Genomic DNA, 144,179 nt, shown 5'->3' with positions numbered 1-144,179 from the left:
CTAACACAGCCCGAGGCTTTGTTGCGAAAACTTTCTGAAGGCGAAGCCAATGATCTGTACGATCATTACTCTATTCATCCGGTGAACGTCCAACCACCGAAGGATTTATTGGGTGCTTACCAAATGAAGCGCGTCGAGGCGGAGCCGGTTAGCACTTGGGACAAAAATCTGGAATACATGAGCTTCGTTCATTTGTTCCCTCGGGGTCGCTTTGGCAAGCACGATGATAGACCATTTGGGAAAATAACGGAAACCGAGTATCGTTTATCCCGTCTTTTGAACAAAAGTCCAATTTTTAGACGAGATTACGCCTATTTGTTCCATTCTTATCAAGAATGCGAAATGAAAGCGATTTCTAGCAGTTTGAACTACGTTCTTCGTGTTAAAAAACCCATGCCAATTGGGGTTGAAAATTTGCTCAATCGAGTTGAATCTGGCGATAAAGAACTTGAGAGTAATTTAGCTACTTTCTTGGGTCATATTCGAGGAACGAAGGACTACTGGTATAAAGTTCTTAGATACGTTTTAGCGATGATTCGGGAATTTGGTCCTCCCACCTGGCTTCTAACTTTTAATCCGGCCGAGTACGATGATATGGAACTGCACGATCACTTGAGAAAAGTGAATTCAGACGTTCCAGGAGTAGAGTCGATGACGGTGGCTGAATTGTTGAATTTAGACCCACTTAGCGTCAATTTGCACTTTCACAACAAAGTGCGGTCGCTGTTAAACAACTTTGTCTTGTGTAAGCAAAATCCAGTTCTTGGCATGATAGAACATCATTTTTGGAGGGTTGAATACCAATCTCGGGGTTTACCTCACTACCATATGCTTTTGTGGGCCAAGGACGCTCCAAAGATTGGAACTTCTTCGACCGAGACTATTTTGGATTACGTGCAAAAACACGTCACGTGTTCGATGCCAAGAGCATCGGTAAGTCCGGAACTACACCGGCTGGTAAAAAAATTCCAAACTCACAAATGCACCTCCAGTTGTTATAAGAAGGTGAAAAATTCTAAAAAAGGATTGAAAGTGTGTCGTTACGGTTTCCCTCGAAACGTAACAAACATTGCTACTATGAATTCTGTTAGATCAGTTACTCGTCACCGTAAAATGAAAAAGGTGCAGAAACGACTGTACGACTTGCCGAGAAAACAGCACGAAGTTTTAATCAATGATTACAATCCCACGCTACTTTTGGCTTCCAAAGCTAACATGGATTTGCAATTTGTCGCTGACAAATCGGAAATAGTGGCAAACTATGTCACGGCTTACGTGACAAAGGGAGACCGGGCTGACATGGACCAAACTTTTGCCGAGTTAGGCAACGAAAGTTTGTCCAAAAAATTATTTACCTATAGATTGAAATCTTTGACGTGCAAGCAAATAGGAATTTATGAAGCTCTCGATATGATGCTGGGCCAAGACCTTTTCAACAAGTCTGACAGCACTAAATTTATAAACACTAACTTGAAAGAAAACCGATCGAGAATTTTGAAAGGTTACAAGGAACTCGCGCGATTGAGGGAAACTGACCCCGAAAGCACGGACACTTGCCAAAAAGGGTTCGTCGACGACAAATATCCGAATCGTCCTGACAGCTTGGAAAATCTAAGTTTGCGGGAATTTGGTCAGTTTTACGATTATGCGATGCGCTCTGAGGGTGTCGAGAAAAATGCGAATGTAATCCAGTTAAAAAACAATCTGGGTTTCATGAGAAAGAGAATTAAGCCGTACATAATAGAGCACTTTATTCACGACCCGATAGAGGAGAAAGAACAGTATTGTCACTCTCTACTGATCCTCTTCAAACCGTGGCGTGACGAAACTGAGCTATTGGGCGATTTTGAAACATACGCCGATGCTTTCGAAAACTCGCTTTCGGTGTTAAAAGACATGAGAGAATACCACGAGAAACTCTCGGTTTCCAAAGAAGTTGAAAAGAAACGGAAGGCTTCTAAAAAGGCGAAAGAGCCAGAAACCATAGTCTCGGAGACTGAAAGTGACGACAATGAAAATGCGCTGCAAGGGAAGGAAATTGTTATCGAAACCGAACACGCGATGGCTGATGTGGAAGCTGCCATGGAAATGAATTTCGAGACTGATGTTGACAATGTGGCGTTACTAAACTCGGATCAAAGGCGAATTTATGATCACATCATGGATCACTTCTCCCAAGAGGGAGAAAAATGTAGAAACAAGTGCCTTTTTGTGTCGGGACCTGGTGGCACTGGCAAATCGTTTCTTATCGACACTCTCGCCAACGCCGTAAGGCGACGCTTTCAAAATCCTGCTAGCGTGGCAATTGCCGCGCCAACGGGTTTGGCAGCGTTGAATGTTAATGGCGTAACATTACACAGATTACTAATGTTGCCGGTAGATCATGGGCGTATTGCCGAATACCATTCCCTAAGTTCTGACAATATGAGCATTATGAAAGAAACTTTGGGTAATTTAAAACTGTTAATTATTGATGAAATTTCTATGGTCTCATCGGTTTTACTGACACACGTTCACTTGAGGCTGAACGAATTTTGGGAAATGAACCAACCATTTGGTGGAGTTGTATTTATTCTTGTTTTGGGAGACTTTTTCCAATTGCCACCGGTCCAAGGAAATCCCGCGTTTATCAAAATCACTTCCGAAGAAGCCAGACTTAGATTCAATTGCATCGGAGGAAGTGATCTTTGGAAGTTTTTTAAATACGATGAACTAACGCAAAATGTTAGACAAGCCAACGACCAAAGTTACGGCGACATTCTAAGCAGAGTTAGAATTGGAAATATTTCCGAAGCTGATGTTGCAACCTTAAGAACTAGATTGGTTGAGGGAGGAAATAACATCGAGGTGGCTATGGACCTTTTCATTAAGCTGTCCAATGAAGGGTTTCACCCAATTTGTTTGATGCCTAAATTAGCCATGTGCGTAAAATTCAACTTTGATATGCTGCGAAAAAACGGCGAGAAAGTTGAAGTCATTCGTTGTCAGGATAGACTCGCTGACTATGGGAAAAAAATGAATAAAAACATTCTCAGGAGACTGCAAGGGCTACAAAACGAACCGTCCAAAACAGGCGGTTTGGAGAGCGAGTTAGTTCTTTGCGTTGGCTGCCGAATAATGGTCAGAAGGAATATCAGTTTTGAAAAAGGCGTTGTAAATGGTACGATGGGTTTCGTAACTGGATTCAAGAAGGACGAACAAGGAAACGTTACTGGTATTTTTCTCAGAGTAGATCGCGAACCGAATAACGATGACGCTAACACTGACTTTTTAGTTGAGAAAATTTGCGTCAAATTTTTGCTCATGGCAAACATTTACGTTAAACGCTCCCAGTTTCCCGTCATCCTGGCGTACGCTATTACGATACACAAAAGCCAAGGCATGAGTTTAAAATGCGCCATTATGGATTTGGGTCCGAATTTATTCGGAACTGGCATGGCGTACGTGGCTTTATCGAGAGTGACGTCCTTAGCCGGACTCCATCTATTACAGTTCGATCCGACTAAAATTAAGGTGGATGGACGAGCCATTATGGAGTATAACAGGCTTCGCAAAAAATATAGGCCAGATCTGCCTCTTTTGGAAATAACGGAGTTGAAAGAAAGTCGAGGTAGGAAAAGAAGTGCGCCTACACTATCTAAAAGCCTTTTAGAAGGCGAGGAAGAGAGATGTGCAGAAACACCGAAGAAGAAAAGGAAAACCCAACAGAGTTTGGATAGTTTGCCCTTGAAGGGTTTAGCTAACGATGACCAAGTAACGTGCTTTCTAATAGCGTTTTGCAACTACTCTTATTAGTGCCGGAATTAAGAGAATTGGTTAAATCTTACAATGGATCATTCGTTGAAAAACCAGTTTTGCGTTGCCTCCATAACACGATAAACGACATCGAGAGTTCTCAAGGAAGCTTCAGTCGTAAAGGGTTGGAACTGAGAATGGCTGTCGGAAATCATTTTACGCTAAACGATCAACAAGACGCCAGTGAATTTTTGATGGTCCTTTTGGCGACACTAAGCCAAGAAATGGAAGCCGATTACTCTAAAGCTCTGAAAGATCTTTTTTGGTCAAAGTCGCGAAACGTTACCAAATGCCCCAATTGTCAAGTTGAACAAAATTCGGAGAATATTGTTGAAAGCAACATTTTCAATCTTCCACTAGAAAACCGAGATAAAATTGATTGGAAATCTCTAGAAAAAAGGATGAGATTAACAGAGGTGCCATGCGTATTTTGTAACAACCCAAAAATACAAGAGCGTGATGTATTGATATCCAGCGGGAAGTACGTATTTTTGTGTCTTCTCCGTGGCGATTACAAAGATGGTCGACCAATTAAGATTTCGACCAAAATATCAAGTTTTGAAAATAAAATGTCACTATGAGTAAGATGCTTTTTAAAACTAAAGGGGTGATTATTCATAAAGGTGAATCGTTGGCCGAGGGACATTATGTGAACTTTGTGAGAAAAGACAACGGCTGGTACGAGGTCAGTGATACAATGATCAGAAAAAGGGAGAGATTCGTCAGTAACTTGACTGACGTCACTGTTCTGCTCTTGGAAAGAGTCCAGACGCATTAAAGGGAATCTAACGTGCTTGAAGAATCCATATCAAAATTACCCCGAGTAAAGTCCAAAATTTCAATATTCGTACCAGGAGCATCATATCTGTCAAAGATATACTAATAGTTTCATATTCCCTTTAAAGTAATTTATGACTGGGTAAGATTGTTAATCCTAGAGCAAGTTTAAGGTTAACGATGGTTCTGGAGTAATTTTGATGTTGCCTACTATAATAACTGTGAAAGGGAGAGGAGGGAGGATTGTAGGGCCATGCTATTGTTACGAAAAAAGGCGATGATTCTTGCATTAATTTTAGAATTTTCTAGTGAAGGGTTTTTAGTACTCTGTATTAGTCTTGCCCCAATTGTGTTTTATGTAAAAAACACGCTAAAAACGTAACCCCTGTTGGTAATGCTATGTGATTAAATATAATTCTTTAATAAGCTGGTGAAACTATTGAGACAAACTCATCCTATTAGTTAACATTGAACAGATTTTTGAACTGAGATTTAGACACTCGTATCCAAATTTTAAATAAATACTGATTAAATTTAATATATTCAAAGAGTTTTCTTAATATCAGTTTCGCATCTTCCATTTTTTTTTCTCTTTTAAGCGCGCTATTTTTTTTTTTTTAATTAAGACGCCCATAACTTTTTTACATTAACAATCTCAAACCATTCAAAAACATTAAATTAAATTAATCTAATCTAATATTATCCTGTTACAATATCAAAGATTAGCAAAGCTTTTATGTTTAAGTATTATTTATTAATATGACCTTTTCTTTCTATAACTTATCAATAATGTGTACCCGACCCAATCCGATACCACTTACAATCCGATACCACTTACAAAAATTGATTTTTAAACTATTTAATAGTTAGGCTTAAAAAAAGCCATATGAACTTATTAACTTGTCCTATAACTAATATCTTACTATTGTTGTATAATTTGTTTTTATAAAGTGTGAAAATTATTTCCCAAATTGTGGTTACCAATATTATATATAGACATTACCCTTGTAATTAAAACAACTAAACCATTTTCCCAATTAATATTCCAGTAAGTTTTGCATAATCTCTTTGTGTTTCTCACCAGCTGGGGTAGTCTGTGTGGCAGGTTGCATTGCGTAAATCCAACAGGGGTACAATTTGCAAAGCCTTCTGGAATATTTTTTTCCCAAAAATTAAAAAAATTTTCATTGTCCCTTTGGTAACCCACACGCAAAACAATAATTGCCATGTTCTAGCAGCACTGTTTCCAAACTTAAAGTTAAGAGTTGCCTGACAAAATTTTAAAAATAGACCCTCAAAATCTTATATTTAAATGAACATATAATTGCCAGTAAATTGTAAAGTTTTCTTTCAACCCCCACCCCTTTACATAACTAATATAACGAAGATTAAAATTATTTCGACATAAATACTACAAGCAGTGCATATTTTCAAGTTTGAAACATACAATTTAAAGACTAATTTCGTACAACTACATGCGTATCGTATCAACACGTGCCAACTGCTTAACTTCAACAGAAAGATAATTCATCATAGCTATTACCAGTATAATAAAAGATTAAAACTACACAGCACAAAAATATGATGATCATCATCATTATTAAAAAAACCACAAAAAGTCTTCGATAGACAAATCAAAAAATATATTCAACTTCTCCACCGAAATAACAGACACTTTAGACTGGCGTGTTCAAAGAGTGAGAGCGTCTTTGGATTAAGAACAGCAGAGATATTCAAGGAAATAACCTTTCTATTGGCTTGAGTCAGTGTCTATAGAACATCAAGCTGTATCAAGGCCAAATAATACATCCCACCTCTTTGGTTTCCCTATATAATTACGTTACGGCTTGGCAAGCCGTGCCTACAAGTTCATCAACACAATAGAAGTTCATAACAGCTATGGATTCGCAAAAAAACCTTTTTCGGGCAAAAGTTGCCTCCACGTTGTTAAAATTTAGAACAGCAATGGTTTGTTACTAAAATTATGTACTTGACTATGTCGGGAGTTGGGCGCACTCCTGTAAGCCAAGCTTCTGGGCGACAAAGTTTTGAGGGAATAAGGGACTTGTCAGCATGCCTACCCTACAGAAACTGACTACCCCGCGTCCGCGGGTGGTGAAATACCCCAAATCCCCCCTCCTTCACCACTCGATTAAACCTCAAGTACTTCACTCGTTACTCTAAAATACCAACTGATTAACCTTGGACTTCAATTTTCATCAAAACGCCTTAAAGGTAATATACCATGATGGTATATTACATTGTTTAACGGACGTTTGCCAAACAAAACAAGGTCGAGGGAACCAATACAAAAATTCTGCCGATTAATGACGTTAAGCAGTATTGCCATCTGAGTTCAATAGTAATAAATATAGAAAAAAAAAAATAAAATCAACTGGATTGGAGATGTCGCTACCAAACACAAGGCACCTCATTAACTCTCTGAACTGAACTGCAGATTCTACATCAACAAAACAAAATCAAGCGCGATGGAACCAGTAAAAAAACTACAATTAATGGCATTAACTACCAACGCCATCTGAGTTCAATAGTAATAAATATAGAAAAAAACCCTAAAATTAACTGGATTGGAGATGTCACTAACGAAATACAAGGCACCTCATTAACTCTCTGAACTAAACTGCAGATTCTACAATAGCAAATCACTACCCTTTTAAAAAGCATCTTTAAGTATATTAGAAGTAATTTAACAAACTCCCCTTCCCTTTTTTTATACCTTAAAAAATATAATATTGAAACACATGCTTACTTTTTTTACTGGCAATTATATAGTCTCAATTTGACAATCCTAGGATTAAATGTAAATATTTTTTCGTCATTGAATTGTTCACTTGAGAGATTAAAAAAATTGTTATAGGCATTCATACGATAATGTTGAACTCTCACACTTTTTAAATCCAAACTTCACGTATGAGTGTTTTTGAACAATTTTTTAATCCCTCTCACGCATTCATTGTGAAACTTACATTATAGATTCATTTCAAATTAATTATAGTTACTCTTAGCTTTTCCCTGTTAAGGTCTATTTTTTGGCAGCAGGACGCAATCGCTAATTATCCTCAAAACCCTTTCTGGTGTCAAAAACAATTTTCTTTGGAAAAACCCTTTAAAATATGCAACTTTTACCTTTAAACGTAAAAAAACAATATATTTATTGACTGGAATAAATTTATAATTAATACCATAATTAAATAACAACTAGGGAAATTAAGCCCAAATTACATGCTGTAAATAAACATGGCAAGTATCAAACCAAATGTTTATTTAAATAAATCTTTTGCGCCTTCCAATATCATAATCTAAATCATGCGTGTTTAAAAACTTGAAAATAGTCAAACAAAAACATTCTTAATGCAATTTAGTACTTTAATGATTTGAAAGTAATTATTCAACAGCCATTACTTAAAAACATTCCTATTTGTATTTTAACTATTATATGAAATAATATTATTAACCCTAAATTTTGTCATCAATAAATTACCATAACTGTCATTTAACTTTATTTATTAAAGGTAAAATGGTTTACAGCGTGTCAAATTACCATTAATTTCAAGTAAATATTAATTTAATCCTGTTATTTCCTATATTTAATGATAAATCAAAGCATACTTCCATTGCCTGACCTCCTAGCATTCTGGCAAATCATTTAAACACCAACTTCAATTTCCCAAAGGCTGAATCCAAGGACGGAGCTAATAACATTAAAACTGAATGACTGATCCCATAGCTCCGATCTCTCAACAATTTTCTATAGGGAGCTAACAACTGGCAACGGGGAAGAGATAGTCTAATGTCACACAGCCCCTCTCTGGTTGGCATTTTTGCGCGTAGAATACTGTTTCCAACCGTTAGGGGGGATGGAACTCCAGTAAGAGATAGAAGGGTGTCACGTTTCAGGGTCAGAACTGTTAGCTCCATATTCTACGGCATGCAGAAATAAGCGTTGAAATAATCAATATAAAATCACCAACGTGTCTACACAAAATTAATAAAAATTAAGACCGAAGTCACAGATATTAATCAAAACGTCTTGGATTTAACCAAGACCTAAAAAGTATCGATAAGAACAAGGTTAATCACTTGACTGAATGCGCAGATATTGAACCTTTTTTTTTTTTAATTAAGACTTACATGCTTAAGATGCTGTTCGGACAGTGGGACAAAGGACGATCTTCCTCGTAGAGCTTAACATGGCGGGTGGGTAAAAAAGGAGAGGGCGTCGGACAGCCCCTTTAAGAAACTAATGTTCCATCACCCTATTCCATTGAATAAACTTAATTTACTGGTAGTCAATTTATTCCCTCTCAATAATTTGAAAAATTTACTTATCTCGGGTTTTCGAGCACAATTCCATTCCCCGTTTACATTTTATAACTACATTATCATTTTTAGGGGATTTCGTCATGAAAAATACCTTATAAATACACGTAACAATGACAAAACAATTTAGTCGTAGTCTGCTTTAGCCTCTGCTATGCCTGATACGAGCAAGGAGGATGTATAGTTGTATACCCCCCTTGATAGAAGTACGCCTTGTGCCATTCTCATGCCTTCTTTCGCTGGCCTCGTCACCAAGGCAATAGCCCACTCAATTACGCGTTAAGCTGCTCCAAAATTCCGTGTGAATAGTACTTTTTAAGGTTTCCGTCATCAAATAGTAATTGTTTTTTTAGAACATTCCTCGGCTTGAAATAGGACAACTACGAAATAATTCGACCAAATTTTATTTTGAAAATATTTTCTACCATTTCAATTTCTATAAAAGTATTCTACCAAATGTATACAATTACAGAGTGCTACCAGAAGTCTCTGCGGCTACTTGAAATACTACATTTATGTAGGAAGATTCGCAGCAACGAGTACATAAATCCAGGGCTATCCCTGATAAATCCCATATTCCTTTAAAAACCATTAATACATTCATTAATCTTGTTCCTGAAGATATACAGACTTAGTAGCAGAGTCGAGTCACAGCCTCCTAGATCACGCGACTCGGTGAACGCAGGCTATATTGCAAAATAGCCAAGTCAGAAATTTCAGGCTACGACCGCGCTGAGTCCAGCTGACACTCTCACACTCTTAGCGCCCTTAAGTTGGCAATTACAAGTTTACAACAAAGAAAATAAAAAATTTTCGAATAGTATGCACCCCCCCTACTGCTTGCGAGCCATAGAAACGATAGAGACGCCATGGGCCTGGCATAGAACCGTGTGACCGTTGTCTGTCGTACCGCTGCTATAGACACAAGAGATTTCAATGCTCAGTATCGGGATATACAGGGGGTTGACCCCTCGACGTCTCTACTCTTTTTATGATATTTCCATCGAGCGAGATGGAAGGCAAAGTATTTTCCCCGTGTCTTTCCCTCTTACATATATTCAGTTTAACCAAGACTAAAAATCATAACATCCCTATTGAATTTTCCGCCATTGTTGAAATATGAGCGGCTAAATGTGGGCCTGTTTTTGTTATTATCAAGTTTTATCAACTGAATAAATTTCCCCTTTTCCAAAATTTTACTAAATAGAATATCCTTTACCCCTAATTATTGGTACCTTTCCAAATTATTGCTAATTTGCTTGTTAATTGCCACCTTTTCCAAAAAATCCTTATTTTTAGTTTCTTTCTACCCTAAAAAGAGGCGCACTTTTAGCCATTCGTTTGAAATTTGCACAAAAACAAAAGGTTTCACTATAAATCGTTCAGGCCATGAACGGGGATATGTTAGCAACCTATTAACGACACAATGTCATACACGTACTCTCCTAAAAATGATAATGTACTTATAAAATGTAAACGGGGAATGGAATTGTGCTCGAAAACCCGAGATAAGTAAATTTTTCAAATTATTGAGAGGGAATAAATTGACTACCAGTAAATTAAGTTTATTCAATGGAATAGGGTGATGGAACATTAGTTTCTTAAAGGGGCTGTCCGACGCCCTCTCCTTTTTTACCCACCCGCCATGTTAAGCTCTACGAGGAAGATCGTCCTTTGTCCCACTGTCCGAACAGCATCTTAAGCATGTAAGTCTTAATTAAAAAAAAAAAGTTTCAATATCTGCGCATTCAGTCAAGTGATTAACCTTGTTCTTATCGATACTTTTTAGGTCTTGGTTAAATCCAAGACGTTTTGATTAATATACGATTTGTTTCCATTATAATAGTAAGGAAAAAGCGCAATTGCGAAAACCTTTGGTGGCCGATCCCACCTTAGGGAGGCTAGACGTTTCTCGTAACCCTAGCTGATCGCCGCGTATATCCTAAAACCAAACGATGATAATGGAGTAGAAGCCAATGATACAGATTGGTGTCTATGTGGAATAGACGGAAGACCAGTGGATGGTGGTGTTAGAAGCCAATGATACAGATTGGTGTCTATGTGGAATAGACGGAAGACCAGTGGATGGTGGTGTTAGAAGCCAATGATACAGATTGGTGTCTATATGGAATAGACGGAAGACCAGTGGATGGTGGTGTTAGAAGCCAGTGTAAGTGCGGACTGGTGTCAATGTGGGATTGACAAAGAATAGAAGATGGTGGTGGTGGAAGCCAGAAAAGTACCAGACTGGTGTTCATATGGGATGGACGAAGACCAAACATGGTGGTGTGAGAACTCAAGTATAGAGTAGCCAACGGAGAGAAATACAATTTTCCAAATTTCTGTGAACTGTCAATGCGGTCCGGAAATTGGGAACACGTTTGCTCCGATACGCAAACTGCGAACGCGGTCACGTGGGTGTAACAACGGAAAGACAGACAGACACACACACACAGACAGACAGACAGACAGCCACGGCCGTTACAGAACCTCTCCTGGACTACGTCACACGGAGAGGTAAAAACCAAAGGTCTTTAACAAGTTCAGAGTTAGTTGCAACAGTCCCCTTAAAGTCCGGGGTTTTAATTTTGCTTGTGTCATGAGTTGACCGAACGCCTAAGCTGCTGATACACGACGTGTGTTTCTGGCTGAATAATCCTTTAGTCAGAACATCCGCTGGCATCTGATCCGTGGGCATATATTCCAGGGCAATGACTCCTCTTTCGAAAGTTTCGCGGACGAAATGATGTCTGATGGCGATATGCTTGGTTCGGGAGTGGAAAATGGGATTCTTTACGAGCTTCTGTGCGCCTTGGTTATCGTTGTGGATTTTAATTTTCTCCAAATGAACTCCAATTTCTCCCAGAAATTCACGAAGGTATATGGCCTCTTTCGTTGCATCGGCTATGGCCATGTATTCTGCTTCCGTGCTTGAGAAGGCTACTGTCCTTTGCTTTTTGGCTTCCCATGATATGGCGGCATTGGAAAGTATAAACGTTAATCCAGTATACGATCTTCTATCGTTTACGCAGCCTCCCCAGTCAGCGTCAACAAATCCTTCGATTTCCTTGCTATTTTTCTGAAAGAAGAGTCCATGTTCAGTCGTTCCTCTTAGATAACGTAGCACTCTCTTTCCCGCTGTCCAATGTTCATCATTGAAACTGGAATTAAATTGGCTAAGGGTGCTCACTGCGTATGCGATATCAGGTCGGGTGGAAGTAGCGAGGTACATCAGCGAACCGACGAATCTTTGATATGGGATGTTTTCCATTTCTTCTTTGTTAGGGTTTTCCGGTTTCTTTAGCTTGGTATTGGCATCTAGTGGAGTTGCGATGGCCTTGCAATGTTCCATACCAAAACGTTGTAGAACGGCTTCTATATATTTCTTCTGTTTCATTGAAATGGTTCCTTCAGTGATGTCTTGGTGGAATTCGATCCCCAAGTAATGGTGTATATTTCCCAGGTCCTTCATTTCGAATTTGTCTTGTAGGTCGGCTTTAGTCTTCGTCATCAATTTTATGTTATTAGATGCGATGATGATGTCATCGACGTAAACTGCAATAAGCATAATATCTTCATTCTTTCGTGACATGTAGATACACGGGTCAGCGTTTGTAGGTTTCATTCCAACTTCCCTCAATCGCTGATCAAGTTTTCTGTACCATTGACGTCCTGATTGTTTGAGCCCATATAGGGACTTCTTTATAAGGCACACTTTGTTTCCATCTTCTTTAAGTGTTTCAAGCCATTTTCGTGACGTTGTGGTAATGTCTTCACTGGTGTTGCTGTGGGTGATTTCAGCGAGAGCTTCCTGCAGTCCATCTGGTAATTCCATGAAGATTTCCTCATCTATTTCTCCATTGAGGTAAGCAGTTACTACGTCCATCTGATGTACGTGTAGATCCATTTTTGCTGCCAGTGCCATGACCAATCTTATGGAACTTGACCTTACGACGGGCGCAAAAGTTTCTTGGAAATCAATTCCAGGTTGTTGCGCAAAACCCTTTGCAACCAGGCGGACCTTCCTTCGTTCGACTTGCCCATCTATGGAGTACTTCGTACGAAATACTAGGCGGTTCCCAATGATTCTTCGATTCGTTGGTCTGCCGATGATGTCCCATGATTTACATTTTATTTGCGAGAGGTACTCATTTAATGCTGCCTTTTTCCAGTCTTCTGCGTGTTCCGTTTTCAGAGCTTCTTTCATGGTGCAAGGGTCTTGAAGTCCTATTAGATTCACGGACTCGCTTTGATCGTTGTCACCCTGTAGTTCTGGACCGGAACTTGGTATTAGTGGTACCATGTTGTAAGATTTCTTGGGTCTTCCGGGCTTTCCTGTCTTGATTAATTTCGGCCTACCGGGTCCCCTCTTTGTTCCAGGTGTCTCATCGTGGTCTTCTTCGTTTTCAACTGGTGTTAGAACGACTTTTATTTCGATTGGGGATGTATTTGTGCCCTCTTCTACTCCATATTTCTTGACAACTTCTGGGGAAACAAAATCTTCAAAATGGTCTTGGCTGTTGAATTCTTCGAGGAACTTAATGTCTCTGCTTCTGATTATCTTCCTTTCATCTGGTAGCCAAACTCGATACGCTTTGGACTCTTCGGAATAGCCAACGAAGATACATTCTTTGCTTCGAGAGTCAAACTTTCCTTTGGCAGCGCTCTGATCCATTATTAGGGCCTTGGTACCGAAGATCTTCAAGTAGGTCAAATTTGGTAGTTTTCCAGTCCATATCGTGAACGGTAGCTGTCCGTTTAAACTTCTGGATGGGCATCTATTTCGTATATGGTTTGCCGTTGCAATTGCTTCTCCCCAAAATGATGGTGGTAATTTTGATTGTAGCAACATGCATCTGCCCATTTCTACCAAAGTCCTATTTTTACGCTCAGAGACTCCATTCTGTTGCGGCGTTTGTGGCACGGTTAGTCTTCTAAGTATCCCATTGTCTTTTAGGAACCGGTCAAATTCTCTGTTGCAATATTCCGTCCCATTGTCCGACTGAAGCATCTTTATCTTCTTCCCGGTCTGCAGTTCGACTTTCTTCTTGAAACCTCTGAAGGTCTCAAGGACTTGATTCTTGTGTTTAAGGAAGAAGAATTCGCTCCAACGAGATTTGTCGTCTGTGAATACCACGAAATATCTGGTTCCGCTCATGGTCGCAGTTCGCATGGGTCCGCAAACGTCGGTGTGAATTATTTCGAGTACTTCCGTGGTTCTTTCGGGATCGGGCTTGGGGAACGGCGTTCTGGTTTGCTTTCCTTTGACACAAATCTCGCATGGCCCAAGATCCTCGACTCTATCCAAAGTTAAGCCCTTTGCCAAGTTGTTTCGAACCATGTCCTTGATATTCCTCTCGTTAAGGTGCCCAAGTCGAAAATGTAAACTCTTCAAACTGGATTGCGTTGTTTTCAAATTTTGAGCGATGTTAGCTTCTTCACCACCTTTTCTTATGAAATACATGTCTCCTACTCGATCAGCGATAGAGATTACTTCACCATTTTCTTTTGTGATGAGGGCGTGGAATTTATTGAAGAGAATGCTGTGGCCTTTGTCTGTGATTTTCGAAACAGACATTAAGTTGATACGAAGGTCTGGTACGTGAAGGGTGCGTTCCAGTTTTAGCGTTCTTGTAGTTTTCCCATCCGTTGCTTGGATTTTTACTTCTCCGATTCCCTCGATCTTGGTTGACTCTTTGTTCGCCAGGTTCAGTGGTTTCTTCATTTCTTCTAAGTCATCAAAATTCTTTGCGTTGGGAGTCATGTGTGACGTGGCTCCGCTGTCTAAGCACCAGTGGTTTTCAATTTTCCTGGATATGTGAAATGCGAATTCCTCGGGGTGAGTCGTTGCTTCCGTAACTATGTGCACTTTCTCCTCCGCCATTCCAGCTAGTTACTTCTTGTCACTTGACTTTAGTGGACAATTCGCGGCCTTGTGGCCAGGTTTATGGCAAGAATGGCACTTATATTTGAAAGCTTCGGTTGATTTTTCACTTCTTAACCCAGTTTCTGCATGTGGCTTGCTTGACTTCCTTCGTGGTTGACGATTCATGGCAAACATTGCATTTTGGATCAGGTCGTTTTCTTTGACTTTCCTGGCTTCTGCTTCTTCAAGTATTTTGACTTTCAACGCTTCTGGGTCTGGTAACTGATCTCTGGACTCTATGGCACATCGAAAATTCTCAAAACTTTCAGGTAGGCTGTACAATAACATAATGGCTAGGAGATCTTCATTGATTTCTAGATCCATCTCATCGAGTTTGTCGACAGCGTCGAAGAACTGATTTACATGTTGTCGAACGTCGTCATCTTCTTTCATTTTGGTTAACGTTAATCTTTTCAGGAGCGTAGCTTTTCGAGCAGGACCCCTTGACTGATAGATTGATTCCAGTTTCTGCCAAACATTCTGAGAGGTGACGCAATGTTTTACTTGCTTTAGTTCTGAGGGGCTGATGGCCAGGATCAAGTCTGACTTCGCTTTCCTGTCATTTTTCTCCCATTCCGCAACTGCCGTCGCATTACTTTCTAGAAGTCTCGGCTTTGGCTTACTTCCATCCACGTAAGTCCAAGCGTCGTTCTTTATAAGAAGGGCTTCCATTTGAAGTTTCCATGTGTCGTAATTTTCTTTTGTTAGAGCCTCGATTCTGACGTGGTGAACTCCAGCCATTTGTCGATGTTACTATGTTAATTGATAATAACGCGACTTTACTTCCGAACTCGTAACAATTAATTTCGATCACACACTCAAAGGGTTCCGAGTCTTTAAAACGTCGCGTAGTGACAGCGTGTTGGCCCCATAACCTGTTGTTATTGAGGAACGACAGCAATTACTTTAAAACTATTCAGTTTATTGTGCAGGAAGACAGTGAGTATACACGCGATTAAGTACAGTGCTTTTATAGATAATATAAAAAACGAATCGTTCGTTGTCAATTAAAAAACATCTATCGATAAAACAGAGACTATAGTAAGAGAGTAATAAAACCAAAGGTCTTTAACAAGTTCAGAGTTAGTTGCAACAAATATTTATGGAATAAATATACTGAGTACATTTTAAATAACTTTTATTAAAATAACGTTTTATAGAGAACTAAATAAATCCGGCGACTCCGCGAGTGCATTCTCGGACTATGTAGCTTCTCTAATTATGGACGTTGATCAGCGTTGCAAGGCGTACGATAACTGCGATAATTTTGAGAGTTTTTTGGAGGTGTACTATAATTTATTTCGATAATTTTGCCTAAACGTACGATAATTTTGAATTTGGCGGAAAATCGTCAAAGGTCACACGGGACATGTTTCGACAACTCCAACTGATGTCGTATCGGGGAAGATTAGTGTGAGAGAAATAGTTCATCCTTTGAGTAATACACTGAACGCAAGGGCTGGCCGTGAGAAGCACTTCGAGTCTTCATAACGTTACTTTCCCATATGATTTCCCTGTATATTCAGCTTGAGAAAAACACTACTATTTTGTCTTGTGCTCTCTAATAAGGCGGGAAATTCTGGAGGCTGATGCAACCATGGCGACTGGGGTATTGTAATTCAACCTCAATAGTAGTAAATAATTCAATTTTTTAGTCTAATTTTTTTTTTAGTTTTAAAACAAAATATGACGAATGTTTATCAAACTAGATATTTCTAACAGGTATGAAACTCCGCCAAAGATTCAGGTAGGTACAGAAGGGCCCAAAAACCAAAAAAAAAGAAACGCCGAATACAGAAGTATTGGAAAGAATGGGAGTACAAACCGGAATTCTTGCCTTGGCTCAAACCTAGCCCAACAATACTATAAAAGCTAAATGTACCTTCTGCAATATCTCCATTTTGGCTCAACTTGAAGTTCTACAAAATGTACCCGGCAGGACACAGGTTATACTTTTGCAAAGCACCGGTCAAATTACAAGTATTACTATAAAAAATGCTCCAAGGGATGGGCTCATAATTGTAGCGACATCGTACCGAAATTATTTGAATAGCGCTAACTATGCTAAATGGATTACCCGTAATTCTAACGTCAATTTATTTACTTCCAATATTATTCTAGTAGTGCAACACAAACATAAAAGTGAGTGAGTTGTCCCTCGTTGCGAATTCTTTAACAGCGCAATCATTCAATAAATTTACTTATTTTATAATTTTCAAACTTTTTCTTCATTATCTTAAGATGAATTTCGTCCCGATATATCTTTATTTAAAATAAAACTTAAAAAGAAAATTATTTTCTCCTGTGGAATCGAACTTGCGATCGATGGTTCTGCCGTGTAAAGTGCAATGTCTCTAACCGATACACCACGCGCCCAGTATTCATGCTTCGCCATCATTATTATAACATGCCTGAACGCGCTCCTCCGAGAATTTTTTCGGTACAATTTAATTCGTTGAACGTACAAGTTTTTTATCTCATTGTAACAATAGGAATGTTACAAGAGAACATTAATTTTTTTACTTAAGTCAACCAAAACTGATTCAGATTGTTTTAAAACATTTTAAAAGTAGGGATATTATAGTGATACATTAAAACAATCATTTTCCTATTTTTAAAATAAGGGAATATTTTTATTTATATTTTTAAAATGTGGCACTATTTTATTTATATCTTTAAAATGTGGCACTATTTTTTGTTTTTAAAATGTTGAACTATTTTATTTATATTGTTAAAATATGGCATTATTTTATTTAAGTTTTTAAAATATGATACAATTTTAGTCCTATTTTAAAATTAAGACGCTTTTCTAATATGTGACGCTATTTTAATTATATTTTCAAATATGAGACAATTTTTTTCTTATTTTTAATATGGGAAAAAATGTTCCCTGAGATAGCAAGCTCAGGCCTGTATTAATAATAAATTTGCTTTTTTTATAATTTTTAAAACATTTTCCTCATTATTTTAAGATGAATTTCGTCCACGAATCATCTTTATTTAAAATAAATCTTTAAAATAAATTATTTCCTCGTGTGGAATCGAACTGGGGACCCATGGTTCTGTCGCGCTAAAGGCAACGGATCTAACCGCCATACCACGAGTCTGGTAGTTCATGAACATATTCAAGAGATATTATTTATAAAGCTCGCACATGCGTTTCAGATTCTTGGTCACACCATGACGTCAGAAAACCACCGCCGGTATTTCACTGGGGAATTTTTCATCGTTTTCCTCTCGTGGGCACGTATATTTCAATTGACACGCGAGTGTGTTCGACGGGTCTTCAAGTATTCCGTTAATGAAAATAACACTTTTGCCCCATTGATAGATGACGCGCAAAAGTAACAAGTTGGGAAACCAAAATAAACCTCTCCGAGCCGAGACGAATTTACTTTCCAAACAAGTTCCGCAAGCCAATGAGGCAAACCGGAAATACATAATTCTAATCGGCGAGATATTGCCATGATCATTTAGTTTAAAGCGTTTTAATAATTTCCTGCGTATCCACAATAATTCTAATGAGGACCTAATATCTATCACTTAAATGTGTATTTAACTTTCGGCTCAATCTGAACCGTTAAGACCTCCTATAAGAGGACATGAAACAAGGTCAATTATGGTTAAGATCTAGGTTATCTTATCTCATAGACCCAGTCGTTTCAACACGTATGGAGAGATGAAGTATTAACTTCCTTATTATTTAATGAAGCTTAAAGTTACGTTTACACTATATATAAATGTAGTAAAGATGAATTAAAAAGTAAACACCAAATTTTAAATGTTAATATCAAAAGATGTTCTTGGAATATTGAGATGAAACAGAGCTTTATAGCTACACAACTACTAAAAGAATCGTAATGCCGAAAAATATTTAAGTATTTCCATTTAATATTCTGCAAAAAGAAAATGTTATGGTTTTGTAAGAGATCTTTTCACCCTACTCGCTTTATATTAACTATGATATGCGTGTACTGTTTCGATTCAGATGCAATCTTCATTACTCGTTCTATATTAACTCACACTTGTGTCAGTACATAGAAATAAGTTTATCTTAAATAATTAGTTAAATATAAATGATATTAATTATTTTTATCGCCAGTAAATAACTTTAAAAATAGTTAAATCGTTTAAAATAAAGTTGTTCCTATTTTCTTTCGAAACTTTGCTAATATTGACGTTTAAAGTGAAGGGTACCCCTCTTGCCCGCTTTCTTCAAATTTTGGGCTATATATACGATTCGTTTCCATTATAATAATAGATAAAAATGCATTCGCGTGAACCGATGGTGGAAGCCCTGCCATTGGGAGGCTAGACGTTTCTCGTAACCCTAGCCGATCGCGGCGTATATCTTGAAACCAATAATAGATAAAAACGCATTCGCGTGAACCGATGGCGGAAGCGCTGCCATTGGGAGGCTAGACGTTTCTCGTAACCCTAGCCGATCGCCGCGTATATCTTGAAACCAAACGATGACGAAGGAAAAGAAGCCAGAATGGACTGACTGGCGTCCATGTGGAATGGACAAAGACCTGAAGATGGTGGTGCATAGAAGCTGGTGTCAATGTGGAATTGACCAAGAACAGAAGATGGTGGTGCATAGAAGCTGGTGTCAAGGTGGAATGGACAAAGACCTGGAGATGGTGGTGCATAGAAGCTGGTGTTAATGTGGGATTGACGAAGAACAGAAGATGGTGGTGCTTAGAAGCTGGTTTCAATGTGGGATTGACGTAGAACAGAAGATGCTGGTGCTTACGAGCCAGCAACTACAGGCTAGTGTCCATGTGGGATGGACAAAGACTAGCAGATTGTGGTTCTTAGAAGCCAGTTAGTAAAGACTAGTGTTGGTAGATGAATGGCCAAATTTCCGTGAACCGCGAACGCGTTCCGGAAATCGGGTATTTGTTTGCTCCGATTTGTAAACTGCGAACGCGGTCACGTGGGGTCTGACAGACAGACACACAGACAGACAGACACGGCCGGTGTAATACCTCTCCGTGACATACGTCACTCGGAGAGGTAAAACCATCATTTGCCCGAAAAAACACACTGAAAAGCTTAAAGATGCAAAATCTGTCGGTAAAAACCTGGTGTCTTTTATAAAAAAGAAATAAGAGAAATTCCATTCCTGACGCTGTTAAAAGGGCGGAATTGAAAAACTGTGGATTTATCATCGAACACAAAATAGCCTTTCAATCTGTTGACCATTTAACAGAACTTATGAAGTTCGTCTTCCCAGATTCAAAAATAACGCAAGAGATGCGATTGAAAAGAACTAAATTAACGTGTTTTGCAACAAACGCTATTGGCTCTACACATAAAGAGCAATTAGTTCAGACAATAAGAAAAACAAAATTCAGTGTAATGATTGATGAAACCACAGATATCTCTGCTATTAAAGCACATGTATAGGAGTTAGGTTCAATGATGAGAATTTAGGCAAAATTGTCAGCAAGTATTTTGGGCTTATTCAAATTGAACCCTCTCAACTAAGTGGAAAAATAACTGCCAGTGATATTTTCAAGTCAGTCATTCAAGAATTTGAAACAGAATACATAAGTTTAGATAATGTCATTGGATTTGGAACTGATGGGTGTAACACCATGATGGGTGCACATGACTCTGTTGCTAGTCGGTTCAAACAATTCTGCCCTGGCATTTTCATAATGAAAGGTATTTTCCATTTACTCGCTTTATGCGCAAGTCAGGCTTTCAAGAAACGTCCCCGTCGGTCTGAAGACCTAGCAAAAGACATCTACAATTTTCTTAAACATAGTCTCAAACGTTTAGCTGAATTAAAACAGTTTCAAGTAATTTTGGATATACCTGTGCACTAGATTTTGCATCCGTCTGAAACGAGATGGTTATCACTCATCGCTGTTGTTGTACGAGTTTTGGAACAATGGGAATCATTGAAATTTTATTTGCAAATATATGGAACCGCGAAAAGCTTGTTGCTGCGGAGGAAATCTACAAAAGCCTCTATGATCCGAGTCTGAAACTTTATTTCATGTTTTAAGAGTAGGTATTGCCAAACTTTACGGGCCTTAATGAGTACTTTCAGTCAGCTAAAATTGTTATAGTAGAACTTAACGAAAAATATGTGACAAGCTACAAAGATCTCCTAATAACCTTCATGGACCTCAGCTGATTTAAACGTGTATGATGTATCTAACAAATCAAAATACATTCCCCTAAATAATTTCTTTGGGTGTGAAAGTTTGGACTCAATTGAGCGACCAAAGATTACAAAGTCGACAAGATTTTCAACAAATACAGAATGATTTTCTCAACAGATGTAGGGAGTTCTTAATAGAAGGCTGCCAACAAATGAAAAACCGGTATGACTTCAATGAACCGATCCTGACGAAAGTATCTGTTCTTGCTTCAATTTCTGCACTTGATGGCAGAGTTCCTTCACTGCTTCCGTTGGCCTCGCAACTTCCCAGGATTATTAAACAACAGAAAAAAACGTTCAATTTCGGTTCCTGTCTCTCTGTGAAATTTCACATGAAATTAAAACAACTAAAGAAGTCGACGTCTTTTGGAACAGAGTTCTACAAATGGAAGATGAGACTGGATAGAACGTTTTGATGTTGTAGCTAACTTTGCGCTCCATGTGTTTTCACTACCTCTTTCAAATGCTGATTGTGAACGAGTATTCAGTAAAGTAAATTTGAATAAAACCAAAACAAGAAACAAATTAATAAAATCGATAGTAAATGGTGCACTGCTTAGAAGCTGAAGCAGGAAGGTGTGTCAAATTCGAGCCTAACAAAGATATGTACAACCGTATAAACAGTGTGATTAGAGATGTGAGTCGGTAATTTACCGTCCGTAAATTACAGGTAATTTACCAAATACCGCGTAAATTACCGATTTATATCTTACGGTAATTTTACAATGGTAATTTACCGGTAAATTACGGCGGTAAATTACCGTGGTAAATTACCAAACATTTTTATTACGCATTTAATGTTAATTTTACGCTTAAATGGTCAATCATTTCTGTGTTTACTTCGAAAATGACTGACCAGGCGCTATTCGCTAGTCAAAACTTATAAAGTTGCGCTAGAAATTAGTCTTTTAATAAATCTTTAATTAGACATCAGATTAGAAAGGCCAGGGCTGCCGTCTTGATAGCAAAAGCCGCAAATACGTGAAAAGCAGTCAGATAGTGCTCACAATTAAGCTTTGTTTAAAGTAATGCATTGTAAGTACCGACTGAACGGTAATTTTTGTTTTCCCAAAATTTCAATCGGTAATTTACTGGTAATTTATCGGTAATTTACCCGGCAAATTACCGTTTTTAAAAATTACGGTAATTTCACATCTCTAAGTTTGATATATAAAACTGATTCTAGTCAAAAAACCTCTCATGATTTGGACGTGATAATTTAGGTCTAGCGTGATTTTAATTTTTTTTTATGGAATAATATTTTGCATCAAGTGATCTGTTATTATTTTTCCTAAAATAGAAACGCTGAAGCTCAAAAAAATTCTTAAGTTGTCCTTAAAAGTAAAAAAAACATTTCAGTATTATTTACTGATCTTATTGAAGTGTTTAAATCATTTATTATACATTGGCTAATTCATTAAATTCTTCCTTGGAAAATTGCATCGCGACCAAATTTCAAGCAAACATCGTGGTAATATTAAAATTTGCCGGCAATTTTTTTGTAGCTTAAGAGCGTACGATAACTTTGTTCAGAAATCGACAATTTTTTGTCCTTTGTGCGATACTTTTTAATATTTAATCTGGCAGCTCTGAAGCTCGTCATCCGACGCGGGTAAGCGGCTGTGTAGCCGTGGAGTGGTCTGGCGTAGTAAGTATCCTACTTAAATGATTTTATTTATAACCTATATTTTAATTATAATAATAATGAAATATATTTTCAAATGTTTATCATTTAAAATGCTAGGACCAGGTAGACCTAAAAAGGTACTAAGAACCTGCCATGAGAAGAACTCACATATATTGCATTCACTATGGGCTATAGAGGAGAAGTGTCAAACTAGTTCTATTGCTAGTACATCAACAAGCGACGATTCAACAACAAGAACCAGTGCATCAACATCAAGTGCTAGTCCGTCAATGAATTCAACAACAAGTTCTATATTTGAAAGCAGTAAAAAAGTAATTTTTGTCAAACTAGTGGATTGGAATGCTCTCCAATAGCCCTTTTCGCATGTCGGAGGGTAAAAGTGGGGGGAAATGCGAGGCGCGTGCATGTTAGTAACAACGTGGATAAAATAGCAGACTACGGTCTTAGCCTCCGCGTATTTCCTCATTATTTTAGAGGCATCAACTTTGCCATTAAATCTGATCATTTTCGATGCATTTTCTTGATTTTTTTTCTTAGAAATTTAGAAAAATAGTGTAATAAAATTCATTTTAAGCCAGTGGTTTTTTAGTTAGTTCAATTTTGTAGCATTGTTCAATTACTTTTTTTCATATGATTCTTAAGCCTTTGCACTATGCCTGGATGCTATGTTGTGGTACTATGGGTAGGATGCAAGAATCAGTCGTATAAAGTAAAGAGGGATGGTAAAACAGTGGAAATTAAATTTCACAGAATTGTTGTGAAAAGGAGAACGAGTTATAAATCGAAAATGTTGAAACTCCAAAGACGGGGATATGTAACATGCATTTCGTTAGTGGTATCGGACCCTGGTCGGGAATCGGCGGTCCTCGCGGGGAAAGCGCTCTTTTTTTGAGGGGTCGCTCTCGTGGTTTTGGCGTGCGCTTTTATCTTAATTTAATGTTTTACATTCTTAGTTTGGCATGCGCTTTTATTGTAATTTAATGTTTTTATTAAGCATGCTCATGCTATATTTAAAAAACGATTACTCTATTTTCTATTGCATGTTATTGATTTCATGGTGTGCCTCGCACCTTTATAGTCTGTAGGAGGTTCATGCTTGTCACGTTTCTTGCGATGCGTTATTGTTAATAAAAATCTTTTCGCAATTGCAAATTCAGCCTGGTCCTAAATATATGGAGCGAGAATAATAAGCACTCACTTTCTTCACAGGTTCAGTTTACATCACTTTGACCATCGTCCAATCACATAAGTTCATCGAAGATACGCTTAACGTCATCAGCAAAGAGCTACACTCATTTAACAGATATCTATATTATTTGGTCGTAAATGTTAAAAAACAGACGAAATATAATAAAATGTAATGGGGCAGTGAGTAGACAATCATACGTCACAACCTTGGGAGTGCCCCAGGGATCAGCGCTGGGACCTCTATTATTTAGTAGATACGTCAATGACCTACAACACTACGTTAAATCATCTAAGATTGCCCAGTTTGCCGATAATACAAAGCTATATAGGACTATTCGGTCATGTGAAGATTGTCTGGCTCTTCAAAGGGACATTGATGGTGTTAAAAAATGGAGCATCTTAAATAAAATACCATTAAATAGTCAAAAACCGACCGTTGTCACGTTCACTCGCAAAACAAACAAGATTAATTTTAATTACGTTCATGACACAATAATTTTAAGCAGAGCCAATCATTATAAGGATCTGGGAACAGTACTTGATAGCAAATTAAAATTTAACGAGCAAATGTCGAACATAATGGGTAAATCAATGAAAACCCTATCAATGTCTCTGAAGATAGCCAAGTCATTAAATTCTGGAAGGGTATTTAAATTGTTGTACATTTCGTTAGTTCGAAGTATCCTGGAGTACATTATATTGATTTACGGAGGATGTTGTGTCTCAACTCTTGTCAAAATAGAACGCGTACAAAGGAAATTTGTCGAATTTTACTACTTTAATTTCAAATGTGACACCATATATAAATATCATCTAGTGCTTGAGAAATTGGGGTTACAATCATTGCTGTGGCGCCGTAATATGCCAGAACTTTGTTTCTGAAGAAAGCTTTTGATAAACAAAATAGATTGTCCTTATCTGTTGTCTAAAATCTATCTCAATGCACCTAGACTTAATACAAGACAAAAATCCAACTTTTATTATGAAAAAGTTGATAAACTCAATCCCATTACACGAATACAGATAACCGCTAACGAGCACAAAGATGTCGATCTATTTTTTCACTCACTATTTTATATAAAAAATTATTTAAAAAAAAACGGATAATTATATAACTTAATCCAATTTTTCTCCTTTACGTATTATAATCTCTACATTACAACGAAATAACGAAATTCAAGAGTTCGAAGAATTAAGAAACAAAATTTATTAAGGCACAATAATTGTGTGTTTTTAATTGTACATTTACCTGTATATTTTAATTTAAACCGTGCGACCCATTGTAAAAAGCCTCCGGGCGTTATGGACACGCAATAAAGCTTGATTTGATTTGATTTGATATTTATGTCCATTAATTAATACATTTCCTTTTCAGCGTTACCAGGCTCTACAGCGAAAGCTTGAGCGATATGGGAAGCATCTCTGGTTGTAATGACACATTTTTGGCGCCATCAAGAGCTTGAACTGAACCCTAGTCAGGAGAGTGGAACCATAGACGTATGGACAGAGTGATAGGCTGGACCAATGCCTGGGAATTGTGTTTTATTTGGATGATGACGTCACATTAGTTAAAGAGACGCATAAGATGCCTTTCGGTTACATTGGCCTCAACATATAGTCTCAAACTTCAAAAGGGTATGATGTATTGTTTGCCCGGCTCAAACCAGGATGGAAACTAAGCTGCTGCGAGTGATAAGTTTACCATTTCTGTGAGATGAATCATCCATTTTAATGTGATATTCTACAAAATATGATCATCATTTTTTCTTTAGTTCATAATGTGCTTACGTTATTGAAGACAGAGGCATTGTGTTGACGCGTTCTTCAACTAATTGAGTGTATTACCACAATTAACTGTAACGTCTGCTGTGATTCGTCATAATCACTGTAGGGAAACAGACAATTTCTTTGGCAAACCTGTACAGTGAGAGTTGGTATGGCGTTGGCTTCAACACTGTAGACGCTACCATTGAACGTGATATAGGACATGGCTAGAAGTTAAGTCGTCTCTGAGGTAAGTGGTGTTGGGTTCATGTAGTGATTCAACATAGAACACTGAGGGCTCGTAGTGTAAAGTGTCAAATGAGAATAGACAGACCTTCACTGTACAATAGTTCCCGTTGATGAGGTTTATTGGCGTGCCACTGTCATCACTACTAAGACGGTAGGTTGCTTTAGTTTGTTGCAAGAGTTGTAGATTTCTCAGTCATTCTGTAGAGAGAGTTCTAGTAAGTTGTCTTGTCAAAGCTGAACGTTCTACATATATATATATATATATATATATATATATATATATATATATAATATTTGGGAAAGGCCAAAGTGTGGTTTCCAGTGCAGTACATCATGATCATTAACAAACTTAGCCGAGATGTGTTTGTGATGCGTAAAAAGTGGTCTCGCCAGATCGGCACGTCCGTCTACAATGAACCATTATTATGGCTGTTGAACAGTTGACGCAAACGAGTTCTTTGAATGTTCTCTAAATCATTATCTTCAACCAAAAATGGTTCTACTGCAATGTGAGCCGCTTCACTACCATTGCGCCGAATTCCAATCAACCGAAACCAATACCATTCGACCGAAAAACCCACACTTTGGCGGATTTACGATTCTGTCCAATGGGACAATCCCACTGCACCGAAAAACCCGCACTTCGGGTTTTCCCGATGAAATTTAAATAAAATTAAAACAATTTAAGGCCTACGTAAAATGAACACAAGATCCAAAAATTTTCTAAATTATTATTTTAAAACTAAGGATTATAAGAACAAAATAGTAATAAATCAGCAAAATATGACATAATGAAACCAATTGCTAATATTGATTTATTATTATATGTTATATTTATCACGAAAATACTTTAAGCCAGCCGTTTTACTGTACTTGAAGTGTATAACCGCTCCTAAGAGGAAGAGACGTCCTCCTAAACAAACCTAACCTAACCTAACCCTACCGTAATTTTTTGAAAAGGCATATTATTCGAAAAGTCAATGAAGATAAACATCAATATTTTGGTAAAGGCGTAACATTGTTAAGTGATTTATATAATATTACTAACCTAACCGTAATTTTTTGGAAAAGGCATATTATTCGAGAAGTCAATGAAGATAAACATGAATATTTTGGAAAAGGCGTAACATTGTTAAGTGATTTATAAAATATTACTAACCTAACCTAACGTTTAACCCATGCCCAAATAGTCAAGTCCAATTTTCACTTTTTCTGTGTGCTATTATATTCAATTTTATATGGCACAATTACATATGTTAATTATGTTACTTTTTACATAAGAATTTAGTGTGGAAATTTCCAGCTACACAATCAAGTAACCTAACGGCTATTTCTATTTTATTTTTCAATGGGTTTTTAACATTCTCATGATAATTATTAACCGCGTTGCTGTATCTTTTGTTGATATTTTTATACGCTAAACTAACTTCGTGCACATATTTTCCCGCGTCTTTATCTAATTTGCCGTTCGTGTACTCAATTTGCATTTTTCGGACTTCTTCGATAAAAAGAAATAGTGCTGGCTTTGCGTTGAATTTCAAATTTAACTTGTTATGAAAACCTTCCAGGTGGTTATTCGTTCGCATTTGAAAATTACCGAAGTGGTTCCATATTTCTGGTGGGTGTAAGCAGTTGTCCATCCAAGTCTCAACAAAGTAGTTTAAAAACAAAACAACATTAGGGTTTCCATGACGACAATCCTTTTCTATTTCAATCCGCAGTGCAGTGTGTTCTTCAACGGGAACCAAAGCCAAAGCCATCAATCGACGAATAGTTTTTCGAACGACATCGTTCGGTTTATAAACCACCGATAGCTCCTTTGTACTTGCGGCACGCCAAATAGCCTGGCTATAATGGAATAGGCATCCTCGAATGATCGCATCCGGAAAAAAGACCTTGAGAGAAGATATCATGGATGCCTCGAAATCAATTTAGAAACTGGGGGGCGAAAACGAAAATCCTCGAACTGAAGCTGCTTCTTTGACCAGGCTTAAACACCGCTTGTAGACCACAGCCGAATGTCCAGGAAGTAACGCATATACAAGTGGCAACATTATACCGTTAAAATAACCGTGAAGGACATATAATTGGGCGAACTGACTTGGGCAGGCATAATGGGTCCCGTCCATAATAACACATGACGACTGGCATAAGATTTTCATAAACGTATCAGTGGCAAAAGCGATTATTCGGTCATCTATTCCATCGTCAACAAGTAAAAAGTTCTCACTCTGTTCCCCAACGGCAAGACGCGTCCATTCTTCAGTAAGTATTATATCTCGGCGGTGGGCTGGATTATTTGGAAAGCGCTTATTCTGTTCCCTGTAAAGGCTGACCGTACGGATTTAAACTCAGTAAGAATAGAATGAACCTCCATTGCACTCAATCCATCCTCCAGCGCCTGTTTTTTAGCTTCAGAACACACAGTGTTGTAAACCTCCCGAGGTCGTTTTCTAGTACCATCTTGTTACATGGCTCTCATCATCGATTCTTTAGCTCTTAGCTGTAAAATACCCTTAGTATCCGAAGCGTGAGTTGGATGAACCTCTGGAGCTGACTGAGTTATATCTTCACCCAAAGTAATCATTCTAACTTTACAACCACCGGTTCTACATACAAAAAATCGGGACTGGCCTAGGCTTTTGTTAAGCCGAAATAAATTTCCGTTATACAAGTAAACAAATCCACCTTTATTTGCCATACGTTCCATTTCAACAAACTGGGAACTAAGCACACCGAACAAAAAATATATATCAACTATAATAGACCAAATATTGGCGTTTCCAAGGCAGTAAAAATGTATTTACAACGTTTCATTAAAAAACGACATTAATAAAAATTAAACTACATAGCATTTTTGGGGTCGCTTAGTTCGACAAATAGGGTCGTTGGAATTGTAAATACCAAACCGCCGTTGGGCTAAATTTATTAAAAACATTGGCGGGATACGGTCTAATGGAATTCTGTGCAATGGGAAGATACCCTGTGAGCCACGTCTCATTATCTAATTAGTGACGCGCGATACGGAAGTAATGAGACTCCAAAGTTCTCAACTTATGACCCCGAATATGATTAGTTGTGAGATCAAACGTTTAGTGTAGCTTTCAACTGAGCACAATATTCAACCTTCCACGAAGAATGGGTCTGTGTGACCAACACAAAATATTTCGGTTTAAAGCGTCGTGAAATGTCAAGGTCAAATTGTTAAGGGTTATTGTAGACGCATTTCGTTGCGTAGTACAAGCTTTATCTACCGAAACAGCTAACTGACAGCGTCCTATACTAACTATTACTGTTAACCGCAGCACGTTTTGATGGAAAGGCGAAACGGGGTGATACCACGAAGGAGAACTCCTTTAACAAGTGTATGGGGAGAGAACTAAGGCGTAGCGGTTAGCGCTTTCGCCTTGCAGCAAGAGGATCCCGGGTTCGATCCCGAACTGTGGCACCAGGTGAAAAATCTGGAAAGAAATCCTTCTGCGTGAAATCGGTGTCATCGGTATTTGGTTGCGGATTTAATGCAACTGGTGCAGCTAAAAACAAAAACCTTAGATTAAAACTGGTTCTAATCAAATGGAGTCAAGAAAGCTGTTGTAACTAGTTTAGATTAGTACACACCCTTTACTGACCATGGGGTTAACAGTTAGATAACAGGATGATGCGCAATCTGAGAGAAAAACGGCACGCTTAATGTATCAAAGCTCAGGTCGGATAGGACGCCAAAAAGGGGGAGGAATCACCGGACTCAACACTAAGAGCTACAGATGAAGCAATTACCATTGAATCCTACTCTTTCTTTCCCATTTTTGGCGACCCATTCAACCTGAGCTGTGACACATTAAGCGTGCCGATTTCTCTCAGATTACGCATACTTCCCCATCATCCTAACCATAATGATGTACATATATCCATGCATATGAATAAATTTAACATTCAACATATATAACTATAATTTACCTTGCTCCCTAGGCATTGGCTCATCCAAACAGAAGTTGTGTAAGATGCAGCAAGCATAAATTATCTCAGTGACCTTTCTAGGGTTATAGCAAAGGGCACCTCGTGACATGTTTAGGCATCGGAAACGCATCTTCAAAATGCCATTGTCGCGTTCCATAACATTCCGACCTAAATTTTAATAACAATTAATTGACTAAGTTATTACAGCAACACTAGCTTTGATTATGTCAGGTATCAACGTGACCTATAATTTAAAATATTTTTGAAAATATCACAAGTGACAACTATCACTTAAATAGTTAATGTCAGTCAATAGCTATCACTTGCGTAATTGGTCAGAATGGTCTATGTTATTTATCAATCAAAAATTCAAAATGCAATTACCTGACATATGACGCTGATTATAGCGTTGTTCATTTGGTGTTTCAGGGTGGAGTATGGGTGTCATTAGGAATGGCTGTAACGGGTAACCACTATGGCCCAAAAGATACCCTTTTGGCATTTTTCCTGCCATAAAACGCCCAAATATGTCGCTGAAACGCCAAGTAAAAGAGTCATGCGTCCCACCAGCATGTTTGGCCACAACATCGGTGATACGCATTGCATTATCTGGTACAGAAAAAGGACTGTCAGTAAGCACATTATCATTCAAGCAGGACACCATTTACCAATTGGACATTAAGGGAGTAATTTCCTTTCTTATCCATGTGGGCATTTGGTTCAACAACTGGTGCTTTGATTAGCACATGAGTGTATTCAATTGCACCTAAAACATCTGGGAAAGAGCACCTGGCTCTAAATGATGCTTGTAAAAACCATAGGAGATACTTAATTTTCAATATTGTCTCCATGTTCAAGAAAAATGGAACTCTGAATTGAAGTTAAAATTTTTGGTTCCATAAAAACTTTCTTGCAAACTTAACTTGGCATGATGAATGTAACACCAAAACCCCATTTAAATTGCCTGAAACTACGTAAGCAAATCTCACCAAAACCCCATTTAAATTGCCTGAAACTACGTAAGCAAATCTCACCAAAACTTAACCAAATCACATTTCCGAAAAAAATATTTTGATTGCCTCTGACCATTTCGCGGTTGTTTAACATGAATATCAACGTATTTTTCAAACATATGTCTAATAAAGGAGACATATACCCGATATATTCAGAGCTTTATGCTGGGGGAGAAGCTATGATCGAAGAATACTTTAAACGGCTATACTTCTGATTTTAATACAAAAGTGAAGTTGAAACCCTACATGCCCGCCAGAACCGTGCTAGGGAGGTTTATCGTATCACCAGGGATAGATAGACTTTTTTAAGACGGAATGGGTAACAGGGTTATTCGGGTGCGCGTCCAAGTCCACGACCCCCTTACCCGTGACAGAGGGATATGAAAGAAGAGGCGGGTCTTATTTTCGTTATGGCGTTGTATGTATATCCGGGTCAAATAAACGTCGTCTGCCCCTTCGTCTGCCAAGTTGGAATGGGCTCGGATTGTAATTTTTGAAATAACGTTGTTTAAAAATGGAAGTTACGCAAGACATAGGGCTTGCAAGTGAAAAAACAAGTTGGGAAACCAAAATAAACCTCTCCGAGCCGAGACGAATTTACTTTCCAAACACAGGTCCACCAGCCAATGAGACAAACCGGAAATACATAGTTCTAATCGGCGAGATATTGCCATGTTCATTTGTAAAGTTCAAAGCGTTTAATAATTTCCTGCGTATCCTCCATAATTCTAATGAGGACCTAATATCTATCACTTAAATGTGTATTTAACTTTCGGTTCACTCTGAACCGTTAAGACCTCCTATAAGAGGACATGAAGCAAGGTCAATTATGGTTAAGATCTAGGTTGTCTTATCTCATAGACCCAGTCGTTTCAACACGTATGAAGAGATGAAGTATTAGCATCCTTATTATTTAATGGAGCTAAAAGTTACGTTTACACTATATATAAATGTAGTAAAGATGAATTAAAAAGTAAACACCAAATTTTAAATGTTAATATCAAAAGATGTTCTTGGAATATTGAGATGAAACAGAGCTTTATAGCTACACAACTACTAAAAGAATCGTAATGCCGAAAAATATTTAAGTATTTCCATTTAATATTCTGCAAAAAGAAAATGTTATAGTTTTGTAAGAGATCTTTTCATCCTACTCGTTTTATATTAACTTTGATATGCGTGTAGTGTTTCGTTTCAGATGCAATCTTCATTACTCGTTCTATATTAACTCTCACTTGTGTCAGTACATAGAAATAAGTTTATCTTAAATAATTAGTTAAATATAAATGATATTAATTATTTTAATCGCCAGTAAATAACTTTAAAAATAGTTAAATCGTTTAAAATAAAGTTGTTCCTATTATCTTTCGAAACTTTGCTAATATTGACGTTTAAAGTGAAGGGTACCCCTCTTGCCCGCTTTCTTCTAATTTTGGGGTATATATACGATTCGTTTCCATTATAATAATAGATAAAAACGCATTCGCGTGAACCGATGGTGGAAGCCCTACCATTGGGAGGCTAGACGTTTCTCGTAACCCTAGCCGATCGCCGCGTATATCTTGAAACCAATAATAGATAAAAACGCATTCGCGTGAACCGATGGTGGAAGCCCTGCCATTGGGAGGCTAGACGTTTCTCGTAACCCTAGCCGATCGCCGCGTATATCTTGAAACCAAACGATGACGAAGGAAAAGAAGCCGGAATGGACTGACTGGCGTCCATGTGGAATGGACAAAGACCTGAAGATGGTGGTGCATAGAAGCTGGTGTCAATGTGGAATTGACGAAGAACAGAAGATGCTGGTGCATAGAAGCTGGTGTCAAGGTGAAGTTGACGAAGAACAGAAGATGGTTGTGCTTGGAAGCTTGCAAGTACAGACTAGTGTCCATGTGGAGTGGACGAAAACCAAAGCTGGTGGTGTTGGAATTCAAGTAGAATAGCCAGTGGAGACAAACCCAAATTTCCGTGAACTGTCAATGCAGTCCGGAAATTGGGAACACGTTTGCTCCGATACGCAAACTGCGAACGCGGTCACGTGGGGCGTGACAGACACACACACAGACACACAGACACACACGCACGTCCGGTGTAATACCTCTCCGTGACATACGTCACTCGGAGAGGTAAAAACGGGGAAGACCCAAGAAAATTAAAAGTGAGTTAGAATTGAGTAAAAGTCTTCATAGATATTACAGCACGAACAGGTTTTAACCAAACACTAAGCTCACAAAACTCCTGCCCACTCACTAAGCCTTGGTTATCTTCATCAAATTCGTTTACAAAATTATGAGGATAGTAGATATGCTTGGCTTAAGAAAGAATTAGCGAACACTTTTCACCCTTACAGATGTACTCCAAATCCTAAACACCGGCACCAAATTCACTAACTACCTTCTTAATTGCTATTAAAAACAATTCCCGAATAATTACCGGACCCTCGCATTTAGACGGCTCCATTTTGAGCCCCTGTGAAGACGCTTATCTGTACAACCATAGCCAACTCGATCCGCGCTTCCGCTATAGCGCGAGCAGCTTGCGTCATGACGCGCGTGATCGAGTGGGCTATGGTACAACGCAAGAGGGGTCGTAGTCATAGCGACAGAGGTAAACAGGAATTACGTATTTTTGGCCCTCCTTGTCAGCAACGTCACCAATACGTAGTTTTAGTGAGCCAATAATTTAATTTTTTGGTTACGTGTTGAAGGAAGGGGCTATATACTCGTCTATGAGTCGGACTGAAGTAAAAGCCAAACATTGTTTATTCCGTCTTAAAAAAGTCTATCTATCCCTGGTATCACAAAATACCAACCTTTACCGCAGCCACTTCAGCATCACCAGCAGGAAAGTTTACCAGCTACTTCATGGAAACAATGGTTGCCTCAGTAACATTCTTTATGGCTCGGCTCACTGATGGCTGGCTCATGCCATGCTCGTAGTTACTGGCGAGCGCATGCTGAAAACTACCGGAACCATAAAATAGAAGAGCCACATGAACTTGATGCTCCACCGTCAAAACATATTCCTGATTGGGTTTATTTCCAAGTTTGGGTCTTAATCGGTCACACAAGGCACGAACTTTGTCTTTACTGAGTCTATATTGACTTAAATACTCCGCATCTGGCAAAAGATATGGATCGCCTCTATTTCTACGATAAGTATCACCATTATGTGTATATTCTCGTGAACCTGCCAAGATTCTTTCTATGCACAATAAACGAACTTTTCTATTCTATTCTATTCTATTATCTTGTTCATCAAAATAGGCAGCAGCAGCTACATAAACACGACCCGCCATTGTAGAATTAGAAATGAACAATCGTACTGGCTGTCGTCTGCTTCATAGTGTGTTCAGCACCATCAAAGTAAGCTTAAAGTCGGTAATGTAACCGATTCAAGAACCTAAACGTTTCGACGGTCATCAAATTCATAATTTTGAATTTCGTGTTTAATTTGACTATGTTGAGGAGAGCCTGCGCAGCCTACCCTATTTACTATTACGAATCAACACACCTAGGTCAAAATGGCGTCATCAGCATGATATCCAACCAACAGCCCTAAGTTCGATCCTGACCGACTAATCAGCGAGCTTAAGTCTGGGGGAGGAGCATACTTTCTCTGCAGAATGCGGCCCCAGGTTAAATTTTAAACGCAAAACTGGAAACTAACCTCTAGCTAGCCGACCGAAAACCAAATGGTTAAAAAATTGCGATAGATAAGGAGGTCTAGTGTTTTTTTAGACCTCGATTTAAAATGAAAGATTTAAAAAAGCGAACTGCCGAACACCCTACCTATTTTTTAGGAGCACTATACTGAAGGAGACGTAGCTGTATTTTAATTTTAATGCACTTATTAGGCAACGTTCATTTTTAATCCTATATTATTACTCAATATCAATAGAAACGGTACTAGATGGTAGGTATCATTGCCATATTGGAGTAAGAAAATGTGGGCTTCAACAATTTGCTGTGAATGGCGGTCGGTCTTAAAGGATATGAGAAGCTTTGTTATATTTTTATGTCTACAAACCTCTGATTTATATAGCAAAAGATAGAATTAATTACGGTGAATTCAAAAATATCAAGCTTTTAATTCTCCGATTTCTAGTTATTTGGCAATATGCATTTGAAAATGCTTCATATGAAATTATTTAAAATCCATTTTTTAAGAAAGGCTACAACGTTTTCTTGTTTTTGACGTCACACACGCGAGATGGTGCCACTTAGGTTTTATAGTTCTATCTCCGTTAGCGTAATTAAACATTTAAGTTTCTTCTAATCGACCCCCAAGCTACTGGAATAAGCTTGGCTATTCAAAAACTTATTTCACTTTGAAAGATTAATTTCTTAAACAATATAAGAGTTAGGCGGAAGCCCATTCAGTAAAATACTATCCTATTAATCCTCTAATTAAAGTAACTAAAACCCTCGGCTACGACGATGGAGGCTGGAAAAATTAAGCGAAACGTATCTTTAACTTTGCAATCCGTAGGATTTCTTTTTCAGGACTAAAATTATTATGAAATAAAAACCGCGAAAAAACAAAAAAGTTGCAATGGAAACTTGGGTTTTTTCATTAATAAAACTTCCGTTTTGGCAATTAATAAACAAAAATATAAGATATTTTATTTTAAATTTTTTTTTGACATTAATTACAATATCTTAGGATTCTTTAAAGGAACTACGCCGTATGACAAACAATATGAAAATAGGAACTTGAAATGAAATTTTAAATGAAAATTTTAGAACCATTCAAAGAACGCACTTCGCGTAATGTTTTTTGATGCATATTTTTGTACTTTTTTGTTTGAAATAAAATTTGATAATTCTTAATGTCTTTGTGAAAAATAGTTTTGAGATAACACTTAACATTATTGAAATTAATAATACTTTAATTTTAAATCGATGTATCTTAAAGATTTTTTTTAAATATCAAAACTGTTATTAAAAATATCAAAATATCAATATTTTTCTTAAATATGAAACTATTTTAAAAATAACAAACTATTTTTTTAAATATATCAAACTAGTTTTTTTTCAAAATATAAAACTTTTTTACATAACTTTAACATTATTGAAATTAATAATACTATTATCTTAAATCAATGTGTATTAAACATTTTTCTTAAATATCAAAAAAATTTTGGAGTATCAAACTTGTTTTTTAGAATATGAAAATGGTTTTAAGTATCAAACCTTTTTTTTCGAAATATCAAAAATTTATTTTAAATATATGATTTTTTTCAAAAAATATCAAACTTTAACATTATTGAAACTAATAATATTTTTATTTTAAATCTATGTATATTAAACTTTTTTTTCAAAATATCTAACTTTTTTAAAGATGTTTACCTTTTTTATCAAAATGTTTCGCTTTTTGAGAATATGTAACTTTTTCAGAATATTACTAAAATTAATATTTTAATAATAAAAAAAATTCAAGGGTTTCTAACTATTAATTTTTTCCCAATATGAAACTTGTTTTAAATTTCCTTTATTATTAAATGTATTTGTTTTGTAATTTTTAACATGAAAATAGTTTTTAAAATTCAATTGCACTCATTACGACATACAAATTCTTTTACATCACCGTAATTAATACGTAATACTAGGCTTCAAATATTGGCCTACATTTACTCATTCGCTTTTATTCTTGTCTTGTTCAGTGTTACTCTCTCGGGCTGCTTTAAGCTCCTTGTCAGGGTTAAGGTCTTCAGCTGGTTGAAGCTCTTGGGCTGCTTGAAGCTCTCTTTTTTGGTTGAAGGTCTGCGTCAGGGTTAAGCGCTTTGCCGGAGTTCTTGTTTTTAATTTGAAATAAGTCGGCAATACCTAAATTTTATATTTTAAAGGAAATTTTGGACGTTGTATTAAATTTAGAAAGGTTGCGCCTCAAAATTTCTTAAAGGATATAAAAGAAACACCACATACGAGAGGTTGGTCACTTATAATTTTTCCTATCCTTTCCAAGATTTGACCTTTCACCTGATTATTTGCTCTTGTCATCAAAGATAATTCTGACCTATATTTGAAATGATTTTCTCTTTTGATCATCTTATAAACGCTCGGTCCTAATTTTAAAAGGCGAAAAATGAACACTAAGATCCATTTGACTGAGATTGAAAAAACTACTGACCGAACACCTTGTCAATTCCCTGATTATATTTTTCCATTAATAAATTGATTAAAAGGTTATCTTCGTCCCTCGTGTACCGGTTCCTTTTAGTTGGCCTAAAACTGAAGGAAAACTAAAATTAAAAATAAATATTTGTACAATAATTGAATTATTACTTTTTTTCTTTCTCTTTCGATAATTGTTTCTTGTTTTTAGGTGTTTGCTGTTCTTCCTTGTAGATTTTAAGGTCCGGAATAGCTTTGGGAGAGCAAATAAGCTTTAACTTATACTACAGTGGCGGACTGAAACACCGCAGTAGTTTCTTTTCAATTGTTTTTAGCGGGACAGGTACGTTTTCCTCGCGTAGTAGGAACGATTTAATAGAATTAATGACGATTTAGTTTTAAAATAATAAAACAAAAACAAACTTTATTTTCAGTTAACTAAATTATCCTCTGAAGCTACTTTTAGCTTTTCTAATATAATCAGCAGAATAATTCTAACCGCGAAGCTTATAGCTTTTCTAAAGTATTTCTACTTTGGAGCAGTGAGCGCGCTTTGCTCCTTCTCATTTCAAGTCTTAGAGAATTCTGTCTCTTTTTTAACAAATATTTCTTTGGTTCCCCTCGTTTGGGACCCTTTTCCCCTTTTTACCAGTTTCTTTGTGGAGGGTTTTTGGTGACGTATTGGGAAAAATTTGTTTTCCAAAAACATCTACCAACCTATATCTTTTTAAAACCCTTCACGGTAAATTTCAACATTTCTATACAAGGCTTATTTTTCGCTTCTAGGGAAAATCTCTTATCAAAATACAAAAATATTCACACAAAACTTACATCAAACAATTAAGAATACACAAAATTAAAAACAAAGCACTTATTTACAAAATATCAAAAATTACTAACAAGGTGTACTATACATTAATATACATTTTCACAATTACATTTCGGTTTTTTACACTCTCCCCACCTTGAACAGGGTTCAACATTTCTTTTTTTTATATTTCAAGGGGGTACAACAATTGAATCGGACGCCTTATCCGATTTCCATTAGGTAAACGAACCATACAGGAACGTACAACCCCATCTCTTCCAACCATAGTTTCTTCCACTACGGCTAACTTCCACATTAAACGGGGAAGTTTACTGTCCTCAATGAGAACTACGTCTTCTATTTTTGGGCTGTCATTAGGAGTACAAGCCGGCCTATGGTGGGCAGAGCGTAGTTCTAATAAATAATTATGTTTCCATTGAAACCAAAAATCTATCTAAGAGGGTTTGGCGATATTTTAATCTCTTGGTTAACTCTTCTTTAGTAGCGGTCATGTTTTCGTTACTAGAAAAAGTTTGAGATGGCAATGACGTTAAGCGTCGTCCAATCAAAAAATGCGCCGGACTTAGAGGCGTTGGCTCTCCTTTACCATCGTATACATAGCTGATAGGCCTCGAATTAATTGTAGCCTCTATTTCGATTAACAAAGTTTCTAGTTCCTCAAAGGAAAGCCTGGCTTTGCCAAGAGTTTTGCGTATTTAGGATTTGACACTTTTGATCATTCTTTCCCAGAATCCTCCCCACCAACTGGCCCTATCAGCAATGTAGCGCCATTCAATTCTTAGAGACCCAAAATATTCCTAAACATCTGAATGTCTTACACTTTTAACTAATTCATTTAAATCCACTTCTGCCTTTTTAAAAGTCTTTGCGTTATCGCTGTAAATAACGTGGACTATACCGCGTCTGGCAATAAATCTCCTAAATGACAACAAAAATTTATCTGTGCTAAGGTCCGAAACCAATTCCAAGTGCAAGGCACGAGTAACAGCGCACGTGTAAAGCGCTATATATCATTTATTGCCATTTTTTGTAAACAAAGGGCCAGCGAAATCTATGCCAGTGGCTGTGAATGGTGGTGAAGGATTAATCCTTGCAGACGGAAGTGGCGCTTTAGCTCTAAATCTTTTACATTTTGGGCATTTATGAATTTTACTTTTAATTAACCTCCTAATTTTATTGATCCAAAACTTTTCTCTTAATTCCATTAGCACATCATCTATCCCAGCATGTTTTAATTTTACGTGACAATCTTCAATCATTAATTCCGTTAATTTGTTTTTATGACTTAAACTCCAGGGGTGTTTTTCCTGATAGGATATATTTGCGGCGTCTAAACGTCCGCCTACTCGCAACAAACCCTCTTTGTCCATTATAGGACTTAAAGTTACAATTTTTGAGTTTTTAGAAATTCCAATACCAGAAGACAAGCAATTTATTTCCTCAGGGTAGCTTTCTTCCTGAGCTAATCGTATCCAATATTTTTCCGCTAGGTTTAATTCATCAGTGGTCAATGGACCAATAACTTTTTCCTCATTTTTAGAAACTCGTTTCAAATTAAGGATATACCTTCTAACCCAGGCGGTCACTCTAAAAGCTAAACCAGCTGAACTATATTTTTCAAGGGACAAAATAGGTACGCTAGTTTTCATTACAATAGCTAAATTAGCTTCGGGCTTTGCTTTCTTTTCTACAACTATTTCGGGAATTTCTTCATCAACTATTTCCAATTCTACTTCGGGTTTATCACCTTCTGACAACCAAACCGGTCCCTGAAGCCAAAGCTGGGACTTTCCTAATTCCTCTAGTGTCGTGCCGCGAGAAGGCAAATCAGCGAGATTTTCCTTCCCAGCTACGTGACCCCAACAAGATGGGTCAACCAATCCCTGAATTTCTTTATCCCTGTTCGATACAAAAGGCTTCCACCTTGACGAATTATCTCGGATCCAGTGTAGGACAATGGTGGAATCGGTCCACATGTAATGGACCTTGGGACAATATCTAAAGTTTCTATGACGTTTTTCATAAGTCTTGCTCCCAAAACACCTCCCATTAATTCTAACCTCGGTAAAGAAAGTTTTTCTATAGGCGATACTCGAGTTTTACAAGCGACCATTGTAGTATGACTCTCTGAATTGGGATAAAGGCTTCTTAGATAAACAACAGCCGCGTAGGCCTTGTTACTTGCATCCACAAATCCATGAAGTTCTACTACACATTCTCCTTCATAGGGGGCATTCACAAAATAACACCTGGGAATTTCTATCTTAGGTAGGAGGGGGAGCTCAGAGCACCATGCTTCAAATTTTTGTGCTAACTCGTTTTCGAGGGGTTCATCCCAGGACAACCCTTTTCTCCACATCTCTTGGAACAGTAGTTTCGCGCCTATCAAGAACGGGGCTAAAAGCCCAAGGGGGTCAAATATCCGTGCTACTGCCTTCAATACCCATCTTTTTGTATTCGTTCGTGTCAATAGGAATTCCAAAAGTTCACTAACATCATAACTAAATGTATCTTTTTCTTCATCCCAACTTAAGCCTAGAACTTTCGTATGGTTGGGTTTTACCGACCCTTCGCTTTTCTCTCCCCATTTTGCTCCTATTTCTTTTGAATTGCTATGAAACTTTCGAAGGTTCATCCCAGCCTCACCTAAAATTTGTGTCGCCTGTTGGATTAGCTGATCAACATCTTCTACCCTTTGACCTCCCGTGACTAAATCATCCACATACAAATCTCTTTTCAGCACGCCATAGGCTAGGGGGTGCGACACTGAATATTTCTTGGCATGGTGTTTAATTATTGCAGCCAATAAGAAAGGACTCGCTGTAGAACCAAAAGGGATTCTAGTAAACCTGTAAACTACCATCTCATTTCTTTCCTTGCCTTTTATTCCTTTTACACAGAAAAACCGTAGGGCGTCCCTATCACTTTCTACAATAGAAATTTGGTGGAAAGCTTTCTCCACGTCCCCAATAACTGCGACCTTATGTAGTCTAAATCTAACCAAAATTTTGAACAATTCAGGTAGCAAATTAGGGCCTGAATCCATACAATCATTTAGAGAGGGTGAGTCTCTAGCATGTGAGGAGGCATCATTGACAATTCTAAGTTTAGTTGTTTCTCTAATTTCTCTAATGACCCCCCGGTGAGGGATGTAATAGCAAGGGTTAGGTCCAGTAGAACTTTCAACGTTTTCTACCCTTTCTATTATTCCAGTTCTCAATTGTTCCTCAATTATTTTGTCATATTCCTCTAATACCTGGGATTCATCTCTAATTTTTTAACCAAATTAATGGTCCTTCTCTTTGCCACCTCATAGTTGTCTCCCATCATATCTTGATTAGGTTTCCAGGGTAGCGTCACTTGGTATCGACCTTCCTTAAAATCAATGTTTTTCTCAAAGGTTTCTAAAGAAGCTTCGTGTTCATTTACTTTTGTTTGTTTACTATCATGGATACCAAGTGATTCTAAATTCCAGAAATCTTTCAATTGTTCGGACACTAAAGTTTCTTCCGAGGGGACGGCCACGTGTATCACAGCGATAGTATTTACCCCTGTATTGCCCCCTTCCCCTTCTGATCTACCCTGTACAGTCCATCCCAAAACAGTATTCATTGCCATTAAATCGGGAGATAGGCGTTCCATTTCCCCATTAACTACTCTCCAGAAAAAAATCAGCACCTATCAAAACCTCTATAGGGGTGTGGGTTCCTTCATTATCTTGACTAAATAAGTCTGTCAATTCTAAATTTCTGTTTTCATTTCCTCTCTAACCTTTTCCCCGGGTACCGCGAAGACGGCCCCGTTAATAGAAGGAGTTTCTAGAGCTATTATTTCGACCATTTCACCTGTTTTGATGTTTTTCAATTCTACTTTCACCTTTCTGCGCGTAGATTGTATTGGCACTGTACTTTCAAATGGGAAAAGGGTCCTTCTTTCCGTCCCCACTACTTCCAACTGTAAATTCCGAGATATTTCCTCTTTTATGAAACTTCTGTGGCTTGCGCCGTCTAAGACACATCTAACACTAACATTGTTCCCAGACTTATCATTGATAAAGGCTCGGGCCGTTTGTAGAAGAACCACACTAGACTCCGCAGAGCCAGTAGCTAGGGTAGCCGAATCCCTGACTTCAGTTTGACCTACAATTTGATTATCAGAACGCGCATGGTTCTGACCGTTGCTTATGGGCATGGAATTAGTATTGGAAACCTGTTTATCATCTCCCAGATCACATAAACTCTGGTGAAGCCTCTTATGGCATTTTCTACAACCTTGCACCCTACCCCTACATTGAAACGAGTTGTGGCCTGGTTTTAGACATAAAAAGCAAAGCTTCTTTTGTCGAGCGATTGCCCTTCTTTCTGTGATTGGAATCTCTTTACATTCATAATAAAAGTGATCCGAATTTTCACAAAATTCACATTTTCTTTGATAACCTGAGCCAACCCTATCATGCACACCCGTATTTAAAGCCGCAGCCGAAAATGGCTTACTAGTGTAATTTTTAACATTTTGTTGTACACTTCTACTTATGGGCTTTTCAATGTTAACATTAGTTTTAACGCTTTGTTGGAGGCCGCTCCTATGAACGGCTAAGGCTCTTTCTCGACATTTAATCTCAGTACTTAAGAATTTAATTACTTCATCTATTTTCCATAGATCCTTTTCTTCTTTATGTCTTGTATAATTTTCTAAAAGATCTAAAGGAAACAAGCCTCCAACAATGCGAGCGAATAACTCGCCATAACTATCGGTCCATTGACCTTGAGACTTCAAGTTTGTAACTTCTATCTCGCAAGTGACTAAGAGATTTTTAAGGCCCGCTACGTCCGTAGACTTTTGAATTGGGCTCATCTTTAAAAACGCGTTCAACCTATCACTAGCTTGAGTCTCTTTCCCGCCAAAACGGTTAGTTAATATTTCAATTGCTCCCAGGTAATTTTGTTCGTTTAAGCTTAGTCCATCTATTTCCGCCTCAGCGGCCCCTTTTAGTTATGATTTCAACTAATTAAACTTATTAAAATTAAACATTTAGTTGTGGGTTGTTGTGGATCGCTCCCTCGAATTGTGTCCAAAAAGCTTGCCACTTGTCCACGTTTCCGTCGAATTTCTTTATTTCTAGCTTGGGTAGTCGCAACGTCGTCCCTGGTTCTTGGCCGTTTCTCGACGATCGTGCTGACTCTGCCTCGATACTTGAGGAACTTTCTACTGTCCGAAGTCGTCCGCTATCCGCTGGGCCTTGCTTCTCCTCGAGGTATTTCTTGGCTCGTGCTCGCCAATGGACCAATCTTTCGCTGTATTTTTCATTTACTGCTAGCTCATGGTCTAGTTGATCCTCATCTTGGATCAGCCTCAGAATTTGATTGTCCATATTCTCTAGTTTTGGCTCATTTGCGTCCAGTTGCGCGATAGCGTCACTTAAGGCTTGCTCGTTAATTACCGTAGCCTTTTCTAATTCATCCTTCAGGATATTACACGCACGCGTGACACCACCACGTAGCGTTGATCTTTGTTTTTCCAAGCCATTTTCACTGTTTCTAATTTAATCCTATTTAAAGTCCTATCGCGATTTAATCCCGGGTTTCGGCACCAAAATAATGTAGATTTTAAGGTCCGGAATAGCTTTGGGAGAGCAAATAAGCTTTAACTTATACTACCGTGGCGGACTGAAACACCGCAGTAGTTTCTTTTCAATTGTTTTTAGCGGGACAGGTACGTTTTCCTCACGTAGTAGGAACGATTTAATAGAATTAATGACGATTTAGTTTTAAAATAATAAAACAAAAACAAACTTTATTTTCAGTTAACTAAATTATCCTCTGAAGCTACTTTTAGCTTTTCTAATATAATCAGCAAAATAATTCTAACCGCGAAGCTTATAGCTTTTCTAAAGTATTTCTACTTTGGAGCAGTGAGCGCGCTTTGCTCCTTCTCATTTCAAGTCTTAGAGAATTCTGTCTCTTTTTTAACAAATATTTCTTTGGTTCCCCTCGTTTGGGACCCTTTTCCCCTTTTTACCAGTTTCTTTGTGGAGGGTTTTTGGTGACGTATTGCGAAAAATTTGTTTTCCAAAAACATCTACCAACCTATCTCTTTTTAAAACCGTTCACGGTAAATTTCCACATTTCTATACAAGGCTTATTTTTCGCTTCTAGGGAAAATCTCTTATCAAAATACAAAAATATTCACACAAAACTTAAATCAAACAATTAAAAATACACAAAATTAAAAACAAAGCACTTATTTACAAAATATCAAAAATTACTAACAAGGTGTACTATACATTAATATACATTTTCACAATTACATTTCGGTTTTTTACATTCCTCGCTGGTAGAAGAGCTGAAATAATAGAAATGGGTTGAAAAATTTTAAATAGCCGGAGATAGTAACTCTTATAGATATTTTCGCAGACCTTGAGTTTGGGTTAGGCATTGATTGGGGTTTAGTATCATCATCTTCATCCGAATAAACCAAAGGCTTTGTTTACTTACTGGAAGTCCCTTCGTCTTGATGAGAGGACGACGAGCGACTGCTTTTGGAAGATTATTTTTCTAGTTCGTCAAAAATTCCGGAGTCGCCTTCTTTATTTTTTTCAGGTTCGATCAATTTATGAAAGTCTTCATTAGACATTCCCATATGCCTCGCCCCTTTTTCGTCATTATTGTCAAAAAGGAAAAGTGTCTCCGCTAATTTATCACGTTGACTTTCCATTATTCACGGGAGTTTATTTTGTAATCTAAATTGAATTATTTAATTAATAACAAAAATGAAAAGTGTCGCGAGATTGAAAGTAAGAATTACGATTGAGGGATTACTGACCATGCAAAAAGTTTAAATCGAGTAAAAATGACCTGGCCAGTTAAAACCGCGCTTGTATCGCGTTGGAAAATTGATTGACTGATTAAATACAAAAAATAAGTTTAGATTAAAATTTGCTTGACAAGTTACACGAGAACAAAGAGTAGTGTTAGGCCTTGGCTGTAACTACTTACGTGAGGGGCAGCTTCGATTCCAAAGTAAAGATTCACAATCTACAGGCTGTTTGGATTTGACATTTGGACCCGTTTTCGGGCCGCAAAATAGCGTGGTTAGAAAAGAGGAGAAGACTCGCAACCATCCACTCAAGCGGTAGGAAAAAATTGAGAATTTAAACAGTCCAGGAAAACTGTAGGAAAAAAATTGAAATTAGTCTCGATAGCAAAGGTGTTCTTTAGGCGTCTCATTTCTGTTGGCAGATAACGCTCAGGCATAGCAATATTTATTACGTACGCCTAGAAACAGAAGCTTTTTCGTCGCTCGTCCATTAATACAAGCCTTTCAAATTTATAAATGATTAAATTACTGAGCATTACTCTTAATTGTAGTATTTTAATTATTACCACGCCAGACGCGGCGTTGTAGTTATGACCGTAACTTCTTTTGCACCAACCACCATCAAGATAAACCGTTATACCAGGGGTAAATAACGAAAGGAGTTAGAGACGCTAGCTTCCGTTGTGCAGAATACAGTGGGACCTTGAAACGTCATAGAATTTGTAACTAACGTAGTGCCATCTTTGGAACTTTATTGTAAATAAGACCAGAACCTTAAAAGTTTTGCCTTAAAATCTCGCGCCGCAAGGTATTCTGGTAAAGTAAAATGGCGGGTGTCGATGTTGTGAAGTCGTCTCATAAATCAACCCAATATAACTATTATATTCAATCACGAGTAAATAGCTATTCAAAGAAGAAAGATAAGTCAACAATTTGCAATTTGAAGCCGGGTAAATCCCCAAAATGTGTTCAAACTTGTTTTGCCGTAAGTGTGCGGATACAGAGTCGGCCCAGTGAGCCAAGGCTTAGTGATTTTTCCGAGTCAGTGCCAGTGGAAACTGTGGGATCAGGATCATCGACTGTATCTGTGACTAAAGAAGTTAAAACAACTAAAAACTGTATTGAAGGATGCAAAAACGACATTTAAATCTATTTCATTATCGGATAAGGAATTTACCGACTTTAAAGTTGCATGTTTCTAATTCAAGTGCACCTTTATGAATAAACTTTACTCTAAGCCTAATTGTCACTCAGTCGTAAGCAGACGAACACTAGCAGACAGGAGGAAATCGAAATCCCATCATGACCTTCGAAACTTTGCTGCCACGCTATTGGTTGGAAAATATCATACTTATTTTGAATTATAAGCGGTGCGACCGAGGAGTTTTCTCTTTTCTGTGTCTACGTTTGAAAGTCCCACTGTATTCTACACTACGGTAGCTAGCGTCTCTAACTCCTTTCGTTATTTACCCCTGGTTATACATGGAACACCATCATCGTCTACGTGGTTTTTGGCAAGAGCTAGTTCCCTTTCGTCGTTCCCAGCTTCGGTCATGGAACGAAGTAAAGATTCTTCCCAATACTTGGCAATTATACGAATGATTTTTCAATTTAAAATTAACCAATGCGTGGAGTAAGAATTAGTACCTTTTCGAGGAAGCGTTCTTGACCACAAAACTTATTCCAAGTCATGGATGGAATGTCCATTATTCCAAACCATTCGTCAAGTTGGAAGTATCCGTTACTAACTGAAAGAGTGGCCCACACTGCTTTTGAATTTATGTCAGTTTTCTTTCGGGTGGATATTGTTTTTTCATTCGGCGATTCGGATGTTTTCAAAAATCGTTTGTTACAAGTTCGGCATTCGAACACGAATGTGCATTGAATGTCACGTCTCTTTTCTTCTACTAAATCAAAATACCCAGAGTATTCAACCGAGGATCGAAATTTAGCTTGAGACACCAATTTAAAAAATAATCTACTTCAACTATTCTATATCCCTTCATAATTGACTTTTCATTGTCTTTGCAAGGGCTACCAATGACTAACTGGTAGTTGTCGAGATCATTATTTTCCGGTCTAAAAGATTTAATTAGTTTTACAAGCCTTGCCTACATTTAAATTTATTTTAATTACTTACGATGAAATTTCGATTCTCCTCCTCGCCAAGCTTTTCGCTGATGATTTTGGGGTGCTATGAATTCTTGATGAATTTTGACCGACGGAGCAGATGGCGCCTGAATTATCTAAATCATCACTAATCACTGAACACGACACGCAATCAGAAATCGTTTTGCAACAGTTGTAACATGTCTGTGTCGATGTGGACACGAAATTTATTGGGGAAATGATTTTGTTTATACTAGAAAGTTGGGGGTCAAGCGGTTCATCGAGTTCTAATTGTTTTCTCTCGGTGAAAAGTTTTCTATGCGTTTTAGCGTGTTTAGTTTTAGCCTTCTTATTTCGCAGAGCTCCTTTGCTATTACCCATTTTTATGTTTTAGCGAAAACTTTTTTCTAAAATAAACAGACAAGCGATGCAGTTCGTTTCAAAAATAATAGTGAGCCTCTGAGCTTGAAAAGATGTAGGTCTATCTATAGATATTCGTATTTCACCCCGTTGTCTGACCTGTCGATGAATCTTTGTTGTGCCGCGGACCCATTAGGCTGGGGGTGTTAAGGGGTGTGGAGATAACGTTAACAAAGTTAATTTCGTCTGTTTTCCATCGAATAAAATGAAAATGTGGGGAATATGTTTTGATAATTCGAGGCAGAGTGTAAAGACAATTTTAACTCAATATTACGATAATTTTGGTTAATTTTTGAATTTCAAAATGTGTTTTGATCTTAACTTAGCTAGACTAAAATGGATATATATTTACAAAGCCAAATCATCTCCACGGCACCGAGCTCAGAATCCCAAGCTTGGAGCAGGTAAATCCTGCTGCCTCGAAATCGAGGCTTTAACGGTCTGGAGTGGACCGAAAGTTAATTACAACTTAGGTGCATGTCCAAGTCCTTGGTTTGAACACCTCCTTGTGCAAATACTTCTTTTCAATGGGCGCCATTAAGATTCGATGGTCTTAGTGTTAGCCCATGTTACAGGGTCGACGAAAGCCTCTTCAGGTTTACCGTCAGATGGTTGAAACCGTGATTGTTAAGGTTGAAGTATCCTTTCCAGCAGTCGGTCATGATAGTGGTACCGGGTCTAACGTGATTTTTTATAATAATAATAATCTATAATAATAATAATCTAAGCTTTTGTCTATGAAGTGATTTCCACATTACTAAGCCTGTGGCTTATTTACAGGTGGGTCCCTTTACAATGCATAGAGGGGTGGTGGCTAGCCCCTAAGCCACAGCTAACCTACAGCGCCCTATACTAACTATTACCGTTAACCTCTGCAAGTTTTGATGGAAAGGAGAAACCGGGTTACACCGCGGAGGAAAACTCCTTTTAACAAGCGGGGAGAGAACTTGCAAACTTTACGCAGAAGGATTTGTTCCCAGATTTTCACCCGGTGCCACAGTTCGGGATCGAACCCGGGATCCTCTTGCTGCGAGGCGAAAGCGCTAGCCGCTATGCCACCCCACATAGTCAGGGGTAAATAACGAAAGGAGTTAGAGACGATAGCTTCCGTAGTGCAGAATACAGTGGGACCTTGAAACGTCATAGAATTTGTAACTAACGTAGTGCCATCTTTGGAACTGTATTGTAAATAATACCAGAACCTTAAAAGTTTTGCCTTAAAATCTCGCGCCGCAAGGTATTCTGGGTAAAGTAAAATGGCGGGTGTCGATGTTGTGAAGTCGTCTCATAAATCAACCCAATATAATTATTATATTCAATCACGAGTAAATAGCTATTCAAAGAAGAAAGATAAGTCAACAATTTGCAATTTGAAGCCGGGTAAATCCCCAAAATGTGTTCAAACTTGTTTTGCCGTAAGTGTGCGGTTACAGAGTCGGCCCAGTGAGCCAAGGCTTAGTGATTTTTCCGAGTCAGTGCCAGTGGGAACTGTGGGATCAGGATCATCGACTGTATCTGTGACTAAAGAAGTTAAAACAACTAAAACTGTATTGAAGGATGCAAAAACGACATTTAATTCTATTTCATTATCGGATAAGGAATTTACCGACTTTAAAGTTGCATGTTTCTAATTCAAGTGCACCTTAATGAATAAACTTTACTCTAAGCCTAATTGTCACTCAGTCGTAAGCAGACGAACACTAGCAGACAGGAGGAAATCGAAATCCCATCATGACTTTCGAAACTTTGCTGCCACGCTATTGGTCGGAAAATATCATACTTATTTTGAATTATAGGCGGTGCGACCGAGGAGTTTTCTCTTTTCTGTGTCTACGTTTGAAAGTCCCACTGTATTCTACACTACGGTAGCTAGCGTCTCTAACTCCTTTCGTTATTTACCCCTGACATAGTCAATAATGTAGTACTATCGCGGCGATTATCCGGACATAATTCGATGCGGAACCTTCCTCCACGGCGTTCGCTTCCAGTTTGAAGCTCTATCATCCCATCTATCCATTGTCAGTCAACATTACTTCATTTTGCCAATTTTGGTTTCGTCTATCTCTACCACTAAACCCTCACCCCCAATTTGGTATTCCTCCACCATCATTTTATCTAAAGCGACGAAGCATATCTCACGGCAATAGATTAACCATTGGCAAATAGTAGCGTCCGATGTTACAACGGATTCTGTTGACGTTTCTCGCCGCAAAAATTCATATTCCGTTTTGCCGATTGAAAAGAAATAAAAAAATTCAAGTAACCGCCGCATAACACCTTCGCTGAAAAGAAGCTTTTTTGCCACGATTTATTTGCTTTCCGCCAGTGAATTTAGCTACTAGAGATATGTAATTTTTCGCCGCGTTACTTGTGTCATTTTTTATCAAGCGATGAGCTTTTGCGGCTAAATTATTTATGGTGGACATAATTTTGAAGAACAAATCTCTGGGAATGGAATGAGATTTGTCAATTCGCTGGATTCTTTTGCAAAAATACGTTCTGCAATGTGCATGATTTCCAAAAACGTGTTTTGGAATGTTCTTTAAATCTGTGACTCAATCCTGCACTGTGCCTTTGTTTTTAGCGGCGTGATATATCGCACCTTTGGTTCTTTTGGTCATTTGCCTTTTTATGCCCGGATTTAAAACTCTTTTAAATTCAGCAGATGTCGCAGAATGCTTGTATAACTCTTTAGTTAAATTTTTCACCGCGTGATGGGTACATTCGATTTTGGAAACTTGCGGTCATTAGGAAACGCTTTCCAAAATCTTCTTGTATACGGAGAAATCACCGTCACCAATAAACTCCCGGTATTGGATCCCGTGCACAGTTTCACTATGTTTGAAACCGTCTACAAGAATGGCAGCTTCCATACTCGCGGACGGCCCATTCCAGTTCTTCAAGCACTTGTGGACTTTTGGAACCTGATCCCTCCTCTCATAAAAATCGCACATGGTGTAATATTTATTTCTCACTCCGATGAAGAGAATTTTCTTCCATCTTTTCCCTATGATAATAGCCACCTTAGAGTTTGCCGAATACCGGTGACCATGACTCCTGTGGGACCAGCCACCATCAATTATAACCGTTATAAACGGAACGCCCTGGTGAACATCCCCAGCCTCTTCCGCCAATCCTTTTTCTTCTTTTCCTGCAGATATCATCTCTTCGTATAAGATGTTTTCCCACTTCTAAAATAAGTAGAAATTAAACTTAGTTTAAAATTGGTAATTAAATGACACGAAATTTATTTCACTTTAAAGGGCAACTAGAGTCGTTTCCCTAACCACCTTGCCCCCACTCTAATTTTGGAATTTCTTACCTATCCAAGTTTTTCTTCCGATTTGCTAAATGTTCTCTTGGACATAACAGGAACTCCGATGACAGAAAAAAGTTCATCTAAACTGGCGTGTCCTCCTCCGATGCTCACTGTATTCCATACTACTGCATCGTTAGTAGTTAAATTTTTCCTGAAATCTTGCAAATCTAGAGGAACGGGGTCGGTAGTGATGACCAGAGTTTGGTGACAATAAGGGCATTCGAAAGTATACGTCGAATAAAAACCTTGAATTTTTTCGTGGCTAAGTTTAAATGAACCGCTCGTATTTCTTGGGCACTTATGACGCTCCAAACTTCGTACTTGATTGATAAAATGCCTAATGTCAACCACCCTTCTACCTTCGAGCTTCGGGTCTTGGCTCGGATGTGCCCCAGTAGCAAAATCGACGTTGGGCCAACGGAGTCGGCTCGAGATTCAACCGACACTGCCCTATACTGCCGCAAAATGGTCGGTAGACTTTCCTTTTGACAGTCGAAATGTCCTACCCGAAAATGGGTCGGTAAGGCGGTTTTCCAACCTTTTCAAACGTGCACGGAAAGTTTTCGGGATTTCCATAATGAAGTCGGGATAGAAATTTTGCCGGCACTTTAATCGACTCTAAAAAGTAAGCGTGTCCAGCTCTTACATTATCAAACAAGAAGTCGGCTTTGTTATCTGGCTATAGTCGGATTATTAATCTAATTGCGGTCGGCTTTATCGACTGTTATTTTGGATTTATAAATCTGTGACTTATATGTCGCATTTATGGCTTGTTTGGGGTCGGCTCTACGATTTGTTTATGGTCGGCTCTACGATTTGTTTATGGTCGGCTTTATGGATTGTTTGTGGTCGGCTTTATGGATTGTTTGTGGTCGGCTCGATGGATTGTTAATGGTCGGCTCGATGGATTGTTAATGGTCGGCTGTAGAATTTTTTAAAGGTCGGTTTAGAGATCTTTTACTTTAGGTAATGCGAAGTGTCTCTGATGATTCCCTCCCATTGGACCGAAATTCCATTCAACCGAAACTAAAGAGGGAGGTCCCATTGGACCGAAATCCCGCACCTTGGGCGGTTTATGAAAAGTGGAGATAGCCATGGAGGTCCATATTCTAATACCAAATTGGGTAGAATTTCATCAACCCAGCCTCTATTATATAAAAATCCACATTGTCGAGTGGTGGTGGTATTCTTGATGCTTTATCTCTTTTATCCTCCGCAGAGATATTAGCGCTAATTTTTGGGGACGAATGTTTACTTGGAGGGCTAGAAGTTGGTAGGCTTTCTCGAAAAGACAAGAAACCGGAGTTTGATTGCCCAAAATCTTCAACTGATATAGCCACATCCGAATCTTCTAGACGCGACTCATTTATTGACGAGATATTTTGGTCTTCACTCGATGCTATATACCTTTTTTACGAGAGCGCACTTTAGACGGATGTGGTTTGGAATTGCTACCCATTTTCAAATCAAATCGAAGCGATTTAAATATTCAAAATTATCAAGAAAAATAAGGACAATTGCACGTCCGATATGTAGGTCAAAAACAGAAACTCTAAATACTGGCTTCCAAAACAAGCTTTCAAAGCTTACAAAAATAAAATTCTGGGTAGGGGTGAGAAAAACACATGAAAAAAGCTAGGGCAGTGAGAAAGTCGGGGTCGGACATTTATGGTTAATGCTTATGGAATTTCGAACTTTATTCAAATTCCATACTACCGTTTTTAGTGGTTTCTCAGATCTTTTGGTATAATTTCTGATTTCAGGAAACTTTTCGACCACTCGCCTTAGTACTGGTCGCTCCGTTGTTGACACGCGCGAAACGCCCCTCATTTCCTATTGTATTGGTTTTTGAAAAGGGCTCGAACCTTCCCTAAGTTCAATTACTATTTTGAAATTTTAAGACGGCCTTCGGCGCCGCGTGTAGTTGGAGCTTTCAGGCGAGGGGTTAACCACTAACATAACTTGATATACGATATCCATATTACCAAATAGTATATAATGAAAAAATTGGTGTGATCCAAATATAATACATTTTCTTATGGTGTTCCATTTAAATCAAAATTAAAGTGAACATCCCCTTAGCAGCTTTAGGTCCCTTCATGATGCGATTGTCAAAGTGTTGTCATAACACATACCTCTTTACTATCATCGGCAAAAATAAGAAATCTAGTTCTTTTGTCAACGGGCCCGACTCTAAGACTCCCCATTCTTATGCCAGTTAAAAGAGGCTATAAAATACAAAGCATATGGAACCACTTTAACATCCATTTCGGTCGACAAGTTATCATGTCGCCTACTTTAAAATGGGTAACTTTATTTTGACTCATTCTTGTCTCAACTAATATTCAGTATGTACAAGGCTTCACCACTTATAAAGCCATTCGCGTTGAATAGCGTTATATCCTAGAAAAGAGAAGGTTTACTTCTGGCATTGGGATCGTTTGTAGTAGGAAAGCTTCTATATTTCCCCTATAGCTCCTGCTGCAAAAGGTGGCTCGAAAGGTCTGAACGCCCGTTTACTAGAGCGCCATCGTTCGAAATAGATTCGAACTTTACCTTGGTAGTCTTGGCCCTTAACGGAAAATTTCCCTAACTGAAGCTGAATGGGAAACGTAGACAGGATTATTAAGTGTTCAAAAGGTATTCATATCCGACGAAAACAGTTAACCGCACAAAACCTCTAGCTCTAATGCAAAGTTCCAATTCATATATACTACCGGTTTGAAAGCACTGAAATATAGAACTGCGCCTTCTCACTTTTGAGATATGGACATTGTTTCTTTGCTTGATTCCTTTACCTATCTTACGTTTTACTTTTAAAGTTCAATTCACTATAATTTCGAAACGCAATTAACATTGTTAAACGTTTCAGGAGTTTGATGTGACCACAAATCTAATTTTATACGAAAATTATCCAGAGTTGTGCTAATTAGCTGACAGCTAATTGAATTATAATTAACAATTAGGTAAATATTTATGAACTAATTAATTAGCCAATTAGCAATTAGACATAGAAACGAATTAAATTCAATTAGAAATTAGGCATTTATTTATAAAACTAATTAATTAGAATTACTAATTTCTAATTAATTACGTGTCTAATTAAGGTAAAAAAGAAACCATAAGTAAATATAAAAGTTTAAACGTGCCCATAGATTTAGTATTTTGGTAATGCAAAGTTTAAGGTTTTAATGCCATTGAAAAACGGGTACGGAAGCCGTGTATTATTCTCGAAAATTGAGACAAGCCTCAAGCCTTCCGTCATGTTAAAATTTGGCTCATTTCTTCATTTTCTTGCCACAGTTCCTATAATGGACTCCTGAGTAGTAAATCCATGGGCACTGCTATTAATTCGAGAAGGAAAAATAGTCGCAATTTCAAAATGGGGCAGTTCCGATTAGTTAATGCTAAATCTAATTAAATTTTAATTAGTTAATTACCTTTCCGATGCATAATAATTAATTAGAATTGCTTCTCAATTAGCACTAAAGTAATTAAAATTCAATAACCATTTTCAATAAGTAAGTGATACTAATTAATTAGAAATTCAATTAGCTAACTAATTAATTAGCATAGTTCTGAAATTATCCCACCATATCAATGGTTATGCCTGAGTATCACTGGCTTTTAGATAAGTTGAATAAAAAGTCCCAAGGCTTGGTTTTTCAAGAGGTTTTGCGAGTTGCAAGAGACAAGTTACAAAGTTACCAGGCTGCTTCGAATGTCGACGCATTTTGGATAGCAATTGGTAAGAACACTTTAGTCATAGCCTTATAATGATCTTTGTCTAAAGCCTAGATTAGTAGGTTTCAATTGCAATTGTAAGGGGGACCCATCTACTTGCACCAGTCCTTTAAAGAGACAATGGTATTAAAAATCAATCTCATCATAAATATGCCTCAGTTTTGACTAGCTGATGTGTTTTTTATATATTTTGGTGAACAGCCATTCATTAATTTTTAGTTTGTGCTCAGCCCTGGACCCAACATTGAAAATGGATTTCATTCAAAAGAACTACAGTAAAACTATGAGCAAATCCATTAAGGCTATAATTGTAAGCGTATTCAACACATTTTACGAAAGCAGTCAAATTGTAGCTTTACATGCTTTTGTTAATATTTGGGGATTTACTCATCCTATCCTAAACGACCAGAGAGATTGGCTAGTGGCTCGGAGTTTCTTAAATATTTTAAAGATGATCTACTGCCACCAAAAAAAGATATTTTCCAATGGTGAAGGGTCAGTATGCAAAGCTGTTTGTATGAAAATAGTCGTGTCTGTGGGCTCGTAATTGAAATCAAGTTTAGCAACTATGGGCCAGCACCCTATTATAAATAAAGATGCGTATCATTCGCTATATTATTCTCAATTCATTTGCAGGCAAATGAATTAAATTACCCGTCTGTCTCAAAAATGGCTAGAGATTTACCTTGCAATACCGGCTACATCTGTCCCAGCAGAAAGAATATTTTCTGCAGGGTCAGATTTAATTACACCGAAGAGAGGAAGTCAACAAGCTGAAACAATTTCCGCTATGATGTGTCTAAAATGTTGGTGAAGAGATCGGGATACAAATACAATGCAATCCAAAACATGTTGAACCTTTCTAAAAATATATTATTTAAGTATAAATAAAGTTTTCAAACCCAAGATCTAAATAGTGCCAATTATTTCTAGAGGTCTTATAGTTTCCAAAAATATTATTTCATACTTGGGTTGCAATAATATTTAATGCACGATGACGTATCTTCCAGATAATTAACTAGAAAACATGAAAACAGCTATTGACAAGTAAACCCTATCCTCTCGATATACCTCAACAATATTATAGCTTTATTGCTAAATTTATTAAAATACTGAAGCTCGATTGTGTCTAACCGCACATAACGAGAATATTTATTGTAAAGGCATCGAAATTAAGAATATTACTTTCCATATTTTCATTTCATATTGGGAAAAATTAAAATATTAATGTTTGAAAGAATACTTAACATATTAGCGTATAAAAAAGTAGTATAGGGTATGCCCCAAAGAGTAAATGGCCTGGTATGTTATATTACAGGAATTAAAAATCGTAGTACACCTCGTATTGTCTAACCATTTCTTTTACCCTTACAACGGTATAGTAGTTGATAATAACATTCAGGGTACACACCAGGGTTGGCACAGTGGTAACCAGTCCAGTTTTATCCACCTGGATTAATCCACGTTGAAAAATCCAAGGAAAATTCCGGACTTGTTAAGAAACGTTTCTGTTCTTAGCCAAAATTGATCTTTTTCCTTTTTATTTGTGAAAACATACAGTTACCAATAGAGCTAAGTATATAATAGTGTTAGTATCTAGTATTTTTGAGTATTTATTTCTCATTATTCTGAGTATTAATGTATCTGTTTATTTTTACTAGTTTTTCTACTTTTTCATACCCTAATCTATTTCTGAGATTCATCCAAACCAGTCCATACGTGGAGAATAATCTTTCAATATCCGCTGAGCTTGCTGGGCAAGAAAAAGTGAAGATACAAAATTTCAAAATTACACAATAAGATTAGAGTTTTCATTTTCAGGCGTTTGTTTAGATGCCAAATATAGCCACCACTTTTTAGGCAGAATGTTGTCTATTACCTTCTTTTGAGCAAGGTTTCTGGGTATAGATCCGCATCTTGTATTTTAAATGCCATTGCAAGTGTCAAGAAAGTTACATACTTTTCAGACAGCCAATTTTCTGCCATCTCTTCTTCTTTAGAGGTCAAGCGTAGCCCTTTATATCTTGGGTCCAACATATTAGCTACCAAATGACATGGGTAGATTGCATCTTCATATCGTTTCTTAATGGAGTTTTATAATCTGTAAATTGGTCATTTTCTTGGAGGTTTTTCCATACTTCAACGGCTTCACTAAGACCACAATTGTCAGACTGCAACCTGTTTAAACAGCAACTCACAACTTCTAACTGCTTAGCCATGTGAAGGGCTCCGTGATATATTTGAAAATTATCCAAAATTCTTTCTATGTTCCTTTCAAGCTCATTGGGGTGCTCTGCTCTAATTTCTAAATATTTATTATAGTTAGCCACATACGAAGATACTGCTGCTTCTTGGCTATTCCATCTTGTATCATTTGGTAATTGGGGCATTTTTTCCATCTTTAGCCAGTAACCAACCTCAGGGCGGTGATGATTTCTGAAATATTTATTTACTTCCGCTAAATGCTTTAGCACTGTTTTAGGGGTAACTTCATTTTCTTGCAAGTTCATGTAATGTGCGCTACAGCCATACGTTATCAATATTGGATGGTATTTTTCCAAATCTCTTCTCATCTTTTTCATCTTATTTTCATTGTCCGTGACAATAGCAATAACCTTGAGATGATATTTTCTTCTACTAACTTCATAGATTTTAAAGCTGCTTCTTTACAGTAGTCACTGCTCTTCCTTTCTTCAGCTGAATCTTCAGAATTTAAGAGAAACACATGTTGACCGGTGTGTATGCTACTAGCAAGAATATGGTCGTTTTTACAACTGGACCATCCATCTTGCATTAATGTAATGGTAATGAACTTATTATTTTTCAGATCTGCTTGAAGAGCAGAATCTACATCTTCAGCCACTTCGTCCAGCAATTTTCCAGCCAAGTCCTTTCTATTTGGTGGAATGTACCCTGGGCGCATTTATTTCATCATTTCTATGTAGTATACACTTTCAGCTGTATTGAAAGCAATGTTGTTGCTGAAGAAAAATTTAGCAATTGATTTATCAATAGCATGTTTTTGAGATGCGGTAGTTTGAACTCCATATTCTGTTATTCGTGACTGATTACTAGGTTTCAGGAACTTCAACTTGGCCTTCTTCAATTTGTCCAATTGACCAAATGTAGGACTAGGGCTAGGTGTAGCAGGAGCAGAATAAGAAGTTGAAAATGACAGTTCATCAGCAAAAGATAAACTTTCACTGGTACTTAGAGCTGCAGGAGACAATTCTGAAGAACCAGGAGACCAGGTTCAAATTTCAGTTTTACCCCTCGGGTTTCTTTTTGTGCATTTTTCCAAGTGAGAACGGATCCTTTCTGCTCTTGCACTAACTTCAGCTCCACAATGTTTGCATTTGGCTTTTGAACTTAAACCATCGTTATCATCTTCATTTGGGAGTTTAACTACTTCCATCCATACTGGATCAATTTTACTTCCACCACTATGATGCCCACCCGCTTTAGGCATGATAAAAAACTATCAAGTATTGTTAGCTAAATAAAACATCTAAGATGAGTTATAAACACAAAGTGGCTGAGTGAGACTGATTTTCTAATATTACTGTGTGTAGAAGACGACGGCTTATGATTCAAGAGTGCAGGAAATAAGCAAAAACTGTTACTTGCTTATTTCTGGCACTCCTAGGAATAATTTTTGAAAAATCCAGTTTTAACCAGCAAAAAACCAGACCAGTGGACTTTTCAGGAAAATCCGATTTTTTGCCAACCCTGGTACACACATTTATTAGAATACAATGTCTACTACTTATTTCTAGCCTTCCCAACAAACTGACGGTTTTCTGTAAAAGAATCAGCTATAGAAAGTTTAGCAAAGATGTACAAATAATAAATAAGCGTTCGCCTGATCACTTACACTCTGCCTATTTTAGGCATTTTGAAAGAAATTGTACTAACCGTAGGAAGGTATAAAGGTAAACGTTCCACTTCTGGGAGTACCCCGTGAATCCAATGTTCGTGGAGTAAACGTTCGTTTGACAATCCAACCTTAATTCGCGAGAATTGCAGCCCTCCACTCTACATGGGATGTAGAGCTGGTTACTTTGCATTTTTGCTTGCATTTCAAAAGTTATATTTTTATAAACGGAAGACTTAAAGCCCGTCGAGCACGCTCGGGTGTCAATAGAAATATACGGGCCCACGAGAGAGAAACGATGAAAAATTCCCCAGTGGAATGCCGGCGGTGTTGCGCTGAAGTTTTGGTGTGACCAAGAATCGGATACGCATGCGCGAGCTTTATAAAAAATATATCTTGAAATTGGATCGAACAACAAGGCTCGTGGTATGGTGGTTAGAGCCGATGCCGTTTGCGCGGCAGAACTATGGGTTGCAGTTCGATTCCACACGAGGAAATATTTTTTTTAAGTTTTATTTAAATTAAGGATGTTTTAAGACGAAATTCATCTTAAAATAACGAGGAAAAAGTTTTAAAGTTTTAACAAAAGTAAATTTATTATTAATACAGGCCTAAGCGCGCTATCTCGGGGAACAAAAGTAAATTTATTATTAATACAGGCCTAAGCGCGCTATCTCAGGGAAGGCAGTCAAGGTGTATTTGGGAACCATGCACAGATGTCGCTTTTCAAAACCTCAAATCTCAAAAATCCCCGCGAGTGTTTAAAACCAGCAAAACTTTGAGATTGAGGAATTAGCTTAGATGATTGAATATCACGAATTATTAGAATCTTATTGAATTGTTTGCACTTCTAAATAGGAATAAATGAGTCATATTTTAAAAATATAAATAAAATAGCGTCGCATATTAAAAATATAAATAAATTAGCATCTTAATTTAAAAATAGTACAACAATAGTGTCACATTTATAAAATATAAATAAAATAGTTTCACATTTTAAAAATATAAATAAAATAGTGCCACATTTTAACAATATAAATAAAATTGTGCAGCAACATTTTAAAAACATAAATAAAATAATGGAGTCATATTTTATAAATAGGAATAAAAGGAAGTCATATTTTAAAAATAGGAATAAAATGGAGTAATATTTTAAAAATAGGAATAAAAGGAAGTCATATTTTAAAAATAGGAACAAAATAGAGTCATATTTTAAAAATAGGAATAAAATAGAGTCATATTTTAAAACTAGGAATAGAATAGAGTCATATTTTAAAAATAGGAATAAAATTGTTCACATTTTAAAAAATAGGAATATTATTGTTTTAATGTGGCACTATATTATTACTAGTTTTAAAATGTTTTAAAATAATCTGAATCAGTTTTGTTTGTAAAAAATTAATGTTCTGTTTTAACATTCCTGTTTTTAAAATGAGATAAAAAACTTAGGCATTCGGCGAATTAAAAGGTACCGAAAAAATTCTCGGGGGAGCGCGCTCAGGCGTGTATTAATAATGTTGGCGAGGCTTGAATACTGGGCGCGTGGTATATCGGTTAGAGATATTGAGTTTTGCACGGCAGAACCATGGGTCGCAAGTTCGATTCCACACGAGAAAATAATTTTTTTTTTTACGTTTTATTTTAATTAAAGATGTTTCGGGACGAAATTCATCTTAAGATAATAAGGAAAAAGTTTGAAAATTATAACTTCAGTAAATTTATTGAATGTTTGCGCTGTTAAAGAATTCGCAACGAGGGGCTACTCACTCATTTATATTATTGTGTTGCACTATTAGAATAATAATAGAAGTAAATAAATTGACGTTAAAATTACGGGTAATCGTTTTAGCATAGTTACGGCTATTCACGTAAATTTTCTATACGCCTTTTAAGTTTGGTACGCTGTGGCTACTATTATGAGTTCATCCCTGGGCCATTTTTTGATAGTAATAATAGTAATTCGACAGTTGCCGTGCAAAAGTATTCTGAGCCCAGCCGGGCACATCTTAATTCATGTAGTTTACCATTAGAAATGAAAATACCTTTAAAAATGTTTTCTGAATATGTATAATTAAAAAACTAATTAAAGGCAAATGTCTTTCTAAGAAATTGAGAAACATTTTCTTCTATTGCGTTTATCATTGAGCCTGGACTTTCGCTATATTAAGTGAGGGCAAACGCGTGACATAATAATGGGCAGAGCAGATTTTAAGAACCTTGATGTGGGTAAAAAACAAGGTTAAATTTCAAGTAAGGTTAGGAGTAATAGCCAGTGTAAAAGAACAATACAATTTTCCTAATTTCCGGGAACTGTAAATGCTGGCCGGAAATTGAGAAAACATTTGCTCCGATTTGCAAAGTGTGAACGCAGTCCCCTGGGGTGTAACTACAGACTGGTCGAAATTAGAGTCTCTCCGTGACATACGTCACTCGGAGAGGTAAAAACGTGAGTTTTTCCAGCACTGGTAGCCTATACTAAAAAGTAGGCAGACTAGTATCGCCTTGCCTACTTTTTAGTATGGGGAATTGTGTGTTGCGCGGGTAAACAAGAACTAAGCAGTCGGATGAACGGCCAAACGATAACTGTTTATTTAACAATAATGAACGTGTTTATATACAAATGAAAATAGACATAAAAAACTAAACGAATAGGCCTATGTTTGTTTACGCGATTACAACACATCTCCCTTCGAAGGTTAATGAAACTAATTTTAAATGAATGAACAATTAACATCTCGTAAACAATTGGAAACCATAATATCGTAAACAATTAAGACTGAATTAATCTAAGCGTTCTTTTGTAAGTCATAACGCCGGCCACTTCGAGTTGTGGATGGAATGGCGGGCGCGATGGTAGCCACCAAGGCCTTTGACGGTTCGTCCTCCGAAGCTTGACTCGGAAGATATCGTAAATGAAATCTATTGCGGCGGACACATCCTGTCTTAGTTTCCACCTAGGGTTCGAAAATTACGGTAATTTTGGAAAATGGTAAATTACGCGGTAATTTACCGAGTAAATTACCGTTCATGGTAATTTACGAAAATTCAAAAATAAATTATATTGATCGTTTTTAAGTTAAATTATGAAGACTACCACTTGAACATAGCTATACCTTTTAAAGCTTAGTATTGTACATAATTTAAAAACTGAGTTTTGATGCTTTCAGCCCAAAATACTTTTGAACAGAAACATCTACTTTCTTCTTCTTACCCATTTTGCGAATTATTGCTATTTCAAGTTTTTAGAAAAAAATTCTGACAAATACAGCTATTCCAGCTGACGCAAAGGAACTCGACAAGAAGAATAGACGAGAAAAATTTTAATTCCTTTTTCAATTTTTTCCCACGGTTGCCGTTCGCCCTTGTATGACTTACTCTTGTGAAATCCTAATTTCACAAAATCATTATTTCATTTTTTTCTTTCAATCATAAAAAAATAAAAAATAAATAAATAATGATTATTTGAAATTAGGATTTCACAGGCAAAACATGGAGCTTTTAGACCATTTTCCAAGAGAAGGAAACGAGAATTCAGTGGTAAATTACCACGGTAATTACCGTTTTCGTAATTTACCCGAGAAAATCGTAAATTACAGTTACCCTGGTAAATTACCTTGTAAATTACCATCGTAATTTACCGATTTAGAACCCTATTTCCACCACATAAGACCGCGGCGTGTTAGAAGGCTTGACAACAGTTCCGTAAGTCTTCATATCCGAAATCCAAACATGGTCTCCCGACTTCAAGGGACTCAAATCGCGTACGCCATGTCGTCTGTCGTAGTTTCGCTTCTGCGCGCACCGGCGGTCGTCTTCCCAGGATTTAACGGCCTCCACGTTCGGTACTACCGGTTGAAGGGACGCACCGAGGACTGGGAGAGAGGTGCGTATCTTGCGACCCATAAGCAATTCTGCCGGGCTGAAGCCGTTGCCAAGTGGGGTGGCGCGATAAACCTGTAAGACGGCATAGGCATCATCCTCCTTCAGGGTTTGTTTCACGAGTTTGACGGCGGCCTCAACAAACCCATTGCTCTGCGTCGGAGATGACGTCACATGGGAGAAGCCCCAGGCTCTCGAAAATGTGGCAAAAGGCGCCGTGAATGCTGGTTGAAATTGCGGATCGTTATCCGAATAAACTTGTTCTGGTGTACCGTGACGGGCAAATATAGATTTACAATGGTTGATTATACTGGCGGCCGTGAGATCCGTCAGCAAGGCGAGCTCGGGATAGCGAGAGTAGTAATCCGTGATAAGCCAGTACCATCTGCCTTTCAGGAAGAACAGGTCCATGGCCACCTTCTGCCAAGGTCTTTCGGGAAAAGCGGATGGCAGTAATGGTTCATGGCGAGCAGATGACTCCTGGATACATCTGGAGCATGACCGAACCATTGTCTCAATCTGCGCTGAGATCCCTGGCCACCAAATAGACTGTTGTGCGCGACGCCGGCACTTAGTTATGCCCTGATGGCCCTGATGAAGACAAGCAAGCAGGTTCTCTCGTAACGCAGCACATACTACAGAGTGTGGAATGTTTCACACGCGCATCCTTCATCAATGATTCTACGTTACACGTGGTCAGATGAAAATCAGTTCTAAAATTACGTCATTGAATACGTGTGTATATCTGGCGATATCATTGGATGTTAACAAGCACGACTAAAGACTGGCTGACTCCGATCGGGTATTATTAGCCCGATAAAAATCGTGTCTCAAAATTTTAATTAATTTTAATGCAGTTCATTAAAACATTAAATTTCACCCTTGATGTCACAAATAGTATTAATATATTTTTATTAAAACTAGAATTTAAATTTTTCCAAAGGTACAAGAAGTGTAATGCTTTTTCTATACTCTAGTAGATGTGTCTTATCCCTTCTATAATACCCCTGCTTTGGAGAGACGTTTCTCTCTGTAACGGAGCTTTTATTTTTCGAGGAACGCTGAGCAGGGTGGTAGTTGGTTCTGACTGTGCCAATCATACAATTAAAAAGAAATGGCTCATCAATTGGCTGGTTATAACCAAAATCATTTCTAAAACTTTCAAAAACTTTTTCATATTCAATTTTTTTCAAGGCTTTAATGAGGTTTTTTTGCACTCTTACATTCCAATCACTTTCTTCTAATTCATATTGTACGTCGTCATTAATTTGGTTTTGTCAAGCATCGTTTCGACAATATTTGGTTATTGCCAACAATATTTCATTCAGATTATTAAGAACAGCTTCTCTCATGGATTCCACGGCTCTCGTTTTCTCTACCAACTCATTTTCAAGCAGTCCTCTTATTTTTCTTAAGTGTTCCCAAGCAGAATGATTAAGGGAAATTCCCTCGCCGGTAGAATACATAACGTTATATTTTTCACATTTTCCTCTGGTGTATATTCTTATGTCGAATATACGTTTCTTCCCACGGGTAAAACATTCCAATTTCAAATTTGCTGTAGTAGGATGTAACCAAACGGAAAAACGCGGCGAATTACCCTTGAAGAACGTATCAATCTCGCTGGCATACTCAAAAATATTACACCATAGTTCCTTTTGTAAGCATAACTCTACACCCGTATCAGTCCTTTTACAGTAAACCTCTGGGGACAATACATTACCGATCCAAACCTCTACTTTATTTGCAACACTATGAACTTAACACATCTTCATTTAACAATGATATGATAAAACTCTCCTGCGACCCATTAATATATGTCACACAGGTCACTGAAATAACAATTCATCGAATAACGTCACAGATACAGCGGTCGAAGAGACGAGCCGCCAGATCCACGCGCGCGCAGACTCCTCGCGAGTTTGCGCGCGGTTTCCAAATTTTGTGGTTTTCCCGCTAGGCGGCGGCGACGCGCCTAGAGGCGCGGTTTACATCGCTCATTACGTCATCCTAAACATCTTCAGCGAAACTTTTTTTTGACATTGACCTACTGAAACATTGACCTACTAACCTGGACCTTAAGGATCTTCTACACCTACGGAGGTACGATATGTGGGGTACACTACTTTTCAGTTCGTTATAACTACTATCATGAGTTAATTTATTAAAAAAACCAAAATGTAAAATATTGGATTCTTTTTCCTTTTGTGCTACTTAGAATTTACAAATGTATATAACGTTGCGATGTGCCATGTCAAATAGTCTCTAACCATTGTTAGAAACTAGAGAGAGAAATTGGGGAATAACACTGATCTTGCCCTGAACTATGAGAAAGAACAATACGACGGTTGACTAAAGTTCACTTGATTATTTTGCAAAACCACGAGTAAAAATCTTACTGTCCCTTTTGAATTTGCCACCATTGGTTTTAAATAATTAAAATGTTCCACTGCGAAGTTTGCCGGGATGAATGGGGATGTAACGTCTTTAGGAACCTTTTAAAACGCAAATCGATACACGTACTCTCTCAAAAGTAATTAATGTAATGATAAAATGTTTACGTTGAATGGAATTGTGGTCGAAAAGCCGAGATAAGTAAATTTTTGAAATTGATTACCAGTAAAATAAATTATTTCAAAGGAAAACGGTAATGGAAGGTTGTTTTTTTATTAAGCATGCCTTCAAGTTTTAATTAAAAAGAAAAAATAGTTACTATTTTGATCTTAAAATCCTTAGTTTTAAAATAATAATTTAGAGAATGTTTGGATCTAGTGTTCATTATACGTGGGTCTTAAATTGTTTTAAGTTAATTTCAGTTTTGCTAGAAAAGATAAAATCTTTGTGCTGACCGGATTTTATTAATTTAAATTCCATCGGGAAAAACCCTAAGTGCGGGTTTTTCGGTTCAATGGTATTATCCCATTGGACCGAATCTCAATCTGCCAAAGTGCGGGTTTTTCAGTCGAATGGGATTGGGTACGGTTGATTGGGATTCGGCGCAATGCTACTGATTGTCTTAAAGTTTGTAAACTGCTAATATCTGTGCAGGATTATAAAATGCCTTCTTCTTTGCTTGTTGGTGGTGTATATTCTTTTTATACTAAGTTCAACACTAATTTTATCGTTCGATTTTGAATGTCTGTTAACTTGCTACCTAACTCGTATGCTTTCTGCAAAAAAATCTGAACCGACTAGAATTGTTGTGTTTGTTCAGATCAAAATCGTTTTAAATCAGTTTCCGGTTGAAATTTCTGTTACAAGGGGTTACATTCCTACAATCTTCGTTTCATCCAAATGATGTTCTGTGGTTCTCGAAACTGAAACCTTGTCAGAAGCTCGACGGTGAAGGCGAATGAAGCGACCCCAAGCATGGCCGCCCACAATCGGAACTTCGCTTCAATTTCCTTGAACCGGAGTACATGTACTTCATTCTCAGCCATCGAATGTTGAGGTTGCAATTCGATGTGGTAGTCTCTCTTGAGGGAGCGTAGTAACGGTGTCATTTGGCCAGTTTCCATGAAAGCCCGCAATCTGTAATATTGAATGGGTGAGATATTTCAGTTTTTCAAATTCGTAACATCAATCAGATTGTAACATTTGTCCTCGTGATTAACGCTGACTTTATTGATAGTTTCAAGGTTTACACGAAACCTTTAGTTCCGGACTTGTAAATGATACTCTCCAAAGATTTCAAGTAACATTATGATATAATTTCGATCAAAATTTACGAAACATTTAGTGAATTTGCGTGCATATTACAGGCGTGTAGCATTATGAACATTTAAAAACGAGAGTGTGGTTGTTGCCGCAATTTCTAAATCAGTTTTGTATTACAAATTTACAACACTGTTTTTTGGGAATCGCGTTTGTTATTTGTAATTGCTGTATCATATCGACGAGCCTTACGGCTTTTGGGGTTCTATTTGCCGAAATCATTTAAAATGGTGTCCGAAAAAAATAATAAAATGTCTCCACGGGCAACGGAACTAGGATAGAAAGTTAACCAACCTTCGGTTTATATACTTCAAAGCTTCAGGATTCAGTCCTTTATTTGCAAAAAGAATCAAAGGTTCCTCTAAGTAATTATTCGAACCAATATGAGGATCCCAGTGAACGGGTTTGTTAAAATGCTCCTGCTTAACGGCTATATTCTGAAAAATATATGTATCCGCAAACCAAACTTCTTTTCCTCTAGTTAGTTTTTCAATACGAATGCCTTAGAGACATTCATAATATATTTTGGTATAAATATAACATCGTTTACGCGCCTAAACTACTGCCAACCCTGAACGCATTACATGAACCTACCCGTGACGTCAGCGTCACTGGGAGAGATAAAAAGTTCAAAATCTTGTTCTATTATCAAGATATCGTCAAGAACCACGCGTAAGAACACGTAGTATATCAATAGATTTCCTGATAAGCGAATCTGTTGAAAGTTGAAGTCATTAAAAAATACGGGTTTCCCAATACCTTTTCCTAGAATGGCTCCAAAGTATTGCATACATTTTTGTGACACAACGGATATGATGGATTTTCGAGGTCCCACCAACAGCATGTGCAGTATGTCAATTGCCACCAGCAAGGCAATAACGCAACTTAATCCAATCCATACCTGAAAAGGTAAGGAACACAAATTCACGTTTAACAACAAAGGGGGTTAAGGTGTTACGCAAATATACGTATTATTATTTTGTCGTTTCCCGTTTGGGTCTAGAATTGTTAACGCTGCCATGTCTAATAACGATCAGGTGACACTCTCTTTTGCCAAAGGTTTCCGCGATGAAGGTAAGTTCCGTGCATTATAATTTTCTAAAATTTGTTTTGGTAAAATTTAAGAAAGGCAGCAAGCGCCTGCCCCTGTCATTGCCTCACTCACGAAGACGTATGCGGTCTGTAGAGTTAAAAGAGAAATTAGCGGTCTTTTGTTAACTTAGAATTAGCAATTCCGGTTGATTTTTAAAATATAATACTTTCAGAGAGTATTTGGTTTCTGAAACAGTAAGTTGTGTATATACATTTGGTAAGCGAGTGCTTCTAATATCGGGTTTTTAATCATATTTTAAGCGGGTCAACGCTCTGTGGACTGCACTCAAGTGAGCCTTGTAAAATTATTATTATAGGCCAATCTTTGGCCATTTTGCAATTTGATTAATCTTCCCCCTTTCCCACTTGGACTAGTCTTTAAAAGGCCTCTTATAGACTGTAAATTTGCTTGAAATAAGCTAACCCCGATTTCCTTTAATTATATCGGAAAAACTTAAAGAATTGAATGAACTTTTTCTTACTCCAATCGAAATAGATGTTAGATCGTCAAAGGATCGCATTGGAGCTGCGACGAATGTCAGATTCTTTGCAGAGAGCATTATTCTGTGTGTGTACTGGAATGGAACTGTGCAGACTACTCCAAGCGAATTTAAGGGTTCCAATGTCTCCAATCTAAGTAATGCTGGCATCAAACCGATTGTGTCGTTCTGAAAATGAGCAATTGAACAAGAAGTCAAAAGTACGTATTATTAATACTTATATCGTAACCTCACCTAACCTAACCCAACTCATTCAAACCAAACCTAACATAACCAAACTTAACCTAACTGAACTTAAACTAACCTAACCGAACCTAAACTAACCCTACCCAACCTTGTTTGGAGGTAAGAAAATGAAAAGCCCGCCTCTTAGCACGATCAATTTATTAGCAATAATAGAAATATTTTGGAAAAGGTGGCAGCTAATTAATAGGAGAATATTTTGGAAAAGATGGCAGCTAATTAATAGGAGAATATTTTGTAAAAAGTGGCAGCTAATTAATAGCAGAATATTTTGGAAAAAGTGGCAGCTAATTAAAAGGAGAATATTTTGAAAAAGGTGGCAGCTAATTAGTAGGAGAAAATTTTGGATAAGGTGGAAGGTATTTAATAAGAGAATATTTTGGAAATTGTGGGGCCATTGTTTTGGAAAAGGTGGCCACTAATTAGACAACGAAATAATCACGAGACCAAACCGTCCCGAGACCAAATAATCACGATACCTAATAGTCCCAGGACCGTAAAATCACGAGAACAAATAGTACAGAGAGCAAAAAGTTTTTTCGTGAACATTTCGTTGGCGATCTTGGCCCTACTGAAAGAAACCCTGACCCAAAAGCTTACAACATTGAGGCAACATTTTCTCATCTAATACGCCTACAACAACTCTTTCCCCAAGTCTCTTACTTCTTACAACGCCGCCTATATATAGGCGGCAGCGGCGTTGCTTCTAAGGCCTAACCTACCATGAAAAACGCGCTCTTTTTTAAATTGGGATTTGCGTGGTCACGTGATGCGCGTAACCAAGGTCACTAGGTGCGCGTGCACGAATCTCCCATGGGAGAGGCCGAAACTTGAGCTTGAAGAACCGGCAGTAGAAGACTCCCTCCTCACCCCTATATTCTCCTAGGTTGAACTATTTGGTCATGGCCTTTTTAGATTTAAATACGTGTATGGAAACTTCCCATCCAACTCAACTTTTCAATCAAAGTTCCAAAATGGTAACGAGACCAAAATTTAACCAAGTACTGAGACACGCTTGGTAAAGTGCTTATCAACTTACTCATGACTGATTGCAGGTGAATGTTTTCATCCACCTCCGCATCTTCGGCCGCTTGGGTTGCAAAGCCCTCTGGCGCCATAATAGCAACGAGTTCGCCACAAAGAATTATGCCTTCTTTAATTTCGACTGCGCCTGGACACTTTGCGTATAACCTCAACTCAGGTACGTCAGTCGTGTTTTTGGCGGTTGCTTTGCATTATCCCGCCTTGCACGTCCAATAAGCAATTGACCCCACTTTTTCTTGACGTTGAATATGTGGTTGACGATCAGCAAGAGGGGCGCTCCATGACGGGTTTTAGCGAGCTTATATTCCATATCTAAAATGAAAGCTTTGTTACTTGATTAAGTTACCTCATTTGCCTCGGGTCAGTCGTGTTAGAATTTTGTAAGGAAATTCAGAGATTTACAATGGTCATTTAGCAGGCTATTTCTATGGTATCAAATTTGAAATCAGGATAATTATTAGGGAGGGAGAGGGGTCTTTTTGTTTTATTCCCACGCAGACTTATGTCACTGTCGTGGCCAAGCTTTGCTTGGATTCTCGCAACTTCTTTGGAACACAAACTCTCTCTCCCCTTCTCCATAGCTTTACATTCACCACATGTGCACATGTAAATAAATGTAGTTCGTTCATAAACCCTAGAAAACTGTACCTACCAAGCTGAACATAACAAGCACAACCTTCTGGCTATAGTGTTAAGCCTAAGTAAGAAATGTCAACCAAAAAACTTACCAATCTGTGTTTCCGATTCGATTTTCGTTTATGTCAATGATATTTATTTCAGCATCGTTTCCTTCGTCGTTAAATTGTCCAATATAATCTTGCAACAAAGGCTCAAAAGCATAAGCTTCTGGCATTTGTTGCTCATCTTCTTCTAACATTTTGGAAGCAGAAACGCGAGTTTTTACCTCTCCGAGTGACGTTTTAATCGGAGCAAACGTGTTCGCCATTTCCGAACTGCTTTCAAAGTCACGGAAATGGCTCCTCTACTTCTCACACCACCATCTTCTGGTCTTTGGCCATCCCACACGGACACCAGTCTGTACTTAACTGGCTTCTAATCACCACAATCTTCTGATCTTCGTCCATTCCACTTAGACACCAGTCTCTACATACTGGCTTCTAATCAGCACCATCTTCTGGTCTTTGCCCATCCCACTTGGACACCAGTCTGTACATACTGGCTTCTAAACACCACCATCTACTGGTCTTCCGTCGCGGCGATCAGCTAGGGTTACGAGAAACGTCTAGCCTCCCTAGTGTGGGTTGTCCACCAAAGGTTTTCGCAATTGCGGTTGTTCTTGCTTTGAACTGTAGTTCGACACCCTTATATACTACCTATTTGAGTAAGGCGAAGCAGCCGGCGTATGCTTCATTTCAAACGCCAATATTAGTCAAGTCTCTCAAGAATGTTTAATTGTTCTTTATCAAAACGATGTAACGCTCAATAAGGCGAACAACTAACGAAGAAAATATTTAATATTGATTATATTTATTTTAATATTTAAGATAATCTTGTTTCTCAACTCAAAATTAATACGGAAAGAGTTAAAAAGCAGTCTTTGTTTTTGTCTGTGTGTGTGTCCATTGTTACACTAGTGCGTAGCGTTAGCAGTTAGCCTTGTGTTGATGTGCTAAAAAATCATACAGATCCTTAATATTCCCTTTTTCCATAATATAAAGTGAATATGTGGAAGTACTTTTCGTAATTATGATGCATTTAGTACTTTTGTAGCTTTAAAGCTCTGTTTCATTTTGATATTCCAAAGATTTTTTTAATATTGTTATTTGAAATGGCTGTTTATATATTACTTAAGCTATACTACATCTGTATATAGAATAATCCTTGGTTTAGTGATTTCATGAAGAAAACTAAGACCTAGACTCCGGCGGGTATATCAAGTATCATCCGCAATAGGCTTAGTGAAACAAAGAGTAAATAATTGAGGCCTGAGGTGAAGTAGCAGCCACAGACTTTTTATTCTCTTTATGGTGCGCATCGACCATTAGTGCGTCTAGCTACAATTTAGCTTTGGTGTTATTTAACGTTAACATTCATGTTGGCAAACTAAGAATATTGTTGAGGTGAGACGAGGCGATAGTGTTTACACTGCAAACCAGTCTTGAATGTAGCTATCAGAATATACGGTAAACAGCTGAAGCGTAGACTTCATTTCCTGTTCTTTTCCCCATTGACTGATTTCCATGTGTCGAGAATTTATCCTTATTGGATGTAAAATGTCGTCTGCTTTACTGTATATTCGCTATGCTGGGAATACTGCTTCAATAGTTCGTAAATTTTACTTCAAAAAGGGAAATAATTCCATATCTAGGTAAATAAGTTTGTAGTACTAGACCCTCTGACTCGGAGAGGTAATATTTTGGTTTTCCCAACTTGTTAAAGGTATTACAGTTCTATCACTATACTAGTAAATGGTAAAAATTATCATTAATCACAAATAAGCCTTATCAATCTCAACTATTATACACATTTACGCCTTTTGTTATACGAGTTTTGTATACACATCGGTGGAGAAAGGTCTTTTCTTCTATTCCTGCGAAAGACGCATGTTTGCTATTGAGATGACTTGTTTTGAGAATTTCATTCCGTTGATAAACCTTATGAAACGAATACTAGCTCAGTGGGCACTAGCTGTTTCTTCTTTAAAAGTTTCGAAATTTGGCCTCTTAAGGAGTAAAATATGTTATATTTAAATGTCTAGTTGCTACCGGGTTAATGAATGATTAAAAATATTTGGTTACCTATTCCGTTAACACGTTCAGGCAAGGGCTTTAGGAGGTGGTCGAACCAGTGCTGGCGAGAAACTATCTAGTCACAGGTTAACTTAAGGTAGAGTTAAAAGTAACTTTTTATGAAACATTTACAATGGTTTTTATGACCTATTAGAGAAATTCGGAAAATTATTATTTTACAGACGTGAAGATAACAAAGGATATTTACACAATACCTATTTGAGAATCTCTAGAAACGCTTTACACACCATGTTTTTTATTTATTACCCCAATAAAAATGTCCCTTATTTGCGGTGTTTGTAACAAAATTCTACTTATAAGCCACCCTTTTGTTGACATTTGACATAAAAAATCCATCGTTCTTTTATTATAAAATCGGTAAACTATTAACAGTTGCGTGTCCGGAAATGCATAGTGAGAAAACACCTGATGACTGATAAGCAATAAATCAGGCTATTGTCAAACGATTGAATAATGTGGGCGTGTCTATTAAGAATTTAGTTAGCTTAAGGTAGCATTTTTTTGGAAAAATTTACCATGGTTTTTATGACCTGTTAGAAAAATTCGGAACGTTATTATTTATCAGACGTGAAGATAACAAAGGATATTTTCACAATTGAGAATCTCTGGAAACGTTTTACACACCATGTTTTTTATTTATTGCTCCTATAAAATTGTCTCTTATTTGCGGTGTTTATAACAAAATTCTATTTATAGGCCGCTCTTTTGTTGATAATTTATTTGACATAAAGCAAATCCAGCGTTTTATTTTTTATAAAATCGGTAAAATATTAACAGGCGTGTGTCAGAAATGCATTGTAAGAAAACATCTGGTGACTGCTAAGCAATAAATCAGGACATTGCTAAACAATTGCGGAATGTAGGCGCTTCTATTAAGAAATTTAGTATAAAAGGGGCTAAGGAAATGATCAAAATACACAGTAGATCTTCAAACACCGAGAGATAAAAATTTATCCTGAAATTCTTCGCACCACGTTGAACGAACTGACTATAAATAGACCTTGGCCGTTACGTTTAATATAAGAGTTTTATTTCTTCCTATGCGACTATCTGCGAATAGATCGGGTGTACGGACCTCAGACTCTGCCACAACTCGTAGTACAGGGTGACTTAAATGCTACTCGAGCTTGCCTCGACTTATTCGAGTATATGATAACAGTCGCTCGAGTACCAGAGGACTGTAATACCTTAGAAGAATTGGAAAAAATAAGGGATCTAATTCCTAATCACTTAAGAACTGAATATGTAGATCGCCTGGCGAAACGACAAGAAGAAATTGAGCGTGGTATACAAGACGCACTAATCGCCGACTTCAACAACTCGCAACACGACAGAGAGATAGCCACATTTTTACACGGAAAGGATCAAGGACCACCCGCAGAGGAGATACTATTGAACGATACCTTACCGAGGGAGAACGGTTCTGAAGAAGCGCTTTCAGACGATGATATCGACGTACAATGGGGAGGAGGAGAAACGGACTAGCCCATACCTATTGACAACGTATCTTCTTGCGAGATAATAGGACAAAGTGAAAGATTTTACAAACATTTTAACATGTATGGTCGGGAGATAGTTCTTATAGTTACTGAAGAGCCCATCGCTAGTGTATGTACCGTAACCAAATGCGTTCTTAGTAAGTACAGGCCTACAGATTGCGTCCAAATTACTTTAAAGAGTGCGGCAAGCAATTGTAGGTCCGAACTAGAATTATCTTTTAGAAGAGCAGAACAAGTCGACCCTAATATTCTTTTTGACCAGCTTAGTGTTATGCTTTATGATGACGAAATGGAATCATTTTTCCTAGGTCCTGTTAAAATGATTTTTAGCATTGTAAGAATACCGGAGGGCAAGACCCTCACGTTACCCCGAGGGATTAATCCTTTTAATCTATTCTGTAAAGATAGACGAGGTATTGTACGTATAGTCAATTCAGATAACCTGTGTTTAGCCCGATCCCTTTGTGTAGCTATGACTCATAGAGCTTACGCCGACGATACATCGGGTGACAAGACGCTAAAAACGCGATATGCAACTATATCTAAAATAGATCCAAAGGGCACACTACAAAGAAATGAGGCTTTAGAACTATGTCTTAAGGCAGGAGTAAGGGCTAGTGAGTGTGGGACGGCCGAGTCAAAAGTTCAAAATTTATTTATTTCAATATTCGATTTTCGTATACAAATTCGAAAATAGCGTTCCTATCTTAATTTTAGGTGAAAACAATCCCGATGATACTAGGCCCCGCCTCTTTTTATTGAAAGAAAATAACCATTATAACGTTATTACGAAATTAAGGCCACTTTTCAATCACGACCGATTCTGTGAAAAATGTCTCGTACCCTATTGGCGAATACGATCGCATAAATGTAATGACTTTTGTTTTAGTTGCATGAGAGCCATTATCTGCCTAGGCCCCCCGATAACTTGTGGGTCATGTTTACGAAAATTCTTAGGCGATGACTGCTATCAAAGCCACTTAGCATCTTCCAGCAATAAAAAGTCCCTCTGTGAACGTCTTTTTCACTGTTTAAGACTGCTTAAAAATTATTGATTTTTTCCCGAAGAACTGAGATGCATACGTTTTTGGAGATATATTGTCAGGTCTGTAAGAAATATCAGCCTAGCAATCACTTGTGTTATATCCAGGTTATCACAGACAAACCTCTGAAAGTGTCATCCGTTAAGAAAACTAAACCTAATCAGCCAAACCCTATGTTTTTCTTTGATAAAGAATGCGTGCAAACGAAGGTATGTCAGGAAAAGTTAGGAGCCTACGAACACCAGGCTATCCTGTTAGTCAGCATAACCGTCTGTGAGCATTGTATAGATGAAACGTCCCTAAATTTTAACTCCATTATGTGTAGTCAGTTTGGTAAGCGTAAACAACAATTTTCAGGCGGTAATCCTATAGCTTTATTTTTAGATTATTTAATGCAATTGCATGCCGTTAAACACGGATAGTTTAGTGTACCTCTCCCCAGACGGCGCTCATTTGCTACCCACAGGCGATTATTTAGGGGAACTAAAAAATGAACTAGAACCCTATGGACCAGATGCGTATATTTGCGAATGGGGGAGTGCTGGACCAAAGAACTATTCTATGGACATTCTAGACCCTAAAACCCGCAAAAAAACTAACATTATCAAAGGTAAAGGATTTTATTTAAACGCCTCTACTGAAAATTATATAAATTTTGAAACAATGAAGAATCTACTAGGAGTAAACAATGAAGGTGAACCTCTAATGAACTCGGTTCAAGTCCCTATTGGCCCTCAAATCAGACGTCTTCCAGATCATACTCTGATCACGATCAACCAGACCAAAACATATCAGGTTGTAGTGGATAAAGTTAGAATAATATCTGACTATAAAACTGCCCCATACGGTTATATTAACTAAAATCTTTGACATTTTACACATGTGTTGGTTTTATATTTCGATACCTGAATCAGTCTTTTAATTAATATTTAAAGTATAATTTTTGGTAATATTTTTGTATTTCAACTATTAGCATGTAAAATATTTTAAAGAATACGCAGCGATTTTAGTAATATTTTTGCATTTAGTAAGCTTTGTTTTAATTAGTATATATTAGCACTTTAGTTTAAAAATTAGTATTGAATTGTTTTGTATTAGTGTAATTTTCATTTTTTGATGATAATAATAGTAACGTTTTTAGTAATATTTCCATATTTTTATCCGTAATCGTATATTAGTATTTTAGCGTGTATAGCGCGTCAGAAAAAATATATTTTTAGTTTAATAACTAGCCCAATATTTGTACTAAAATCGTATAATAACCATTGTAGCATTTAAATCATATTAAAAGGTAGTATTTCTATATTTTCTATGAAGGTACATGGGTATATATGTATTTAATAATCTCGCATGCAGTAATATTGTTCTATTTTCTATGATGGTAAATGTCTATGTGCTTAATCATCTTTTTTTGAAGTAGTATTAATTTTGCATTTTAGTGAATTTGTTTGTTATCAAAGCCATTGTAATTCGTATTTTCTAATGATGTTCTTTAGTAATGATTGCGCATTTTAATTGTGTATCGATATTTTAGCGCGTAGGAAAATATATATTTTTCAGTCAATCCTATGAGGATTTTTAATTTAATAACTAGTATTGTGCTTATTTGCCATATATGCTATGTAATTCGTATTTTCTGATGATTTTTTAGTAATATTTCGCATTTTAATTCAAGTAATCGTACTTATTCTATAAATTCGTATTAAAACTAATGTGAATCAAATTTTATTTATGATGTTTTAGCAGTATTGCTTCAATTTAACTAATTATCTGCTACCAAGTTGTGTAAAAACTGTAGTAATTCCCCTTTTTTGATACTAAAATGTACTATTGTTCTAACCCTGTAACTTGATAACCAATACACAAAAGGAGTACACCTAGAACCGCATCATAGGGTTAGTTGAAGCTTATTTCAATGTAAACCATATACCACTTAAAACTAGTTCTTTAGTATAACATAAGCATACATGGAGAGACATCAAAATCATACAACATTACAAGAAGGGTGGGTGTAGAAAGAGCCTACTGAACCCATAGAATTACCACTAAATCATGTACACACTATCCTAAAGATACACCTATTAATAACAATACAAAACATGAGTACACCTAGAACCGAGCCGTAGCTTAATTTTCAATAAAGTACGTAAACCATATACTAATTAAAACCAGTTCTTTAGTATAACATAAGCATTCATGGAGATACCTAAAAATCATACAGAGAATAGCATTACAGGATGGTGTAGAATACCAATAAATCATCCACTAAATGTATACAATATCCTAAAGATACACCAAAATAATACCACTATGGACAGTGAGCGCCGTCACCAAGTCACGTGACCTTATACCAATACACGAGAAAAATAAATTCAAATTTCCCGCCAACCCCCCCTACCATATTTCCTCCCTCTGGCACGGTACCATCTAGAGCGAGAGGCAAGAGATAGATAGAAAAATGGGGGGAAAAAACGAACCCCCTCCTCCCAGCTACACTAAGTACCACCGTATACGGACAATCTTGTCCGTATACGGTGGTCTATATTCTCTATCCCACCTTAGGGAGGCTAGACGTTTCTCGTAACCCTAGCCGCTCGCCGCGTACATCTTAAGCCTAACGACGATGATGGAGTAGAAGCCAATGTTACAGATTGGTGTCTATGTGGTATAGACGAAAGACCAGTAGATGGTGGTGTTAGAAGCCAATGTTGCAGATTGGTGTCTATGTGGTATAGACGGAAGACCAGGAGATGGTGGTTGTTAGAAGCCAGTAAGGATAGATTGGTGTATATGTGATATACACGAAAGACTAGCGCATGTTGTTGTTGTTAGAAGCCAATAAATACTGAGGGTGTTGAGTGAAAGAATCGGCGGTTAGTCAGCAGATGAAGGCGTAACGACTAGTCAATGATTGGCGTTAAATAAGATGGATAAAGCTTTTCGGAATTTCTGTGTACTGCGAAAGCGGTCCGGAAATTGCGAACACGTTTGCTCCGACTTGCCAACTGCGAACGCGGTGACAGACAGACATACACACAGACACACAGACAGACACACCCACAGACAGACAGACAGACACACACACAGACACGTCCAGTGTAAAACCTCTCCGTGACGTCATCGTCACTCGGAGAGGTAAAAAACATTTGACCAAATGGAGTTGTTTAGTAATCATCACTAACATAATGGGTCCATTACCAGTTTCACGACATAAAATCTAGTATATCATTGGTCGAAATTATCGTCGCGTCAAAATAAGAATCAACACGACAAAATGAAGATTTTTGTCGCGTTAATTTGTGTAGCATGAGGCACGATTGGCGATCTTAACGCGTTAAAAATGAAATTCAACGCGACAAAAAAAATAATTCATCGCGTTAAATTATTTTCAACAAATATTGTTATTATATTATTATTTTTAAACATCATGACCAAGTCGTTTGTCCTACCAAATACCCAGAACCAATGGGTGAAGATAACTCTAAAAACAAGGAGGAAAAGAGTACCGGAAATAAAGCAACAACCATGATGTCTACTATTGTTAAACTTGACAAAAATGTTTATTTACAAACAGCATGCGTCAATGTCATGGCTCAAGAAAACACATCAGTAGCTCGTTGTCTATTGGACAATGGCGCGCAAACAACGTTTGTTTCTCAGAAAATATCCAAAGCTCTCAAACTACCAATAATTGGGACCACCGTCGTGGAAATAGACTATTTTGAAGGACAGAAACCTAAAATAGAAAAAAGAAACGTAGTTCTACTGACGTTAAAGAACACCGACGGAAGTGAAGAAATCACTTGCGAAGCTTTGGAAACTCCGAACTTAAGTAGCTTATTATTAGAAGTTCCCAACGAAGACATTATTCAGAAAATGCAAGCCAAGGGACTAAGAATGGCTGACAACCCATTAGAATACCCCGAGGTCTCGAATGAACTAGCTATTCTACTTTGCTAGTGACTTCTATTGGAAAAATGTCAAAGGGCCAGTGGTACGTTTAACAGACACGCTCTGTGCCGTAGATACCATATTCGGATGAACAATCAACGGGCCGTTACCCGCTACGAACTTCAATGTCAAAGTCTCAACGGTAAAGGTTATGAAGGCCATGGTTCAAGAATTAGCAGAAACTGACATGATCACCAAGACACTGAAGACCTTTTGGGATTTAGAATCGATGGGTATTGTTGACGATCCAAAACAAGAAAGTCCAGCGGGACAAGAGGCGATGGAATTATTTGAATCCACTCTGAAGACCAAAGACGGTAGATATGAAGTCCAACTTCCTTGGAAACAGAATCATAGTTACTTACCAGATAACTACATGGGAGCGAAAAAACGACTTTTCAACTTGATGAGACAATTCGAGGACAATCCATTCTTATTAGAACGATATCAAGCTGTCATAGACAATTATCTCGAGCTCCAAATTATCGAGAAAGTTGAAGACAACTTTGGGACACCAGGAGAAACCTTTAACCTACCCCACAGAGGTGTAGAACGGTTGAAAAGAGTATCGACCAAACTTAGAGTCGTTTTTGATGGATCTGCCCACGAGAAGAAGGCTCCATCTTTAAACGAATGCGTCCACGCTGGTAAAAACCTCAATCCCGAAATATTAGGAATTTTGGTAAACTTCAGGAAGTACTTAATAGCCTTCATGGCAGACATCGAAAAAGCCTTCCTACAAATAAGCTTCTCACCAAAAGACAGAGATGTTACAAGATTCTTATGGTTCGAGGGAAACTCGAATACTAAAGAAGAAATCAAGATTATCGTCTATAGAATGACTCGTGTCTTATTTGGAGTGACTTCAAGTCCCTTCCTACTAGCCGCCACGATAAAAGCTCATCTCAAGACCTGCGAAAAGGAGTACCCTGAAGCGTGCAAGCTAATAAATGAATCACTATGCGTTGATGACTTATTAGGAGGAGCAAACGACGTCGATAAAGCGTTTTCACTTTCAACAGATGCAGAAAGAGTTTTATGAGAAGCCAAAATACCACTCTGCAAATGGCAAACTAATTCTGAAGATCTCCGCCAAGGTTGGACCGAATTATTCCCTGACAAAATCCTTGTTGAAGTCAACATGGGCTCCCAAATAGCTCCAGGACCGTTGAAAGTCCTAGGAATTACCTGGCTACCGGATACAGACGAATTCAAGTTTGAAGTAGATTCCCTTCTAGAATTCTTATTGACAAGAACCAACACGAAACGCTATATACTACAAGCGTCTTCGCGTATATTCGACCTGATTGGGTTTTTGTCCCCCTTCACCATAAGAGTGAAGTGTTTATACCAACAACTCTGGTTTAAAGGAACAAAATGGGATGAAGAAGTAACACCAGATATCCTAATGAAGTGGAATGAATGGTGTTCGGAATTAAAGGAGCTTAGCCAACTGTCAATCCCGAGATGCTACAACACTAATCGATAAACAGGTCCAGTCTCCACGCAGCTGCACTGCTTTTGCGACGCCAGTGAACAAGCATATGGAGCATTAGTATACGTTAGAATCGAATCTGAAGAATCCATCGACGTCAGATTAGTCGCATCCAAGACCAGAGTTACACCCATGAAGTCCTTGACCATCCCTCGTTTGGAACTACTAGGAGCTCTAGTAGGAGCCAGACTTACCAAGAAACTTGCACAGTACTTCGCAGATGAAGAGCCATCTTACCACTTCTGGACAGACTCAATGGCAACTTACCACTGGATTAAAGGCCCAGCCACTGACTGGAAACCATTCATAGCAAATCGACTTGGGGAAATACACACATTAAGCGATCCCCAAGCATGGTCCTTCATTCGTGGTAAAGAAAACCCTGCCGACCTTCTTACAAGAGGTATCAGAATGTCACAACTGATTGACAACGAAAAATGGTGGACAGGTCCGGCATTCCTCAAAAAACCGGAAAGAGATTGGCCTAAAAACTCTAAGCCAACAACTAGGAAACAAGCACTAAGAGAAGTAGAAGAGGAGCTTAGACCACACCGCGCTTTACAGAACACTCTTCACGTACGAATCCAAAAGGAACCGATAATGGATCTAACTAAATACAGTTATCTTATGTATCCTGTACGAGTAACAGCCTGGGTCATGAGATGGATAAGTAACGGACGACACAACAGTAGTAGAGTTCATGGACCATTAACAGCTGAAGAGATCAAGAAAGCGGAAATACATTGGGTCAGAGCTGCTCAAAACTCTATTTATAGAGAGGAAATAGCAGCCATAGAATCAAACTCACCACTAGAAGAAGACTCCAAAATCAAAAATTTATCTCAATTTCTCGATCAAGATAACTTACTGCGAGTCGGTGGAAGACTTCAAGAATCGGAATTTAGTTACTGTAAACAGCATCCAATTATACTACCGGAAAGTCACCATTTCAGCAAACTACAAGTTTATCATTGCCACGAAAAGGTATTTCACTTGGGTGTCGCTTCTACTTTAACGAAAATACGAGAGAAATATTGGATTTCAAAAGGAAGACAACTAGTAAAATCTTTAATATCAAAATGTTTGATGTGTCGAAAACTCAAGACAATGCCAGACAATCAAGTAATGGCTCCATTACCACGAGAAAGAATAGTGGAGGCAGCGAGCTTCCAGGTGACTGGTGTAGATTTTATGGGTCCTTTGATCGTCAAAGGCGAAACCGGCAACTTAAACAAAATGAAGGTATACGTTGCACTGTTCACCTGTGCCGTAACACGCACCATCCACCTCGAACTGGTCACAGATCTAAGCGCTGCTAAGTTCATCCTTAGTCTGAAGAGATTTATAGCAAGAAGAGGTTTTTGCAGCATCATCTTCTCAGATAACGCGAAGATATTTAAGAAAACTTCCACCGAATTAGAGAATTTATGGAAGAAGATTTGGACTGAAGAATTGAAGGACTATTTCAGTACACACCAAATCACTTGGAAATTTAACATCGAGCGAGCTCCTTGGAGAGGAGGTTTTTTCGAGAGACAAGTGGGAACAGTTAAAAGCTGTCTCAAAAAATCGTTAGGAACAGCCCAAAATAATTACGAAGAATTAGGGACGGTAATTATAAGGGAGCGGTAGCTCCCTTAGATAAGGCCTGATGACGGCTCTAATGTATAAGGAAGGTTTTTGGATTGTGTTAACTTTTTTCGTATTAAGTTTATTGTTTCGAAATTTTTCTACTGAACTAAAATACGCGCCCTTAATATGTGGTAAAAATTTCAAGATGATCCACCTAATAGTTTATTTTATAAAGCATAAAGTTGATAAGGGTGGTTTTCATTTCCATAACATTAATCACAGATTTTAGCGAAAAACTAGAGAGTCTCCATAGAAATAACATGGGAAAATTTTCCAAACTTACCCATTTTGTAACTACCCTTACAAAAATAACTATACGTTTGATAGATTTGAAAACGGTCTTAAATGAAAGCCCCATTTTTAAAATGGGCGCCAATTTTGGTTTCATTAAGAAAAAAAAGTTTAAGTATTGTTTTTAATAGTTTTAAGTACCTGCTCCGAATTACGTGGTTTACCTTTAATCTGTGGAACTTAAGACTTTTTTGCTTGGGTTAAGTAATAAAGAAAGTCATTCTAGGACTTACGTCGTTTTACTGCGGATAATCAAATTGGTAGGGCAATTAGCTAGCTTAATTCTCATTATAACTATTGCGCGTCCAACTAATTTAGTTGCGAAGTACAGATTAAACTTAATTAAAAAAAGTAAGCAATTAAAGATAATTAAATTTTTACACGAGTCTAAACTATAACATCTGTTTGTGTACAAGTCTACGGGATCTGTTTAAGCGCACACCTTCAGAATATTTTTGTACAAAGGAGTATAAAATCTCTTTTTGCAGAGGCCTATGCAATCTTTTCGTGCACAGGCCTATGGAATATTGTTTTACACAGGCCTCTGGAATATTGTTTTACACAGGCCTCTGGAATATTGTTTTACACAGGCCTATGGAATATTGTTTTACACAGGCCTATGGAATATTGTTTTACACAGGCCTATGGAATATTGTTTTACACAGGTCTACGGAATGTTTTTGTGCAAATCTGCAAGTAGTATAGGGCTACATTTCGTACCACGGTAGAGGTATAAAGTAGGTGCGTGGGAACTGGGTCATGGGAACTGGAGCGTGGGAACTGGAGCACGCCGCCGCCGCCGCCGCCGCCGCGGTGTATCTTCGCGAGTTCCCCGCGCGCGAGTTCCTTCCCCCCTCACCCCCGCGGGGTTCCCCGCGCGTGCCGCGAGTTCCTTCCCCCATTTTAACTCCGCGCGCGGCGCTAGTTTCGTACTATTCAATTCCAGGAAAAATTCTATTGTTAAATTCTTACTATTTACTGAGATTTTATACTGAGACTATCCCTTTAGTTTTTTATCCTGAGACTGTCCTTTTAAAGAATTAAGAGGTGTTTTCCCTCGGTAACATCAAACCTTAACCTTTCTGTTTTCATACCTTGCGTGTGACTAATCAGTAATAGGGATTATTTATTCAACAACACGAACTGGCTATAATACGTTTTATTCAATGCCTTCAAATATATATCAGTTCAGTTTTTAAATCATTTACATCGTTTACAATGTAGTTGTAAAGAAATGGTTCATCAATAGGTAGATTAGTACCAAAATCTTTGCGAAACTTTTCAATGACATTATCGTAGTTAATTACTTTTAAAGCTTTCACTAGGTTTTTTTCGACCCTTTCGTTCCAGTCAGTTTCTTCGGACTCGCACATAATATCATGGGCTATTTTGTTTTGGCAAGAGGTATTGTCGCAGCATTGGGTCATCTCCAATAAGATTTCCGTTACGTTTTCAGAATCGCTTCTCTCATAGTTTCAACGGCTCTTGTTTTTTCGTGTAGCTCTAAGTCTATTATAAAAAAACGTCTTGGTTTGGACCAAGTCCGAAAAAACAAACGATATGTGTGAGGTTTATCAATTGGCTGAAGTTTCAGATATTGCAATTTTTTTTAAAATTATTTTTATTCCTTTAATCCTTAATCATTATTTAATTCAATCAACTGATTTTACTGTTAATCGATCTATTCCCTCTAAATTAATTTAAAAAATTACATATCTACACTTTTTCAAGAATAATTCCATTTTCCGAAAACATTTTATCATGAAATTAATTATTTTGAAGGGAGTACGTGTTGGGGGAGCAATATTGAATAATCTACAGATTGTCTTAAAAGAGCAAGCGAACTTTGACTTAATTCGAAAGGAAAATGTGAATATTTAATAGTGGATGCCATACCAGGTTGTTGCGCGAATTTATACATTTAATTTCGTATATCAAAACGCTACATTTCTTTTGCCACCTCTATGAAGGAAAGATTGCACTGCAATTTCACTCTCCGTGCTTCTGAGATTCTTGGTCAATCTACATTTGAAACGTCATCACCCCTTACTACATTGTTGGCGCTACTTTTGCACTGGTTACGTATTTCGCGTAATCATTTTATCAGGCGTAGAGACCATTTCGGAAAACACACAGGGGCTTGTCCACCATTAGGGTCATCGCCAGACGGTGTCAAAGTTCACTACAGGCGGGCCGCGGGAGGCCAGTCAACTCGCACTGCCTATAGCTGTGCTTCTAGGCGAGAAAGTGAAGACCCCAGTTTAGTTTCCCTGTATGTAATTTCCAAATGGTGTACACATTAACAAATGTACACCGATTACACTAAGTGATCGGTCCTTCGGCGCTAGCGAGTCTCAAGCCATGTACATAAACATTTATGTATGTACATGAATTTTTTATATTGTTAGGTTATTAAGGTTAGGTCTGGAAAGTCATGTACCGTTTACTAATGTGAAAAGGTTTCGACACTGGAACCTCTGGTGATTGCAAAATTTAATATATATTGGGAAAATTGAGGTAAGGTAGGTGTTTAACCATATTATTTCCGCAGGAAATGAATATAACAAGTCATTGGTACTGAAAAGTATTTCTTTTTATGTAATCTTTACCCGTACCTTTGGTTATATCAGCCGATATTATAATTTTCCATTACTGCGGAGAGCCACCTATTAAAAGAAACGACACCGGATAAACATGTTGCTTTGTCTTAAGAAGACATCATAAGATTATAAATTAGTTTGAGGAAAAAAGTTATTTATCATATTATCTTGAGCAACAGTCTTCTCAGGAACTTATAAATTACAAACCTGAAAGTTTGCCAAGCCAGCAACAATTAAACCTATCTCCGTCAAGGGGCTTACAAGTTAGTGAACATTGACACGAAATCCCTTCAAAATAATTAATTTCATGATAAAATGTTTTCGGAAAATGGAATTATTCTTGAAAAAGCGTAGATATGTAATTTTTTAAATTAATTTAGAGGGAATAGATCGATTAACAGTAAAATCAGTTGATTGAATTAAATAATGATTAAGGATTAAAGGAATAAAAATAATTTAAAAAAAAATTGCAATATCTGAACTTCAGCCAATTGATAAACCTCACACATATCGTTTGTTTTTTCGGACTTGGTCCAAACCAAGACGTTTTTTTATAATATCTGTCCCTTCAGTCTTAATTTAATTAAAATTATAATTGAATATCGTTAATTATATTTAAGTTATATTCAATAAAACAGATTTCGATAAGCATATAATGTTGTACTTTATTTACGTAGTTAGTTTAAAAATAACAGTATTTGAAACGAGGGTCTAGTCATCAGCCAAAAGTTTCACACCTGACTACTGATTTTTAAATTTTTATGTGAATTTTGATGATTACTGATAGAATTCCTTGATTTTTGTGATTACGATTATTGTCGGTGATTTTCATAATCTTTACACTGATTCCCGTAATTGCCGCTGATTACTCGCGATTTTTGTTTGAATTCCAATGAATCCCATTGATTTTTGGGTGAATGTCGTGAATACCGCTGGGTTCTTCGTGAATTTCGATGAATGCAGTGATTATTTCTATTTCAACTGATTATGATTTTTCTTTTGGATTTTTGAATTCCTCGATTGATTATCTGTGATTATTTCACGAAAGGTGTGATTACCGAGGTGGTTACAAAAGATTACTAGTAAATCATGTGATTGTTTCTGATTTTCTCAAGGTTTCACGAGATTTCCAATGATTATAGGAGATTTCTCATTACCTTTGAATAACACAAAAATTATTGTGATTACTAATGTTTTTCTAAGAATTCTAGTAATCAAGTAATCGATTTCTTTAGTTCTGTACACCTGATTATTTAAGTGACCCCTCGATTTGAAATGTAGGATAAAAATGTTTATTTCTTTTGAAACTCTATACATATATCAATGAGAATTATTGAGGAAATTCTTCATGAGTAGCAAAGCTTGAAGAAGATGTCTATATATTTTTGACCACGTGTTAAATGAGCTTCAAGAGAAAGGAAAAGGAGATAGAAGCGGCCATAAGAGAGTTTTGTATAGGACCCTGCTTCGAAGATTATAGCCATTGTATTTTTTTAACTGATATGAGGAAGTATGGCCTTAAACAACGTGTTATCCACGTTGTCTCAAAGGCAAAGGAAATAACCGCCCCCCCCCGCCACCCCTCTCAATCATCGGCCAACTAGAGGATATTTCAGCAGAAGGAAACAGGTTGAATCAGGGATAGCGAGAAATCGCAAGCGATGTTACTTAATTACGGGGTCGATTCTCTTGTTTGGCAGCATTACGATATTGAATGTTGCTAGATTTAATTGGCGCTTCTGATTTTGCGAACTATTTTATTGATATATTGAAATTTAAATAGAAAACTTACATTTTGAAATATTTCTAAACGTTCTTCGTTTGTGAGGAATACTTAGCAATAGCAATAGATAGCGGGGAATTAGTTTCTTGTGGGTTTCTCGATAATTTCTAAATAACTATAGCTATACTTTCTATAGCTTCGAGGAAATTTCAAAATTTCTGGAATTTAACTCGCAATCGTAAAGTAATATAATTAGATTTTGAATAGTTTTGTAAAACTCTCAAACCATGAAATTATAATGAAGTTTCTACTTTTCATTTGAAAGTAGATTTTGATTGATAATTTATTTATGTACTTTTCGTTTATTTTGCAACAATTTCTTGCTAGTTTTTTCCCCACAATAGTTTTTTCCCCACAATTTCTTCCTAGTTTTTTTCCCCACAATTTCTTCCTAGTTTTTTTCCCTACAATTTCTTCCTAGTTTTTCCCCCACAAATTCTCCCTAGTTTTCCCCACAATTTCATTATTTTCTCGCTTACATTTTACACCAACATCTCCGTATATTTCAAGGGCAAATTTCCTGTTTCCTTAATTTACCATTTTTAAGTGATCACCCCTAACAACGCTAGTTAGGCTGGGTTCTCTTTAAAAAGGAGAGACTTTCTCGAGAAGGATAATTGAGACATCAGTCAAGTTACTGACGAATCTGTCACGCTTGGTGATTGTTGTATCACTAACCTCGTACCAGCTGTTATCTTTTCGAATAAAATTCAGATAGTGACCTTGGTTTAAAGATGAACCTTTATGAATGATCACGCCCCTAGTTTTGTAAACGCTTTGGTTTAAAACCACTTTCTGATTTTCGAATCCCGATATTTTGGTTAAAATCTTAATAGGGTGACCATTTACTACAGTATCTCTTGGAAGCCACAGAAATACGTACTTACTGGCAGAAATCAATACATCACGTTCATTAATTTCTCTGTGTTTACAAGTTCCGCATGCCATCATTGCTGGTCTCATCCTTTCGATTAATAGTTTCCAATCAATTTTAGCGAGGTTTGGCAAAGGAAGAGTGAAGATGCAGCTTTGGATAATGTTTCCAGAACTTTTTTCAAGGTGACAGTTCGGGCATTTGGTAACGTTTTGCGACTTTGTCCATAATAGTTCTTGAAGAGCGTCAGAGTCACAAGTTTCCATTTCTTCGCAAAGTTTTGGCAAGAGAACCCATAAGAATTCACTAGCATCTTGTTGTTGTTTGTGGGTAAAAGGCAGACCAACAGCCGTTCGCAAATTGAAACCATCGTCGCCAGAACTCGAATTTGAATTTTCAACATGCTCAATAGTGTTACGAAGGCAAGTCAAAATAGGCTTATCGCTGAATGATCCTTTATGCCCTTTAACCATGTTTCTTAATTCTGGAATCAGTAAGAGCAATTGCAAAACGCTATTTGCGTAGCACGTTACTCCATCTCCATTTTCAAATCCTTTCAAGGGAAAAATGTCTACACTTTGAAGACCTAGTCTAATCTTTTTATTTGGTCTTTCTTTTGCCGTTTTATCAGATCGCTCTCCTTCACCTTCTAAAATACTCTTCGACGTTGGCCTTTTTGTACCTCTCTTTGCTTCCGATCCCACTATTTCTATAAGTGGAAGATCAGGTCTGTGTTTTTGACGCAGCCTGTTATACTCCGCAATGGCTCGTCCATCTGCCATAATTTTACTCGGGTCTAACTGCAAGAGATGGAGACCGGCCAAGGAAGTCACTCGCGATAGAGCAACGTATGCCATGCCGGTTCCAAATAAACTTGATCCCAAATCCATAATTGCGCATTTTAAACTCATTCCCTGGCTTTTGTGTATAGTAATGGCGTATGCCAAGATTATGGGGAATTGCGTTCGTTTCACGTATACATTGGTCATTAGCAAGAACTTGACGCTCATTTTCTCGACTACAAAGTCGGGCTTATTGTTCTCGTCGTTTGATTCCCGATCTACTCTGATCCGGATACCAATGATGTTTCCACGGTCGTTCTTTTGGAATCCCGTTATAACGGCCATGGTGCCGTTAATAACACCTTCTTCGAAATTGATGTTTCTCCTAACCATTACTCGAGATCCAACGCATAGATACAGCTTGCTCTCAAGACCTCCGGTTTTAGACGGCTCATTGTCTAACATTTTGAGTCTCCTGACAATGTTTTTGGTAATTTTTTTGTCGTAATTAACGAGTTTGTCTTCGCATTCAACGCATTCAACTTTCTGTCGGCTTTCTTCGAGCATTTTTATGTTGAATGTATCGCACATGGCCAATTTCGGCATCAAACAGATGGGATGAAATCCTTCTTTAACCAGCTCAACGTAAAGATTCATAGCCACCTCAATTTTGTTCCCTCCCGGAACTAGTCTACTTTCTAAGGTTGAAACGTCATCTTTCGTAACAGTTCCAATTCTAATTCGGTTAAGTAGGTCGCCATAAACTCTGTCGCCGGCCTGTCGTACGTTTTGCGTTAGTTCATCGTATTGGAAATACTTCCAAAGATCAGTGCCACCAATGCTATTAAATCTTAGTCTCGCTTCCTGGGAAGTGACTTTTAAAAACGCGGGATTACCCTGTACAGGCGGCAATTGGAAGAAATCTCCAAAAACGAGAATGCAAACGACACCGCCGAAAGGCTTGTTCATTTCCCAAAATTCATTTAGCCTCAAATGAACGTAAGTTAGTAAGACCGAAGACACCATAGAGATCTCATCGACTATCAAGAGTTTCAAATTTCCCAGAGTTTGTTTCATAATGGAAATATTTTCGGAATTGAGGGAATGGTATTCCGCGGTACGCCCATGTTCTACTGGCAACATAAGTAACCTATGCAACGTTACGCCGTTGACATTTAGAGCAGCCAAGCCCGTGGGAGCGGCGATCGCGACGCTACCGGCATTTTTAAAGTGGCGTCTAACGGCGTTGGCGATAGTGGCAATAAGAAAGGACTTTCCAGTGCCACCCGGACCAGACACAAAATGGCAAAAATTTTCCTTTTGCCCTCCCTCTTGAGTGAAGTGATCCATGACTTTGTCGTACACCCTTTTTTGATCAGTGTTGAGTAGCGCAACTTGGTCTAGTGTCATGCCCTCGAAATCAATTTCCATAGCGGCTTCGACATCGTGCATCGCATTTTCCGTTTCAACGACGATTTCTTTCCCTTGAAGGGCATTTTCATCTTCTTTTCAACTTCTTTGGAAACCGAAAATTTCTCATGGTATTCTCTCATGGGTTTTAGCGTCGTTAATGCGCTTTTGAAAGCTTCAGCGTAGGTTGCAAATTCGCCCAATAACTCAGTTTCGTTTCGCCATGGTTTGAACAGAATAAGTAGAGAGTGGCAGTACTTTTCTGGTTCCTCTATTGGGTCGTGAACGTAATGTTCTATTATGTAGGGCTTAATCCTCTTTCTCATCAAACCGAGACTATTTTTCAACTCGATTACATTTTCAGATTTTTTCGCTGCCTCCGAGTACTTGACGTAGTCGTAAAATCGGCCGAACTCGCGCAAGCTTAAATCTTCCAAGCTATCGGGTCTGTTGGGATACTTATCGTCCACAAACCCTGTTTGGCAAATGTCTTCGCTTTCAGGATCAATTTCCCTCAAGCGCGCAAGATCCTTGTAACATTTCAAAGCTTTGGATCGGTTTTCCTTCACGTTAGTGTTAATAAATTTGGTGCTGTCAGACTTTTGAAACAATTTCTGACCCAACATCATGTCCAAGGCTTCGTAAATACCGACCGATTTATTTGTGAAAGATTTCAGTCCATAAGCGAACAGTCTTTTAGACAAGCTTTCGTGTGCCAACTCTGCGAAACACTGATCCATTTCAGCCCGATCTCCCTTTGTCACGTACGACGTGACGTATATCGCCACTTGTTCCGAGGAATCGGCGACAAACTGCAAATCCATATTGGCTTTCAATGCCAAAAGTAATGCCGGATTGTAGTCATTGATAAAAACTTCGCTCTCATTTCTGGGCAAATCATATAGGCGTTTCTGGCTTCGTTTCATTTTACGATGACGCGTAACTGATTCAGCAGAGTTCAATGTCGCAACGTTTGTAACGTTTCGAGGAAAACCGTAACGACACACTTTGAGCTCCTTATTTCCTCTCTTAACCTTTCGGTAGCAACTGCTGCAACATTTATGTGTTTGAAATTTTTTTACTAGCCGGTAAAGTTCTGGACTTTCAGCAGCTTTTGGGATTGAACACGTGACATACTTCTGCACGTATTCTAAAATAGCTATTGCCGAAGAGGAACCAATCACGGGAGCTTCCTCGGCCCACTACAAGCAATGGTAATGGGCTAAGCCGCGAGATTGGTACTCGACGCGCACAAAATGATGCGCTATCGGTCCAAGAACCGGATTCTCTTTACAAAGCACAAAGTTGCTTAGGAGAGACCTCACTTTGTTGTGAAAATGTAAACTAACGCTAAGAGGATCTAAATTTAATAGTTCAGCCACCGACATAGATTCGATCCCTGGCACGTCAGCATTCACTCGTCGTAGGTGGTCGTGAAGTTCAATGTCATCGTATTCGGCCGGATTAAAAGTTAAAAGCCAAGTAGGGGGGCCATACTCCCTAATCATGGCCAAAACACATTTGAGAACTTTATACCAATAATCCTTGGTTCCTCGAATGTGGGCCATGAAAGTCGCTAAATTGCTCTCGAGCTCCGAATCTCGAGAATCAACTTGATTCACGAAATCATTGACCGATACGTTCATGGGTTTTTTCACGCGTAGAACGTAATTCAAACTACTGTTAATGGATTTCATTTCGGCCTCTTGGTATAAATGGAACATAAACGCATAATCACGTCTAAACATTGGATTCGCGTTCAAAAGACGAGAAAGTCGGTATTCAGTTTCCGTCATTTTCCCAAACGGTCTTTCGTCGTGCTTGCCATAGCGAGCCATTGGGAACAAGTGCACGAATGACATGTATTCTAGATTTTTGTCCCAATTACTGATAGGCTCGGCTTCGACACGCTTCATTTGGTAAGAAGCCAACAAATCTTTTGACGGCTGAACATTCACCGGGTGAATTGTATAGTGATCGTACAGCTCATTCACTTCATCTTTTGAGAGTTTTCGCAACAGTGCCTCAGGTTGAGTTAAAATTTTATAACGGTCGTCTGGCGAAAGATTTGATTCGATCACACCATCATTGATAATATCGATATCGATTTGGTGCGATTCCGCTTGCGGATTTTTTGCAACTGTACTGAAGCCGTTTGTATTGACCTCTACGCGGTTGTTTAACAGCGCCAGAGGATCCGTTTTCGCCAATAATTCATCGGGAGTTAATGAATTTTCGTCTTCAATAGTTCCGTTAATCTCTTCGGTGCCATAAATGTAATCCTCATTGATAAGAGTAATATCAATGTCTTTGTACAATGGATTAATTTTTTTCAGTTTAGCGACGGCCTTTTTCAAAGTATCAAGGCGAACAATTTTTTGCCAAATCTTTTTGTCACTAGTGGGCAAACCATTAACCAAGACGTGCAATTCGTGATCTTTAGGCAGTGCTGTTGGTATCATATCCAAATTTTTTTGGACTGGAATTGGCAAATATATGATTCTACCTTTCAAAGCTTTCACTGCGCCAAACTGCATGTTGGAATTAGTTTTAGTACCTAACCGGACAACAGTGTGAAATGCCTTCACAAGCTGAATTAAGGCTTTTTCAAACATGTTCAAACTCGTGACCTCGGTCGGAGGAACATCAACCCCCAAGCCGTTGAGGAAACATCTAATTGGAACCTTTCCCTTTTGCAACTCTTTAGAACAATAAGGGCATAAAAGCATGTCCATTTCTCTAAAGTCTGGATTTTTCAACAGTAGACCAGCTCTTAAAATGAGAAAGGCGTGGCTGTCAAAAACTGAAGTGCATGCTAATTTTTCCACGGTCCTCAAATCAGAATTTTTCAATAATCTAGCGCAACAATCGCAAGATGTGTCGTGAAATTCATTCGTATCACGCTCAGCTCTAGCAAATTGTTTAGCGTAGAAAGCCAAGATTTCACCCTCATCGAGACAAGGCCTTATATCGTTCTCACCGCCTTTCGTCGCCTCGTTTTCGGCATTTGACATTTTTAATCCACGTGCCTCCACAACTTTACTAATAACTTTTTGAAGAGATTCGTAATCACCATGCTCAATCTCATCGGTCAATGTTGAAAAAGCGTTAAGCAACGCTCTAACGGAGTAGATTTTACTCAAAATAGTTCTAATCCCAGAGTAATGCGGAGCCAGTTCTCTGAAGGCCCTCAAGTAACTTTGGCATTCCTCGCTTTCAGAGCAATATAAGAAATGACCAAGATACGGCAAAACTTTAACTTCAAAATCTGAATCGTCCAATGGCAATTTGACAATGGATTTCTGGCAAAACTTGTTTTTGTAGGAGCAAACGTCAAAATCAGAGCCAAAAAGTTCATTTAGGTCGCTATCACTGGCCTTTGCCGCCTGGTTAATGAAAGCTACGACTTTAAAAATTGCCCGCTCTCTAACGTTGCAAATGTCGCTGCATTCCCAATACGAAGCTTTTTCTTTGGTTTCAATAAACCCAGATTCGTTAATTACGATATTCGCTTTGGGATTTTTTTCCTCTGACACGTTTTCTACTGCATTGAATAGATTCGTGACAACCCCTAAATCATTAACTTGCAAGCAGCGTTCAATGCCTTTGTTCAGTCTTTTCTGGTCAATAAAATTACCACTTTCATCAACCCATAATTCATTAACCTTTTCGCCGATACGAGAGCTTTCTCTTAACACTTTTATTAATAGACCATTTTCGTCGAACTGCAAAATTTTTTCAAAACGCGTTTCGTGGTCCTCGTTTTTCAAAATTCTGCCATCATTCCCCAAAGTAAAATATGTTGTCTGGTGATAAAAAGCTTCTTCCAGACTACTGTGAAGCCTTTTTCCTCCAATGACTTTGATAAAATTGTCACTATCCACCAATCCAATTTCTTGCACTTTCTTCGCGAAACTTTTGAAATCTTCAATAAGTAACGAGCGCCTTGCATGGTAGGCCGAATATATTCGCCTTTTTAAATAGAATGTTTTTCCAGATAGCAACTGGCATAGGAGTTTGTGGGATGCAAATTTGGAACTTTGCTTTTTACGTGAATTAGCAAAAGTTCTTTTCGTCATTAAACGGTCCGTAAGTCGCGTCACCAAAAACCGCTTGAAACTTACGGCAATCATTTTTTTATTTTTTGTTTTAAAAATTCCTTTGTTAAAGGAGACTTTTTTAACATAATTCTTAGTCGGGTTCGCACCAACTTTTATTTGTCGAGAAGCGCCACCTATTTTAGGGGCCTGCAAAACCTTTTGAGTTTTTATTGAACTTGTCAATAAAGACTTGCGATTGAGTCCATCACTCGATTTTTTCTTCTGAAAGAGCTGTTTTTTTTATATAGTACCTTTTGCACTTTGATTTGTTTTTGTTCGCTAAAGTCTTAGTTTTAGCTATCAACCCTCTTTGACTTTGTTGTCTCAAACGTCTCTTGTCCCTTCTAGCTTTTTCTCGAGAAACCATTTTGAGTTTTTAAATTTAGCACACAAAGATGTGTTTCGTTGCCACAAAAAGGTCGCTTTCCAAGTCACTATAGTTATTTTTTTGCAAAGCCACAGGTCTTTTAGCAAGCCAGAGAAGGTCTATTACCAAGTCACTGAAGGTTTTCTCAGTGTGCCACAATAGGTCTATTACCAAGTCACTGAAGGTTTTCTCAGTGTGCCACAATAGGTCTATTACCAAGTCACTGAAGGTTTTCTCAGTGTGCCACAATAGGTCTATTACCAAGTCACTGAAGGTTTTCTCAGTGTGCCACAATAGGTCTATTACCAAGTCACTGAAGGTTTTCTCAGTGTGCCACAATAGGTCTATTACCAAGTCACTGAAGGTTTTCTCAGTTTGCCACAATAGGTCTATTACCAAGTCACTGAAGGTTTTCTCAGTGTGCCACAATAGGTCTATTACCAAGTCACTGAAGGTTTTCTCAGTGTGCCACAATAGGTCTATTACCAAGTCACTGAAGGTTTTCTCAGTGTGCCACAATAGGTCTATTACCAAGTCACTGAAGGTTTTCTCAGTGTGCCACAATAGGTCTATTACCAAGTCACTGAAGGTTTTCTCAGTGTGCCACAATAGGTCTATTACCAAGTCACTGAAGGTTTTTTCAGTGTGCCACAATAGGTCTATTACCAAGTCACTGAAGGTTTTCTCAGTGTGCCACAATAGGTCTATTACCAAGTCACTGAAGGTTTTCTCAGTGTGCCACAATAGGTCTATTACCAAGTCACTGAAGGTTTTCTCAGTGTGCCACAATAGGTCTATTACCAAGTCACTGAAGGTTTTCTCAGTGTGCCACAATAGGTCTATTACCAAGTCACTGAAGGTTTTCTCAGTGTGCCACAATAGGTCTATTACCAAGTCACTGAAGGTTTTTTCAGTGTGCCACAATAGGTCTATTACCAAGTCACTGAAGGTTTTCTCAGTGTGCCACAATAGGTCTATTACCAAGTCACTGAAGGTTTTTTCAGTGTGCCACAATAGGTCTATTACCAAGTCACTGAAGGTTTTCTCAGTGTGCCACAATAGGTCTATTACCAAGTCACTGAAGGTTTTCTCAGTGTGCCACAATAAGTCTATTACCAAGTCACTGAAGGTTTTCTCAGTGTGCCACAATAGGTCTATTACCAAGTCACTGAAGGTTTTCTCAGTGTGCCACAATAGGTCTATTACCAAGTCACTGAAGGTTTTCTCAGTGTGCCACAATAGGTCTATTACCAAGTCACTGAAGGTTTTCTCAGTTTGCCACAATAGGTCTATTACCAAGTCACTGAAGGTTTTCTCAGTGTGCCACAATAGGTCTATTACCAAGTCACTGAAGGTTTTCTCAGTGTGCCACAATAGGTCTATTACCAAGTCACTGAAGGTTTTCTCAGTGTGCCACAATAGGTCTATTTTATTCAGTGTTACAGAAGCCGTAAAGAAGAAAAATAGGATACAACACAAACAAAGGAAACATAAAAGAATACAGCACAAACAACGAATAAAAATCAACAGAAATCTTACTTTAATAAATCCTCAAAGCAGCAAAGTTAAGCTTAGAACGCTTTTAAAAAAGCGTAAACCCTAAGCAACCCTTGCAGCAAAACTAATTAAACGGCTTGGAGAAAAGTAGGCCTATAACCTAGAATTCGTGAAATAAATTCAAAAATACAAGAAATTATCTGTCCTCGAGCCAAAAATGAACACGAGACAAGTGTCAACGTGTTATATTTTCCAGCTAGCTTATGATCAGTTCAGTTCAGTTTAGTTTGAAATGTTATCGAAGAAATTTGCAAATGTTAGAGAGAGGCTGAGTTTGATTGTCGTTTCCGTGGGATATTTTGCGTGGAGTAGATTTATTGTCGTGTAAACGAAAATTCTTATTAAAATACACCAATTCTCTCTTTGGATCACTTAATACTTCTCCATGGTAATAGATTGCTAGTACTCCACGGATAACGCAAAAGATTGTAAGGCCAACCCCTTCTTCCACGGTAAGACCTACAAACAGCGCCCCACTCAGATGCGGAGAATAACCCTCCATTGAAATTTGTGTTTTTTTAACCATCATCCATGGTTTTAGTCAAGCCTTGGTCGATCTTTCTTGTTTCTATGACTTCAAAGTTAAATTTTAATTTTATTTATTATGTGAGAGCTTTTCTTTTAATTTTACCAAATTTCCGGGTCCCGCGAACGTAATTTATACAATTTTAATGTTGCCGTATCGCAATGCACACTTTGGTAACATCCTTGAACGTTCAATTAAATGCTACGTTTCGAAATTAGTAAACTTATAGCCAACTTAGGCCAATTAATTAATTATAGTTGGATTTCAGTAATAATCTAGTGAGTTGAACTACGTCTTTATTCAAGGCCAATATAATATGACTCTTGCTTTGATTTGAAATGACTTAAAACAACAACTTGCACATTGCTACCCATTCCCATATCAACGATCCACGTCTGTCTAAAGGTATGAATTAAAAAGTGGCTAACAAAAATGCAAAACGCCATTGGATTTTCTAGAAAGATGGAGTTTGAGAAATATTGTTGAAATTATTAACAGCCAAATTCACAACTAGGCCTATGACCAGGATATAAATTTGAGTTTTGATTCAAACATTAAACGTGCGTCTAAATAGTATGGAAGAAAACTCGCGAGGAATGTTCAATCTGAAGAAGTGGTAAAATTCAGGTAGAGTTGAGCTTTACATTTGGTGACATATTTCCTGTTTCAATACTTCCTTCGTTGCAGGGTGGCATGACTGTATGTAAAAGGGAGTTTAGTATTTACTGAAACCGACAAGTATCACGTTGCAATTGTTATTCAAACTATATTAAATCAAAGAGGGTAAAAAGAACGGGAGCGGAACTAGCAGCTTTGGGAAAGCATTTTAGGACCACATAGGAAGTTCAGAGAGAATATTTTAAAGCCAGAAGACTTCAGTCAAGCCTTCTACTACTCGTTTTTTACCTTCTTTGATTAAATCAGAAGATAAAATTACTGTTTCTTCCTTCAAATAGATAAACATATTTCTTAAACTACACCGTTTCCTAAAGTCGTCACTTGAAATAGCACAAACTTGTTATATACTAATACTTTTAAAATTAATATGTGGTTGTGATTATTTCCTGTAGTCAAGTTGCTATTTTAGAAAAAAAAATAAAGAAATATTGTAACTATATTGTTCTTATATTTTTCCTTTAAAAGCATGGAAAAGTCTATTAATGAAGAAATAGGTTTGCTTTTTTTTTAATCTCTTATGATAAAAACTGTGCGGGTAAACTTCAGGTAATAGAAAATTTTACCCGCGGGTATAGGGTCCAATTTTCAATTACCCGTTGGGTCCTAGGGTCCGTCAAAATCCCCAAAATTAGCTTGCGCGTGTCCAATTCAGACAAGTCTTTGTTCTTCCTTACAGTCCAATTAAAACCTAGATTTCAAAGCTGAGCCATTTTCCCTTAACAATATTAATTAATAACATGTTACTACTTAAATTGTTAAATTATGAAAGACAGAAATATTGAAACATGCGCGTCATAAACTGGACCCATAGGGATTTTGTCAGACTCATAAAAAAATATGTTTCAGATATCGAGTCGGGTACCCGCGATACCTGCACACCCCTGATTATTCAATTATAAGAAATTTGAAAATTTTAACCAATAAGCCTCGAAATAATTAAAATAATTGTGGAAAATGTGATCTCAATAATTTTCACTTTTATTTGAAATAACGTACACAGAATGAAATCACAAAAATGGATTTAATTAAGAAAAAATAAGCGAAGCTATTTTTCAAAACTGCCATTGATGTTATTTAAATTTGTGAAAATTAGGCAAACATTTATTTTGATGCAATTCTATAGTCATTGATTTTTAATGACAAAATGTTCAGTAAAAATTACTCTTGCATTTAGTTCCTTTCACAATTTCTAGACTTCATCTTCCGTCGCATGTTGTTTGCAATTGTTGCAATTAAGCTTGGAAGGAATTTAAAAGGTATTCTTTACAAATATCTCTGGCATCTGTTTAAAATATTAAAAAGTGTTTTCCATTTCTTCTTTCGAACTATTCTTCATACTACATTCTTCATTTGTGGTTAGTTTTGATACTGTTTCTAATCAATCATTTCGGAATGTTTTCTCTTCTAGTAGCAATACCCGAATAACTTCTTTCGATTGAAACCAAGCATTGTTTATGTTAAGTGTCTGAGTACCTTTTGAAGCCATTGTAATGACTGTTTGCGTAGCTTTACATTCGGTGCCAATTTTCGCTGTTTCAATACTAATTCTATCCATGCAGGGTGTCATGACTTTATCTACAAGCGCTGGGTTACCTTCAGTTGGTTTTGATTTAATTGCTGTTTCTCTTTCATTATCATCAGAAGCTTGAACATGTACTAGATTTATATCGTCATGTACTGTTAGTTGAATTTTAGAATTTGAGCTCTCTTCAAGCTCGTTATGTAAAATTGTTCCAAGAATTGGTACTGAATGTGGTTTAAGTAACATCCTTTTTCTCCCTTTAGTAACAATAACATCGTCGTCACTAAAATGTTTTGAACAAATAACGGAAACTTTGTTCGGTTTCCACTTTTTACCACGATTTGTAGCCAGAATCCACTTTTCAGTAAGATCACCATTACCTTTATGTTGGGAAATACTTAGCCAAATACCCCAGTCGCCCAAAAAGGCACTTTTTGTTAAGGTTTACAATACCTTTCGGGAATAAATGTAAACTGTAAGAACCATCTTGGGCTAGATTGTCACTACAACTTGAACATCGTTTATTGTATGGCATTGTAAATAGATTCTGAACACTTGCTTATTACTTTAAACAGGTAGTTTAGTAAAGAAATTACCCATAATGACTAAACTTATATTAAGATCAAGAAAAAGGTTACAAACAGAACATTAATGCCGAAATTATACTGTTTGCCGTCCCTTCTAAGAGAGAGCCTCAACATGTTTTTCCTAGAGATGTCGCTTGAAACAGTACAAACTTGCTATACCGCGACTTTTAAAATTATTATGTGATTGTTTCCTGCAATTTAAGTCGTTATCCTAGAAAAAAAAAGAAATATTGCAAATATAACTGTTATTATTTGAATTTTCTTATTTTATCTTTAAAACCACGGAAAAGGTCTATAGATGTAGAAACTAAGTTTACCGTATTTCCCGGTTTAATTAGCAACGTTCAGCTAGGTGTACCATAAAAGCGCATTGGGTTACGGTTCCGTATAAAATTACAATTCGGCATTAAACCGAGAACTTGGTTGTGATTGCTGAACGCACTTACTCTTTTAAAACATTGCGTCCAGAAGAAGTAGGCGAATTTAGCTTTATACTTATTGTCATGGAATATGATTTTAAATGGAAAATTTATTAACAAATAGAATTTATTTTGCCTTTAAGTACATTATTAGTAGCCTTTAAAGCACCAACAGCTTATATTTTCACTTTGAAATCTTTTTAACGTCTTTTTTCAAAATATATCCCTTAAGCCTCGGTTCATGAACGCTGCTTTCTTTCATGGCTGCAGCTAAGGCTTAGGGGAAGTAGAAAGAAGGCAGAATATTAAAATTACGATACAGGCCCGTAATTAAGATAAACAAGGTTACAAGACTGTTAAAATTAATAAGACTTAAGATTATTCCAGTGCAACCTTTTTCTTCCCTGTTTTTCAATCCCGTTAATATTTTTTACTATTAAAATCAGCTTCCATGAATGTGAAAATAGTCCGTGAGTGAAAGAAAGATTAGTACCATAAAAATAAATGTCTTTATTTCAAATTGTAGTTACGAAAATGGATAAACTATTTTATTTTTCGGAAAACTGCCATGTTACGGTGCACCATGTGCACCTTAACAGTAATGGAAGCGAGGAAGGTGGAGGAGGAGGCCGTATTGCGACGGGGGAAATGGGGCCGCCTCCAAGTCGTGGAGAACGCGGAGGTCCTGGAGGCCGTGGAGGCCGCGGGGGCCGTGGAGGACGCGGGGGCCGTGGAGGCCACATAGGACGTGGGGGCCGTGGAGGCCACGTAGGACGTGGGGGCCGTGGAGGCCACGTAGGACGTGGGGGCCGTGGAGGCCACGTAGGACGCGGGGGCCGTGGAGGTCACGTAGGCCGTGGAGGCCGCATAGGCCATGTTGGCCATAGCGGTCGCAACGCCAGAGGCCGGCGTTGCAATAATTGTGATCGCTATGGCCACTTGGCACGCGACTGTTGGAGCCGCGTTCGTGGTATAAAATTCGTTTGATACTTAAATGTCAAAATGTACAAAGTATTATTCAATTCTGTTGAAAGGGGTCCAAAATGGCCAACAAAATCCGTTGGCGGAGATTCCGCGTGGGGAGGCGCCTACCCCTCCTCAGGGCGCTGGAGTGCAGCCCCCCAGCCTCTAGGCGCTGGGGAGGAGCCGGCCCAGCCTGAAGGCGTTGGGGAGCAGCCGGTTGAGGAGGATATCTCCTTGGACGAGCCGGCGGAGGAGGAGGGCTCCGGGGACGACATGTCCCTGGATGAACTAGAGGCCAAGTTAAATTCGTAAGCTTTATGTCCCTTATCACAACTAAAACAATTACAGAATTGGACCTTCATCATTATAATTTAAGTCACAATTTTAAACGATTTCCTTACAGGATTGGCATTAACAATAAAATTTAATTGGTTTGTAAATATTTTTTTTTCTCAAGTGTTATTATTTTAAATGAAAATTTTTATTTTAAACTATAGTTTTTTTAATATTATGAATTATTTTAAACTTTATTTTTTCCTAATTACAATTGTTTAAAATTATAATTTTTTTTTATTAGAAAAATGTCCTTTAATTTTTACAAAATTTTTTCTTCAATATTTTTTTAAAAATAAAACAGTTATTTAAAAAAAAGACGATGTTTTTTCTCGCATAATCCCTGTGTATTTTATATGGTAATGTTGAAAGAACTGCGCTAATGTAAACAGCTCCAGTGTTCAAAACACAATGAACTTTCTGTCAGTTCTCCCTCAGGAAGATTTCCGTTGTTGAAATTTTGATATGGTACTTAGCTCCTACACTGAAGACCCTGTATATCAAATGGGACTGGAAGTACCTGAAAGTTGAGTTTTCAAAGATTGCCAGATTGAGCAGGTCATGGGATTTAAAGTGAAGAAGGTCGCTTTAACGTTCAACAAGTGACACCGCAGTATGTTTGGATTTACCAACGGCTTGGGTAGTTTTAATCTTAATTAAACAGTTTATTTAAAAGTTATTTGAGCTTTGAATCCAAAAAATGAATATTTTTGGTTTGATTTCACGTTAATTATATTTAATTGATTTTAAATTAACGTAGGATTGTGTTTCGGCAGTGTACATTTAGGTTAAAAATGACTTTCAATATATACTTAACCTTAATTGCAATTTTTAGCGGGTTTTGAATCTTATTTTACCTTAAACTTTCGAATTTCGCGCCTATTAATGTACTTTAAAGATAATTTAAATAAACTAAGTATAAGATAGAAAACATGGGGCTATACTAACAGCTTGTGCAGTTTTAATCTTAATTAAGTATTTTATTTCAAAGTTACTCGAGTTCTCATCCATAATGTAGATTTCATGTTTAAATTCCCGTTAATTATACTTAATTAAGTTTAAATTAATCAAGGATTGAGGTTTGGCAGTGTTGATTTAGCTTATAAAATGAGTTTCAAAGCACCTTAATTGTAAATTTTAGAAGAGTTTTTCATTCTTGCCAACACAATGTGTTCAATTTTTATCATACCACGTACTAAATTTGCGGTAACATATAGATCATCTATAACATATGTTAATGAATGATGTGATTCTATAGTTTAGCAACTTTGGCTTCAATAACAGTAATTAAATTAAATACCTAAACAATTCATAGCAATTTAAACAAATAAACAAACGGCAATGTGAACTGTGGAGATAGCGAACAACGTAACCCTCCGTTGCTGACGTGGTTACATTGGAAAAATCTGCGCTGATGTAAACATGGAAATTATTTGACTAATTAAATTACATAACGACACTGTACTCCAGGATTAATCAGCACCACTGTTACTTATATTTATGAATTAGCAAAATCCACTGTTGGTAAAAGTAAATACAGCATAAAAAACCTAGGGTTAACCCGGTTAGGCTATGTTTGTAGCATAAAATTGAGCAGACTATACACAGGATTCCAAAACAAATGAGAGGCTTCAGAGCTGGAAATCAGCCTTTTTAATAATCTTTAAAGAGGAAAGACACTATATGAGACTATAATTACACAGAGTAACTAAAATAGGGTAATGGCAGCCCTCTGCCTTCGACTGTATTAAGCTCTATGGGGAAATAACATGAATTGACATTAGTCTATACAACTTAAGCCTTGGCCGTAAAGAACGTCGAAAAACTTACTTCAAAAGGTATAAAAACCTCTATTAACTGTAATTATTTATCTGAATTAATTTTTTAGACGAAAATTCGACCTGATATCAAAGTATTTGTTATTAAGGGTGTTATAGATAAATAGCAAATCCAATCAAAGGTGTTCAAGCTCGGACAAAATACCAAAGTAACTAATTCTAGTTGCCTTACTGTCGTCTGCTATGAAATTAGGAATTTTCAACATAAAAGCAAACGTTTGAAATATATCAACGTAACTTGTTAGCACCCACAAACCTAGTTGTCAACGAGAACGAAATGAAGAAAATAGGTTTAAGCGCGCTATAAGGTTAGGCTGACATCTGACCCAAAAGTAATTTTTTGACGTACTATCTTAATTAGTTAAATTACAAAAATTAGAATTCATTAATTAAAAATCGAAACAGGTAAGTTTCCGATTTAATAAATGCTTGTTAATTTAGAAGTATCCCGAAAACTAACTTCGCTATAGTTTTTCCGTATGGCCGGCTTCAATTGCCTTAAAAAACCGAAAATTTTTTAATGCTTTTTCTATGGGACGCTAACCCTAAAAGGTGTGACTTTTTCTTTAACATTACGGAAGGGTGTCATGTCATATCTACAAGGGCCTACCGGCCCTGTAGAATGAGGGCTTTAATTTTCTTCAAATAATCCCAACTAGATTGGTTAAAGGAAATGCCCCCGCTTGTAGCGTACAAAATGTTGTATTTTTCTCGACATCCTCTCGTGTATTTTCTTATGTCAAATATATGACCTTTCCGGTTTACGAAGCATTCTAGCTTTAAATTGGTAGTAGTTGGATGTAGCCAGACGGAAAACCTCGGCGAATTTCCTTTGAAGAAAGCGTCGATTTCGTTGGAAAACTCCCAAATATTAGACCAAACGTGTTTCTTTAATGATATTTGTACACGAGTGTCGGTACGTCTAAAATATACATTTGGGGTCGTGACATTACCAACCCAAACTTCTACTTTCTCCGAAATATTGTGAACTTGGTTCATTTTAAAGCGGTTAAGAAATGACGATTTCGACGTTGAGTTCCTACCTAATATAGTTTTTCCTCAAAGTTCAGGTGATCTCCAAAAAAAGAGTAATACGAATGACGTCATATCTAATTCAACCAATCAATGCGCCTATATTATAACTGTTCGACGAATGACGTCTATTATAACAGTTCGACGAATGACGTCATATTTGCCTTAAGTTTTACTCTAATGATACAAACGTTTTTATTGTTACATTGGGACTATTTGTTACAAACTTCTATTGTTAAAGTTAGATTATTTTTTTTGTTGACGGTCGACGGCATAAGCATTTTCTAATGGCATAGAATTAAGGCGATATTTACAAAGTCACGTCCTGTTCTTATGGAATATTTACAAGTCAGCTATACAAAATATAAATGGAAAGACCTTTGTTTGTATTAAGAAGTGCTAAGCTCATTGGCTGACTTAACCATCTGGCTAGAAGGTTTAAAAAACTAACCAATTACAAATTATGTACTAGAACGTTTATAGCACGTGATTTTACTGTTACAAGCACTTCTTGGAATCGGAGGTTTCTTAGAAATCAGCTAAAGACGGTCATTTAGAGGTCTTACAAGTTATCTGAAATTTCAATAGAAAAATGGTCAAAATGTTTTAAAAAAGGCTTTTTGTTTTCAACTTGGTTTAAAGTTATTGATGAAAAAGATTTTAAGTACGAGTGCAAAATATAATTTGTGTGGATATAGTGGTTTCAAGCGTGTAATTTTCGAGTAAAAAACCACGTTTGTTTTTGTGATCATCAATTTAAATAAGGAATACATATATTCACATTGAAAGGTAACATTTTTTGCTATATTTAAATTAGTTTTGGGGTGCCTAGTTTTTGAAATGTGCACTTTAATAAATTTCAAGAAAAATATTCTAAAAATGAACTATCGTTATGAGTTATAAACGTGCCAGGGTGTTAGCCACTAAAATAAAATCAATATACATGACAAAAATGGGTAATGAACGAAAAATAAACGAACTCCTCCTTCTCTTCATTTAAATTAGCAATGCGTATAGAGCTTCATCTATTTAGTTGTCTTAAACGGCAGAAAATCCAACCCTTTTCATATGAAACAAAAGTCATACCATCCTGTTAACTGGAAATGGTAGCTGTAAAACCCTTTCGCTAGGAATGCGAGATGTAAAACCCTTTTCTCTAGAAATGAAAACAATGTATCTGACTGAGAATTCTAGTTTATTATACTACAATTTACAATAAATAAAAAAAATTAATGTAAAAAAGATACACGAGCCACTTTAGTATGAGTTACCTCTTCTTGGTCTCTAAATGTAAATGATCTACGATTGCTAATAGTATGCCAGCCGGTATTATGCGAACAAAATTCCTCACTATACATATTAAATAAAGGTTTTTTATGCAATTACTACAGAAACTTTTCTGGACGTCCCAAATTACTTCTACCATCATGTCGTCTCGATGCACTACTGTATGAGTTTTTACCGCTAGATATTTCGTATTTGGTTCGTCCATATCGCTAAAAAAGACAAAACAGTCTCTGCAAACTCTACGTTGGCATTTCCTTTCATCTTTTCTCCATGTTTTTAAAAAAAGTCATATTCTATGTGGTGGTACCCATCCAATAAAAAGAAAGGGGTGGTAACTCTATTCCTTTGCGTAGCTTGAAATTGAGCAAAAGTCAAGCGATTATCCACTTCGAATTCAATTTCTGATTCTGTGATCCAAAGCCAATTTGGTATTTCTTCGGGATATAGATCCTCTTCGCCCAGGTTCCCTCGTTCACCAATAGCTGCTTTCCAAAATACCTGTTCAGATACTCCCCAAAGTTGGCGTGGAATTGTTTTCTTAATATCATTAAAGGTTTGCTCCGTATTAGCTAAAACGAATTCCATTGTTACTACCATGGCTCTAATGGCCATGGATCTCAAAGACATGGGTGACCGAGATTCCATATTGATTTTAAATATATGATGAGATGCTTTAAAGTTAATAACTGAATGTTGTATGTGCCCTTAACTTTTAAATTTCCTCTTAAATACCTACTGTTAATTAGATAAAAATATTCGCAAAAAGTAACATTAGGTCGATTGAAAGGTTACTTACCGATAACTGGAATCGAACCAGGATCTTTCGAATTCCATATTTAGCAGCCAATACGCTACCAATCGACCTAATGTTACCTGTGATCTTTGAGTGTGAAACTATAAGTCTATTTTTCCAATAACTACTATTTATACAATGTATGACGGAGGTGATATTAGATTTTTTGGCAAAGGTAGTTTAAGTATAGTAAAGCACATATAAGGCTCATTAGACTTCAAAGTTAATTGTTGCGTTGAGTCATAATTCCAAGAAAAATCCTTCTATGCCAGAACTTCGAATTAACTAAAACGTCATGGTTTCTAAGGCTTGAGTTCCAAGAAATTTTAATTTTATTTAAAGGTATGGTTGTTAAGTTTTATTTCTCTATTCGTTTAAGTATGTCGCGCCAATTTTCCCCTGCTTTAACGTGCAAAAGCGGTAGGCATGATAAACTACATAAATTACCTTTTACACTCCCTTTAAGAAGTCTGAACAATATAAATACCGCACCCACCGCCCCGCAAACTACAAAATATCCTCATTGCTTTCGCTTAATCTCCCTGCTAAAATCTGGGAGCACGGCAGTGCTCCCAGCCAAGTCGAGCACTGACATCCTTTTCTCGAAGCAACTCGTGGCTCTTTTAAGCCCACTGTAACTTCGCGATGGGTATAGGTAAAAGTCTGACATTTTGCTTGCCGCGAGGACTGTCAATTCTAGCTATAGTTTCCAAATTTCAAGTTCCTACCCTATATACTTTTAGAAATATCACAGGTGAAATTTACCTTATTTTGTCACTCACTCACTCACTCACCGATCATCAAAATTCTAAGGTACTTCTAGGGTAGATAGAAACTTAAAATTCAGGATTTAGTTTTCATTTATTTTATAAAGCACAGAAAAATTAAAACATCCCGAAATTTTTATAAAATTGTTCTTTAGTTCTTTATTTTAAAACTAGATGGCGCTGCCGTCTTTTTAACAGTAATGGTGTGTGTTCTTGATGAAAGGACGTAATGGGCCAAAGTTAACCGAAAGTTAAATATATATTAAAGCTAATTGAAAAGAAATGTGTCGTAACTGATGCTACATTCTTATATTAGGATATCGCGTACAATCTTTATTGCATATTCTCTGCGGGTCGAAAGGGGTAATTCAGCGTAAATATGGAGAAACGTTAGCGATTATATTGGTAAACGAACTACCACGAGAGGGTCTTCTTTTAATATAACTACCGAAGTATAACGAGAGGGTCTACAAAAAGAAGTGAGATCCTATGAAAAACATTAACATGTACAAAAATGGGCCAAGCCTCGCTTCGTGCCCTTTCCGCCGTAAAACGTTCTGAGATCCCATGTAGAGCCAAGTCTGCCTTTTGTTCTCATTCAATCGCCAATTGAACAATTATGTTATAAATTAAGTCCTTTTCCTAATTAATAACCAATATTCTTTCACTCTATCATTATTATACATCTTTGTTCGTATCAAAAATATCGTGACTTGGCAAGCGCAGGTAATTACCTTATAAACGTGTACATAAGGTTATGTATATCTCACCTAATAAACATGTAAATAGGGTTATGCATAACTCACCATATAATTTGTACATAGGGTTGAGCATGACTCATCTTATAAACTTGTACATATCCCCTATACCATAAACGATTTAGTGAACATCCCTTCGATTATTTTAAAATCGACAACGATTTAGTGACTTCCTTTTAATATTACTTACCTGCGATTGCCAAGTCACGATATTTTTGATACGAACAAAGATGTATAATAATGATAGAGTGAAAGAATATTGGTTATTAATTAGGAAAAGGACTTAATTTATAACATAATTGTTCAATTGGCGATTGAATGAGAACAAAAGGCAGACTTGGCTCTACATGGAATCTCAGAACGTTTTACGGCGGAAAGGGCACGAAGCGAGGCTTGGCCCATTTTTGTACATGTTAATGTTTTTCATAGGATTAATAATTTCTTCAAAATTGTAAGTAATATATATAAATATATATTTTTGGTACTTTTTCTTACTACCCCATAGTTTTATGTTATCTAGGCTCAAAGCAGCAACCCTTGGGAGACTCTTCAACTACAGTTTAGTCAATCCGAACAAATAGGAGTTAAACTATGCAAGTTTAATAATAAATTATACGTAGACATAAGAAAGTACGCTCTACCCAGAATACCACTTAAATCGGGGGTATGCATACCCATTGAAATAGTAGACGACTTAGTTAAGGTTTTGAAATTAGCATCTCTGAATAAGTTACCGCAAAGTTCCTGTTTGCCTGGGATGTTGGAAATCGAGAAAATAAAAGAAAAGGGTTGTCTAATAACGAAATATAGGGGCCAAGCGCGCGAGAAGCAACTGGATTTGAAGGCCGTCGATATACCGGAAGTAGTGGAACTAATATCGAGCATTTTGAAGGTTACGTTGAAGTAGTAAAATGTCTGATGATGAACCACTAGACCTTTCTATTTTTAGAGCAGAAAACTTTTATGAATTAGTTAAAGTAAATGTAGCCAGATCTAGGAAATTTAACTGTTCATCCTACGAATACAAAATTATCTTTAAAAACCTTGATAAAATATGTGTGACGGAACTATATGAAAAATTGAAACTCATATTTCAATCAATCATTGAGACTATTATCAACGCGGGTAGAGACTACAACAGAGTCAGGTTTTGTGTTAGAAGTGACCAGCTGGAAAATGCCATAAATTTAAGATTTATGGCGTTGAACGAACTGACAGTTGATAGGCTTTTTGGTGCTATAAGTCAAGTTAGTCAATCAAATCGTAATTTCATTTTAGACGGTCATATTAGAATTGATGCAATTTTTCTAAAAACTGATATTCCAATATCGGGTAGAAAATCAGTCAGAAATAGATCGATGTTATCACTAGAACATTACATGAAAAACGGGAGAACTTTTTTACCAATTTTAAACGATGACGATCTTTGCGTAGCTCGAAGCATAGTGTGCGGAAAAATGGTTGCGGACTTAACCTATTTAAAACAACAAAAACAAGATAGATCTGGTTTCGACTATAACCGATACCGTAGAATACAGGCACCTAACAGACCGCTACAGAAGGAAGAGGCCCTAAAACTTCACCATGAAGCTAACTTACCGGTAGGACCCGTTAGTATAGAACAGATTTCGGCTTTTCAAAAAATCTTAGAACCCGAATACCAAATTATAGTGTTTAGCGCTGAAAATAATTTTAAGAAAATTTATGAAGGTGAAATTTACGCTGAAAAAAAATTTTCCTTCTGCTTGTAGATACACATATGCATGTTATTAAAAGTTTAGCAGCCATGTTCGGATGTGTTTCTTATTGTAACAAATGCTTAGTAACATTTAGTAATGTATTTAGGGCCTCAAATCATAAATGTTATAATGAACCCACAAAATGTTGGCGATGTTACTCTGAGACATTCCACGAGAGCCCATCCTTGGACGTCGTGAAATGTCCAGATTGTAATAGGTATTTTAAAGGTCCCGAATGCTTCCAAATACATAGAACTAATAAAATTTGTGAAAAAGTAAAAAGATGCAAAATTTGCTGCGAGGAGATAGAAAAAAATCACAAATGTAGTAAAGTATGCCCAAAATGTAAAATTGAATACCCGCCTAGGCTTTGTTATGTCCAACCCCTTACTAAAAAGTATAAGGAAACAACTTATTGTTATTTCGATACCGAATGTATAGTAGATAATTCCCTTCATACCCCAATACTTCTAGTTTCTGCTATGCAAATAGAGGAAAATGTTTACGATTATAACATTTTTAGAGGACTAGATTGCGTAGACAAATTTATGCAATACCTAACCCAAGTAGATGAAAAAATTGTTTTTACAAGAGACAACAAAAGACGTAGAGTAACCAAACCTAGGTTTGAAAATGTTACTATTGTTGCTCATAACATGAGAGCCTATGACGGGTTTTTCATTTTACAATGGTTAGTCCATAATTATGGAAAAATAGAAATTATATTCGATGGAGCAAAACTGCTAGCAATGTTTGTTAAAAACCAAAATTTATATGTAGTTTTTCCTTTCTGACTATACCATTAAGGGCTTTATCGGAGACATTTCAGTTGGGTTCAACCTGCAAGCAGTTTTTCCCATATATCTTTATAAACAAAAACAATTTAGATTATTGTGGAAAAATTCCCGATAAATCTTATTTTCAGCCAGAGTTTATGAAAAAAGATGATAACATAGCTTTTGAAAAGTGGTATAGTGAAAAGTCAAAACAAACCGTTTATAATGCCATGTTAGAGTTACAAGAATATTGCGTGGCTGATGTCCAAGTCCTTCAGAAGGGTGTAGACTGTTTTCGTAACCATTTCAAAACAGTAACGGGTTTAGACCCAATGAATTGCGGTGCGATAACCATAGCTGGAGCTTGTACTTCGGTGTATCTTCACACATACTTACAGAAGAATACCCTTGGTGTCGTTCCAAACCCTGGATTCCGTGGTTCAGGTAACCAGAGCAAGAAAGCCATAAAATGGATGGCATGGGTAAGTAAGGAAAGAAAGGTCGAGATTCAAACTGTAATGTCAGCATCGGGAGAAAAGAAAATTGGACCATATGCAGTTGATGGTTATTGTGGTGACCCGGAAATAATTTTAGAATTCATGGGCTGTTTATATCACGCGTGTAAAACGTGTTACAAAGGAAGTGAGTGGAATAGCGTAGTTAAGAAAACCAATAAAGTTATTTACGAAAAAGGACTTGATAGAATACAATACATTAAAGAGCTTCATCCTAGGGCTGAGATCATTACTAAGTGGGAATGTGATTACGATAAACTCATGGCTGAAAATTCAGATTTTAGGGAATTTTGTAATTCAGTCGAAGTGTGTGACCCTATCTTATCAAGATCAGCGCTTTATGGAGGACGATGCAAACCCCTAAAGTTATACTTTAAAGCAGATCCAAGTAAAAATGAACGTATTTTATATTTTGACATTATGTCTTTATACCCTAGTCAAAATAAATATGGCATTTACCCGAAGCATTTCCCTGAGGTGATTCAATTCAATTTTGATTATCGGAAAGACGCTTATTTTGGAATCATGTCGGCGACATTGTTACCCCCATATGGTCTGTACATTCCTGTATTACCCTACAGACATAATGGGCGATTGTATTTTCCTTTATGTAAATCTTGTGTAATCGAAGAAAATACTGAACTTTGTAGTCATAGCGATAGTGAAAGGTCAATTTCGGGCGTGTGGTGTACCCCAGAAATTTATAAAGCTATGGAAATGGGTTACAAACTTTTAAAAATATCAGAAGTGCATCATTATAAAGAAACTTTCAAATATGAAAAAGGTGTAAGCGACGGACTTTTCGGTGGTTACGTAAATAAATTTTTAAAGATTAAGCAGGCCAACTCGGGGTTCCCCTCCTCAGTTAAAACCTTCGAAGAAAAGAGGGAATATTTAGATTCAATTTATGAGACTGAAGGAATCAAAATCGAAATGGATGAGGTAACTAAAAACCCTGCTATGAGAGCAATCTCAAAAATTTGTTTGAACTCACTATGGGGAAAATTTGGATTAAATACTAACAAACCAAAGTCTATCATAATAGATGATTATAAAGATCTAATTGACATTTTAGTAGACGACACAAAAGAACTTATAGATTTAAGGCCCCTAAACGAAGAGCTATGTTTGTTAACGTATAGTTTTAAGGATGAGTTTCAACCCACATATTATAAGGGGAACCCATATGTTGCCAGCTTTGTTTCATGTTATGGTAGATTAACTCTTTATGAAACACTTGCAAAGTTGAATGAGCGTGTACTTTATATGGATACTGATAGCGTAATCTTTGTTGCAAAAGAGGGGGACTACATACCCCCCACCGGTATTAACTTGGGGTGTTGGGTAATAGAAATGGGAGAGGAATCAATTTTAGAATTTGTTTGCAATGCTCCAAAAAGTTACGCCCTGAAAACTACAGACAACAAAACTATCGTGAAAGTAAAGGGCTTAAGTCTTCAAAATCGAATAAATGAAAATATTGTAAATTTTGACTCCATATTTGAAAGTATTCATAATCAATCGAAAAGAATTAAAGTAGCCGTTCCTTTTAATGTACGTAGAGATAAATATACGGCAACAATAATAAATAAAAAAATGGAAAAGACATTTGGATATACATTTAAGAAGCGCGTAGTTAATACATTTGCATATGGTTACTTAACAGAGACAACTCAGGATGAGTAGATCTAAAAAGAATGTACATTTTTCACCAAATGTAACTGTGTTTGAAATACCTATCGAAGATAGACGTAATTACGCCCTTTACGATGCGCTAAGGTTTAAAGATCGTATTCGAAAGGTGGAAAAAATGTTACTCAAAATATATACAATTCGAACTGAGCAATAAAATATTCGAGTGTTGAAATTTTTGTGTCATTTTAATTACATTTATTAACCATGGCGTGTCGAATAAAATTTGTGGCACCCTTTCAGATGTTATGCGCAGGCTCTAGCATGTGTGGTAAATCATCGTGGGTTTTTAATTTATTAAGATATAGAATATGCATGATTAGACCAAAACCAGATCGGATAGTTTATTGCTATTCAATTTACCAAAATAAATTTGATGATCTGAAAAGGGAAATCCCTGAAATAGAATTTTTGGAAGGGTTACCTCCGAATAACGAAGAATTTTGGAATAGAAATCAAAATAACCTCCTGATGTTGGATGATTTAGCTTCAGAATGTGGTAATAGTAAAGAAATAGCTGATATGTTTATTAAGGGGAGTCACCACTATAATACCAGCATAATTTTAATTACACAGAGCTTATGTAGTAAAAATAAATAGTTCAGATTGATTAGCCTAAATTGCGTTTATATTTTAATATTCAAATGTCCCAGGGATTCATCGCCAATACAATTTTTAAGTAGGCAAGTTTTTCCTAGAAAAAGTCAGTTTCTAGTGAAGGCCTACGCCATTGCTACTGAAAAGCCGCACTCGTACATTTTGATTGACTGTCATCAAGCCACGGATGAATGTCTACGAGTTAGAACAAATGTTCTCCCTCCAGATGGAAATATGTACGTATTTATCGACGAATAAGAAAGAGTGACGACGCATTTTTAATCTATTTAATACAATGATTCTGCCGGTCTCACTTCGTAAGAAATACCCCTACCTAACTTTGCGTAAACGAAGCAATAAAATTCAAAGAAAACACATTCTAAAAAACAGTACCAAAGATCAATTAAAGACGCTTTGTAATATTTGTTTTAACATTACACACGGCGGGATACATTTGACCTCCAAACTAAAAAGTCATTTAAAACGTCACAGGAGAGTTATAAGGCTATTGGCTCAAAAGTCTTTGCCATTAAGTAAGAAGCGTCAGTTGATGATTAATCAATCAGGCGGAGCCAATGTTACTGGCTAGTATTATCCCTAGTGCTATCTCAGCTATAAAACGTTTAACATGAAGAAAATGGTTTTGGTGCCTGCCAATACCATTTTGGATCCGGTGGATAAAGAATTATCTGAGCTAGATCAAGAAATGCATAACGTTCTTCGAAAGTCCGGGTCTACAGAAACTAAACTTAGAGAATACTTGGAAACCCTGCAAAAATATTTAAATATGAAGAAACTAGTACAACCCATTACCGTAAAAACTGTATCGGCACCTCCTACAACTTATCCAGCGCTACCTTCTGCCCCGGTGGTTTCTACTTCTACCGCTACTTTACCCATTACTCCGAGCCTAACAGGAATACACGCAACTACCCCCATTATGCCTACCGCTTCTGCACCGGGTTCCTACATTTTTCAAGCACCACCTAGCGGGTCCACCTTGACATGGCAGCCATTTACGGCTACGGCTATGGCGGCTAAGTCTCCAACACCCAAAAGAAAAAAAACTCTACGTAAAAACAGCGTGGCTCAATCATTAGATGAATTTAAAAAATTTCAAGAACTATATTCGCCTCTTCATTCTAAACGTAAAACCAGAAAAGATAAAAAACTGTTGTACCCACTACACTATGGAAAGAAAAATTTAAATAAACGTTTTTTCATTGATTGCAATATTTATTTTGATGTTTCAACAAATGATTACATAAAAACAATAGAACCAAAGCTTCATTATACATTAAATCATTTGGTTTATATAAATCTTGAATAATAACGTTTAGATTATAACCGTAACAGGCATTAACTAGATAAAAAATACAATGTAAACCGCATGTTAAAGATAATGGATATTGAACAGGTACAGGGTTTATAAACCATTCTTTAGCGTAGACATAAAAATCATTAAGATTATAATAAGAGGGATCATTTCCATAAGAATCAAAAAAGTTCCCTACATTATTATTTACATATATAGCTAACCAATGAAGTCCTGGACTCGATGAAGGTTCCGTATTTAGACAAAAGCAATATTTAGCTTGCTTTGGCGGTAATGGTTTTTGATCGAAAGCAAATACACCGAGGAAAAAAGGTTCACGCGTTAAAATTTCGATTATTTCCACCGTATTCATTATCCCGATGGGTTATAAATCACGGTACGATCTTTAGAAATTATAATTTCAGATTCGAACTCGGCGTACACTATTACAGTTACGTTATGGACTAGCGGAGATTTGAACTTCATAGATATTCTTAGGCTTCCCTGTTTGTTTCTTGACAAATGTTCAGCGCCCGCTTGTTCTTCCGGTGTAAGATCGAACGCGTACAGAGCGTTACCCTCTTTAAATTCTTCAAAGGTAATACAGTTTCCTTTATTACTTTTGAACAAATCCAAGGCCGTATAGTTTGAGAGGTACTCTCTGGAATACTCGTTAACGGCATAGTGGGGTGTAAACGGAGGATTGGGATATGTTTGATTTCCAATTGTTAGTGCCAAGTAGCTTAAATTAAAATGATTGAATTCAAAGCTATTCAAATCTAGGGCTCCATTAAAGGCTGTTGTTCTAACTAAGCCGATAACTACGCGTGATGGTTGTCTTTCCATAAAGACATTTTCTCGTATAATGTCAGTGGAACCGCTACTGATGGAAAAGTATTTTAACACTGTTCTGTTAATTGGATAAATTACATTGTGCTTTTCGTGTACCATCGCCTGAGCTAACATAATCTCATTATTTATTAATCAAAACGCGTCTTGGATTTAACCAAGACCTAAAAAGTATCGATAAGAAGAGAGTTAAGCAAGTGACTGAAGGCCCAGATATAAAAAGTTTTTTTTAAATTAAGACTTACATGCTTAAGATGCTGTTCGGACAGTGGGACAAAGGACGATCTTTCTCGTAGAGCTTAACATGGCGGGTGGGTAAAAAAGGAGAGGGCGTCGGCCGTCGGACAGCCCCTTTAAGAAACTAATGTTCCATCACCCTATTCCATTGAATAAACTTAATTTACTGGTAGTCAATTTATTCCCTCTCAATAATTTGAAAAATTTACTTATCTCGGGTTTTCGAGCACAATTCCATTCCCCGTTTACATTTTATAACTACATTTATCATTTTTAGGAGAGTACGTGTATGGCTTTGTGTCGTTAATAGGTTGCTAACATATCCCCGTTCATGGTCTGAACGATTTATAGTGAAACCTTTTGTTTTTGTGCAAATTTGAACAATGGCGGCAAATTCAATAGGGACGTTATGATTTTTAGTCTTGGTTAAACTTAATATATGTAAGAGGGAAAGACACGGGGAAAATACTTTTCCTTCCATATCGCTCGATGGAAAGATCATAAAAAGAGTAGAGACGTCGAGGGGTCAACCCCCTGTATATCCCGATACTGAGGATTGACATCTCTCTTTTTTAAGTAGAAAGGGTCTATAGCAGCGGTATGATAGACTACGGTCACACGGTTCTATGCCAGGCCCATGGCGTCTCTATCATTTCTATGGTTCGCAAGCAGTAGGGGGTGCATACTATTCGAAATTTTATTGATTTTCTTTGTTGTAAACTTGTAATTGTCAACTTAAGGGCGCTAAGGGTGTGAGAGTGTCAGCTGGACTCACTCAGCGCGGTCGTAGCCTGAAAATTCTGACTTGGCTAGTTTGCAATATAGCCTGCGTTCACCCAGTCGCGTGATCTAGGAGGCTGTGACTCGACTCTGCTACTTAGTCTGTATCAGGCTTGGAAATAAGGTTTATTTCTGAACTAGTCCTTCGGACCAGTGACCCCTGATGTCTTAAATATGAAACTGGTTCCGGGGTCAGTAACCCTTCCCCTATTTATTTTTCTACTGGTCCCAGGACTTGCGGCCGTTCTCTCTTCTAAAAAAATCTCTCTCGGCTTAGGGTTGTATACACAACTGGACTCATGGAGCCGAAATTTATGTTAAAATGAAAATAATTAAAGAGGTCCCCATATCAATTTTTAATAAAAGTTGGAATTAATAAACTAGTCATTGGGACCAGTGACCCTCACGTTTTGAATAAAAAAAGTGGTCCAAGCTATTAATAGGCTGGTTTTTGACCTGTAAACCTGTCTTATTTCCTAGCCTGGACTTTGTATATGTTCAGGAACAAGGTTAATGAATGTATTAACGGTTTTTAAAGGAATATGGGATTTATCAGGGATAGCCCTGGATTTATATACTTGTCGCCGCGAATCTTCCTATATAAATCAAGGATGATAGGGGGTGGATACGAATTCTGAGAGAAATAAATCCCTACAGGCGTTTCCCTATTGCAGCGTCATCTACGTGCACTATTATTTTAGCAACTATTTCGATACAGTAATTATTAAATATTAACTCTATATAAAATTTAATGTTTCAATTGCAAATTTATTTATGAGAAAAAAGTTTAAAATAACTTTGGCAATATGCATGCAAAATTTGGCCAACACGATGGCGCTAAATAGGGTCTAGTTCTGAGGTAGCCCACCAGCCTTTCGTCCCGCGTATTCCTCCCCCATTTTTAGCGTCCCACCAGACCCAATCGCGTCCGAAGTTACGGCGCGTATTTCTCTCAGAATTCGTATCCACCCCCTATCATCCTTGTATAAATGTAGTATTTCTAGTAGTCGCAGAGACTTCTGGTAGCACTCTGTACGCAATAGGTAGAATACTTTTATAGAAATTGAAATTATTATTATTTACAAAATAAAATTTGGTCGAATTATTTCGTAGTTGTCCTATTTCAAGCCTAGGAATGTTCTCAAAAACAATTACTATTTGGTGACGAATACCTTAAAAAGTACTATTCACACGGAATTTTGGAGCAGCTTAACGCGTAATTGAGTGGGCTATTACCTTGGTGACGAGGCCAGCGAAAGAAGGCACGAGAGTGGCACAAGGCGTACTTCTAGTCGATGTATACAACTATGCATCCTCCTTGCTCGTATCGGGCATAGCAGAAGCTAAAGCAGACTACGACTAAATCGTTTTGTCATTGTTACGTGTAGTTTTATGGTATTTTTCATGACGAAATCCCCTAAAAATGATAAATGTAGTTATAAAATGTAAACGGGGAATGGAATTGTGCTCGAAAACCCGAGATAAGTAAATTTTTCAAATTATTGAGAGGGAATAAATTGACTACCAGTAAATTAAGTTTATTCAATGGAATAGGGTGATGGAACATTAGTTTCTTAAAGGGGCTGTCCGACGGCCGACGCCCTCTCCTTTTTTACCCACCCGCCATGTTAAGCTCTACGAGAAAGATCGTCCTTTGTCCCACTGTCCGAACAGCATCTTAAGCATGTAAGTCTTAATTTAAAAAAAACTTTTTATATCTGGGCCTTCAGTCACTTGCTTAACTCTCTTCTTATCGATACTTTTTAGGTCTTGGTTAAATCCAAGACGCGTTTTGATTAATATCTGTGACTTCGGTCTTAATTTTTATTAATTTTGTGTAGACACGTTGGTGATTTTATATTGATTATTTCAACGCTTATTTCTGCATGCCGTAGAATAGGGAGCTAACAGTTGTGACCCTGAAACGTCACACCCTTCTATCACTTACTGGAGTTTCATCCCCCTAACGGTTGGAAACGCGCAAAAATGACAACCAGATAGGGCCTGCGTGACGTCAGACTATCTCATCCCCTAGCCAGTTGTTAGCTCCGTATAGGAAGTAGTTCATCATTCAATAGAAAATTGTTGAGAGATCGGAGCTATGGGAACGTCACATGAATATTTTTAGTCTAAATTGTATGACCTGAGCTGACAAAGATTGTAGTATCACACTATAGAGAGCTTTCAGTTGACTAGCAGTACGTCACACTCTCCCAAGTCTTACCGCGGTTCTGGTAGCCATATTGGGTGGTCTCAGCTTCATCCCTGCTTTAAACCCACCAATATGGCAGCGTAAATTACGTCACGAGACTCGGCTCCTCCTCCAACTGAAAGCTCTCTATTTCAGGTGGACCAAGACCAGATGCTCTATTACAAATTTTTGAGCCCCATTTCCAATGTCATTGTTTGAACAAGATCTTATTTAAAATGGATAATTTTTTTAACCTTGACGGGAAATGAAACATATAGAATATGCCATCTAACTTTAACCTAGTTTAAAGAACTAAGATAGTATTTTTTTGTCGAAAATGGCATTAAATTAGTAAACTAGCAATACTTTAGCAATATTTCGGGGCGAAAACAATTCCAATTTTGTAATATTTTGGGAAAGATGTTAATTCGATAATAATAATAAGAAATACAATAACAGGCACACATTCAGTCATTCAGTTTTAATGTTATTAGCTCCACCCTTAAGTACAATTCTAATTGGATTCAGCCTTTGGGAAATTGAAGTTGATGTTTAAATGATTTGCCGGAATGCTAGGAGGTCAGGCAATGGAAGTATGCTTTGATTTATCATTAAATATAGGAAATAACAGGATTAAATTATTATTTACTTGTAATCATGAAATTAATGGTAATTTTATGCGCTGTAAACTATTTTACTTTTAATAAATAAAGTTAAATGACAGTTATGGTAATTTATTGATGACAAAAGTTAGGGTTAATAATATTATTTCATATAATAGTTAAAATACAAATAGGAATGTTTTTAAGTAATGGCTGTTTAATAATTACTTTCAAATTGCATTAAGAATGTTTTTGTTTGATTATTTTCAAGTTTTTAAACACGCATGATTATGATATTGGAAGGCGCAAAAGATTTATCTAAATAAACATTTGGTTTGATACTTGCCACGTTTATTTACAGCATGTAATTCGGGCTTAATTTCCCTAGTTGTTATTTAATTATGGTATTCATTATAAATTTATTCCAGTCAATAAATATATTGTTTTTTACGTTTAAAGGTAAAAGTTGCATATTTTAAAGGGTTTTTCCAAAGAAAATTGTTTTTGACACCAGAAAGGCTTTTGAGGATAATTAGCGATTGCGTCCTGCTGCCAAAAAATAGACCTTAACAGGGAAAAGCTAAGAGTAACTATAAATAATTTTAAATGAATCTAAAATGTAAGTTTCACAATGAATGCGTGAGAGGGATTAAAAAAATGTTCAAGGACAGTCATACGTGAAGGTTGGATTTAAAAAGTGTGAGAGTTCAACATCATCGTATGAATGCCTATAATAATTTTGTTAATCTCTCAAGTGAACAATTCAATGATGAAAAAATATTTACACACATTTAATCCTAGGATTTGTCAAATTGAGACTATATAATTGCCAGAAAAATAGTAAGCATGTGTTTCAATATTATATTTTTTTAAGGTATAAAAAAGGGAAGGGGAGTTTGTTAAATTATTCCTAATATACTTAAAGATGCTTTTTAAAATTGGTAGTGATTTGTTGGTGTAGAATCTGCAGTTTAGTTCAGAGAGTTAATGAGGTGCCTTGTATTTCGTTAGTGACATCTCCAATCCAGTTGATTTTAGGTTTTTTTCTATATTTATTACTATTGAACTCAGATGGCGTTGGTAGTTAATGTCATTAATTGTAGTTTTTTTACTGGTTCCATCGCGCTTGATTTTGTTTTGTTGATGTCGAATCTGCAGTTCAGTTCAGAGAGTTAATGAGGTGCCTTGTGTTTGGTAGCGACATCTCCAATCCAGTTGATTTTATTTTTTTTTTTCTATATTATTTACTATTGAACTCAAAAGGCATTACTGCTTAACGTCATTAATTGGCAGCATTTTTTTACTGGTTCCCTCGACCTTGCTTTGTTTGGCAAACGTCTGTTAAACAATGTAATATACCATCATGGTATATTAACTTTAAGGCGTTTTGATGAAAATTGAAGTCCAAGGTTAATCAGTTGGTATTTTATGAGTAACGAGTGAAGTACTTGAGGTTTAATCGAGTGGTGAAGGAGGGGGGATTTGGGGTATTTCACCACCCGCGGACACGGGGTAGTCAGTTCCTGTAGGGTAGGCATGCTGACAAGTCCCTTATTCCCTCAAAACTTTGTTGCCCAGAAGCTTGGCTTACAGGAGTGCGCCCAACTCCCAACATAGTCAAGTACATAATTTTAGTAACAAATTTCTAAATTTTAACAACGTTGAGGCAACTTTTTGCCCGAAAATTTTTTTTTTTTTGCGAATCTATAGCTGCTATGAACTTCTATCGTGTTGATGAGCTTGTAGGCACGGCCTGCCAAACCGTAACGTAATTATATAGGGAAATTAAAGAGGTGACATGTATTATTTGGCCTTGATACAGCTTGATGTTCTATAGACACTGACTCAAGCCAATAGAAAGATTATTTCTTTGATTATCTTTGCTGTTCTTAATCCAAAGACGGCAGACGCTCTCACTCTTTGAACACGCCAGTATAAAGTGTCTGTTATTTCGGTGGAGAAGTTGAATATATTTCTTGATTTGTCTATCGAAGTCTTGTTGTGGGTTTTTTTATAATGATGATGATCATCATATTTTTTGAGCTGTGTAGGTTTAATCTTTTACTATACTGGTAATAGCTATGATGAATTATCTTTCTGTTGAAGCTTAGCAGTTGGCACGTGTTGATACGATACGCATGTAGTTGTACGAAATTAGTCTTTAAATTGTATGTTTCAAACTTGAAAACATACACTGCTTGTAGTATTTATTTCGGAATAATTTTGATCTTCGTTATATTAGTTATGTAAAGGGGCGGGGGTTAAAAGAAAACTTTACAATTTACTGGCAATTATATGTTCATTTAAATATAAGATTTTGAAGGTCTATTTTTTAAAATTTTGTCACGCAACTCTTAATTTTAAGTTTGGAAACAGTGCTGCTAGAACATGGCAATTATTGTTTTGCGCGTGGGTTACCAAAGGGACAATAAAAAGGTTATTAATTTTTGGGGAAAAAAAATATTCCAGAAGGCTTTGCAAATTGTACCCCTGTTGGATTTACGCAATGCAACCTGCCACGCAGACTACCCCAGCTGGTGAGAAACACAAAGAGACTATGCAAAACTTCCTGGAATATTAATTGGAAAAATGGTTTAGTTGTTTTAATAACAAGGGTAATGTCTATATATATTGGTAACCACAATTTGGGAGATAATTTTCACACTTTATAAAAACAAATTATACAACAATAGTAGGATATTAGTTATAGGACAAATTAATAAGTTCATATGGCTTTTTTTAAGCCTAACTAATAAATAGTTTAAAAATCAATTTTTGTAAGTGGCATCGGATTGGGACGGGTAAACATTATTGATAAGTTATAGAAAGAAAAGGTTATATAAATAGATAATATTTAAACATAAAATCTTTGCTAATCTTTGATATTGTAACAGGATAATATTAGATTAGATTAATTTATTTTAATGTTTTTGAATGGTTTTAAATTGTTAATGTAAAAAAGTTATGGGCGTCTTAATTTAAAAAAAATAGCGCGCTTAAAAGAGAAAAAAATGGAAGATGCGAAAGTGATATTTAGAAAACTCTTTGAATATATTATTATATTAATTTTAATCAGTATTTATTTAAAATTTGGATACGAGTGTCTAAATCTCAGTTCAAAAAATCTGTTCAATGTTAACTAATAGGATGAGTTTGTCTCAATAGTTTCACCAGCTTATTAAAGAATTATATTTAATCACATAGCATTACCAACAGGGGTTACGTTTTTAGCGTGTTTTTTACACAAAACACTATTGGGGCAAGACTAATACAGAGTACTAAAAACCCTTCACTAGAAAATTCTAAAATTAATGCAAGAATCATCGCCTTTTTTCGTAACAATAGCATGGCCCTACAATCCTCCCTCCTCTCCCTTTCACGGTTATTATAGTAGGCAACATCAAAATTACTCCAGAACCATCGTTAACCTTTAACTTGCTCTAGGATTAACAATCTTACCCAGTCATAAATTACTTTACAGGGAATATGAAAGTATTAGTATATCTTTGACAGATATGATGCTCCTTTCTGGTACGAATATTGAAATTTTGGACTTTACTCGGGGTAAATTTGATATGGATTCTTCAAGCACGTTAGATTCCCTTTAATGTGTCTGGACTCTTTCCAAGAGCAGAACAGTGACGTCAGTCAAGTTACTGACGAATCTCTCCCTTTTTCTGATCATTGTATCACTGACCTCGTACCAGCCGTTGTCTTTTCTCACAAAGTTCACATAATGTCCCTCGGCCAACGATTCACCTTTATGAATAATCACCCCTTTAGTTTTAAAAAGCATCTTACTCATAGTGACATTTTGATTTTCAAAACTTGATATTTTGGTCGAAATCTTAATTGGTCGACCATCTTTGTAATCGCCACGGAGAAGACACAAAAATACGTACTTCCCGCTGGATATCAATACATCACGCTCTAGTATTTTTGGGTTGTTACAAAATACGCATGGCACCTCTGTTAATCTCATCCTTTTTTCTAGAGATTTCCAATCAATTTTATCTCGGTTTTCTAGTGGAAGATTGAAAAGGTTGCTTTCAACAATATTCTCCGAATTTTGTTCAACTTGACATTTGGGGCATTTGGTAACGTTTCGCGACTTTGACCAAAAAAGATCTTTCAGAGCCTTAGAGTAATCGGCTTCCATTTCTTGGCTTAGTGTCGTCAAAAGGACCATCAAAAATTCACTGGCGTCTTGTTGATCGTTTTCCGAAAAATGATTTCCGACAGCCATTCTCAGTTCCAACCCTTTACGACTGAAACTTCCTTGAGAACTCTCGATATCGTTTATCGTGTTATGGAGGCAACGTAAAACTGGTTTTTCAACGAATGATCCATTGTAAGATTTAACCAATTCTCTTAATTCCGGCACTAATAAGAGTAGTTGTAAAACGCTATTAGAATAGCACGTTACTTGGTCATCGTTAGCTAAACCCTTCAAGGGCAAACTATCCAAACTCTGTTGGGCTTTCCTTTTCTTCTTCGGTGTTTCTGCACATCTCTCTTCCTCGCCTTCTAAAAGGCTTTTAGATAGTGTAGGCGCACTTCTTTTGCCACCTCGACTTTCTTTCGACTCCGTTATTTCCAAAAGAGGCAGATCTGGCCTATATTTTTTGCGAAGCCTGTTATACTCCATAATGGCTCGTCCATCCGCCTTAATTTTAGTCGGATCAAACTGTAATAGATGGAGTCCGGCCAAGGACGTCACTCTCGATAAAGCCACATACGCCATGCCCGTTCCGAATAAATTCGGACCCAAATCCATAATGGCGCATTTTAAACTCATGCCTTGGCTTTTGTGTATCGTAATAGCGTACGCCAGGATGACGGGAAACTGTGAGCGTTTAACGTAAATGTTTGCCATGAGCAAAAATTTGACGCAAATTTTCTCAACTAAAAAGTCGGTGTTAGCGTCGTCGTTATTCGGTTCGCGATCTACTCTTAGAAAAATCCCAGTAATGTTTCCATGTTCGTCCTTCTTGAACCCAGTTACGAAACCCATCGTACCATTTACAACGCCTTTTTCAAAACTGATATTCCTTCTGACCATTATTCGGCAGCCAATGCAAAGAACTAACTCGCTCTCCAAACCGCCTGTTTTGGACGGTTCGTTTTGTAGCGCTTGCAGTCTCCTGAGAATGTTTTTATTCATTTTTCTGCCATAGTCAGCGAGTCTATCCTGACAAGGAATGACTTCAACTTTCTCTCCGCTTTTTCGCAGCATATCAAAGTTGAATTTTACGCACATGGCTAATTTAGGTATCAAACAAATTGGGTGAAACCCTTCATTGGACAGCTTAATGAAAAGCTCCATAGCCACCTCGATGTTATTTACTCCAGCAACCAATCTAGTTCCTAAGGTTGCAACATCAGCTTCTGAAATATTTCCAATTCTAACTCTGCTTAGAATGTCGCCGTAACTTTGGTCGTTGGCTTGTCTAACATTTTGCGTTAGTTCATCGTATTTAAAAAACTTCCAAAGATCACTTCCTCCGATGCAATTGAATCTAAGTCTGGCTTCTTCGGAAGTGATTTTGATAAACGCGGGATTTCCTTGAACCGGAGGCAATTGGAAAAGTCTCCCAAAACAAGAATAAATACAACTCCACCAAATGGTTGGTTCATTTCCCAAAATTCGTTCAGCCTCAAGTGAACGTGTGCCAGTAAAACCGATGAGACCATAGAAATTTCATCAATAATTAACAGTTTTAAATTACCCAAAGTTTCTTTCATAATGCTCATATTGTCAGAACTTAGGGAATGGTATTCGGCAATACGCCCATGATCTACCGGCAGCATTAGTAATCTGTGTAATGTTACGCCATTAACATTCAACGCTGCCAAACCCGTTGGCGCGGCAATTGCCACGCTAGCAGGATTTTGAAAGTGTCGCCTTACGGCGTTGGCGAGAGTGTCGATAAGAAACGATTTGCCAGTGCCACCAGGTCCCGACACAAAAAGGCACTTGTTTCTAGATTTTTCTTCCTCTTGGGAGAAGTGATCCATGATGTGATCATAAATTCGCCTTTGATCCGAGTTTAGTAACGCCACATTGTCAACATCAGTCTCGAAATTCATTTCCATGGCAGCTTCCACATCAGCCATCGCGTGTTCGGTTTCGATAACAATTTCTTTCCCTTGCAGCGCATTTTCATCATCGTCACTTTCAATCTCAGAGACTATGGTTTCTGGCTCTTGCGCCTTTTTAGAAGCCTTCCGTTTCTTTTCAACTTCTTTGGAAACCGAGAGTTTCTCGTGATATTCTCTCATGTCCTTCAACACCGAAAGTGAGTTTTCGAAAGCATCGGCGTATGTTTCAAAATCGCCCAATAGCTCAGTTTCGTCACGCCACGGTTTGAAGAGGATCAATAGAGCGTGACAATACTTTTCTTTCTCCTCTATCGGGTCGTGAATAAAGTGCTCTATTATGAAGGGCTTAATTCTTTTTCTCATGAAACCCATATTGTTTTTCAACTGGATTACATTCGCATTTTTCTCGACACCCTCAGAGCGCATCGCATAATCGTAAAACCGACCAAATTCCCGCAAACTAAGATTTTCCAAGCTGTCAGGACGATTCGGATATTTGTCGTCGACGAACCCTTTTTGGCAAGTGTCCGTGCTTTCGGGGTCAGTTTCCCTCAATCGCGCGAGTTCCTTGTAACCTTTCAAAACTCTCGATCGGTTTTCTTTTAAGTTAGTGTTAATAAATTTAGTGCTGTCGGACTTGTTGAAAAGGTCTTGGCCCAGCATCATATCGAGAGCTTCGTAAATTCCTATTTGCTTGCACGTCAAAGATTTCAATCTATAGGCAAATAATTTTTTGGACAAACTTTCGTTGCCTAACTCGGCAAAAGTTTGGTCCATGTCAGCCCGGTCTCCCTTTGTCACGTAAGCCGTGACATAGTTTGCCACTATTTCCGATTTGTCAGCGACAAATTGCAAATCCATGTTGGCTTTGGAAGCCAAAAGTAGCGTAGGATTGTAATCATTGATTAAAACTTCGTGCTGTTTTCTCGGCAAGTCGTACAGTCGTTTCTGCACCTTTTTCATTTTACGGTGACGAGTAACTGATCTAACAGAATTCATAGTAGCAATGTTTGTTACGTTTCGAGGGAAACCGTAACGACACACTTTCAATCCTTTTTTAGAATTTTTCACCTTCTTATAACAACTGGAGGTGCATTTGTGAGTTTGGAATTTTTTTACCAGTCGGTGTAGTTCCGGACTTACCGATGCTCTTGGCATCGAACACGTGACGTGTTTTTGCACGTAATCCAAAATAGTCTCGGTCGAAGAAGTTCCAATCTTTGGAGCGTCCTTGGCCCACAAAAGCATATGGTAGTGAGGTAAACCTCGAGATTGGTATTCAACCCTCCAAAAATGATGTTCTATCATGCCAAGAACTGGATTTTGCTTACACAAGACAAAGTTGTTTAACAGCGACCGCACTTTGTTGTGAAAGTGCAAATTGACGCTAAGTGGGTCGAAATTCAACAATTCGGCCACCGTCATCGACTCTACTCCCGGAACGTCTGAATTCACTTTTCTCAAGTGATCGTGCAGTTCCATATCATCGTACTCGGCCGGATTATAAGTTAGAAGCCAGGTGGGAGGACCAAATTCCCGAATCATCGCCAAAACGTCCCTAAGAACTTTATACCAGTAGTCCTTTGTTCCTCGAATATGACCCAAGAAAGTAGCTAAATTACTCTCAAGTTCTTTATCGCCAGATTCAACTCGATTGAGCAAATTTTCAACACCAATTGGCATGGGCTTTTTAACACGAAGAACGTAGTTCAAACTGCTAGAAATCGCTTTCATTTCGCATTCTTGATAAGAATGGAACAAATAGGCGTAATCTCGTCTAAAAATTGGACTTTTGTTCAAAATACGGGATAAACGATACTCGGTTTCCGTTATTTTCCCAAATGGTCTATCATCGTGCTTGCCAAAGCGACCCCGAGGGAACAAATGAACGAAGCTCATGTATTCCAGTTTTTTGTCCCAAGTGCTAACCGGCTCGGCCTCGACGCGCTTCATTTGGTAAGCACCCAATAAATCCTTCGGCGGTTGGACGTTCACCGGATGAATAGAGTAATGATCGTACAGATCATTGGCTTCGCCTTCAGAAAGTTTTCGCAACAAAGCCTCGGGTTGCGTTAGAATTTTGTAGGCGTCGCCTGGTGCAAGGCTAGACTGATTTTCATCCTGCTCCTGCATGTTCGAAGCGTTTTGGTCACCTTGGACGCCGTGACTACTATCCGCTGGTCCTTCTGTTGGAAGCGCAGCGGAAGCGCGTGTCAACGCATCAGATCCATCATTAATTAACGCAAGTGGATCGGTTACGCTCAGTAATTCTTCTGGAGTCAATGAATTTTCATTTCCATCAATTTCTTGCGTGCCATAAATATATTCCTCATTCATTGTCGAAATATCAATGTCTTTGTAAAAAGGGTTTATCTTTTTCAGCACACTGAATGCTTTCAACACTTTTTCGAGGCAAACAACCTGTTGCCAAACTTTTTTGTCCGCTGTGGGAACGCCGTTCACCAAGATATGCAGTTCGTGATTTTTGGGCAACGTCTTGGGAATCATCTTCAAATTTTTTTCCACTGAAATTGGAAGATAAATTACTCTTCCCTTTAAAGCTTTAACCGTACCAAACTTAACGTTGGAATTGGTTTTAGTGCCTAACCGCACCACAGTGTGGAAGGGCTTCACAAGCTGAATTAAAACTTTCTCGAACATGTTTAAATTGGTGATATCTGGCGGAGGATTGTCAACCGCCAAGTTGTTCAGAAAACATCTAATGGGAACTTTACCCTTTCCCAAATCCGTAGCGCAGTAACGACATAGAAGCATGTCCGTTTCTCTAGCGTCCGAATTATTCATTATCCAGCCAGCTCTTAAAATCAGATAGGCCTCGTTATCAAAAACAGCACTGTTTACCAATTTTTCTACTGCTCTTAAATCAGATTTTTTCAATAATCTTAAACAGCAGTCGCAGGGCGTGTCGTGAAACTCGTTGGTGTTTAGCATTGCCCGAGCGAATTGATTCTCGTAAAGACTCAAGATTTCACTTTCATCGATAGTCGGCCGAGGAGCGTTAATGCTTCCTGTGGGAGCATTATTTTGTTCGTTATTTAAATTTTTCCCACGTGTGGCTAGGATTTTTCTCGATTGCACCATGACATTCGTCAGAGAATCGTAATCACCACTTTCAATTTCAGTTGAAACTTTAGTTAACGCGTTGAGCAACGCTTTGACTTGATACATCTTATTCAGAATACTTCTAATCCCCGAATAATGTGGAGCCAATTCAGCGAAAGAACGCAAATGACTTTGGCACTCTTCGCTATCAGCGCAGTAAGAGGTGTGCCCTAGGTACGGAACTATTCTCACCACTACTTCGTCCCCATCTGGTGGTATAAACACGTTTGATTTTTTGCAAAATTTTTTTCTTAATTCGCAAAGGTCCAAATCAGACTCAAAAATTTTAGTCAAAGATTTTTCATTAGCATTGGCAACTGTGTTTATGAAAGCTAGTACTTTTGCAATGGCTCGAGTTCGAACATTACAAATATCACTGCATTCCCAGTATACAGTTTTGTTTTGGGTTTCAATAAACCCCCCTTCACTGATCACAAAATTTGCTTTTGGATTCTTCTCTTCAGTTTCAACAATGTTAAAAAGATTCGTAACAACTCCCGACTCATTAACTTGTAAAACTCGTTCTACGTTACTAGTCTCGTTATTGTTTTTCATGTCAACGGAATTTCCCATTTCATCAACAAACAATTCTTTAGTCGAACTGGTAGCACGGTCTTTCAGAACTTTTCTTACATGACCATCAGAATCCAATTGAAAAATTTTGCCATAATGTGACTCATCGTCATTTTTCAATATTTTACCATTATTTCCAATCAGATAATAGGTAGTTTCATGGAAATAGGCCTCTTTCAGGCTACTGTGAAGCCTTTTTCCACCCATAACTTCTGCCAAATTGTCAGGATCAGTGGACCCAATTTCTTTGATTTTCTCAACAAAATCCTTAAATTCACTGACAATACCCATTAGATGGGCGTGGTAAGCTGAATATAATTGCCTTTTCAAATGCAATATTCTACCAGCTAGCACTTGGCATTTTAGCATGTGAGAGATAGACTTTGTGCGTCTATTTTTAGTCTCGGTGTCAAAAGACTTTGACGGCGCCAGTCTTTCAGTGAGACGTTTGACTAGAAATCTTTTATAGCTTTCAGCTATAATTTTTTTGTTTTTCGTTTTGAAAATCCCCGCATTAAGGAGTTTTTTCGCAAAGACAAATTTGTCCCTTTTACTTGGTTTTCTATTTTTTGAGCGCACATTAGCATCTCCACTTGACCGTTTTTTCCCTCTCTCAAGTACAGATTTACGCGCAACATAGTTTTTAGAATTTCTTTTCTGAACCTTTATCTGTTCCTTTAAATAGTATTTCTTATTGTTGTTTTGTTTAGTTTGCTTTTTATGCAAAGCTTTACTTTTAATTTGCAATTTTAACTTAGTTTGTGCTCTTTTTTCTTGCATTGCTACACGCTTATTTTTCCTCTTTAATTTTTCTTTAGAAACCATTTCAAATATTCAAGGTAACTAAAACACAGTACTGTTTTTGATATATATTGCAATAGATCACGTATAGGAATGATTCTTTTCTACAGAACCCTTTAGATATGTAAAATGACACACAGAACCCTTTGGATATGGAAAGGTACACACAGATCCTTTTTAGTTTGCAAAAGAACACACAGAATCTTATGTTTTGGTAAAGGTACACACAGATCCTTTTAATTTGCAAAGGTACACACAGATCCCTTTTGATTTACAAAGGTACACACAGATCCCTTTTGATTTACAAAAATGCACACAGAACCCTTTTGTATTTGTTAAACTCACAGATTTTGATAATGTAGGGAAAAAAACCCAAAAAAATAAAAATAATGTGAACATACACTAAACTGAAATGAGGTAAAGTAGTTTTAACGTGGTTTTAAAAATGTAAGAATACCTAAATGTGAAACAAAACTGAAATAAGGTAAAGTAGGCTTAACGTGGTTTTAAAAACGTAAGAATACTAAATGTGAAAGAAAAAAAGAAGATTTTAGAAATAAATGTGTTACTTAGTTAAAAATAAACTAAGTATAGGCCTAGTTATTTAATAATAATACATCTTTATATGCGTATACGAACCTAAACTTCCAAAAGGCACTCGTAAAGTTCCGCCAAGAGAAGTGGAATTCGAAAGCTATGCGGCTGGGGACTGGGGTACAGGTAGCTGCACCACTGCATTTCCAAAAAAAAAAAAATAAAAAATTCACAGCCCACTTGGTCACGCAAGTAGCACGCAACTTGTGTGATCGAGTGGGCTGTGGTTTAGTGATGGCCAACTTGTAATAGGTTCATTGTTGGTGAAAATCCACCCAAGTTGACCATTGTAAAACATAACTGACAAATTCAAACTTTGATACTTTCTTGGTGGAACAACGCAAGTAAGTCTTATGCTAAAATTTGTTTTAAGTTTAGAATTAAACATTTCTTTATGTAGGCATATATTTAACAACTTAATATTTAAACATAAAGCCAAGTTAAGTTTAAAAATTGAGTGTAACAAAGTAATCGAAGTTAATTTATTAAGTTATTGAAACTTGTTTTTTTCTGACCTAGCCTTAAGATAATGGAAGCCCTATCTGGAGCTAGTTTTAGCGGTAATTGTGGTGTTGTGCACGTCAATCATTATTATGGCCGCGGTGGTCGTCGTGGTCGAGGAAGACGCGGTGGAAGCGGAGGGCGCGGTGGAAGTGGAGGGCGCGTAAAACCCTACGAAAGAAAATGCTATGAATGCCGTAAGCCGGGTCATATAGCCCGGGATTGCCCTAACCTTAAAGGTACAAAAAGATACAATTTATAGTTTTACAGGTTCATATATTTTTCCCCGTTTTTGACTTGAATATCTTGTACAATATTGAGTCGTCGTACAAAAATAAGAACTAATAGCTGTAGTATGAACCATAAAGTAGGTAAAATGAGCTAAGGATAAAGACTGCACTACTGGGTTAGATTATAAATTAATTGTAGAGAAACGTACACATGAAAGAAGCCGCTATCAGGTGCACTTTATACAGGGTGTTCCAAAAATGTGCTAAGACCAAAGTACTGTGAGTGATATGGGCAATTTTCAGTCAGAACTGCTCTGAAATTACTGTACCGTTGGGGTGTTTTAAAGAAGATTGCTTAAATTAATAGAAATTAAAAAAATGCTATTTATTTTAGGTATGATGGTACTTTTAATTCTAGTTTCTATTTTGTTTTTCTCTCCAAAATTAGAAAATGATAAATTTCACTTTCGTAAAAATGAATACCTGAATAATGTTGAATTACATATTTGTTGGCTGCAACCAACTAATAGGCAGACATATCAGCTCAATTCATAAGATACTATAGATAATGTTGATATTTCATATATTTGTGAAAAAAGGGGGTGAGGTAGAGAAGAAAACGCCGGAAGCTGAACATAAAATACAAGAGGAGGAGAAAGCCCCAGAAGGCGATAATCCTGTGGAAGTGGTAGTCCACGAAATGTCAAGCATTCCAATTTAACTTTTATTGTGAGTGTTATTAAATATTAATTGGGCCACCAGAAAAATAAAATAAAATTGTTTTAAATTTGTTAGACATAAATATAAATAATTCAAAACTTTAGTAAATTTTCAAAATTTCAAGTTAATTTGGCAAATATTTTCAATTTAGCCATGATAAGCCTTCTATTGGTATTATATAGTTCAACAGCTTTCTTGTGTTCCAATAACATTTTTAGTATTAATAAATATAATATAATGCCATGCTTTTTTATATAGCATCATCAATCATCATTGACAAATCAACCTTAAAGTTCCTTAAAATGTTTAACAAATACTCCATATCATTAAAAGTATTTTAAAATTTATTAAAAAATTGTAAAAATTATTCAAAAATTGTATAAATTGTTCAAAAATTGTATATATTGTTCAAAAATTGTAAATATTAGTCAAAAATTGTAAAAAATTATTTAAAAATTGTAAAAAATTATTCAAAAATTGTAAAAAATTATTCGAAAATTGTAAAAATTGTTTAAAAAATGTAAAAAATTATTCAAAAATTGTATATTCAAAAATTTCAAAAACTGTTCATAACTTTTAAAAATTCAAAAGTGTTATAAATTATTCAAAGATTCAATGTTTTTAAAAACTAAATTTTTATTTCTATTAATATTTAATCATTTAAAATATGCAATAAAATTATTTCAAAACATAAAACTTGCTTTCAATGATTAATCAATATGTTGACTGAAATAATTGTGTTATTATAATTCTATTTTTAATGTCAGTAGTTTGGAGCTCTTAAACCTATCCAGAGCAAGTTTTATTCCATTAAAAATTAAGTGTTAATCATCTAAATACCTGATTCCATATTAGGACCATTTTCAGAAAAACTTAGCAAAGCCTAATTTTAGAGATATACCATGTCTGTTGTGTAAATTTATTTGCTCATGCTTCACTGACTTTTAAAACCATTACTCTACATCACATTATATCTAAAGTAAAAACTATAACTTTTATTAAAGTTAAGAAGCCATTTTATTATCCCTTATACTTCTATCATAAGTTCAATGATGATCATCCTTGATAACTTTATAAGATATGTAACATAACATTTTTTCAGTTGATACCATCTTATTTGGCCTTTCCAGTTTTATTAGACGCAACACTGGTCATACTGAGGCTTCTACAACTCTATTCCGAACCTTTTGTTTACCAATCTTGGAATATGCTTCCCTCGTCTGGAATCCCTTTCTAGCTAAGGATGTTTGGGCTTTAGAATCAGTACAGCGGGGGTCATGCGTTTCTCTCTAAATTTCTTTACACTAACTGGCTTAATTCTTTACTTTAATTTACTCAAAATTTTAGTCATTCATAGATTTGTATTTATAATGTTTGTTTAATTTAAGTTAAGTTTTATTTGTCGTTTTTTGTGTATCTGTTCCGGAAACCACACTTTACAGGCCTAGGCCTGCTGTGGTTGCCTGTAACGTCTGTTACTAAATAAAGTATTATTTTATTATTATTATTACTATACCTCCCCTAATTTGAGTAAATTAGATAGCGGCAGTATTCTGTATTGCTACAGCTTTAGTTACCTATCTTTAAGAAATAAACAAATAAGTTCATAAAATCTTAGCATAATACAAAGCAGACTACAAAGTTAGGAGAAAGAGAATTAGGAACGAGAATAGGAAGGTATAGCCTAGCCTCCTGGTGTAAATGTTATGAGCCCTCCATGTGTGTAAACATTTGTCGGACTCGGAAAGACTCGGAAGCCGTACTAGCACCAAAGAGGGAGCAAAGAGGAACGAAGTCATAGCCATTAGCCATTTAGCCAACTCGGTTTTGAAATTCTAGAAGCCTTGTTTTGACCAAGGCTTAGCGAAATTATTGAATTGAAAAAATACCTCTAAACCATGCATTTAAAATGTTCTATATTAAAATATTATTGAGGCATAGCGCGGCTCCAGCGAATCCCCTACTCGGTCACTTTCCTTCTGAACTCTGGGTTTGGCTTGGCAGGATTTATAAATGCACGTATAAATCCCGCCTACAAATGCCTCAAGCATTGACAAGCCAAAACTGGTGTTCATAGAGAGTCAACTTGTACGGAATTAACTGGAGCTGCGCTATGCTTTATATTTTTGAAACGAAAAATTTGTAAAATGAGACCTTATTACACACTAGACTTGTGCACAAACAGTTGTCAGAGAGTTGTGCACAAAAAGATGTCGGAGTGTTGAGCACAAACATGTCAGAGGGTTGCGCACTAAAAGATGTCAGAGGGACTGAGAGGGTTGTGCACAAAAATATAGGGTTGTGCACAAAAAGATGTCAGAGGGTTGTGCACAAAATGATGTCAGAGGGTTGTGCACAAAAAGATGTCAGAGGGTTGTGCACAAACAGTTGTCAGAGAGTTGTGCACAAAAATATGTCGGAGGGTTGTGCACAAACATGTCAGAGGGCTGTGCACAAAAAGATGTCAGAGGGTTGTGCACAAAAATATGTCAGAGGGTTGTGCACAAAAAGATGTCAGAGGGTTGTGCACAAAATTATGTCAGAGGGTTGTGCACAAAAAGATGTCAGAGGGTTGTGCACAAAATGATGTCAGAGGGTTGTGCACAAAATGATGTCAGAGGGTTGTGCACAAACAGATGTCAGAGGGTTGTGCACAAAAAGATGTCAGAGGGTTGTGCACAAACAGATGTCAGAGGGTTGTGCACAAACAGATGTCAGAGGGTTGTGCACAAACAGATGTCAGAGGGTTGTGCACAAACAGATGTCAGAGGGTTTTGCACAAAAAGATGTCAGAGGGTTGTGCACAAAGAGATGTCAGAGGGTTGTGCACAAAAAGATGTCAGAGGGTTGTGCACAAACAGATGTCAGAGGGTTGTGCACAAAATGATGTCAGAGGGTTGTGCACAAAAAGATGTCAGAGGGTTGTGCACAAAATGATGTCAGAGGGTTGTGCACAAAATGATGTCAGAGGGTTGTGCACAAACAGATGTCAGAAGGTTGTGCACAAAAAGATGTCAGAGGGTTGTGCACAAACAGATGTCAGAGGGTTGTGCACAAACAGATGTCAGAGGGTTGTGCACAAACAGATGTCAGAGGGTTGTGCACAAACAGATGTCAGAGGGTTTTGCACAAAAAGATGTCAGAGGGTTGTGCACAAAGAGATGTTAGAGGGTTGTGCACAAAAAGATGTCAGAGGGTTGTGCACAAACAGATGTCAGAGGGTTGTGCACAAAATGATGTCAGAGGGTTGTGCACAAAATGATGTCAGAGGGTTGTGCACAAAAAGATGTCAGAGGGTTGTGCACAAACAGATGTCAGAGGCTCGTGCACAAACAGATGTCATAGGCTTGTGCACAAAAAGATTTTAGAGGGTTGTGCACAAACAGATGTCAGAGGCTCGTGCACAAACAGATGTCATAGGCTTGTGCACAAACAGATGTCAGAGGGTTGTGCACAAAAAGATGTCAGAGGGTTGTGCACAAAAAGATGTCAGAGGGTTGTGCACAAAATTATGTCAGAGGGTTGTGCACAAAAAGATGTCAGAGGGTTGTGCACAAAATGATGTCAGAGGGTTGTGCACAAAATGATGTCAGAGGGTTGTGCACAAACAGATGTCAGAGGGTTGTGCACAAAAAGATGTCAGAGGGTTGTGCACAAACAGATGTCAGAGGGTTGTGCACAAACAGATGTCAGAGGGTTGTGCACAAACAGATGTCAGAGGGTTGTGCACAAACAGATGTCAGAGGGTTTTGCACAAAAAGATGTCAGAGGGTTGTGCACAAAGAGATGTCAGAGGGTTGTGCACAAAAAGATGTCAGAGGGTTGTGCACAAACAGATGTCAGAGGGTTGTGCACAAAATGATGTCAGAGGGTTGTGCACAAAAAGATGTCAGAGGGTTGTGCACAAAATGATGTCAGAGGGTTGTGCACAAAATGATGTCAGAGGGTTGTGCACAAACAGATGTCAGAGGGTTGTGCACAAAAAGATGTCAGAGGGTTGTGCACAAACAGATGTCAGAGGGTTGTGCACAAACAGATGTCAGAGGGTTGTGCACAAACAGATGTCAGAGGGTTGTGCACAAACAGATGTCAGAGGGTTTTGCACAAAAAGATGTCAGAGGGTTGTGCACAAAGAGATGTTAGAGGGTTGTGCACAAAAAGATGTCAGAGGGTTGTGCACAAACAGATGTCAGAGGGTTGTGCACAAAATGATGTCAGAGGGTTGTGCACAAAATGATGTCAGAGGGTTGTGCACAAAAAGATGTCAGAGGGTTGTGCACAAACAGATGTCAGAGGCTCGTGCACAAACAGATGTCATAGGCTTGTGCACAAAAAGATTTTAGAGGGTTGTGCACAAACAGATGTCAGAGGCTCGTGCACAAACAGATGTCATAGGCTTGTGCACAAACAGATGTCAGAGGGTTGTGCACAAAAAGATGTCAGAGGGTTGTGCACAAAAAGATGTCAGAGGGTTGTGCACAAACAGATGTCAGAGGCTCGTGCACAAACAGATGTGATAGGCTTGTGCACAAAAAGATGTCAGAGGGTTGTGCACAAACAGATGTCAGAGGCTCGTGCACAAACAGATGTCATAGGCTTGTGCACCAAAAGATGTCAGAGGGTTGTGCACAAACAGATGTCAGAGGCTCGTGCACAAACAGATGTTCGAGGCTTGTGCACAAACAGATGTCAGAGGCTTGTGTACAAGCATGTGTTAAAGACGTGTGCACAAGCACGTGTTAAAGACGTGTGCACAAGCACGTGTTAAAGACGTGTGCACAAGCATGTGTTAAAGACGTGTGCACAAGCATGTGTTAAAGACGTGTGCACAAGCATGTGTTAAAGACGTGTGCACAAGCATGTGTTAAAGAGTCAGAGGCTCGTGCACAAACAGATGTCAGAGGGTTGTGCACAAACAGATGTCAGAGGCTCGTGCACAAACAGATGTTCGAGGCTTGTGCACAAACAGATGTCAGAGGCTTGTGCACAAGCATGTGTTAAAGACGTGTGCACAAGCATGTGTTAAAGACGTGTGCACAAGCATGTGTTAAAGACGTGTGCACAAACCCGAATTTATCGTTTTGCCAAGAGATATCACTTGAATTCAGGCTTATTTAACCTCCAATAGACCATTTCATCATTATTTAACCTTCATTAGACCATTTCATCATAGCTTATTTAACCTTCAATAGACCATTTCATCCACAAGGCTTCAAATAGAATCGCTCCAATAGGTATGCAAAAATAAACCACTAAAAAAGGCGAGTTTCCAATGTGTTGTCAATTTCAAATAAAACAGTGTAGCATTGAAAAATCTCAAATCGAGGTATTTTTGAAAAATTAAAATTAAACATACTTTAACTTAATTTTTCGAAATAAAGAGTAGAAAAGGACCTAAAATAAAGATCATATGTTCATTTAAAACCGTTTTCAATCCTAAGAAATGTATAGTTTTTGTTATATACGTTCCACAATTTGACCTTTTTTATAAAAATTCCCATGTTATTTCTATGGGAATTTTCCAGTTTTTTGCTAAAAAGGCTGATTAATTTTATGTAAATGAAAACCACCCTTAGCAACTTTATTTTTTATAAAATAAACTATTAGATGAATCCCTTTGAAATTTTAACTACATATTAAGGACCCGGATTGTAGTTCTGTGGAATTTTTTCAGAACAGTTAACACAACACAAAAAAAACTACATCCAAACAAAAAACCCTCCTTATACATTAAGAGCAGTATGAAGTCTTATCTAAGAGAGCGACCGCTCTCTCAGAATTTTAATCTTTTTTATAAATAATGTAACATCGTCAATTTTAATTTTAAATTTAGGATTAAGTGCTGCTGTAGATATAATTGCAAATTCATTAACTGACTTTATGAAGCGAAACCGTACATCAATATTATTAATGAGAAATCGACTCATTCGACATACATCCAAATGTAAATCACCCAACATATCAATGCGTTTCGATAGGGCAGCCCGATCTCTTCGATTCAGCATTCCATTCTTGTCGTTGTTTGACGCGGGTAAAAACATTTTACTAGCGTCCACAGGGTCATCTTTGTAATACATTTTTGAAGAAAGATAGGACTTTTTGGCAGTTGTACCATAGTTTAAATGTGTTTCAAAAAATGCCAAATATGGGTAGGCATTCGTTGGTGTATTAACTTGCGTATCTCCAAAAAATACGTCAACTTGACTAAATAAAGATGCGTGTAATAAATTTGTAGGACCAACGTTTGTGCACACGCGAGTGACTTTTGTCTGAGCAAGGGTCTACCGAATATTTTTGAGCACGGGTCTACGTATTATTTTTGTGCAAATGGGTATGGAATCTTTTTGAGCATAAGGGTTTGAAATCTGTTTGAGCATTGGGGCATTGAAAATGTTTGTGCATAACTCTATGGAATCTGATGTGCACATGTCTATAACATCTCTTTTTGCGCGAGTCTGCGACATTTCTTTGTGCACAAGCCTGTGATTTCTATTTGTGCACAATAATACGAAATATTTTTATGCATTGGTTTACGGAATATTTTTATGCACAAATGTACGGAATATTTTTGTGCACAGGTGTACGAACGGTTTTTGTTCACAGGTGTACGGAATATTTTTGTGAAAATGGATACCGAATATTTTTGTGCACAGGTGAACGTGATATTTTTGTGCAAATGGGTAAGGAACATTTTTGAGCATAGGGATATGGAATGTTTTTGTGCAGAGGTTCATGGAATATTTTTGTGTACAGGTATATGGAATGTTTTTGTGCAGAAGTCCGTGGAGTATTTTGTGTGTACAGGTATATGACTCATGTTTGTGCACAAATCTATAGAATGTTTTGTACACCGGTCTTGGACATATGATTGTGCACTATGGAATCTGGTTTGAACATGTCTATGACATCTGTTGTGCACAAGCCTGTGACTTCCACTTGTGTACAAGTCTACGCAATTTGTTTGTGCACATGGCAACGGAATCTGTGCACAGATCTCCGGAATCTGTTAGTACACAGGCCTACGGCATCTGTTTGTGCACAGGTTTACGGAATCTGTTTCTTTACAGGTCTACGGCATCTGTTTGTGCACAGGCCTACGGCATATTTTTTTGAGCACAGGTCTAGGGAATCTTTTGTGCACAGTTTTATGGAATCTCTTTGGGCACAGTTTTATGGAATCTCTTTGGGCACAGGTCTATGGAATATTTTTGTGCACAGGTCTATGGAATCGTTTTGTGCAAATGGGTATGGAATCGTTTCGTGCAAATGGGTATGAAATTGTTTTGTGCAAATGGGTATGGAATCTTTATGGAAACAGGTCTATGACTTCTGTTTGTAAACAAGTCTAAGATTTCTTCTTGTGCACTAGTTCATGGAATCTGATGTGCACATATCCTTGACATCTCTTATTGCGAAAATCTATGATGTATTTTTTTGTGCAAGTCTATGACATCTGTTTGCGCACAACCCTGTGACTTCCGTTTGTGTCCAAGTATCCGGAATCTACTTGTGCATATGTCTACGGTATCTGTTTGTGTACATGTCTACGGTATCTGTTTGTGCGCAGGTTTACGGAATATTTTTGTGCACAGGTCTACGGAATATTTTTGTGCACAGGTCTACGGAATATTTTTGTGCACAGGCCTACTGAATCGGTTTGTGCAGAGGCCTAAGGAATCTGTCTTTGCAAAGGCCACTGCATCTGTTTGTGGACAGGTCTAAAGAACATTTTTCTGCAAACGGATACGGGATATTTTTGTGCAAATGGATATGCAGTATTTTTGTGCACTGGTGTACGAGATATTCTTGAGCATATTTTTGAGCATAGGGGTATGGAATGTTTTTGTGCAGAGGTCCATGGAATCTTTTTGTGTACAGGTATATAACATCTCTTTTTGCACAAGTTTATGACATCTGTTTGTGCGTAAGTCTATGACATCAATGTGTGCGCAAGTCTATGACATCAGTTTGTGCTCAATTCTAAGGGATCTGTTTGTGCACAATTCTAAGGGATCTGTTTGTGCACAATTCCAAGGGATCTGTTTGTGCACAATTCCAAGGGATCTGTTTGTGCACAAGTCTACGGGATCTGTTTGTACACAATTATATGACATATGTTTTCACAAGTTTATGTCATCTACGAAATATGTTTGTGCACTCAGGGTGACCAAAAATAACCTTGTAATAGTTATAGGAAAATAGGAAATTTACAATTGATTTACAGGAAATTATAGGAGACTAGCTGTTACCCGCGGCATCGCTTGAGTGTAGTAAGAACTTCCATCAAGTATGGGCACATTTTACTGATTCGACTAATATTTTTGTAGCATCCAAGGAGCGAAGGCACTCGGCGTCGCCCATCAGCTAGTCGGGACTTTTTTTATTACTTTACACGCAGACATTCTATAAAGAAAGGTTTTTAAATATCTGGCCGTCATTTAAAATGATGGCAACAAATCGATCCCAAAAGACCATATAGCCCGTCCATAGGTTAAAGGAATCCATTGTACTAAATATTTGTGAAATCGGTTGAAACTCACGGACTTTCTCACAAAGAGAAGATTTGTTACATTTCTGGGCGCCATTTATGAAGATGGCGGCGGATTGGAAAAATCTTTCTTAGTACGCGCCTACTACTTACGAGTAACGTTCCTCCAAATTATCAGCCTTCTGGGGCCAGCGGTTTGGGCTGGGCAATGATTATCAGTCAGTCAGTCTGTCAGTAAGTCAGGACTTTGTTTTATATAGATATAGATGTATAATTAAAAAAATAGGAAAAGACAAGAGAACTACTCTTGAAAAAATAGCAAAATATAGGTTGCAAATGCTTGGAAAGTAATAAGACAAGATTTACAAAGGAGCTTTGGTTTAATTATAACCATAAGTTCGTAAGATATGTTACATAAATTTGTCACTGGAAACTGAGAGCTTGTCTCGAAGTGACCTAAATGAAACGTCATAGATTCTCGTAAAGCCACGCCTGATGAGGCCCTGTCAAAGGCTTCGTACAGACTAAATAGGAAGATGGAGTAGAAAATCGCGTGTAGTCAATTCTCGCGTCGTTCTCGAACTAGCTCTCATTAAGTCTCTAGCATTTCGAAATATAGGAAGTGTCATACTTATGGAACGTAATCTTAGAAACATATGCTATAACTTTAAAACATCACAGACTTCCCTGACAAATATTTTTAGAGGCTTCCATAGCTTTGGTGATATATAACAAAACCAAAAGTGAGAGCGCAAAAAATATCTACAATTTCAATAGATAGGAAAATAAAGGAAAATTATCGAAATTATAGGAACTAATAGGAAGACATCCGAAAATAGGAAAATTTAGGAAATGTGGTCTTCCCGCGCAGGTCTATGGAATATGTTTGTGCACAGGTGTATAGATTGTTTTTGTACACAGGTCTCTGTAATAATTTTTTACCCTAAGTCTTCGGAATCTATTTGCATTATTGCATCCACTGTGCTTTGCACGTGAAAACGACGGGAAGGCAATTTGTGTTTGACTGGGCGTTGAAGCAATCAAGATTAATACTTCTATAGTAGATGGTTAGGCCCTTGTTAGTTCACACGTGGTAACTAATATACGCACACCACCACAAGACTTAAATGGAGCGCCTGCTTTTCAGTATACGTTTTAAAATACTAGTTTCTAAACAGTTTTAATTCATATTAAGACTGAAGTGACAGATATTAATAAAAACTGTCTTTGTACACAAAGACGCGAAAAAGTAAGAGATAAGTGTAGAAAATTAATTGTTTGAAGTAACAGATATTCAAATTTTCATTTTTGAAGACGTGATTATAAAACATCAATTATTTGAAAAAAATTCTTATCTTAGTTTTTTCACAAAAATTTCAGAGAAAATACATTGATACTACTGTTTATTTTCGAGAAACATTTGCTTCGAGCAAGTTCAAATACTCGGATATCTGAAAAATAGAGCTAGGAGTATTTATTTTTATATTTCAAAATTGAAAATATTGCGAACCGAAAATTACATTCGCCCTTTGACTGTGATGTAGTTATTACAGTCAAAAGGATCTGTAGCTTTGAGAGATATACAACACGTCAATTTTTGAAACCTCGAAAACTTTAAAAAAACGAACACGTTTTGCTAAGTTTTCATGCTTTTTTTATTTTGTCTGCTATCAACAACTTTCTGCCCATTTTATTCTCCTTATAGGCCCGAATACTCAAACTAACTCTAAATTTTAAAAAGAAAATAAATTGCATACGTTTTCTATTTTTAAAATGATGCACATGTTTAAGGATAAAATATTTTACTTAAGGAATTTTGGTGAAAAAAACTAAGATAAGAAATTTTTTTAAATAATTGATGTTTTATAATCACGTTTTCAAAAATGAAAATTTGAATGTCTGTTACTTCAAACAATTAATTTTCTACACTTATCTCTTATTTTTTCGCGTCTTTGTGTACAAAGACAGTTTTTATTATCATTGAAGTTGAGGCTGCTATAAATTCACGCCTAATCACTTACATTACAAGTGATGCGGGAGAGCCTTCTCCATTGACACCTTCACATTTCCTTATTGGAAAACGAATTAATTCATTGCCCCCTAATACAATGGCGGGAGCGAAAGCGTCCTGTAAACGAACCGAATTAAACAGACGGTGGATGTATCGAGAAACCCTACTGAACCGTTTCTGGCAACGCTGGCGCAGCAAATATCTCCTAGAACTTCGCTCTGCTCACCAGAAACCAGTTGATGGAAAACCACCGTCAGAACTGAAACCTGGAGATGTCGTCCTGGTCAGCGAAAACCGACAACCACGTCATCTTTGGACTATGGGACGAACAAAGGAAGTGTACCAGGGAAGAGATGGACTTCTCAGATCCTGTTTAGTCAAGACTCCAAAAACTGATTTAAAACGCCCTGTACAACTTTTACACCCTTTAGAGTTGGATTTGAATTAGATACTTCGATTTATTTTTATAATGTAGATTAATTCATATTTTTGTTTTCAATAACCCACATTAGGCGGCAGTATGTTATAAATTGAAGTAGTATATTTATTTTATGCATGCACCCCTTGTAATGTCGATTTTATGAACGACCCCTTGAACGAGCGACAAGAGATATCAAAGAAAAGGTACTTCTTTCAACAAGACAAACCAATGAGTCAGGCCACCCAGAAAATTTCTACCTCTATACTGAGGCTAATCCCTTAGCTTTAACAGTTCAAAAATCTCTCTTCTCGCTTCTCCCCTCCCTTTTTCAAACGAAAAAATATCAGAACCTTACCAGAACTCCAACGAGTAACATGTACCAATTTTATCATCTTAACTATTATTAAACTTTTACTATCTAAAACATGAGTGTCTTTAATTTACTAGCGGTTAATTATATCGAAGAGATTTCCTAAACAGACAGTCGTGATAAACCAAAATAATTAAACAGAATTTAAATCGAACCGTTACGGATTAAAACGCAAAAATACAACAATCGAATTAACTTTATCACTTTAATTGGAAAAATAACAAACCACTTAGACTTTCGTGAATTCTTTAGGAGCTTTTTGAAGTTCCCATCCATGAACCACTGTGAGCTTTGACTCAGTATCTCCAAGCACTCCGAAACAGCAAATATAAGAATCCTAGCACTTCCGTTCTTAGACTCGTTGTAATAAACCAGAAAGGGCTTCGGATCTGCTTATGGATGCCCTTTATAGGTTCTCAAATCACATTCAATTTTCAGTTCAGATATATTTTTTTGAATTGCAGGGTATTTTGATGTTCTGGTTCCCGGATGGTTCTTTTCGTTGCCTCCTCTGGCTGGGTGGAAAGCTCGTAATCCTTACCCCCATTTAAGCTGTTGCAAGCATCCCGCCTCCACATCATTAATGTGAATATGGCGTTTTGAACGCTGATAATAGTAAATAAGAGCTAAAATTGTTTTAGTGAATATATGTGTATTGCAATTAAATTAAATAGAATTAAATATTTGCTATTGTATCATACCCATAGCCATCACAGTTTGAAGATGGGTGTCCATACACCGGGGCGGGGTAAGACCCACTGATATCCCTCGTCGGGCTAAGGGGGTGAGACTGACAAGATATATTTAGAAATAATCTGAAACTTAGCTATATTTTCAATACACACTTTGGGCGTATGTAACCCGTAATAAGGTCCTCGAGTTTGACCAAAAGAGCTCGGATCGAGGGGGTGGCCATACTCGGTAGTAAAAGGATACGGACGGGATCCATGATGCTAAACGGAATCAATTAGCGCTACTTATGGTGGGGTGTATATATATGGATGCATTTTCCAGTATCCGTCATAGTTTATGTTTAAGATTATCTCCTCGTTAAACCCATCGAAATCTCTCAGGTAGGCGCTAATTACATTAAAACAAACTTAATTATTGATACCAAACAACAAGAACAGAAAAAATCACTTACATATAATTGGGAACGTGCTTACGGAATCACTCCCATTATGATGTTCATAACTTCATCAGCTCCCTCATCAAGCATAAAATCATCCTCCATTTCTTCTATTATAAGCGGAGGAGCTTCTGGGGTAATAACCCATGATATTTCGTTCATAGGGACGCGACCAGCAACCATTTTTAAGATTAATTTAGGTATAAAAAATGGGACTCAACTTGACACTAGGACAGAAAAAATCCTTGAGAGTAGAAAATTCAAAATGGCCTATGTTTCCGGGTCCAAAGTGTAGTTTGAACTTCTATCCATTACCACGTATTTTCCCGAAACAGTAACACTAAATCTGACAATTAGTATCAATTTTAGAGTTAAAAACTCTACAGTTGCTAATCCCCAACCCCTTGTGGGGATAACCGAAAAAACCCCGAAACAATAAGAAATACATATTTAAATAGGTGAACGCCCATTTGTTTGAATTATATTGCTAACTGAAAGGATACGGTACAGAAAAAGAGTACGTATCCGACCACTCTTTTTGGAAATTCTTTAGTATATATTCCCTAGTCTATATTTCGTAGTATTATTTATTTGACCTAATCTTGGCGATATACGAGGGGATATCCACTTTAATTACGTTTTGGAAATTCTTTTGTAGTTATTCCCTAGTCTTTATTCCCCACAAGTGAGTTTTCATGCATTATTTTATGATTTTATCTAAATTCAATTTTATAATTTTTATTTCAGCCTCTTGGCTTTGAACTCCCGAGGGTTCGGGTAAGTTAATTTTTTATCAGTCGTTCAATACTTTATTAACCCTCTTTCTTCTCTTGCCCAAACAGTCATCCAGGAACTCTCGCAGCTCTATACGTACCGCCGGGTACGCTTCATGTAAATTTTTTTTAAAAAATAATTTTTGTAAATTTAAAAAATAGTAAATTTTGTTCTGCATTTATATATTTAAATTTTTTTAAATTTAAAAAAGAGTAAATTTTGTTCTGCATTTATATATTTCAATTTTTGTAAATTTAAAAAATAGTAAATTTTGTTCTGCATTTATATATTTCGCTTTATTTAAATTAAGCAAATTTTAAACTTTATTTCTTAGGCTTAAATAGTAAAAGGAAAAAAAGAGAGGAAGAGATAAAAAGGTTTAGTTATATAAAATGGAACAGTTTTTCGGTTTTAAATTAAATTTATTATGTAAATAATGTTATAAAACTCTATAATATTGTCGGCCATGTGTGTAAATACAATTTGGTGGTTGCTGATCTTAATAAGATGTTCCTTAACAGCACTCGAAACTCGATTCAAGACCGCTGTTTCCAGACTGTCCAAAGCAATGGAATCCTCATTTAACAAATCTTTAACGTGACACGTATTATGATACGCCACAACAGTTGTTTTTTCGTTTGCGTTGTCGTTTAAAACGATTTCAAAGTTGTTGGTTTCGTGGCCCAGCGTCCAGCCTGCTAGTATGGGTTAACGAGGTATTAACTTCTCTCATGTACTGTAGAAATAGTGTAACCTTTTACCGATTGCTTCCTACATAGTCGAATCTCTGGATCAAGGGTACCGTTCACGAACCCCGTTGATAGGAACAACTCTTTCGAAATGTGGATTCTACCGT

At 37.2% G+C, this 144,179-nt stretch overlaps 8 protein-coding genes across 16 annotated transcripts; 4 read left to right on the top strand and 4 right to left on the bottom strand.

Moving 5' to 3' along the window:
* Nucleotides 1-27,131: 27,131 nt before the first annotated feature.
* On the bottom strand, nucleotides 27,132-27,779 carry LOC149589666 (uncharacterized). The gene has a single exon (XM_089861835.1). The coding sequence runs from the start codon at nucleotides 27,777-27,779 to the stop codon at nucleotides 27,132-27,134; it is 648 nt and encodes a 215-aa protein (XP_089717961.1).
* Nucleotides 27,780-36,472: 8,693 nt separating this feature from the next.
* Nucleotides 36,473-41,423, bottom strand: LOC149589665 (uncharacterized). The gene is made up of 9 exons (XM_089861834.1): nucleotides 41,091-41,423; nucleotides 39,842-41,037; nucleotides 38,935-39,788; nucleotides 38,600-38,784; nucleotides 38,016-38,214; nucleotides 37,124-37,205; nucleotides 36,969-37,069; nucleotides 36,764-36,903; nucleotides 36,473-36,664 (listed from the first exon to the last, which is right to left on the bottom strand). Exons 1-9 carry the CDS (start codon nucleotides 41,421-41,423, stop codon nucleotides 36,473-36,475), a joined length of 3,282 nt encoding a protein of 1,093 aa, XP_089717960.1.
* A 36,527-nt stretch (nucleotides 41,424-77,950) lies between these two features.
* Nucleotides 77,951-78,841, top strand: LOC149589664 (uncharacterized). Its single transcript, XM_089861833.1, has one exon. It carries the CDS (start codon nucleotides 77,951-77,953, stop codon nucleotides 78,839-78,841), a length of 891 nt encoding a protein of 296 aa, XP_089717959.1.
* A 99-nt stretch (nucleotides 78,842-78,940) lies between these two features.
* LOC149589663 (uncharacterized) lies at nucleotides 78,941-84,682 on the top strand. Its single transcript, XM_089861832.1, has 4 exons — nucleotides 78,941-79,189; nucleotides 79,310-80,905; nucleotides 83,955-84,080; nucleotides 84,605-84,682. Exons 1-4 carry the CDS (start codon nucleotides 78,941-78,943, stop codon nucleotides 84,680-84,682), a joined length of 2,049 nt encoding a protein of 682 aa, XP_089717958.1.
* Nucleotides 84,683-85,485: 803 nt separating this feature from the next.
* LOC149589662 (ATP-dependent DNA helicase PIF1-like) lies at nucleotides 85,486-88,708 on the bottom strand. Its single transcript, XM_089861831.1, has 4 exons — nucleotides 88,160-88,708; nucleotides 87,846-88,033; nucleotides 87,455-87,731; nucleotides 85,486-85,569 (listed from the first exon to the last, which is right to left on the bottom strand). Exons 1-4 carry the CDS (start codon nucleotides 88,706-88,708, stop codon nucleotides 85,486-85,488), a joined length of 1,098 nt encoding a protein of 365 aa, XP_089717957.1.
* An 8,130-nt stretch (nucleotides 88,709-96,838) lies between these two features.
* LOC149589661 (uncharacterized) lies at nucleotides 96,839-97,922 on the bottom strand. Its single transcript, XM_089861815.1, has 3 exons — nucleotides 97,870-97,922; nucleotides 97,752-97,796; nucleotides 96,839-97,673 (listed from the first exon to the last, which is right to left on the bottom strand). The coding sequence occupies exon 3, from the start codon at nucleotides 97,660-97,662 to the stop codon at nucleotides 97,273-97,275; it is 390 nt and encodes a 129-aa protein (XP_089717941.1). The 5' UTR covers nucleotides 97,663-97,673; nucleotides 97,752-97,796; nucleotides 97,870-97,922; the 3' UTR covers nucleotides 96,839-97,272.
* An 803-nt stretch (nucleotides 97,923-98,725) lies between these two features.
* Nucleotides 98,726-99,697, top strand: LOC149589660 (uncharacterized). The gene is made up of 3 exons (XM_089861830.1): nucleotides 98,726-99,392; nucleotides 99,457-99,533; nucleotides 99,599-99,697. Exons 1-3 carry the CDS (start codon nucleotides 98,927-98,929, stop codon nucleotides 99,695-99,697), a joined length of 642 nt encoding a protein of 213 aa, XP_089717956.1. The 5' UTR covers nucleotides 98,726-98,926.
* A 16,018-nt stretch (nucleotides 99,698-115,715) lies between these two features.
* LOC149589659 (uncharacterized) lies at nucleotides 115,716-130,504 on the top strand. 9 transcript variants are annotated; one of them, XM_089861806.1, is made up of 5 exons: nucleotides 115,716-116,178; nucleotides 116,248-116,379; nucleotides 129,199-129,419; nucleotides 130,010-130,139; nucleotides 130,389-130,504. In XM_089861806.1, the coding sequence occupies exons 3-4, from the start codon at nucleotides 129,209-129,211 to the stop codon at nucleotides 130,129-130,131; spliced, it is 333 nt and encodes a 110-aa protein (XP_089717932.1). In that variant the 5' UTR covers nucleotides 115,716-116,178; nucleotides 116,248-116,379; nucleotides 129,199-129,208; the 3' UTR covers nucleotides 130,132-130,139; nucleotides 130,389-130,504. The 9 variants fall into 9 exon arrangements, 2 of the variants coding, with proteins under 2 accessions (XP_089717932.1, XP_089717933.1); XM_089861807.1 differs by lacking the exons at nucleotides 115,716-116,178; nucleotides 116,248-116,379 and adding an exon at nucleotides 121,682-121,837; XR_016379643.1 differs by lacking the exons at nucleotides 129,199-129,419; nucleotides 130,010-130,139; nucleotides 130,389-130,504 and adding an exon at nucleotides 117,968-120,315 and having other exon boundaries at nucleotides 115,716-116,379.
* The last annotated feature ends 13,675 nt before the right edge of the window (nucleotides 130,505-144,179 follow it).

The sequence above is a fragment of the Phalangium opilio genome, unplaced genomic scaffold, assembly GCF_054372755.1.
Source record: "Phalangium opilio isolate 3A_F unplaced genomic scaffold, DU_Popi_V2 ptg000521l_1, whole genome shotgun sequence".
NCBI lineage: Eukaryota > Metazoa > Arthropoda > Arachnida > Opiliones > Phalangiidae > Phalangium > Phalangium opilio.
The sequence above is the reverse complement of the archived record's forward strand: the minus strand, read 5'-3'. Positions and strand labels throughout refer to the sequence as shown.

What these genes read in the sequence shown, in the direction of transcription:
- LOC149589666 (XM_089861835.1), bottom strand. Translation starts at nt 27,779, where the DNA reads ATGATATCTTCTCTCAAGGTCTTTTTTCCGGATGCGATCATTCGAGGA.
- LOC149589665 (XM_089861834.1), bottom strand. Translation starts at nt 41,423, where the DNA reads ATGGAACGCCTATCTCCCGATTTAATGGCAATGAATACTGTTTTGGGA. An exon ending in GAAAAACTTTCTTTACCGAG is followed by an intron (nt 39,789 to 39,841) that starts GTTAGAATTAAT and finishes AAAACGTCATAG; the next exon opens with AAACTTTAGATATTGTCCCA. An exon ending in TTATAAGTGACCAACCTCTC is followed by an intron (nt 36,665 to 36,763) that starts GTATGTGGTGTT and finishes TATAAAATTTAG; the next exon opens with GTATTGCCGACTTATTTCAA.
- LOC149589664 (XM_089861833.1), top strand. Translation starts at nt 77,951, where the DNA reads ATGAAGGCCATGGTTCAAGAATTAGCAGAAACTGACATGATCACCAAG.
- LOC149589663 (XM_089861832.1), top strand. Translation starts at nt 78,941, where the DNA reads ATGGGCTCCCAAATAGCTCCAGGACCGTTGAAAGTCCTAGGAATTACC. An exon ending in ATTACGAAGAATTAGGGACG is followed by an intron (nt 80,906 to 83,954) that starts GTAATTATAAGG and finishes ATTATAAATTAG; the next exon opens with TTTGAGGAAAAAAGTTATTT. An exon ending in CTCCGTCAAGGGGCTTACAA is followed by an intron (nt 84,081 to 84,604) that starts GTTAGTGAACAT and finishes GATTACTGATAG; the next exon opens with AATTCCTTGATTTTTGTGAT.
- LOC149589662 (XM_089861831.1), bottom strand. Translation starts at nt 88,708, where the DNA reads ATGCACGATGTCGAAGCCGCTATGGAAATTGATTTCGAGGGCATGACA. An exon ending in ATTTCTTCCAATTGCCGCCT is followed by an intron (nt 88,034 to 88,159) that starts GTACAGGGTAAT and finishes AACGTACGACAG; the next exon opens with GCCGGCGACAGAGTTTATGG. An exon ending in AGTTCTTGCTAATGACCAAT is followed by an intron (nt 85,570 to 87,454) that starts GTATACGTGAAA and finishes TCAATAAAATAG; the next exon opens with TTCGCAAAATCAGAAGCGCC.
- LOC149589661 (XM_089861815.1), bottom strand. Translation starts at nt 97,662, where the DNA reads ATGTTACTTAAACCACATTCAGTACCAATTCTTGGAACAATTTTACAT.
- LOC149589660 (XM_089861830.1), top strand. Translation starts at nt 98,927, where the DNA reads ATGTCTTTATTTCAAATTGTAGTTACGAAAATGGATAAACTATTTTAT. An exon ending in CTGTTGGAGCCGCGTTCGTG is followed by an intron (nt 99,393 to 99,456) that starts GTATAAAATTCG and finishes TTCTGTTGAAAG; the next exon opens with GGGTCCAAAATGGCCAACAA. An exon ending in CCCCTCCTCAGGGCGCTGGA is followed by an intron (nt 99,534 to 99,598) that starts GTGCAGCCCCCC and finishes GTTGGGGAGCAG; the next exon opens with CCGGTTGAGGAGGATATCTC.
- LOC149589659 (XM_089861806.1), top strand. Translation starts at nt 129,209, where the DNA reads ATGGAAGCCCTATCTGGAGCTAGTTTTAGCGGTAATTGTGGTGTTGTG. An exon ending in GGATTGCCCTAACCTTAAAG is followed by an intron (nt 129,420 to 130,009) that starts GTACAAAAAGAT and finishes TTGTGAAAAAAG; the next exon opens with GGGGTGAGGTAGAGAAGAAA.